This window comes from Corythoichthys intestinalis, chromosome 6 (assembly GCF_030265065.1).
Source record: "Corythoichthys intestinalis isolate RoL2023-P3 chromosome 6, ASM3026506v1, whole genome shotgun sequence".
Taxonomy (NCBI): Eukaryota; Metazoa; Chordata; class Actinopteri; order Syngnathiformes; family Syngnathidae; genus Corythoichthys; species Corythoichthys intestinalis.
The window spans coordinates 28,541,568-28,685,746 of record NC_080400.1 but is presented as its reverse complement, the minus strand read 5'-3'; the positions used below and the strand labels follow the sequence as shown (position 1 = coordinate 28,685,746).

Sequence of the window (144,179 nt, the reverse complement as noted above, 5' to 3'; positions counted from 1 at the left end):
CAGTCTTTTTTTAAATCTTTTTTTTTTACACACGAATTATCTTCCCAAGAGTCATTGATTAGACGTAAAACTTGGGTCAAGCTGTCAGTCATCTGTTTGCTCATTGATTAGGTTAGAGTTTGTCTGATTTGTTGATGGAAGATAGCTGAGGGAGAGACGGAAGCCCACCTCCGCTGCAACCCGTGCAGGTAGTTCAGTCTTCGTTCTTGCGAACAAGCCTCTCTTGGTCCCGAATCTCCGTAATGATTTTCGTCACCATTTGTGCTTCGGCAACACTTGATGCTGTTTGGTCCATCTTCACCTGTGACAGATCATCACAGGCCTTGTTGAGGCTGGCGCATCCCGCATAGATAGCGTCATCGATGTTGCGAGCAAGCTCCATTGCTTCTCAATGGTGTCACATCACTTTCACCGAGAAACAGTGCATCCAAAGGCCATCAATAACCAGCAGGAGAGCGAGAACCAGCAGTGTGACGAAAACATAAACATCTTCTCATCTTCGATCTCAAGAGTGGTTAAACATGGGCCTCCACTTCCCCCAGCCATCCTCGGTAAATCCAGACGTGAAAGTGTTGGCCGGACATGGGCGTTGGCTCGATGTAGGTCACATTGTTGAGAAAATCTTGTCCAAAGTACTTAGTGACCAGTTAAGCAGTTCCATTATACAAAAATTGTTACAGATTTAATCAAGACTCGACACGATTCGCGTATGTGAGCAGATGGAATGTTCTGTCTGTGCGACAGAGCTGATTGTTACGACATGTTATGACTACCTTATCATTAGTCTCTGAAATTCCTCCAGTTTTTGTTATAGGAACACTATGCAGTGTCTGTGTGTCTGGCAGAACGCCCTAATTTGTCTCTCGTGCGGTTGTTTTTTCCATGCTGGAGGTCACTCTCGGTACGAGAAACAGTACCATCTTTTTCATTCCCCCTCATGAGCCCCGACAGGGCTGATAAGGTGATTCACTTAATGTGTCAAAGGGCATGAGGTGGAGTCTTCCTAAACTATAGTTAGATGCTTTACTATTATGAATGTGTTAGACTAATGCAAACAGTTATATGGTGTGTGCAAGAACGGTACCTATTCCCTTCACGACTTAGAATAATATCCTTATATGTTCTTTTAAAGGCTGCTAGGGACCCCATGTTGGTCAGTGCAGGTCAAGAGCATTCCAGAGCTGGGCCCCTATGTTAGGAATCGGAAATTATTTTAAGGTGATTCCGACATGGCTGTAGTTAAACACATTGTTCTTTCTCAAATCATAACTCGATTCCCTCGCTTGGAAGCGAATTTGTAAGTTGTGCGGAAGACAATTTGAATGGGCCTTGTACATCATCTGGACAGTTTTGAAGTGTATCAAGTCATAAAATTTTTAAAACTCAGATTTGATGTAAAGCTAATTTGCGTGTGCTCTTTATGGTGCTTTGTGGATAAGCCTAATCGCTTTCTTTTGAAGGGTCACCAGAGGATGAAGTTGGGCTTTGTAAGTGTTTCCCCAAATTTCGGCACAATAGGTGAGATACGGCAAGATCAATGCACTGTAGAGTGTTTGGAGAGCCTACTCATCTAGCACATTTTGGGCTCTAAAGAGAATATGCTTCTAACTAGTTTGTTTTTCAGATGGCTTACATGTACCTTCGATGTTAATAAATCATCCATAAGACTTTGTGCTCTCTAACTGTCTGTATTGTCACATGGTTTATTTGTAAGTTTAAGTGCTCCTTGAGACCTTTTCTGCCAAATAGAAAATATTTTGTTTTTTCCAGATTTATAGATAATTTATTAGCGTTGAACCATTGCTGCAGCTTTTCTAGTTCGACATTTATTAGCTTAGTTAGACCTTTCAGGTCAGTAAACTAAAGTGTAATCACATTCGTAAATGAATGGCTTCTGGGTTTTGAAATGTAAAAAAACAATCTATTGTGATAAAACAACAAAATTGCAATAACTGCATTAACCATCAAAGTGAAGTCTAACTGTAGTCTTGAAACAAATCTGAATAAGGAAAAACATTGCAATAAAATAATGCAAACTGGTTAAATTTGAGAGTAGCTGAGATCTGTCATGACAGAACATCGCTTCAATGATATCTGGCGCCATCTAGCGTCGTGAATGGGGAGAGTAGCTGAGATCTGTCAGGACACAACATCGCTTCAATGATATCTGGCGCCATCTAGTGTCGTGAATAGGTATAATGTCTAGACCGCGAATTTTAGATGACCCCCTCTTTTTCAGTTTTATTTCAATCCAAAAAAACACCGTCTCATATTCGGGCCAATACTCTACTTGCAATTTTCCGTGATGTTATTGTAGAAGTCGTAGTCCGGATCAAGATTTTCATTTGGGTCATCATGGCACTATTCAATCTACTCAGCCACTTTTGGTTGAAATGAGCACAAAATGTCAGTTGTCATCAGTAATTTTCGAATGGGGTCAGCTCTTCAAGGCGCTTTATGACTTTGGTTTTCATGTCTTGTGTCTTGATGAGGATTCTGAAATCCGAGTTCGAGATGCCAGCAATTCTCCCAGTTTTCTTGAGTTGACGTGCTTTTCTTGCAATTTCAGCATTCCGGCGGGTCAGGTTGGCATTTAGGAAGATGTTGGATCCTTTCAAGCGTTGGCCCTGTTTAAGTAGAGCAATCTTGCTCTTGTGGTCAGCCAATTTCATGCCCACCATCGCCGATCGTCTCTCCCCAGATGGGAGCAGGAAGCAATGCAGGATGTGTTGCGGTTCCACGTTTATTCCATATTCTTGTAGCTTGGCAGCTAGCTGTAGAGCGACTGTAGCGTCACCTGGGTCCGACTCTTGTTCGGTGCGTTTAGTGGCATGGGCATATGATCTGGGCTTCAGTTGTAACCCAGAGATCATTAGCGCGTCTGCCCTGGTCGAGCTCGTTCACTAAAAACTCCAGTCTTTTGATGTGGACATGTCTCTCTTCCACCACATGCTTGAGTTTCTCGTTTTCAGCCCGCAGCAGCTGGAGCTCTATCAAGATTTCTTGATTTCTCCTTTGATTTTCTTGATTTTGCCTTTGCATCAATTCGGTCATGGTGACCTCCAATTTCTGAATGGATTATTTTATTTCATCCAAGTCGTCAGAATTTTTCGGAGCCATACTGGGTGCCAGAGATTTTAGGCTGGCCCTGAGCGCTAATCATCTTGATAAGTTGCTCGGGGGAGAGCACAGGAGGATGCGTCCTCACTCTGCAAAAGCTAGAACAAGAATGATATTTGAATATATTTGAGACCTGGTGTTCACACGTGTACCATCACATTCTGGGTCATGTAGACCCAATATCAACATTTGGTGGCGTGACCTACATATTTGGTCCCAGACCCTTTTTTTTGCACCATGTGGGCCATTTTTCCCACAGACCGGCAATGTGTGGCAGAAAATTACAGTAAATTTAAAATAACATGACGGGGCTAAAACCGAACATTAAGAGCAGGGAAAATGTAAGTTACCATACACTGAATCAAACTTTTTTAACAGAGGCCTCTCCTAAAACCTGACCTCAAATATGCTTGGTCGTAGGCATAATGAGTTATTCTCCAAAGTTTCTTGGCTTTAGCAATCAGGTTCGTCACGAGGAATGATGCTGTCAGTGCTTTCACTTTTGTTGCCTCGTTTGCTAGCTTTTAGCCATATATATGCAGAATGGACTTGGTTGCAGGCTTCTCTTCTGGGTCAGCAGGTGGCCTTTTCCTCATAGAAAAGCTGTCCAAAGAAGTTGCCGACCACAGCACATAGCCATCAACAGCTAAGGTTACGTTTTACATTGACTGACGCTGGGCTGCTGTAGGTGTGCAAACATCCCAGTAACGGTGGCCAACCACTAGAGGGCAAAATACACAAATCTCTACTCTGATAAATCAATAGAGTAGACATGCATATTGATGTGTTAAGAGGCACAGGCCAGATTGCAGTCGTTAACAAATTATTTATTATTTCTCTGCGGCCGGGTAGCAAATGGGGTGGGGAAAGTTTTGTTGTGTCAACTGTAGTCAAGAAAGAAGTCTTGAAAAAGGTTGGAATGCTTCTATCGTGTGGTAAAGACAATAATAGCACCTTTTAAAACTAAAGTTTAAATAGCTGGTTGTCAAATGTGTTGCTCTGAAACGAAAACAAGGAAACAATAGGCCCACTAAATTTTGATATAAAACCAGTTTTAAGTATTGAGATCCCATCATGTCAGATCGCCAAATACTGACGAGGAAGAATGGTTTGCTCGTTACAATATGTCACCTTTCCACTGTTATTCGTCTGTTAAGAAAATGGAGACGTATAGCTTTCTCTCCCCTGTCCCTGCGTGCGTTCAGTTTTTGGGCGCTTGAGTAACACAGGATGGACGAATGCACATCAATTTGTCAAACCAACCAAGTCATGTGGTCATATGAGATTAAAACTTTTGGTCTTAATTCCACTCATAGTGTTTGGAGGAAGAACAATGAAGAGTACCATCCCAATAACACCATCGCTACTGTGAAACATGGGGGTGTTCTTCTGCAAATGGGAGTAGACGACTGCACTGTTTTAAGGAGAGGATGACTACGGCCATGCATTGTGAGATTTTGGAGAATAACCTACTTCCCTCAGTTAGAGCATTGAAAATGGGCCGTGATTGGGTCTTCCAACATGACAATGGCCCGAATTAGACAGCCAGGATAACCAAGGAGTGGCTTCGTAAAAAGCATATCAAGGTTCTGAAGGGGCTTAACCAGTCTACAGACCAAAACCCAATAAAAATCTTTGGAGGAAGCTCAAACTCAGTTTCTCAGTGACAGCCCAGAAACCTGATTGATCTAGAGAAGATCTGTGGGGAGCAGTGCAAAATCCCTGCTGCACTCTGTGCAAACCTGGTGAATAGTTACAGGAAATGTTTGATCCCTGTAATTTTTTATCAAAGGCTACTGTAACAAATATTAACATTAATTTTCTCAGGTGTTCAAATACTTATTTGAAGCAGTGCAGTATAATACAAATAGATTGTTAAAAAAAAATCATACACTGTGATTTCTGGATTTTTTTCCTTAGATTGTCTTTCACAGTGGACAAGCAACTACCATGACAATTTCAAACCCGCCCATCATTGCTAAGTGGGACAACTTGCAAAATCGCAGGGTGTTCAAATAGTTATTTTTCTTATTGTATGTGATAAAGCCCTTTTCCTTTCAGTTTTTGACTCATTCACTGTGTGACTGGGAAGTCACGTAACGTTGTAGAACGAATCATTCCAACAATCTCAGTCAGGACCAAATAAGTGAATAGGAAGTGACATAACTCAATCTTGCCCTCTGCCTGCACACTGGCTGCTGGCCACACATGGAAGTGAGTGACAGACGCTCTTCTGTTTCCGCTCCCTCCCCTGCCTGGCGTCTGATTGGTCGTACGCAATGTCAAGACGCTGCAGCTTGCTCAACGCCCTCCCACACAAGTCCCAACTTCCTTAGGAACGAATCATTGCAGAAGGTACTCACTCTCCAAGCAATTCGCTCAAAAAAACAAACAAACCGTTCGCGACTCACTCAACACCAAAACGCAACCACAAGTCGTTAGCAGGATGCAGCTCCACAATTGCCCAAGGCATACAAACTTTCTAGCGCATTGGACACACTTTACGTGTAGACAATCTACAAGGGCAAGACACGTTAACTTGAAAACGTTATCCAAAATCGGCCCATTGACATCAGTCTTTAACCCTTTACAATGTGAGCATTTTCTATGAAATTAGGGGTTGACTGTTCTTTAAGTATTTAAAAACGAATAAAAACTGTACAAACATGCCTTGTTGCACATTTTATTATTCCTAAATCATTAAAAGATTATGTCATGAACTTTTTCCACAATTTTTTACATTTTTGAAAGTATCATAACCTGCTAAAGTTGAAGAATTTCAAATGCCAACTAAGGAAAATCGCACACATCCCTTGATTACTGATAAACTATAAATTTCACTAAGTTTTAGACATGGAGCAATTTACATTCCAAAAATGACACCTTTTTTTTTACTATAGTTTGAAAACAATAGGCATTATAGTCATGGAACCTGAATTTTCTATTCATTTCAGTGAAATGAAACTTCATCTTTTACGTCTGGGAGGGGTCTGTTCATGCCTCTGGCTCTCACTTAGAGCTCTGGAAGGGGGTCTATCTGAAGTGAAAAAAAATATTAAATATTCTGATGTTTACAAATAACCATATTCACACTGTATTCTCAAATTCACACATGAGTATCATATAAAAGTAAAATATATTAATGTAATCCCATAATCTATCAATGAATTTTGAGGTTTTTAATGAAGCTTAGCATCTTATAAAGTAGAAAAACACATGTTTTTGTCATTGTTTACACTACATGGGCAATAATAGAAGATTTTATTGATTCAGCAGCAGGGGTCACTGTATTCAAGTTAAGTCTGGAGAGCTCAAATCTTATCAAATTTAACTGGATTGTTGATATGTTCATGATAAATGGTTATATTTTTCCATTTTGTCACCTTCTTTGAGGGGCTCAATGTCATTCTTTATCAAGTCCTCTTCCTACCGCTTCAAATCCATCTCCCCGGTTTCTGGAGACTCCTCATCAGACTCGGGATAATTTACCACTTGTACTCGCCTCCTACGGACTGGATGGTCTTCTCCTGGTGTTCCACACCTTCTTCTACCCCTGCCTTGTCGTTGAGATGCCATATTTCCAATATATTGTAATCAAACCTGATTATTCCAGCAGAGAGAGGAGATGTAACAAAACCCTAAAAGCTCGTTTTAAATAAGTGACAGTGCTGCCATCTGTTGTTGAATGAATGAAAGAGCTACTATTCGTCAATATACAGTGGGGAGAACAAGTATTTGATACACTGCCAATGGGTCCCATTGGCAGTGTATCAAATACTTGTTCTCCCCACTGTACTAGCCAAAAATTACGCCTTTATGACGAGTACTACAGAAGTTATGGCCCACAGAAATTAAGGGGATGCCGGCGTCCCCGATTCTACAGCAAGGAGTGTATAGGGTTAAAGCCAACGCATTTGTTAGATATAAGTCAAGTTAAAGTACACAACAACTTCTAATAACTCATTGAAAGTAAACGATATTTATATATATATACACTACTGTTCAAAAGTTTGGGGTCGAAGCAACCCCAAACTTTTGAACCGTAGTGTACATAATGAAAAATCCCATATGATACGCTACGGTTCAAAATCTTTTGAACGGTGGTGTATATACTAGTATACTGTTTATATGAAGAGCTACATACTTGAATGTGAAATCATTGCATTGCATTGCTTTTTATTGCATACTTGGTATGGGTGACAAATAATAATTTAATAATAACTAACCACAGCATTCTCTCTCTGTCAGCCTCCCTTTCAGTGCAACAAGCAGCAACATAACGGCTCCATCTTTATAGCAAAGCACAAATGGAAGCAGCACACGAGTGAGTCTCTCTCTCTGACACACACAGCTTAGCCACTTAGCTTAGTTTACTTTGCTTACTTCTACAGCCCTTTTGAATAGGCTTGCCACCTATCGCAAGAATCGTTCCAAATTGGGAATTAAAAGTTGCGTTCCGTATTGAAATAATACGAAATGTAAATAAATAGATACATTTATATGCATTTTAGGAGTTTCGAGGATGTCCCTTTTTTTTCATCACCTATATGACTTTGGGCACGTGGGGTAGGGTTGTCACCTGTCCATTGAAATAAGGAACGATCCGAAATTGGGAATTGAATGTTGCGTTCCATCCTGAACAAATATGGAATATATTTGAATAGATACATTTCTATGCATTTTAGGAGTTTTGGGGATGTCCCTTTTTTTTTCTCTGCCTGTAGAGCTTTGGGCGCGAGGAGGGCGTCCCGTATTTCTTATTTCTGAAAGGTGGCAACCCTACTTTTGAGACGAAGTGACTTGACCAGGGTTTGTTGCTGTGGTCCAGCCCACTTTCTCTTGGTCGCAGTTGCTGTTGTTGCAGGCTCAAACTCTGTGTTCGTTCACATGTTTCGTCTTCAAATATTTTACCAGGTTCGAGGTATTAAAACTGGCCGATTTAGCTCCACCTCTTGAAACTTTCAGGCTGCAAATCTTGCATGCAGCGATTGTACTCGACGGAGTTTCTATGCTGAAATATTCACAGACCGCTGACATTTCCTGGTTTGCTTTTCCTCCAAATGAAAATGCCTCCCCAGGATTAGTTAAGAGCAGCTGTTGGACTGCTATCATTGGTCTGGAGCAGGCCTTAGCGATAGCTGCTTGGCATGCAAAGTGATCACGTGTCATCACGAAACACAGAGTGTACTGAGTGTCAGGAGAAAGAAGGCTACGTTCAAGTGATACCAGTAAATGGTATCGGCGCCTTATTTGTTGGTACTCGCCGTTACCGATACCACGATTTTATTGCCGCATCGCCCCCCCAAACCACCCCACCCGCCAATACTGGTATCTGTATTGGTGCAACATTACCGAAAATGCATAAATCGCATTTTTCTTGCCTCGAGGTTCAACTTCCATAATGTCTTGTAACGTGTGAAAAGTCACGAACCAGGGAAGGACAGATGAAATGCCACATGAATTGGGTCGTACTCACCTCTTTTTAAGAAGCTGTCTTTGTTATTTTTAGGCCTCTACAGTGCTGCTGGACCAGTCCGCTACCTAACCGGCAAAGTTCAAGAAGTTTCTTGCAAGGAATAAATTGTCTTCGTCAGTTTCCTTAATTGCTAAGCAAGCCCGCCACAGAAGGCTCGAGAATGAGAGGTGGGGCCACAGACGCCCTTGTCCACGGTCCAATCCAAAAAAAGAGTTTGCTGTTGCTAACGGGAAAAGGGAGGATTTTTTGGCATGGGACGTTTTTCTTTAGCTTAAAAATTACCCGCCCATAAAGGAAGAGATAGAATAATTATGACATCTGTCAGGAATGCGGTCAGGCAGGTGGTATGTGGACCCAAGTGCAGGGAATGGGAAGCGGGCCAAAAAGGTGGTGCAAAAGTAGTTTAATTAAAGCCGACAGAAAAGCAAAGTACAAACCAAAACTGAGGTGATCCCCGAAAAAAAACAGTAGCAAACAAAACTCGGGTTACTAACAAAAGGTTGGGTATCAAAAACTTACTGAGGGCAGGACGAGGGCTTGGAGAAAACTGACGAGAACACAGGACTGCGGGGAGTCGGCGCGGGCACAGGACTGCGGGGAGTCGGGGCGGGCACTGGAACAGAGGCTAGACGGAGAGGCACCGGGACGGGCACCTCGGGCAGCCTGGACGTAGGGACGGGCACCTCGGGAAGCCTGGACATCGGTGCGGAAGGCCCGGGAAGCCGCGGAGTCGGGACAGGCGCACGCCGTCGATGTTGACGACCGAGGCTTTTGGCAAGTGCCTTCAGGTGGCAGGGGCGGCAGAACGCCGCCAGCCTCAGCCTCATTAGGCCGCAATGAACCTGGGCGACCCCACAGTCCACCACGGGGGGATCCCCGATAGATGGCCCAACGGGATCCCGGGTATGAATCTTTGGCTAGGATCTCTGATCGTGACTGTAAGATATGCTTAATTGTATGACCATTATACTCTGCAGGTAAAACAAGATTGTTCTCCCACAGCTATTATACGCGCACTCCCAAGCTATTATGAAGAATACAGTTTTAGCCCATAATCATGTGCTTACATTTTTATTACCGGCAATTGCTCACATTCTGCTGATAAATAGATACACAAACATATGTTGATTCGTCACACAACGTCTCAGTACTTTTCCACCAAGCTACAGTACTTTGAGTGCAAATGTGTGTTCAAAACAAAGATATCTTGCCTGCTCAAGAGTGTGACTGTTCATTTAATCAAGAGTGTGACTGTTAACTCAATGACTAATATAAAAAACTTGCCCGATCGAAACTGCCACGTTGGACAACAGTGTTGTAACTATATTCTGCCCAGCAACAAGCCCTCAATAAAAGTTAGCAGCGAGGGGGAGCTCGGAGAGAGACTTCGATGAGACAGCATTGGTTGCAGAACTCTGTCTCCTGGCTCTCCCAACCTGCAGGTTGAAAAACGTCAACTCTCTGACTCTGCCTCACCTCGTGCCCTGCCTTTTGTCAGCTTGCTTTGGGTAAATAACTAAGTTAAAGAACGAGTTTTAGACCCAACAGTGACACAGAGAGCGGAGGGTGGAAAGGAAAATAACCAGGGGAAACAGCGGGCGTGAAATTAAAATCCGGGTCCGAGTAAGAATCTGAGTCCAAAAATATTTGCCGAAGGAACACAAAATCAGGAGAACGGGCGGACAGCCGTTGGCGAGCACGTCGATGCCGGATTTTTCCCGCTGGGTCCACTATTGGTTGCGTCATTCTGTCAGGAAATGTGGGCAGGCAGGTGGTGTGTGGACCCAAGTGCAGGGAAAGGGAAGCGAGGCAAAAAAGCGGTAAAAAAGTAATTTAATTAAAGCCGACAGAAAAGCAAAGTACAAACCAAAACTGAGGTGATCCCAAAAAAAAACACAGTAGCAAACAAAACTGAGGTTACTAACAAAAGGTTGGGTATCAAAAACTTACTGAGGGGAGCATGAGGGCTTGGAAAAAATTGACGAGAACAGATCCGGACGTGCACGTGGACATTGACAATGACGCAACAAGGAGTGAAAAGAAACTTGGGAGCTTTTATACACAGACAGACAAGGGGTAACGAGACAACGAGGAACAGGTGGGTGACACAGAAGGATGCAAGTTGGAAGATACCCTAGGAGCAGGCACAACAGGTGAAATCAATGGGCAATCACAGGAACATACTAGGAGGGAACCAACACAAAACCTAACAGACATCACGACAATATGCTACACAGTGATGGAAAAGTACTAATACAATATAAGTAGTGATAGATACTTAGGTAGGCATGCATGTTAGATAAATAAAACATATTTGAACTATTGGCACCACTCTGGCTGTTCAGAATTAAAAATATGAGAAATAATGTGTTGTTTTTTTGGTTTTTTTTTTTTTGTATTATTGGCGGGGGGATCCCTTTCCTTTCCATGTTTGGGAATGTTAAAAATGTACACTCATCAGACTGTATTAACAAGAAGAAAGGTTTTAGTGTTTTTTTGTTTTTTCACATGTCTAAAACTTTTTTAAAGTTTTGAACTTTAAGGGATCCGTTTGGTTTGGGTTTAGTGTTAACTACTGTTTTTTCAAGCATCAAAATAAAAATGAAACAACGCAATAGTCCAATTTAAGTTGAAAATTGAAAAATACTGCATTTTTGTGGTGAATAGTCTGTTCATATTTTTTGCCTTTAAAACGTGTGACAAAAACACTAGGAAAAATTACATAAACTGCACATCCAATTTTAGTTCACCCCTCCCATCAATTTCAATATGTATGGTATATATTTTTATAATAGTACAGTATGTATTACATTCTGAATATGTGGGAAAAAAAGCAAAAATACCACAAGCAGACATTTTTAAAATCCAATCGAACCCCCACTCCCAATTTATTTTCTTGAATGTTGTATAATAACTATGAGTGGCCATGCCATGAAAGTGCCACCATAAAATTTGTGCATTATGTTGAAGACTGTCAACACCCATTGGTTGTGTGGAACTAAGAAAATTGGTAATATATACGGAGTGATTATTTCTGCTGTAACCGGTAATTCGCCTCCAAGCGTTATTCAGCCGTGAACACGTCACGGCAAAATATCCAATTCCCACCAGGCCAATAATATACCGATTGACTAATCAGAGCAGTTCACGGCAAAAGAAAAATAACGCTTTGCGAGCTGCCGGTTACGGTAATAATAACCACTGTCTAGTCTATCGAATTCTAGCAGCTAATTGGGGCAACAAAACAAAACAAAAAAATCGATTAAAGTTTACTCACCAGTAATAAAATGTCGGCTGCAAACGTAAATGTGCTTGGTTCCCACAGGCGAGAATAGTCCACGGAACCGTCTTCTTTTACTTTTCCTCGATTAATTGCTTTCAGCCATTTGTTTCTCCTTTTCTTCTCACAAGGAAGAATGTAGAACTTCAAATGCGGCTCCGAACGCTTCCTTGTGTGACAACCCGCAACACAGCAACTTTTAGTCATTCCGACGGAAAAAAGACCGCAAATAAGACGAAAGTTCAATACGTTTGTATAGACCCCAATCACGTGACGTCACAACCCCGCCCCCCTGACTGGTGCCGCCATATTGTCCGTCAGCTCATCGTGTTTACATATTACCACTACGTACATTCCTCCTATTACTGCGTAATTTCTGCATGTCTAAGGAATCACCGCCTAGTAAACGAACCCAAAAACCTTCTTGACAATCGTTAACATTGATTAATCAAAATGGTGAAGGCATGTGTGGCGGTTGGTTGCAGTAACAGAGAAGATAAACGGACATTTTAGTAGTTGTTGTGTGCCCATTGTTAAAAGGGCAAATCTCTAAAGCAGCACGGTTTGTTTATCTCGGTCCATGATGCGTCGACAGCGGCGAAAACATCAGTATAATGCCAACATGATCGCAGACATCATCAGACGGAGACTACGAAGCTCGTCGCCACGGTCGCGCAGCAAGAAGGTGAGCGCAACAACAGGGGTTGTGCCGAAAAATAGCCGCCCTGCGTGAAATGTCCCCCCTGACGGGAGCGCCCACACGGAAACGACTTTCTTGTACAGTGAATATGTATTACCATAATTTTCATACTATAAGCCGCTACTTTTTCCCTTCATTTTGAGTCGTGCGGCTTATAGTCCAGTGTGTCTTTTATGTTGATTTTTTTTAGGTTAATAGTAAAGATGCACCGATACCGATACTAGTAGCCTATCGGCAGGGGGCGCCGATCCGGCCCAAAATGGTGGTATCGGTATCGGCGAGTACCGACAAAGACTGCGCCGATACCATTTACCGGTCAATTATTATAACATTTGACCGGAGCCTTTTTTTTTCTCCTAGCGCTCACTACACTTTGTCTCTGTGTTGTGTGATGACACGTGAACACCAAGCAGCTATCGCTATTGGCCTGCTCCAGACCAATGAGAACAGGCCAATAGCCACTCCTGAACAATGACAAGGCCGCTATGTCGGCGCCGCCAACATGGCGGCGGTCGGGGAATATTTCAAAATAGAAATCCCGTCAATTAAAATCAATGGCTGCATGCAAGATTTGCGGCCTGAAAGTTTCGAGATGTGGAGTTAAATCGGCCAGTTTCAATACCTCGAACCTGATAAAACATTTGAAGACGAAACATGAACGAACACAACGAGTTTGAGCCCGCAAGAGCAGGACTGCTCTCCAGAGGAAGGGCGCTGGACCGGAGCAACAATCTCTGGTCAATTTATTACGTCTACTTTACTTTTATTGTATTTTACTGAAAGAAATGCCGCAGTAATTTGGGACCTGTTTCCAAAGTAGGGTTGCCACCTTTTAGAAATAGAAATAAGGGACTCCCCCCCTCCCGAAAAAAGGAGGCTAATAGAGAGACGGGATGCTGTGGTCAATTATTATTACTTATAATTGTTAGCGTCCGCAAATGCGGAAACAAGGTTAGACCTCGAAGCGGACAACAAGCGGGGGATACATACAAGGGTTTAATTGCAAACAAAAAATTACACGCGATCGCGGGATAGTAGAAATAACAAAAGGAGTCCGTGACTGCAGGTCGACGGAGCTCAATACCTCAAACTCGAAGGTTAACTAAGACGATAGGCAGCGAGCCAAAAAGCCAAAATAAAAACACTCAAATACCTGCACAGGGTAGAAGTTACAAACGAGTGCAGCACACAAACAGAAAAAAACCCCAATGCAGGGGCGTAACAAGCAAATGTAGCGAGACTATAGTGCGAGATGTCAAATGGCGATCAGCAAAGCAAATATCTCGGCAGCCTTCTCTGAGCTCACCCGTGCTTAAATGCTGCGTTGATGAGCCTGCATTAGATTCAGGTGCGACGCCAGGAACGCCCCCACTAACAGCCCAGCAACAAAACACAATCTAACCAGCAGCAGAATGTGACAATAATTTCATGAAAGTTGCACTGTTTGGCCTTTGAGAGGTTTAAAAAAAAGTTTACTCAGCTCATTCAGAGTTCATTATTATGAACTTATTTTTACTTTCTTACTGTTGGGCTAGTATTATACTTTGTACTAGTCTTTTTCCTATTTTGCAAAGGTAAGCAACAGCCTGACAAAGACTTGATAGCAATGATTTCACATCCAATTGTGTAGCTCTTTGGGGGGGGGAATATATATATATATATAAACGGGGTGGTATCGGTATGATATCAGTATCGGCCGATACTGCACAGCCAGGTATCGGTATCGGGGCCAAAAAATGGTATCGGTGCAACACTAGTTAATAGGTAACACTTTATTTGACAGTGGCATCATAAGACTGCCATAAGACCGTCACAATTATGACATGACACTATCATGGGCATTAATGAATGCATATGACAAATGTCATTAAGTGTCCTCCGGCAAATTATGTCCAGCTTGGATCTTTAACATCCATTCAAAAGTGAGATAATTTGACAGATGACACAAAATCTGTCATAGGCATTTATTAATTCTCATGGCAGTGTCATGTCATAATTATGATGGTCTTATGACAGTCTTATGGTGCCACTTGTTACCAAATACCATAACTAGCAATTAATGAAAACACTGGAACAGTAACTGAAGAAATATTTAGCGCAGAACATGAATTTTGATTGTTATTTACATTTGTAGTACTGCAGTGCATGCTAGGAGGCATGTTGGACGACAACAGTGTTGACAGCAGGTGGCAGCAGAGGTTGACTGTCTCCCTCAAGGGAGCAAATGAAGCTTATTGAAGCAATAAAGCTTTTCATTCAATTGGTTCAAAGCTTCATGGTGGTTCATTTGGTCTTATAACAGTCTTATGATGCAGCTGTCAAATAAAGTGTGACTGGTTAAGATCTTTTGGTGTAAATATCCAATAACACAGTGAGGACAGCTGCGGCTCATAGTCCAGTGTGGCTTATCTTGAAATGTCGTTTTTATGTCAAATTTGGTGGGTGGCGGCTTATAATCAGGTGCGCCTTATAGTCCAGGCATTACGATATTTTACTCTGCTTGCGCTAATAAATGTCATACCTGTGTGATTTTCATTGGGATAAGGTCGTGAAAACCTGTAGACTAATACATTTCTGTTCAAAGATGGTTATGTGGCCCAGTCCACGATTTGTTACTAAAATACAGTACTAATATTCTGTGTAATTTAATTATTTAAAACTGATCTTACAGTCGTAAATCCATTACTGTAATGCGTCCATGAAAACATTTGATGTTTTCATGTCAATAAAGCGTTTTAAATAAGCGCTCCCGTCAGGGGGGACATTTCACGCGGGGCAGCTATTTTTCGGCACACACCGGCCCGTTGTCGATCAAGTTTCATTTTACAATCGTGACAATGGTGACGCTCAGCTGACCAAATGTCGGTTTATATTCGGGCCGGTGCCGATTTTGGGCACCCGACTCCTCATCGTGACATAAACTGGAGTTTGATTGGAAATTTTGTGGTCTCAGGACGAGCTCTGACTCATGGGACGGGACCGGACGGGAGGAAACATCGGTTTGGGCATCAAATATGGATCTGGCGACTGGATCGACCAAAGCATTTCCAAATAATGGCTTTTATGCAACTCATCCAATGAGTTTACAGCGTCTGAAAGCACTGGGGCTTCCATAATTTGCAAGTGAATCCACCTTTAGAAACTACGATCATTGACAATACGGACACACAATGACGGACAATATGGCGGCACAATACAGCGATCACGTGATTGTGTGACGTTGGTGATTGGGGTCTATTACAATGCACGACAGAGCAACTGCTTGTGACTCGTCTTTTGCCCCTATTTCAATATGGCGACGCTTTGTTGTGGCTGGTGACATCATTAATGCCCGAATGTCCGACTTCAAGAATTTTATAACAGGATTTCGATGTAGCACACTCACATGTTCTGTTCGTCCATTACCACAGCAGCCACCCCTTTTTATTTTTACAATGCTTTTCGGCAGAATAGAATTGTTCATATCAAAAGTTCAAAAGGCATGCACTGACATCTAGCGGTTAGCAGGAATAACTGCAGAGGAGTTGAAATGCATCCACTGAAACGTTTTCTAGCTTTGAACGATTTCAAACACAAATAACTCTCTCGATTAAAGATGCAACATTGCATTCACATTAGTCATTATTGAGAATTTAACAGCCCACTTGCAAAAATTTAAATATGGTGAAACGAAACAAAAAAATAAAACACAGGGCTAAATAAAATCTACATTTACTAACACACCATTTTCCTTTATTATTGCACATTTACCCACGTTTCTTAGTGCATGCATATTGATTATCAAAGACTTGACGAAGGGGGATCGTGTTGGATTGATTTAACTCCGCTTACTTCTTTGACGCCAAACGGTAGCCTGTATGTTAAAACTAATCAAAATGTGAATGCATGATTGCTTTGACTGAGATCTTTTTATTGGGAATTCTCCACTCACCTTCACATTATTGCCTGCATTGCTTTTCAGAAGTCATCATCCTGCCACAGAGATCTACACAGTGGAGTGGAGAAATGAGGTAGAACGACCTGGATGAATATGAGATGCTGAGGGGTGCTGTTATAAATGTGGGGAGGACAGTGTGGTCGGGGAGGTCCACATCTTTTCGCGGTGTCCTTTACACCCAACGACTATGAAAAGGTTAAAATAAAGTTTTTTAAAAATGTTACTTGAAGTGTTATTATGTACCAGGAAGAGAGTTCAAAACCTTTGAGAAACTGAGAAGTGAGAAAATTTCAGAAGTGTCCATTTTTAACTCACTTGAACTACTTTTCAGGAGTCAAAAAACTCCCTCCTGCTCAATTGTTCCCCCCAGAAAATAGATTTTAAGCTTTCCAATAATATCTCTCTCATGCATAAGACAAATTTTGAAATTTGGCCAAATTAGGTAGGGTGACCAAACGTCCTCTTTTGCCCGGACAAGTCCTACTTTCACGTAGTGTCCTCGTGGTCCGGGCGGGTTTTATAAATTCATAAAAATGTCCGGTTTTAATGATTTTTCACGGGACCAATTTTAAGAGAATCCCTCCGACCGTTGGGTGGCAGCAGTTGACATGGCTCCTACGAGAATGGAGGGAAGTAGTGGTTCTTGTTTTTGTTGGCAGTTTACCCCTATCATGAGGCATTACCGCCATCTACTGGGTTGACGATTTTGCCTCAATGCCTGAAGTTTTTTTTTTTTTAATGATAAATACGTATATAATGGCAACTGTTGACTTCTGTCGGAGCTATGACTGTAAAATCCCGTTTGGTGTCGCATCGGCGCGCTGCCGATGATTGTAAACTTTTATAGCAAAGTTTGATTTTTGCCTCAGCTAGCTATCAGTAAGCTAAACCGCGCTAGGCATTATGGGAAACGTAGTTTTGAACTGCTACGTTTGGAAACATGCTGATTGAATAGTTTGTCAGTTTATTTTGGTTTTTGTTTGTGTGCAATCTATAACATTGAATGAGAACATCAATTGAATGGGAATAACAATTTGTCAAGGACAATTGTCGTGATAGTAATTTATAAAAATGTTTAGTTGGCACATAGCCTACTGTGTGTATGTGTATTGACTGGATTACATTTCTATGGGTCTGCATTATATATATACATACATATACATATACACAGGGTGACCCAAAAAAAAGTTTACACTCAGTTGACTGCTTATTTAAAAGCCATTGAAACATATCTAAATAGGTTGTCATGCTTAAGTGATTCATTAAGGTCACTCAATGCAACTGGTAATCTCTCGTCTCTACAATTCCTGTGCTTCTGCTGAAAATGAAGAAAATTTTAGCTGTACCTGAGTTGCTGCGTGACGGTCTGACACCTACTGAGATTGCAGCAAATCTGGGAATATCCAGATGTGCAGTCTACAAAATTAAGAAGAAGCTGAAAGATACTGGAACAGCCTCACGAAAACCTGGGTCTGGAAGTGCCGATCTGTGCGGACCAAAAAGTTGATTGACAAGGTGATATGTGGCCACCCCAGAGTCCACATCTCAATCCCCTGGATTATAGCATATGGGCAACTGTGGAGGACAGTGCCTGTAAGAAGCCAAACTTCTGTGGCAGCCTTGGAGAGGTCCATTGTTAGATCTTGGGAAAAGATGACAGCATCCTACATAAAGAAGACCTGTCAAGCGTTCCACAGGCGCCTGGAGGCTGTTGTGACACTTAAGGGAGGACACATTGAAAGAGTGTACTGTACATGTTCTTTACAAGAATGTATAATTTGTGGTTAAATTCTAAGATGAATAAACATGGCATTTAAGTTGCATTATGGCTGTGTAAACCTTTTTTTGGGTCACCCTGTATATATATTTGTTTTCTAAAGTTTTTTTTTTTTTTTTCAAACTACATTTTTCCATCCAGAGTGAGGGGGCACACTTTAAATATATTAAAGTGATATAAGGCATCTTTGAGTGAACTTCGAGTAAAATTCAAGTATCTTGAGGCCGGGCTGAGTGTCCTCTTTTGTAGAAATCAAAATATGGTCACCCTAAATTAGGGGTCTCAGAGCGGAACTTCAAGCCTCCTGAGTGTTTTCCGCTTTATACCTATGCAATGGACTGAAAGCATATGTATAAATACCAATGATATCAAAAATAAAAATTGAATGGAAACTAGCATATAGGAAAAAAATGGATGCCATATATGGGGAAAAAAATAATGCAGCAGAAAAAAAAAAAAAAAAAAAAAAAAAAAAAAAAAAAAAAAATCGAAAAACATTAGCCAAAAATTAATCATTATTGAAAAAGCATTTAAGGTTCCTTCAGGTTTTACCAAGTGAAATGTAAGCCTTTCGAAGACATGAACACTGAGAACAGACTTGAATGCCTATATCAGGGAAAATTTAATGGCGGTTTCGTGTTTATATATATATTTAAAAAAAAAAAAAAAAAGGAAAGGCCTTATCCAATACTGTATCCACCCCCAAACCCCACTTGTGTCAAAATTGAGCTCGGTGGAAACATAGCAAAGCTTTGACATTCCTGAAAATATTTCACATAATGCAATGGAAAATTTAAATACTCGTGTTATCAAAAGAGTACGTTTAAACCTCCATGGGAAACCTGGCATTAAGGATATTTTTAAGCATGGATTAAGTTTTATATTCCATGGGTTTGATTTACAACAGTCAACTTGCAAATTGTCTTTGTTTTCAATAATAAAGTAATAACAATTTTTAAAAAGATGAGGAATGGAATTCAAAGTGCAACGCCAAAAGGAGTTTGTGTGCAAAGAGCCCAAAGCCAGTGAAAGCACCAAAAAGCCAAAGGAGAGCGCAAAGTCAAAACGAGCAGTGTTGACTTTTTAAGGCAAACATTTGTCCATCATTTGGATTTTTGATCTAATCCACTTCCTCAATGGTGGGTCCAGAACCTGCCCCAGCACCAGGGGCTCCACCCGCTCCAGGGAAAGCCCCTCCACCTGGCATGCCGCCTGGCATGCCCCCGGCTCCCTGGTACAACTTGGTCATGATGGGGTTACAAATCTTCTCCAGCTCCTTCTGTTGGTGGTCAAACTCATCTTTCTCAGCAGACTAAATGAGTGGGGGAAAAAAAATAAATCATTTTCTGCCATTTACAGCAATTGATGCCCAATCCATTTTGACTAAGAAGTCGACAGTGATTCCAGTCAAAATGAACTTTACGTCAAGACAAGGACAATGCATTGCATACCTGGTTCTTGTCAAGCCAGTTGATGACCTCGTTGCACTTGTCCATAATTTTTTTCTTGTCATCCTCGCTGATCTTGTCCTTCAGCTTGTCATCCTCCATGGTGGATTTCATGTTGAAGGCGTACGCCTCCAGAGCATTCTTGGCCGCCACCCTCTCCCTCTGCACGTCATCCTCCGCTTTGTACTGCTCTGCCTCGCGCACCATGCGGTCAATGTCATCCTTGCTCAGACGCCCTGTAGGGAAAAAGTCCAACGTGAAGAAAATTTGCATTATTAACTAGGGGTGTGACAAAATATGGAAATGTTGATATATCGCGATACTTTGTATCCCAAAAGGCTATCGATATGCTCCTGCCAAGAATTGAGATATCGTTTTGAAAAGGTGTCAATGTCTAAAAAAAAAAAATAAAATAAAAATGAACCAAAAAGTTGCCACCAAAATCTTCCACCATAATAGTGTCTAAGTTAACTCTAAGGGGCAGTTTACATGGTGACTCTCCGAGAAGACGAAAAATTTCATGTTTGTTTGTTGTTTATATGGTTCCGTCTCCATTCGAACAGTGCCGCAATTCCGCATGAAAACGATGTATTCATGCCAGGCCCAAGGGGGCAGTGCAGATTTACTAGGCGACAGCGAATGATGCACTTTGACCTCCTCAGCCCGGAAGACAACATGCTCACCCACTCCAAGCAATGGCATTTTCTTTTGTTCAAAAAGGCACAAATAAAAACAGTAAATTAAAGCCGACATTCGCCATATTTGCCGTTTTTAATGTTTAGTAGCACCGCTGCGCACGCCCAATGTGACGTGTACGACTGCTGACGTTATCGGCGCGGTCCCACGCCGCGGGAGCTTTTGATATGCACTCGGAGCAAGCTCCTCTCAAGCCCCCGCAATCGAATTCTTCCACTTTGGAGGCAGGATTCCAAGGTTTGCGTCTTTGCCTTCAGTCTTCACCGACACCATACGAATGAGAGGCCACTCCGTAACACAGTCATTGCATCTTCGTGTCGCAGAGTCGCCATGTAAACTGCCCCTAAGGCTGCATTGACGGGGTTCGACTCCCAATCCATTTAGACTGGGAACTAGAGATGTCCCAATCGCATCCGATCACGTCATTTTCAAAGTATCAGAATCGGCAAAAAAATATCGGCCATGCCTTTTTTTTTTAATATAAATATATTTTAATTAAATCGTTTTCTAATTATATTTAACGTCACAGACATAATATGTTACACTCATCCAGAGTCTTTAGCTTAGGCTTAAGGTAGGGTTGCCAAATTTATCCCGATAACGGCGGCAATTAATTTTTCACAAAATGTGCCACATTAAAATATTTTACGCAAATAATGCATGCGCTGCATGACCCTTTCACTCATTGTCGCGCTAAATCTGTAATGACGCCCATTTTACCTATATAGAGAGATAAAGGCAAGATAAATAAAAATAAAGATAAATCCTCTCCCTATGATTAAAAATATCATGGGAAGCAATGTGGGGAAGCAAGGTGGCAATTGATCATTGTCTTAACACCTTTGTTATTTCTCAACGCAAAGAAGATATAGCAATTGGTAGCACGTTGCACAGTCATGGTTCCACTTCCCATCATGCATTTGGGATGGCCACAGTATCATTTACTGAAAGCTCAACAAATACACTAGATGGCAATATTTAGTCACAAGTCTTTCTATCCGTGGATCCCTCTCACAGAAAGAATGTTAATAATGTAAATGCCATCTTGAGAATTTACTGTCATAATAAACAAATACAGTACTTATGTACTGTATGTTGAATGTATATATTCGTCCGAGTTTTATTCATTGCCAAAATGTATATGATCGGGAATGATTGGAATTGAATCCGGAGAAAAAAAAAAAAGCAATCGGATCAGGAAACATCGGGATCGGCAGATACTAAACTAAAACGATCGGGAGCAAAAAAACATGATCGGAACAACCCTACTGGGAACGTTTCTTCATTCGAAACCAGAGCATTCAGTCATTCTGTCCGATTTTCAGGGCATTAACAGGTCATTTTCTGTTGAGTTTGAGTCACTGCCTATTCATTTAGGTGATTCCCAGGTAATTCCTGTTCTGCAACTCAAAATAAACAGGAAGAGACTCATAAAATACCCCAAAATCAACAGGAAGTAACTGAAAATGAACAGGTAAATGACCTTAAAAGGCCCAAAATGACCTCATTGCCTGGCATTGGCTGACACTACCGGCCATAGACGTTCTATCCGTTAGAAGTGGGAGGGATGGCAGCGAATGAACCAGTTCAAATGGATTGGACGTCTACTAGTGATAAACGCATTCCAATTCACAGCAGAAGCTTTTTTTTTCTGTTTATTAGTTTGTAGAATATCCTAGAATGATTTCCTGACCAATGTATCGATAATGGTTGTATCGTCAGATCATTGTTATCGTGAGCTTTGTATCGCAAATTGTATTGTGAGGTACCAAGAGGTTCCCACTCCTATTAACGCTTCTTTATTAAAAAGGTAGCATTTGAAGAACCAAGCGTCTTAAAAGGACATTGATTTTCCTGCGGTAGGTCTTAAATTCCTTCAATTTTAACGCATTGCATGATATTTAGATTTAGAACATTTTTCAAAGATTTTTTTTATAAAGGTTGGTATTAAAATGTCCCTAAACTAGCGTTAATTCTTTTCCAAGTCATCTTCATAGATTCCCACAGTGTCGTTAATGTCTATTTAAAACAATTTCGTTTGATAGGTGAAATCCAGCACAATTCCTTGAATTAGTTCTGAGAAATTTTGCAACATGCCAGTACAAGTGTCATACTCAAGGACCCAGTCCAAACTTTTAAATTTCACGTAATGAAACTTGTAGGATTTGTCAATTCAAGACATTTTTCAGACACTGCGGGAAGCCTGGGCAACACTGAAAACTTTTGTGGCGTGTACCTTTGTCGTTAGTGATGGTGATCTTGTTCTCCTTGCCAGTGCTCTTGTCTGATGCGCTGACATTCAAGATACCGTTGGCGTCGATGTCGAAGGTCACTTCAATTTGGGGAACGCCTCGAGGGGCCGGGGGAATTCCCGTCAGCTCAAATTTCCCTAAAATGTTGTTGTCTTTGGTCATGGCTCTTTCACCCTCAAACACCTGCAGGGGTTCGGCAATTCATTAGTCTGTTGCAGTCATGAGAGGTGCGGGTGCACGTGGCTCGTACCTGAATGAGCACACCGGGCTGGTTGTCAGAGTAGGTGGTGAACACCTGCATTTGCTTGGTGGGGATGGTGGTGTTCCTCTTGATTAGCGCAGTCATGACACCGCCGGCAGTCTCGATGCCCAGAGACAAGGGGGTGACGTCCAGCAGCAGCAGGTCCTGAACATTCTCAGACTTGTCGCCGGAAAGGATGGCCGCTTGCACAGCTGAAGCGGGCACAATAGATATCACATTAGGAATAGCAGGGACAAAAGTAGATTCACGACAGATTCTATTTGCAATACCTGCACCATAAGCCACAGCCTCATCAGGGTTGATGCTCTTGTTGAGTTCTTTGCCGTTGAAAAAGTCCTGCAGAAGCTTCTGGATCCTGGGAATTCGAGTGGAACCTCCAACCAGGACAATTTCGTGAATCGCGGCCTTCTCTAGCTTGGCGTCCCGCAGAGCCTTTTCCACAGGCTCAAGGGTGCCACGGAACAAGTCTCCGTTGAGTTCCTCGAAGCGGGCCCTTGTGATGGACGTGTAGAAGTCAACGCCCTCGAAGAGAGAGTCAATCTCGATACTGGCCTGCGAGCTAGACGACAGCGTGCGCTTGGCCCTCTCGCAAGCCGTACGCAGACGCCGCACGGCACGCTTGTTTTCGCTGATGTCTTTCTTGTGCTTGCGCTTGAACTCGGCGATGAAGTGGTTGACCATACGGTTGTCGAAGTCCTCGCCGCCCAGGTGAGTGTCACCCGCCGTTGACTTCACCTCGAAGATGCCGTCCTCGATGGCCAAGACAGAAACATCGAAAGTGCCGCCACCCAAGTCGAAAATGAGGACGTTCCTTTCAGAGCCGACCTACCATTCGAAATGCATGTTTGGGAAAGAATCTTAATAAAGTGAAACTACCACTTCATTTTTCCAGTTTGTAAGAGTGGAGAAAACCATTTCACAAAAGTCAGCAAAACAGCTAGCTTCAGACATTTTTAAATACCAGTACAACTTTAGCCAAACAGATGCAAGGATCAGTTTGTCCCGCATTCACTATGCGCTGCTATTAGAGGAACAAGATTTAATGGACCCAGGAAGAAGTTAGTCCCAGACATGGAGAAGGACTGACAGACCTATAATGAGTATGTGCCCATTTCTTTAGCCAATTTTTTTTACGGTTGGGACTTGCCATGTATGTGCCAAAAAGCTACTTTTTCAATTATTTGAAAGGATTTTAGTATGCAATTGCATTTCAATGCAAAACAAGAACTAGGGTAAAAACCTAAATGTCAGTAAGTTAACCGCCACTTTAAAGAAATTGAAGTACCGTAATTTTCGGACTATAAGCCGCTACTTTTTTCCTTCATTTTGATACCTGTGGCTTATTGTCCAGTGCGGCTTATTTGTTGATTTTTTTTTTTTTTTTTTTTTTAGGTAACACATTATTTGACAGTGGTGTCATAAGACTGTCATAAAATCATCAAAATTATGACATGACACTATCATGGACATTACTGAATGCTTATGTCATTAAGTGTCATTTGGCAAATTATGTCACTAACTCAATTTTTGTCCATCTCGGATGTTGTCCATCTCGGATGTTTTGCATCCATTCAAAAGTGAGATCATTTGCCGGATAACACTGAATGACATGTGTTATAAGCATTCATGAATGCTCAGGACAGAGACCTGTCATAATTAGGATTGTGTAATGACAGTTTAATGGCAGCACTGTCAAATAAAGTGTTAGCAAATACCGTAACTAGCAATTGATGAAACAACTGGAACACTAACTGAAGAAATATTTAGCACAGAAAATGATTTTTGATTGTTATTTACATCTGTAGCACTGCAATGCATGCTAAGAGGCACGTTGGATGACAACAGTGTTGACAGCAGATGGCAGCAGAGGTTGACTTGTCTCCCCCAAGGGAGCAGTGATGGCCAAATGAAGCTTCTTGAAGCAATAAAGCTTTGCAGCCAATTGGTTCAAAGCTTCATGGTGCTTCATTTGGTCTTTTGACAGTCGTATGATGCCGCTGTCACATAAAGTTTTACCGGTTAATATCTTTTGGTGTAAATATCCCATGATACAGTGAGGACAGCTGCGGCCTATAGTCCAGTGCAGCTTCTACGAACAAATGCCGTTTTCGTGCCAAATTTGGTAGGCTGCGGCTTATATACCCTACCCACCGACGTCACAAAACCACGTGCTTGGTGTATGGTTCCGCCCACTTGTCCGTCATTTTGTCTCTGTATTAGCATTGGTTTCAATTGATCGAGGAATTTAAAATGCATTTCATGGAAGACCCGGTGCTTTCTGATGCCGTAAACTCACTGGATGTGTTGCATAAAAGGCGTTATGTGGAAAAGCTTCGTTCTATACAGTCGCCAGATCCATATTTGATGCCTAAATCGATGATTTTTGACCGGCTGCCTTCGCCGTCTCTGCCTGACCCTGATATTTACAACTATCTTGTCCACACAAAATCAGCCTATTCTCACGAAAGTTTGAAAAACTTTAAGAGCTTGGAGGCTTATAAATGCTACGTTGCTGGTTGGGTGAAACGGGTCCTCGTACACGAAAATTCGGCAGGAATCTTGTGCTCGGAAGGTGAGTTCCGAAATTTTCAATTCAAAATCTTTTGTTCTTGCTAACATCCACTGTCAAGTCTAATGTATTTCATGTCATTTGTCAATGGAGCTAGGGCTTTTAATGTTTATATGGATTAGCGATAGCACTCTCACTACATACATACGTGTATGTTTTCGGCGATTAGCCTAGCAATGATCTTAATTGTGGTTGTCAGCCCAAAACCCTCTAAATATATATTAAATGCATCTTACCAGATATAAAATGACTACTACATAATCTGTGGTAATTGTTTGGAGCCCAGTTTTCTCGTCGAATTGCAGCAGCCCATCTCGCTCTCTCCTCTCCGTGTCTCTCGGAATCCGGTAGAACTTCAAGTCTCTCCGTCTATCTTCTCTGTTATTGCAACCGACCGCCACACACGCCTTCACCATTTTGATTATTAATGTTAACGAGCAGAAAAACACGCCGTAAATAGGAGGAATGTACGTAGCTGTAACAGGTCAACACGATGTGTTGACGGACAAGTGGGCGGCACCAGTCAGGAGAGCGGAGTTGTGACGTCACGTGGGTAGGGTCTATAGTCAGGTGCGCCTTATAGTGCAAAAATTAGGGTAGTTAAAATAAAGGCCCATCTCTAAAAATGGTCATTTGAGGCCTTAAAAGCCCAAGTAACCCTGACAAAAACGATCTTGTATTTTGGATAGCTTCACCATTTCATATACATGTCCAAATCCACATTTTTAGATATGTAATGTTTTTCAGATTTTCCATTTTTGTAGCCATCAGCCAAGTGAATGTGGAAGTTCTAACTGCGTACCAAAAACTGCATTTTCCGTGTTTCAAAGTTCAGTGATGGGAACCTAACCAGTGATTAAAAGGAGTTAATCGTTTTGGAACTGTAGTCTTTTGCAATCAATTCATCCAAATGAATGCATTTTAAGTCCTCACCTTTTTGTCCAGTCCGTAAGCAATAGCTGCAGCTGTTGGTTCGTTGATGATACGCAAAACATTGAGTCCGGAGATGATTCCGGCATCTTTGGTGGCCTGACGCTGAGAGTCGTTGAAGTAGGCTGGGACGGTCACCACAGCGTTGGTTACGGGCTGAGAGGAGTAAAAAGCCACAATTCTACAAGCGTGCAATAGCTGAAGGCTACAATACTGAACCTGATGCAGACATTACCTTTCCGAGGTAGGCCTCTGCAATCTCCTTCATTTTAAGGAGCACCATGGAGGAGATCTCCTCAGGGAAGAAGGTCTTGGTCTCACCTTTGTACTCCACCTTGACTTTGGGCCGCGTGTTATCATCAATGACTGTGAAGGGCCAGTGCTTCATGTCAGATTGGACCACACCATCATTAAAGTGCCTGCCGATGAGTCGCTTTGCATCTGGAGGGATAAAATTTTGAACTGGATTCAGCAGGGACGCCACCTAAAAAGTGCAAGAGTACAGCGATTTCCTACCGAACACAGTGTTTGTCGGGTTAAGGGCAACTTGGTTCTTTGCGGCGTCTCCAATCAGCCTCTCTGTGTCTGTGAAGGCAACATAGCTGGGTGTGGTCCTGTTGCCCTGGTCGTTTGCGATGATCTCTACTTTGCCGTGCTGGAACACGCCTACGCATGAGTAGGTAGTGCCCAGATCAATACCGACTGCTGGTGCTTTGGCCATGGCTTCTGAGAAGATTGAGGAGAGAATAAGATCAGTCATTAAAATAAAAATATTAAAATTTTAACATTAATAAATTAAGCTTGTTCGTCTTCCCAAACCCCAAATATAAACAAGCCACTCATTTCAAATTAACAAAAAAAGCTTATAGACATAATGAAAAAAATATATTCGAGACCTGGTGTTCACACATGTACCATCACATTCTGAGTCATGTAGACCACAATATTTACATTTGGTGGTGTGGCCGATATGGGATGTCCTTTTTTTTTTTTTTTTTTTTTTTTAAATTACCCAAGAAATATTCACTTGCCCTAAAATGGGTTAAATCATTTATGTAGCAGCAAACAACTTAAACCAAGAGTGGAGAAATTGTCCATTAGAAGTTTTTTTGTGACAACTGTAGTCAAGAAAGAGCATCTTGAAAAAAAGGTTGGAATGCTTCCATCGTGTGGTAAAGACTATAATAGCACCTTCTAAACACACTGCCATGACGTTTGCAAATAGGCTAACAATGAAAAAGGACGTTGAAATGTATAATACAATTATGTCAATCTCTCTGAAGCCTTTTGTTACGAGTCTCTGTGTGGAGCGCTGCATGATTACGAAAACAAGAATAGTACTCGTTATATAAAGCAAACACAGAAGGCCATCAAGAACATATGCTAAATGGTGACTGGGTGGGCATGCGTAAGCACAAGTCGTTAGAAGGGTGCGGCTAGGCATACAAACTTTCTAGAGCATTCCTTACCCTTGCGACATACTTTACGTGTAGAGAATCTACAAGAATCTAAAATCGGCCCCCTTATGTAAGTCTTTAAAGCCAAAGCATTTTCTACATAAGTCAAGTCAAATTGAAGTACGCAACAACTTAATAAACATTAAATATAAAGGATAAAACGACTAACGTTAATCAGTAATTATTCATCGGGAAACCTAAATATTTAATGCTGAAAATACATTAAAAATCGCATTTTTCTTGCCTCGTGGTTCAACTTCCGTAATGTCGTCTCGTTACATGTAAAAAGTTAAAGCTCACCAAATCACGAAGAAGTGAAAGGCAGACGAAATGTCTTTTTATGAGGGTGTCGTTATTTTTAGACCTCTACAGTTTAGCTGGACCGGTCCGCTCCCTGACCGGCGACGTTCAAGAAATTTCTTGAAAGGAATGAATTGTCTTCGCCCTTTTTCCTTAAATGCTGAGCACTCAGCACGCACGCCACAGAAGGCTCGAGAAGGAGAGGCGGGGCCACGCACGCCCTCATCCACGGTCCAATCAAAAAACGAGTTTGCTGTCGCTAACGGGAAAAAGTAGGATTTTTTTGGGCATGGAACGCTTTTCTTTGGTTTAAAAGTTACCCGCCCATAAAGGAAAATATTGAATAATTGTGACGTCACTGCACAATATTATACAACGATGGAAAAGTTTGAATACAGTAAAAGTAGTGATAGATACTTAGGTAAGTAGGCAGGAAGGCAGGTAGGCAGATAAATAGAACATATTTGCACTAATGGCACCAGTGGCAGTTCGTGATAAAAAAATATGAGAAATAATGACTTTTTTGTGGGGATGAGGAGGCATTATTTGGGGAAATAATATCCCTTTCCTTTCCTTTCCTTTCCTTTCCATGTTTGGGAATGTTTAAAAATGTGCACAAATCAGACTAAAGCAAGAAGAAATGTATTAGTGTTATTTCATTTTGTATAGCCTACATATCTAAAACACTTTTTTTCGTTTTTAATTTAAGGAGTCCGTTTGGTTTTGTGTTAGCTACTGTTTCTTTAAGCATCAAAATAAAAATTAAACAACACAATTTATTGTTCCCTCGTTTTTCGTGGTGGGGACCAGAACCAGCCGCGCTAAGTGAAAAAGTTGCAATTTTTTTTTCAATGTTCATGTGTTCAATGTATTTATTCAGATTTAGAATTTTTTCACTTTTTAATCCTCAAAAAAAAAAAAAAAAAACTGTATACATATATATATATATATGTATATATATGGCGGAAAACACAGACAAGACTGAAAAAGCAGTTTCTGCTCTTGCACTCGTTTTTAAAAGAAACTGCTGTATTTTAAGCCAAAACAACTGTTGTGTTTGATAGAACAATATGTTTATATGCTGCCATAGCAGATTCATGGCGCATTAATCCCCCAAACTATTTTTAATGTGACGGTTTTATCCTGGAAACCCCCCTTTACAGACGTCGTGCAACCGTTTTTGTTTCAACCTAGCCATGAAAACAAGGTAAGTGATTATATCTATTAATCAAAATGTCTGTCATTTTTAGCTTAGAATCATTAATTGATGTCTAATATTTTGTTTAAAATAAAAAAACAACTTAAAAAAATTATTCACTCGCATATTTTAAACTTTTAAACATATTACGTCACAATGAAAAAAATGGCATCTGTAAAAAAGTAACGGATATCTACCTCATAACTATCGCTAAATTGTATTTTTTTGTTACTGTCGCATTTTCCCCGGTATGTTAGATGATAAATAATCGATCAAAACAAAGAAAAATTGAAAAAAATATATTTAAATGGGTAAATATATGAAAAAGAAAATCTCGACCACTCCTTGATGTCTGCGATTTCTGCATCGTGACCCTTGTTATATTCAGGGGTGAAAGTGGGCCAGAACGGTCAGGAACGCAGTTCCGGTATAAGATTCAGGGCCAGAACGCAGTTCCGGTATAAGATTCAGGGCCGTAATGCTGTTCCTGTATAAAATTCAGGGCCAGAATGCTGTTCCGTTACACGGTGCTTTGATTCCGAAAATATGCGGCAACTGTCAAAACGCTATGTAAAAAAATTAAAAAATGCTAAGCTGCCACACATGCATTTCATCTCCAAGAAGAAAACAATCAACCAACATCAGATTTACATACACAAGTATTAACAACAAGCATAATAAAGTGCTTGTGTAGCGTAATCCGTTTCCGCCAATAGTTATTATTTATTTTATTCCACGGACGGCATGGAGGTTTCCCCAGCTGCTGCAGTTATCTGAGTCTGACGATGATGAGTCACGTCAATGTGCGAATGCACGCAGCAAAGCAAAACGCCTGGACTCATTTATCCGTTCAATTGGCACTGACATGTGATCAGCAGAGATAGTTAGCTCTGATTGGTTCAAATGTGCATGTTTTCTGGAACAGCAAAAAAAAAAAAAAAAATTTTAGGCTACTTATTTCCTTATGATTTAAAAAAGTCAATGTTTGCGCGATCTTCAAAATATATTCCATTTCACCCCGCATAATATTAGTAATTTGTCCTTATTTTTCTGAATGTGTGTTACTTATATGTTTTTTTTTTTTTTTTTTTTTTTTAAGGTAAATGTTTACATTAACTTCAATTTTAATATACATCCTATGTTCTTAAGTAGTTAAAATTGAGATTTGGCATTTAGTATGTGAGGAAATGAGGGAAAATAAAACTTAGGAGATGGAGGTTTGGGTTATTGCTGTTTTTGTTAAGTTTTATTTTGCAAATAATTGAAAAAATATTATGAAAGAAAATCAGTCTTTGTATGTGTTATAGAAATAACTGCTAAAACAGTTTTTCTTTGCATTTCAGTAGTTTAAGAAGTTTGACCCCCCCACCCCCAATTGAAAGAAAAAATAAATAAAAATAAATAACATTTCTGGCTCCGTGGCAACCTTCACGTCGGGGAGAAAGTAAAGAGGCTCACTCTGTCAAGTCAGCCACGCGATGTGTTCAGGTACACCACGCAAACACATTCGCCACATTAGAACCCAGTTTGTTACATTATTACAGGTACTATTATTATTATTATTATTACTATTATTCTATTATTTTTCAGATTTTTCTTCATAATTTGTTTATTTTGCTCTTTGTAATTAATATTTGCAGTAGTAACATTATTACAGGTACTATTATTATTATTATTATTACTATTATTCTATTATTTTTCAGATTTTTCTTCATAATTTATTTATTTTGCTCTTTGTAATTAATATTTGCAGTAGTAACATCAGTATTTATTCAGAATTTAGTGTCGGTTTTTGGGCTGTGGAACGAATTCATGGAATTATAAGGTATTCTTATGGAAAAATCTTGCTCGATATACGATCATTTCGACTTACAAAGTCCTGGAACGAATTAACTTTGTATGTCGAGGTGCAACAGTACATATAAATTTGTCGTCTCGCCCACCCGGGTGGTATGGTCTCTCCTTTCAAGCTCGGGTCCTCTACCAGAGGCCTGGGAGCTTGAGGGTCCTGCACAGGATCTTAGCTGTCCCTAAGATTGCTCTCTTCTGAACAGAGACGTCGGACGTTATTCCTCGTATCTGTTGGAGCCATGCACCCAGCTTGGGGGTTACTGCCCCTAGTGTCCCGATCACTACTGGCACCACTGTTGCCTTCACTCCCCACATTTTCTCCAACTGTTCCTTCAACCCTTGATATTTCTCCAGCTTTTCATGTTCTTTTCTCCTGATGTTGCTATCGCTCGGGATTGCTACATCTATCACTACTGCTGTCTTCTAATGTTTATCCACCACCACCATGTCAGGTGGTGGTGGATAAACATCAAGAGACAGCAGTAGTAATATATATATTTATGAAAAAAATTTAAGCACATCAAAAGTAATAATTATGATAAGTTTTAAACATGATACTGTACCACCGATTTATTTTTAAACAAGAATAAACTAGTAGAAAAATGCTTGGTTTTGTTAAATGCTTCATCGAGTGAGTCTACTCGAATCCTCTCGAGTTGCTCACTTACACACAATAAGTTGCCTCAGCAACTGTTTAACAAGTTACACAATAATTGACGCATTCAGTGCTTTTGAAGTTTGTGACTCTGGCCAGATCAAACTCATTCATCTGTTAATCATTGTTAACTTTAATAAGCAACTCCAGTGCAAGTGCACTGCTTGACGAACAAAGAGCAGGGAGAGGGAGGGAGGGAGGGAGGGAGGGAGGGAGCGACAGTGGGACTACGCGATCGGCTCGAGACAGTTCAGCTGCATTTTTTTTTTTTTAAATTGGAAAAAAAAATCGCGTTGGACTGAGGGCACGAAGTTGGAAGCGCGAAGTAGCGAGGGATCACTGTAGTCCTATTTATGTTGAAATTTTAAAAATACTGCATTTCTGTGGTGAATATTTCATTAATATTTTGGCCTTTAATATGTGTGTTAAAAAAGTGGAAAAATTCTATTTTAGTTCATCCTCCCTCTTAATTTCAATATGTATTGTAAGTATTTTTATATAAGTACAGTATATATATCATACTTAATATGTAAAATAAAGAGCGTAAATACCACAAGCATTTTTCAAATCCAATCGAACCCCCAATCACAATTTATTCTCTTGAACGTTGTGTAATAGAAACTGTATGAGTGGCTGTGCGATTAAAGTGCCAGCAGTAAATCTGTGCATTATGTTGAAGACTGTCAACACCCATGCATGCCTTTGTACTCAACTTGTCACATGATATTCATGCAAGCCACACACTCTCACACACCTGACAGTAACTTGGGTGGATGCCAATGTTTGAACCATTTAGAACTTTTCATTATCATAACCCTTTTGTTTTTAGTTAGATTTTTTCCAGGCTTGTTTGGCTGTTTAGCGCCACACCCCGTACATAGTCTGACTGTCATCCTCGACAGCACGCTCTCCTTCCACTCCCATATTAACGACATTCCCTGATCAGCCTACTTCTACTTTCATAATATAGCTCATCTCCTTTCACGCCCCACACCGCCGCTACTCATGTTTGCAGTCTAGTCACCTCCAGGATTGATTATTGTAACTCACTGGTCTACGGTCTCCCAAACACATCCCTCCAGAAACTGCAGCTCCTTCAAAACTCAGCAGTATGCATCATCACTCGAACCCCCACCACATCACCCCAAACTTCCGTCAACTCCACTGGCTCCCAAATGAGCAAAGAATTACTGTATCTACAAGAGTCTCCTTTGAAGCACTTCATGGCTTGGCCCCATCCTATATATCTAATCTCGTCTGTATTAACACTCCCCCTGTTCACTTCATTCTTCTTCTATCCTCCTTTTCTCTGTCCCTCGTGCCCATCTCACCACTTATGGTTCCAGAACATTTAGTCACTCTGCCACCCACCTCTGGAACGCCTTACACTATCAGCTTCACAATATACAGTACTGTATCTATGTTCCCTCTTTTCAAATCCTGACTCAAAACGCACCTGTTCAATCTGTTCAAACACCTGTTCATACTCACCTTAATCCTTACCTCTGTTCTATCTCAATCATAGGCGGAGTTAGCAACATGGCTGAAATAAAACCGATTATTATTTATTATTATAGTTCTGAGATTGAGTGTTTAATTTATTCCTGCATGGGTTTTCTCTGAGTACTCCCACCTCCCAGAAACGTGCATGGTTGGTCGATTAAACACTCCAAATTATCAATAGGTGAGTATGTAGTTGGGATTGCTACTTTGTTTCTTTATACCCTGCAATTGGCTGGGAAACCGTTCAAGGATTACTTTGCCTCCTTTCCATGGTAAACTGGGATATGCTGCAGCACCCCCGTGATCATGATTCTCCTCAAATCAAATACGAGTACTACACAACAATCCACAAAACTTTAACTGCACATAGTGTAGTGTGTAATAATGTTTACTTGTGATGAAACGGCGAGCTGTTAAGTATGGACCAACACAGACGAGGAAGTTGGTGTAGAATTTGTAACAAAAAAAAACAAAAACAAGGGAGCACGCCAAAACACGCAAGAAAAATATAAACAAAAAGAGGCACGAACCGAGTCGGCGAGAGAACCAAGGGAAAGGCGTCGATGGCCAGAAAAGGCAAAAACAAAATAGCAAAGTCCAAACAAAAATGCTAGCACAAAAAGAAAGTGTACCATGAATACAAACGTAAATAGGCAGGAGACTCAAGATGACATAAGCAAGCAAGTAAGCAATAGTCCGACGCCCGCAGATGGTGACAGGAGTCCTTAAATATTGAGTGCTCCTAATGCGCCACAGGTGTGTTGCAACAGCCCCGCCCATCCAGCTGAATTAGGTGCTGGAATGAAAAAAGAACTGAGAAGGCACACAGACGTGACAGTAAAATACATGATGAATTACCATAGATACATTGTGTACAGATGGACAGCCCAATGGATACACAAACAACATAAACAAAACATACCATTGGTTAACTTTACAAAAAAAAAAAAAAAACAAACTACTTGTGTTATATCTAATTTAATTTAAAAATTATTTTTAAATCATTTTCCAGTTCATTTTTGTTAAAAAAAAAAAAAAAAAAAAAACTTCCCTCTATAAAATTTCCATTGTGCTCGTACTGAGAAGACAAACTGTTCAACCAAAACAACTTGTTCACTTAACTTTATTGACTTCACAAATACAATGATAAAAAATAAATTAGATAAATATGACAGAAATACAGTTTATTTTATCCGGATTATGCTAGACTGTAATTTTTTTAACACCAGAGATCACCAATCATTCTTGTACAAGAGAACACAAGTAGCTGAGGATTTAAGTATTCATTCATTCATTTTCTGAGCCGCTTATCCTCACGAGGGTCACGGGTGTGCTGGAGCCAATCTCAGCTAACTATGGGCAGCGTACACCCTGAAGTGTTTGCCAGCCAATCACAAGGAAGAAGGAGACGAACAACCATCCGCGCACACACACTGATACGTAGCGATAATTTAGAGCCGGGGTCCTCAATTAGCGGATCGCAGTCCACGACCGGACCACGGCACACCTCTCTGCAGACCCAGAGCAAATGGTACTTTTGACAACAACAAAATTTTTTTTTAACATATATCGCGCTACTATTCTATTGCTAAATTCTGTTTCATTTTAGTCAAATATCTTCCATGTTCCCACTTCTGTTGTCATCTCTATGACAATGATGTGCTGATTGGCTGAGAGAGCGTGCATGGATGCGCTGATTGGCTGAGAGAGTCTGCATGCTGCTGGCGAGAGTGGACGGACCGCAGCAGTGTGAAACACGAGTTGAACCCGGCATTTTGCAATCTGTATGTTTACATGCCACCAGTGGCAGACTGACTCTGACAAAATGTCATGCTCAAAGTTGACCAAGAAAGGAAAAGTGGACAATGAAAATCGCTGTTTCAATGAGAAATGGACTGACAAATATGCATCCATTTTACTAACTGCAAGTACCAAACCTATGTGCTTAACGTGCTTAAAGAAACTGCGCTGTTAAAAGTGAAAATGTGAAACGCCATTATGTTAAGGAGCAGAGCTCTTTCGAAGACAGGTTTCCTCCTAAATCAGAATTGAAAATACAAGAAATTAACAGCTTGAAGCAGTCATATCAAGAGTCAACCAAGTTTATTGTTAAATCTATGACACAACAACAAATTGCGAACAGAGTACTCACTCAGCGTGTCGTGGGTGTTGGCCAAACATAAGGAGCCGTTCTCTGATGGCGAAATAATAAAAAACTGCATGACTGAATTGATGGCAGCAATGTACGAAGGAAAAGAAAAAGAGGAAATGACAACAAAAATAGAACAAATTTCACTCCCAGACTTATTAACCACAAGACGCACTGAAGTACTGGCTGATGATGTGAGTAAACAGCTTTGTGACTCCTAAATGTAATTTCTCTCATTGAGCAGTGTTTTACAGTTAAAGTTACTGTCAATAACGACAGAGCTTGTCATTTATGTTCTGTACATGTGCACATGTACTGTACTACTTGCACGTTTTCTTTTTTTCCAGCAGTGTTTTACAGTTACAAAATGTACTGTCAATAGTTATTGTTTGCACATTAATGACAGATCTTGTCAATTATTTAGTGAACATGTGTAAACATTGTACTTGCATGTTTTTTTTTGTATTTGTATTTTTATTTTAAGTCAAGAAAATGACTTGTCAATGTGTTTTTATTTAATCAGAATGTGCACTGTATTTTTGTTCGCTCAAAAGAAAACCTTTACCACCTTCGACCTGCCTTGTACTTGACCGACATGAATAAATGGACCCATGCTTGTATCAAAAAAAAAAACCTATTGTGGAACTTCAAAATTTGTATTTGAGGACCCCTGACTTAGAGTGTTTGATCAGCCTACCATGCATGTTTTTGGAATGTGGAGAGGAAATCGGAGTACCCAGAGAAAACCCAAGCAGGCTCGGGGAGAACATGCAAACTCCACACAGAAAGGCACTTGAACCCTTGATCTCAGAACTGTGAGGCGGACGGGCAAACCACTCTGCCACCGTGCCCCCTGTAGGATTTAAGTTATTTCACTTAATTATTTCTCATCACTGTTCATAATAATAGTTTATTACTGATCAATAGAAAAGGTGGACTACTCGTTGCCACGTGGTTGAGGGACCACGTGGCAACAGAACATGGAGTCGTCCAATAGTTTTGTCAACACTTACAAGGAGCTCGGCGTTACTATTCTTGGCTTTCTTTGTGTACGCTTCCTTTCACAAAATGTCCTTTTGGGCATTTGGCTTCAAAGTACACACCTGAGTCATATTCCCCTAGAGATGCAAGATTTACTGCTCTGGGATATTTAGTCACGTAGTTACGCTTCAAGATAATATATTTTTTCATTTGGGATGACAAAAGTTATTAAAAATGGCATTTGAAAGCTTAGCCGTCTAATGTATTGTAATATGTGCTATCCTTCCCCACACAGCAGCGGTGTATTGTGGCAGCAGCCACAGGGGAGCAGTAAAGTTAGAAGTCCCTTGATGCTGAGACCAAGATCAGGATTTCTTCCACACGGGTGTGGTCTTTCATAACAGCAACAACATTCTCTTTTTTTTTTTCCAATTTAAAGTGTACAGGATAGCTCAGGGACCACAACAAAAGTCTCGGTTACGAAACCCTGACGGGTGCCAAGCTCTGTTTTTTATCAGGTCTAAAGATCTGTGGGGAAGAAATTCTCACATCACACTGTTTGTTGCTGTTGTGCACAATTCGGCACTTTTACTCCTCATTCTTTTGCCAAGGGATTAATAGATAGTCAACGGATATTATAAACAAAATTTATATAACATACATTTATTTAATGAACTTGGAACCATGGAACATATGAATAATTGGCTATTCTCTAGCCTTAAAATGGTGTTTTGGTAGAGTATTCGTGCAAGGGATTATTTTTGGTAATTAAAAAAAAAAAAAAAACAGCAGGTCTCAATTATAATTATATTATGTTTGTAACTATTGATCATGATTTTAATGTTTTTTTTTCATTAACAAATTATAAATAGAAATTTAAAAAAAAACAAAAACAACAAAAAAAAAAAGAAAATTAGAATAGATAAAACAGAAATACAACCCCATTTCAGATGAAGTTGGGACGTTGTGTTAAGATAAATAAAAACACAATAAGATGAATTGTAAATCATGTTCAACCTACATTTAACTGAAAGGACTAAAAAGATATTTAAAGTTCAAACCTAAACCCTTTCTTTAGCCATCCAAAAAATGTACTCAAGTCCACCCAAAAAGTATTTGGTGAAAGAATACTCAGGTAATGAGTAAGATTGTGAGTAACTGCTTAAGATGTTTGATTTTTTGAATTTATTTTTAAAACAGTGGTATTTTGTTTTCTCAGCACAAATTAATGAACTGTTATTGGTATACTGTACAATAACCTATTACATAACCACATTAGGCCAAAGAAATACACCCCCCAAAAACAAAAAAACAAAAATCGTTGAATTCCGACGAGAGAGAAAAATTACATAAATGAAACATCATTTGTCCAAAGAGTGTTCTCTAGTGGAGAAAACGCTTCCTATTTTGAAATTAAAAGAATCAAATTTCCAGTTTTCCATGGCCAATCGGTGCCAAATAAAAACTGGGAGAGTTTTCGCGCTTTCGAGTCTTGTTGACGGCAGCACTCTATGTCAAATACTTAGACGCCACGTGATTGAACAGGCCGACATGATCATAGAACGGCAAGCTTGAGTCTTATTGGTGTAATCGAGTCATGTGATTATTATTGTGATGTCTCATTGATAAAACTGGTAGAGCCATTGTGGGCATCATCTCTGGCAAAAAGGTAAAATCTAATATGTAAAAAAAAAAAGAAAAAAAAAAGAAAAAAAAAAGGAAAAGCATCACGACTAGTGTAGCCCAAAGTAGCGGAGTAAGAGTAGCGTTTCTTCACAAATCTACTCAAGAAAAAGTAAAAAGTGGTTTAGTAAAACTACTGTAAGATCATAAGATCATACACAGAGTTTAAGGGGGTGGCCGAAAAGTGTCAATGCATGTAATTGACTTTCACATATATATTTTAAAATTAAGAGTTTTCCAGTAAAACATTGTAAATAAAAGTTCTAAAGCAATAAAACAACAAAAATGAATCAAATGAGCAAAAAATATATTTATATAATTGGTCAAAACTATTTTTCGAACAGGTCATGTGACTAGCACATTGGATGGTCGTTTGCTTTGCTTAGCCAAAATCACCTGAGGACCAAAGAGGCAAGATGGATATACGTAATTTTTTCAAACCTAACCTTTCAAAAGCGACAACAACTATTGAGCAAGAACCAAGTACTGGAAAATGTGGACCATGAAACGCCAGAGAGCACTGCCAGAATGGTGAGCAGAGTTTCAATTTGCTCCACTAAAGACGCTAATTCTTCAACAGAGCCACCACAGGCAGGCGTACCATATTCAATGGATGACGATCTGGGCAAAAATTATAGCTGTCCTCAGCAACCTGATTTAAAAATTCCCCTAAAAAATGATAAGGAAAAAAAAAAGTTCATTTTCAACTTAATATTATAAATAATCTTGTCAGTTAATTTTATTGCTGACACTGTGTTTCGGGGTCATCAACATGTTGTGCCACCCCTTGCCCCAAAAGTCAAATTTCCGCCTATGTGTAAGATGTACATTTTTCTCAAAAAGTTACTCAGCTAAATGTAACGGAGTAAATGTAACGCATTTGTTACTACCCACCTCTGGCATACAGTATAATTATTTGACTTCCACTGAAAACAATAGACATCCAATACATTTAAACTGGACCAAAATATGTGCATTTATGCGGTGGAAGTCAAGGCTTGTGTTGCACACTATTGTTCTTTGGGTTTCCCTCACACGCCCTTTTAGACGGCACTATAAATTGAGTCATGTGGTGGAAGAGTGGAAGATGCAAAATGAAGATTCACAGGTGAGAACGCTTTGTTTGTTATAATTATTTAATAATAACATGCAGCACAATTTTTGTTAAGTTTGGCGACTGTTCTAAACTAACTTCTAGAGCAGAATCAAATTTTCAATCTATCAGAGCTGTGCTTTTTTTTTTTTTTTTCATTAAATACGTATACAAAAAATACTGTTATTCACATGTAAAGGTATTGACATACAATGAAAAGTGAAAGAATCGGCCAAGACAACACTGTTTTTCAAAGGATATGCCTACTACAAATTTAATTTTGTGCAAATAGCAACAATGCACAAGGTAAGTAAACTGTAGATAAAAAAAAACGATGTGCTAGAAAGAAAACAACTCACTCCAATTTTGGAATCGCACGTCAGTTTTAGTTTTATACAGCATACAAATCAAAATCAATTGGGAGAAAAATCTAATTGGCATCTAGTGTATTTGTAATAATTATTATTATTGTTATGAGTTACCCTAGTATGTATGCTATGAAAAAAAATAAAATTCAGTTATTGTGTTGTTTCCATGATTTAAAAAAAATCTGCAATTTGTGAATACTGCAAAAAAAAGGTTTTTTTCCCTACTTTTCTCTTTTTTAAATTGTATTTTATATTTTCATTTTAAGTGATTTATTGCAGCTTAATGTTAATGTCACAAAACGGAAAATATAGAAAGACATACAGAACTGCAGTTATATAATCCCTAAGAAGAAATGTTAAAGTAACTTTAAAAAAAAAAAAAAAAAAATTCTCATGACATCATAACTAAAGTAAATAATTTCCACCATTTTTTTTTATTGATTGTAATTTTGTTTTTGCGATTGAAATTACTGTTTTTTCTCATAAAATTGCAACGGCAGTCCAACTTTTTTATGGAAAAGACCTTCTCATCCAAATATTTCTTCCTACAGTATAAGCTTTTGAATTTATAGAGGTGTAAACTGAAATCAGTTGACCTTAATAAGGGTCTGCGCTCTACAGGATGTTATTTAATTTTGCCTTCGTGTTGTCTCATGTGTCCAGGATAATGAGACTAGTGCTGCTACTTGTGTGCCAGACCGGTGTCGTGTTACGGATTCAGGCTCAGACACCTTCTGAATGTGCTACGTCTAACACAAACAGACCACCTGGTACATTTACACATGAATCTCACTTTCTTTGTGTTATTGGGTCACACCTTTTTGTGTTTATTTTAGAAAACTCCGATATAACGGTGGATTGCGGCGCTGAGATCATGAAGCTGACCATCTATCTTTGCCCAATCTACCAAGAACTTTATAATGAGTCCCTCATGGTGTTGAATAACAATTTTAACAACGGTGATTGTTTCGGCGTGGCGGACTTTGACGCCAACCCACCAGTCTTAAATTTCAGTATTCCCATAAACCAAAGCTCCTTGTCTTCATGCGGGAATGACTTTAAGGTTGGTTATCACGTGGATTGTGGATTTACTTCAAGAGCTCGGTGATAAAACTAGAGCGTATTTCGACAGATTATCAATCAGGTTGGAACTGGAGTTTTCGCCGCCTTTTCCAATGTCCAGTTTGTCAACATCTCCGGCAGCGTCACCTCCGTTGACCCTTCAGCCGGCATGATCACTTACCGACCGACGCTCCTCTACAAGTTCTCCTGCTTTTACCCAATGCAATATCTCCTTAACAACACAGAGCTGGGAGTGTGAGTGGGTCACATATTGGTATAGTTTCACTTTGTGGTTCTTAAGTCACCAACCACTTCTCTATTTTTATGTATGTTTTTTACAGAGCTGGCTTGAATGTGGCCATCACAGACAACAATGGCAGCTTCATCAGCACATTAAGCTTGAAATTGTTTGCAGTAAGAAATCTGAATTTACAGTGTCTTACTCATCCTTTTATGCACCCACTGGTTAGCCTGACCCAAGAGCTGGAGAGAGAGGCAAGGCAAACGTAGGACTGGCCTGTTAAACATAGGATAGACATAGACTTCACTATCAGTTCATGGGAAACAGGGCATGGGGCTGCTCAGGAGGGGGTCTACAGTATTTTCAAAAACTCAAAATTCAGATATTTTCAAAAACAAAGCCACTAGTGACCGAAAACCAAAACAAGCACCTCCCTTAGGTATATATGAGTCTCCATGACCTCAAAGTCTCCATCAAGAAATTCAAATTCATTCCCTAATAAAATCCTGATTATTCATTTTTTATATACTGTAGGTATAACAAAACTAACAATGGCAATAAAATTCTCAGATTTTACTCTAGATGCACAAACAAATGCGGGGATAATCACCTATATTTTAAGGGTCAATAGCAATATTTAACATATAAGTTTCTGTCCGAAATAGCGACTTAATTTTTTTTTTAAATTTAGTGCTATTTTGACATAGGTTTTCAACAGCTAATAAATCACTCAATTTTCACATCAGAAACTTAACACTTGAGGAAAGCATGCAGAATCATCTTAACTTTACTCAACAAAAACAAATTTTGCGTTTTTCTATCTACAATCCAAGGGCTTAGGTTTGCATAGGGACGGTAGGGACATAACACTAACACACACTAACACTACTTTTCAGGATGCTGAAATTGTCCCCACCAACTTTTAAGCAACCCTATTTACATTATATGATGACTTCAGTTATATAGGTCATTTAGATTGCCTTCCCATTTATTGTAAGACGAATTGACCTGACCATTATTAAGTGAATTACAGTACTTTCATTATGTTCAGACTTACATTGACCCCTTTTCACTTGCTGAATGTGCCAGTCCATTTTTTCCCCCTCAAACGCATGTTTGATTGGCTGATGACTTGACACCCCCCCCCCACACACACACATTCACAGCCAAACAGAAATACAACATGCTGCCTCCTCTGCCCCTTTGAAGACGAGACGAGGGATATTAGAAGTTTTTTTTTTCCCCGCCAGCAGAAGCCAATGCAAGTAATGTAAAAAGATGTCAATGTTGTGGAGGTGGGGAATACACCACTAATTTTGATACTGAAAGTCCGCCCTGCATCAGAGTTAGCATAACATTAATCTGTGTGAATTTCTCAAACTCAAGGAGGAAGCTGCGTTGAGAGAAATATCCTCCTGTATGTTTTCTACTGTTAACGTTAATCAAACTGGAAGAAATATAGTAAACCAAGGATTATACCTTTATAGAGGGATTATAGAATTGATGATTAACGAGTTTGTAATTCTTATGTATGTTAATATAATTTGTGTTCAAATATTGCAATTTAAATTTGCTAAAAAAATCCAGACATTTATTCTGGAAGTTTTCAAAATGTTTCTTTAGTAGTTTTTGAAGACAAAGGTTTGAATCGAACGGTGTATTACCTCAACCAATTTACAGGAAGGTTATGTATAAATCAATACAGATTTATTTTGCCTTGATCATTTAGCCTATCAATTAATTAGGTTCGTATTGGTGAGAAATGTAGCCCTGGCCCTCGTTCACCCAGTCTGTTTGGTCTTATAAATGTCCCGTCCCCAGCAAAAAAAGTGTATATTCAGGTTATGCGTTTTAACATCACTACCAATGTTGAGACCAAACCTACGTCCTTGCTACAATCACAACTTATTTAGGTTGAATTCCGATGTCACGATGGCCTCAGCACATCTTGCCTGCTATTTGGCCCTTGACATTTTTTTAGATTGAAATGTTACATAAAGTAAAAAATGTAAAAGCCGATTTTTTTTTTGTATGGACGCAGAAATTTCTAAATTACTAGTTTTTTTGCCCCCAAAAAATGGGCAGTTGGCCAAAAATTACCTGATTATTTGAATGTAAAATTATGCTATTGTGTATGGTTACAAAATCCAACATGGCGACCATCACAAAACAAAGAGCATTTTAAGTTGAAAATTCTTGTAAAAATATGCGTAAATCCTTGAATTTCTACAGATATAAACATAAAAAAGTCTAGAGTATTGGTTAAAAGAAAAAAAAAACAGGGAGTTATCATTCATTTTATGTAAATATTTCAAGCTAAAGTTACTAATTTTTTCCATTACTTTTTTTCACAACGTTTCAAAGTGCATGCATGGTGCTATTTTATATAATAATTATCTTGTTTGCTCAACCAACCCTCTTGAGACACTCCTGCTTGCTTGTACGCACTAAAACGGTGGTCTCCAAACCCGTTCCTCAAAGGCCCGCTGTGGATCATGGTTTTTGTTCCTGCCGTTCCAGCACAGATAGTTGAACAAATAAGGTTTCTGCTAAAACAAGCAGCACCTGACTGCACTCAACCGATTGCACTTGTAAAACACTAGATTGATGAAAAAAATGTAGTCATCTTGTTTGGTTGGAATGAAATCCTGCACCCACAGCGGGCCTTTGAGGACCAGGTTGGAGAACACTGCACTAAAACCTTCATCCTGTTTCCACCTAAATCCGGCGTAAGAACGCAGCGTGTTTGGGTTTATCCCAGTGAAAGCTGCCACGACACTCTGCCTTGCCCGGCCCGCTACGGAAAGCCGTGGCGCAATGTCTGTAGGAGCTGTCTCGTCAACTGATAGTGAAGTCTATGGAATAGATTTGATAGAGTTCTCCTCCCTATTGGACATACATAAGACACCTCACCAGAGACATATTTGAAATAGAGCAGTCTTGGTAAGTTCCTTTCATATGTGGAGAAAAAATATGGAAGAACCCCGATGCCAAGTGAAGGAAACTCATTTCAGTTGATTGTTGCTTTGATCTTGTCCTTTTGGGGGACTACATAAAGTGGAGTTGTGGATCCTCTAGTAAATCTCTTAACGGGAATATTCGGACCAACCAGATTTTTGCAGAACCTGCACTCATCTATCGGCCAATCTTGCAAATCTGTCTTGCCCTCATTTGTAAACGGGAACCTGAACTAGACACATTACACACACATTTGAGTTGGAAATACCCAGAACAGCTCACCGGGGAGGAGTCCATGGGAAATGTGAACCTGTTGCAAGAGCCACATTGATTGTCTTCTGGATGACGGAGCTGTTCCGACACCCTCAGGGGAGGAACTCATCTCAGATGCTAGCATTCACGATTTTGTTGTTTAAGTCAAAAAATGTTACCGTATATCAGGCTAGGAGGGTAGTATGACAAATTCCGAAGGGGATACACTACAAGCTGCGAGACACTCTTTCCAGTATGATGTTGATCTACAGTACCTGAGGTCCCCTTCCAATTGGGCACACCTTGGAACATCTCCTTATGGAGAGGTCCACAATTGTTTTCTTAATATTTGGATAGTTATTTTCTGGGGGATTGAGTGCTTTAACTTCTCAAAAGGGTCTCTACAGTAGATTTTGAACAAAGAACCCTGACCACATTCTTGCAGTTATTGTTTTAATATAGGGTACTTTGACTAACTATAGCCTGTTCTGATTGGTCAGGATGATGGTTTCATCACTCCTCTTATCATCCCACCGACGGGAATCCAACTGAAGACTAAAATCTATGTTGCTGTGATAGCCACCAATCTAACAGACAGGTACCAGTCTCCTTCTAACAGAATTCCTGGCCTGATGGTGACAAGAAAAGACAAATAATGATTTTTCTAAAGGTTTAATGTGCTGCTGGATCGATGTTACGCCACCACAAGCCCCGACCCCAACTATGAATTCTATTATGACCTTTTTATTGGGTGAGCACACAACGGATTTCCACTCAAAACTGACGTTGTGTTCTCGTTGTTTAAACCATCTTTGTTCTTCCAAGCTGTGACATTGATGGACAGACCGAAGTGCTTAACAACGGTGATGCCCAAGTTGCTCGCTTCTCCATAGAGGCCTTCCGATTTGTAGAGCACAGCAACAGAACTGTGTCCACGTTCTACCTACACTGTGTCACCAGGCTGTGCGAGGTTTCCACCTGTGATTCGCTAAAACCGGTAAGTTTTACAATGCAAATGCTTCGCTAGCCTACGACATGTGGTATATGCCCCTTTCACTTTAGTTAGAGGCTCAGATTTTCTAGTTTCTCACTCGTAATTTTGACTTTGTTTTGGTGGCGTGAGACCTCATAGTCAAATGCTGCACGTTCATGTTTTTGTAACCATCATCTGAATCCAAGAACACTAACTTATATAACCTGAAGAAAAGCTCTAACGACGACTTTCCACAAAATAGACCATTTAATACGAGCCGAGAACATTAAAAACTAACGAGAACAACAATAAAAATAGTCAGGCAGACAGAGGGAAAAAACTGGGCCCAGGGTCCAATTCTGGCAGCACGCCTTTCAGTATCCTGAGAAGTGAACACCTCCTAAGGTAATATTCTGTCTTTTTGAAGATTCAGGAGGCGGGGAGGCAGATCGGAAGGGCTGTCTGGGTGGTGTCCAGGGGCGTCGCCAGTCTTGGATTGGGCAAAAGAGTTTGTGACAACTGATGTTGGGGCAACGCGGATTATTTTCTGTCGATGTCAGCCTTGAGTGGGCAGACTTGCCGCACGATGCCCGCTTAGAACTATCTGTCGTCTGTTATCATATGGCAAAGGTGTGACGTGGATTGTCAACTATGTTCTGTTTTTATCACTTACTCAAATTTTAAATGTACAGTGATCCATCATCTTTGCAGTTAATGGGGACCAGAACCCACCGCGATAAGTGAAAAACTGCGAAGTAGCCCCCCAATTTTTTTTTTCGTGTGTGTGTGTTTAATGTATTTATACATACATATAAGACATGTTTTTTCACCTTTTTTCCCGAAGTATAATTTAAAAAAAAAACAACAACTTGTATTTATAGATTTTAATAAATGATTTTTAAGCACTTCAAATGTAATTATGATAAGTTTTAAACATGTTACTGTCACAACTAATTATTTTCAAACAAGAATAAAGTAAAAAAAAAAATGCTTAGCTTTATTGAATGCTTCATTGAGCATTCAATGCACTCAAATCCGCTCAAGCTGCTCACTTACTCAGAATGAGTTGTCACAGCAACTGTTTTACAAGTTAAACAATGACTGACACATGCGGCGCTTTGAAGTGAGCGTCTCTGGCAAGATCAAACCTTAACCTTCTGTCAATCATCGTTAACTTTAATAAGCAACTCCAGTGCATTGCCTGTGCAACAAAGAGCAGGGAAACGGAGGGAGAGTGAGACTACACGATCGGCTCGTCTGTATTTATATATATATTTGTTTTTTGATGGGAAAAAAATCCACGATGGACTGAGGGTAGAGATGCCGATCGATCGGGTCCGATCACGTCATTTTCAAAGTATCGGAATCGGCAAAAAAATATCAGCCATGCCTTTTTCTAATATGTATATATATGTTTTAATTAAATCGTTTTCTAATTGTATTTAACGTCACAGACATAATATGTTACACTCATCCAGAGTCTTTAGACTTAAAGGTAGGGTTATCAAATTTATCCCGGTAACGGCGGCAATTAATTTTTTAAAAAATGTGTCACGTTATAATGTTTAATGCAATTAATGCATGCACTGCATGACCCTCTCACTCATTATCGCGCTCAATCTGTAATGACGCCGTTTTACCTATATAGAGAGATAAAAGGTAGCGCAAAATGAGTAGAGTGAACTTTGGCAGCCTTTGGAGCCTTTTATTAATTGGCTGAAGCCTTGCAATCCCTTTCCCTATGATTAGAAATATCATGGGAAGCAATGTGGGGAAACAAGGTGGCAATTGATCATTGTCTTAACACCTTATGTTATTTCCCAACGCAGAGAAGATATAGCAATTGGTAGCACGTTGCACAGTCATGGTTCCACTTCCCATCATGCATTTGGGATGGCCACAGTATCATTTACTGAAAGCTTAATAAATACACTATATGGCAATATTTAGTCACAATATACAAAGTCACAAGTCTTTCTATCCATGGATCAAATACTTGTTCTTCCCACTGTATATGATCGGGAAAAATGATTGGGAATGATTGGAATTGAATCGGGAGCAAAAACAAGCAATCGGTTTGGGAAATATCGGGATCGGCAGATACTCAAACTAAAACGATCGGGATCGGATCGGGAGCAAAAAAACATGATCGGAATAACCCTAAATAGAGCTTTTCATTTTGCCCCAGAATGCAAACCATAGTTGGGATTTACATTATTAAATGTGGTTCCAGATGTTATTATCAGTATATTTTTCAATACTGAGTAGCCCAACATTGCAACAAATTCGCGTGAGGAAAGAAGGAGTTGTAGAGAGAAGGGAGCTTGAAAGCAAGTGTTAAAAAAAAATAAAACAAGCACATGTGTGCTATTACAGGCTGAAGACTGTCCTCTACTGGCTAACTAATAACCAACATGCAACACAAGCCCAATAAATTCACATGCTGTGCGCGCATGCCCTCTACTGGCATATTCCTAACCTCCAGAAGGCTTGCCTGGCACAGCCAGACTGTTCTCCCTGTATTTTTCAAACAGTGTGAGAATAGTCTGGGACCCACCTCCTTAATGGCCTCTCGAGCCGAACGAAATCATCCGAACTATCAGAGTCGATTATTTGCGTGACGTGTTCTTAACGAGCAACGTCACTCTTCCGCGTCGGAAGTCGTCTCCACAACAACACAGAAGGCGAACGGGAGAGTCGAAAATATGTTCCAATCCACGGTAAAATCAGTTTTAAATGAACAAAAACACATCGACACAAGTCATTGACAACAGTCTGTTTTGCGCCGCGCTAGAGTTGTCGCTTTACCAACGTCACATCTGCCCGTCGCTGATTGGTCCATTCCGCTGTCTGTTCGCTGTGATTTGCTCCACCCTGGGGATTTGATCCGCGGGAAGGTCGCCAGACTCAATCGCTGGAACAGCGGTGAGTCTGGAGTTCCAGGCTACCAGAAGGCTGCTCTACTGGCTAAATCTTCACAATAATTCCGCAATTAATTAATCAATCACAATCGATAGATACTGGTCCATGCTACATAGCCACCAAGTTTCATGACAGTCTGTTCACCATTGATAGGCGAGTAGGACTTTTAAATTAGTGTCCACAAGAACAAGAACAACCTGAGCTAAGACTTGAGAGGCCTTCAGCCTGTAATTAAGAGAGCGCATAAAGAAAAAAACCAGGATTGTATCGAATAGCAGCTAAAACTTTGTTCCCGGCTGTAAACTGTGAATTGAAACTCTGAGAATCATTTCTTTTGTCTGTTTTGCCAAGAACTGCTCACCAAACACAGCAAGAAGAAGAAGAAGAGAGACTGAGAACACGCCGGCTAATGCGACGGTCACTTCACCAGCCATTTTGGTGGCCAAAAAGAGCACAGGTGTGTATATTATATAACAATCCATTAAATACAAATATATCAATAATGTACTAAATTTTGTTGTCTTTTCAGAAGATTTTCAAACAAATGCAGCTCCTTACAGTAAGTTATTTTTTATTATTATTTTGGGGAAAAACATGATTTCAAAATAATCTCTGTATTTTTGACTTTTAGGTTCAGCAGAGAGCCGCTACAGCGACCCCATGGTGGCGGTCATCGTCTGTATCGTCGTCCTGTCTGTTCTCTTCACCGGCTTGGCTGCTTACTTTGTGTATTTTATCAAATGCAGATGAAAAAAAAAATCATCTGGTGATAGTTTAGGATTCCTTATTAGATGCAGATATACTTCTATCACAATTTCAACAATGGATCTCTCAGTTCACTTTCAGAGGTCTTGAATATACTGTAGGGTTATTTCAACCAGCGAAGCTCTGCTGGTCACTACAGAAGTCAATGCAAAGGCACAGCACTAGACATGTTGATTGTAATTCCTCGCACATGACACAATTTAGCCAATCAAACGCCATATTTGGAAGGCGAACGGTGAGGAGACAACAAAAGTTGATGGATAAGGTTTCTTTGAGATTTGCAGTATTTAGTTGCTTTTATAGAATGTCTTGTTTAAAAGCACTTTATTTTTAAAGATTTTTTCAGATATATTTAATACGTGAAATTGAATACCATTTGTTAGTCTTTCCAGTTTAGTGTGAAGATCAACAATAAAATATTTGTTCCAGTATGGTATTAATGTCTTTAATTTTTTGCTAAATGTTTTATTACTTGGTTGAACAGGTGAACTTACTGTCCAATTTACTGTAACAATAATACAGTGGTACCTCTACATACAAAGTTAATTCGTTCCAGGACATTGTTTGTGAGTAGAAATGGTCGTATGTCGGGCAGGATTTTCCCATAAGAATACATTATATTACCATTAATTCGTTTCACAGCCCAAAAACCTACACTAAATCCTTAATAAATGCTGCTGGTACGATAGCAATTACACAGAGCAAAACAAATAAATGATGAATAAAATCAGAATAATAATATAGTAATAATACCTGTAATAATGTAATGAATCGTGTTCTAATGTGGTGGATGTTTTGCGTGATGTACCTGAACGCACCACGTGGTTGATTTAACAGAGAGAGAGAGGGACTTTCACTTTTTTCAGCTGCGGCGGACAGGAGGCATGTTGTGTTGCACAAGTTCTGAAATAAATGATTAAAAACCTGACAAAGCGGGCAATTTTTTGGCGATGTTACCACAATAAAAATTGTCACCTTAACTTCTAAAGACTGGCAAACTGAGGTCAGAGGAGGACCGTCGAGATCGTAGACATTCTATGGCCGTAGTGTCAAGCCAGTTCACGGACGCCTGCACCACGCTCATATTTTTCTATCATTTCCATCTTCATTTCAATGGTAAGCCTAATTTTTTTCCTTTTGTCACCACAAGCGCTAACATTCTTGGAACCCATGTTGATTTCTCTCACAAGAAAATCCACCGTGCGTTCGTCTTGCGGAAAACAAAGAAACTGCGGTGCTGTTATAAATCGTCGTATTTCGAGCATGTTGTCGGATATAGAAACAAATGGTGAGTCGAATTTTATGTCCGATGTCGAAAAGATCATATGTCAAAGCGATCACATTTCAAGGTACCACTGTTATAATAATGCATTTAATTTCAAGCACCTTTCAAAACACTCAAGGACAATGGACAAGATATTTCAAGAAACGAACACAGATTAAAGTTGGGATTTGAAAAGTGAGAGAGCTGATATGTTGCGAAGGTCATGGGGTAAGGAGTTCCAGAGCTTGGGGGCAGAGTGACTAAACGTTCTGGAACCGAAGGTGGTGAGACGGACACGAGGAAGAGCAACGTGAACGGGGTGGGGTGAGTGTTAATACAGAGGAAGTTGCATAAGTACGGTGGGGCCAGGCGATGAAGTTTTTTGAAGTTGATGAGGAGGATCTTGTAGTTATTTCTTGTCTTAACCAGAAGCCAGTGGAGCTGACAGAGGATGGGGGTGATGTGGTGTTTGGTGGGGATTCAAATGATGAGGCGTGCTGCTGATTTTTGGAGGAGCTGCAGTTTCTGGAGGGACTTATTTGGAAGACCGAAGAGCAATAAGTTACAATAATCACGCCGGGAAGTGATTAGACTGTAAACAAGTGTGGAAGCGGTGTGAGGGGTTAGAAAATGGAGGAGGGGCGAAATATAACAAAGGATGAAGTAGGCTGATCTGGCGATATCGTTATTATGGGAGCGGAAGGAGGGTGTGCTGCCAATGATGACACCCATTCTCTTAACCTGAGTGGAAAGAGAGATGGGTACATTGTTGATGGTAATAAAGAAGTTATTGTCATTAGTGAACATGCCGGAGGTACTTACAAGAAAAACTTCTAATTTTGAGCTATTGAGTAGTAGGAAGTTAGAGGAGATCCATGAGTTAATGTCTTCTAAGCAGAGGGTGAGAGAGAAGGGTGGAAGGGAGGTTGGTTTTGAGGAAATGTAGAGCTGGGTGTCATCCGGGTAGCAGTGGAAGTGAATGTTGTATTTACGGAGGATGGAACCGATGGGGAGAATGTAAATGATGAAGGGGAGTGGACCCATGCATGTACACTCTAACAAACTAGCCAAATACATAACATTATAGTGAGACTGCATCGTTTTCATGCCACACAGTTTTATTAAAGTGCCACAAGACAGGCATGCAGTCAACCGTCAAACAATCTCAAATTACTGCCACTATAAAAATGTTGTTGGGCAATGGGAAGATTGTAAACTATTTGAGTTCAAACAGTATTTTAAAAATTTACACACATATTTAAGTTTAAATGTTAATATATTAATGCAATAATATGCAGTAATGTTACCGTTAGCTTTGGTGGGTGAAGGTTCATAAACATGGCTGTTGGCAGTGCAATATATTAATGACCAGAGGGTTAAAGGTAAGGGTTATGAAAGTGATGATTAGCTCTGCTTCTATTCTGATTATTTTTTCATGTTTTACCCTGAGTATTAGCCAATTTTATTGGTTTAAATTCATATCTTTGAAGTGATGTACAATTGATATAATGTACTGTATAGGCTATAGCTTATATACTGGACTGTCTCAGGAAATTAGAATACACAATATTCTAATTTTCTGAGACAGTCCTGTATATTGTTCTATGTAAAGGACGTCAGCCAAGGTCGGCCCCCCACATTTTTACCACGCCAAATCTGGTCCCCTTTGCAAAAAGTTTGGACACCCCTGCTTTAAATGGTGGATTAATGTACAGGACTGTCTCAGAAAATTAGAATATTGTGTATTCTAATTTTCTGAGACAGTCCAGTATACATCCAACTTTTGCTTATACATTTTTTTTTTTTTTATATACGCATAAAGTGGGATCTCATTACTGACTACGGCCATCTTTTTAAGAACCAACTGTCCTTAATGTAAAGGGATGCTTAAATTGATGCCGGAATGAAATAAGCAGTAGAAGACAAAAGCTGCGTAACAGAAAGGCAACAGTGACATTCCTCAGCGACTTAACCCTTCATCAAATGCATCAATGGGCCTTTTAAACTTTTGTTTGGTAACACATTACTTTCACGCATCCGAAATGAACCTGTTGCGAAAGTTTTTTTCCATTCTTCTCTTTTGTTCATCTTCGGCCCGTTAAAAAAAGAAAAGAAAAAAAAAATACTTCCCAGCCTCTTATCAAAAAGTTGCTATTGCTAGCCAAATGTTATTTTTTTGCTGGCAGTTTGAAAGATGCCCTTATATTTATTTGGAAGCTGTTTTAGAGGAGCTCAGCATGCGCAGGGGCAGTACGCCCTCCACCCATTCGTTGGGCGTTGCCACCATTTGCTTCCACAGCGCCACCTCATCGGGCGTGGAATCCATCCAGTCCACTGGCGAACCGTAGCTCTTTCCTGTAGAGAGAAAGAAAGAACAAAAATATAATCTAAATTATATTAACCCTTCATTCACAGTTAGGATTTTTTTTCTTAAATGTTATTATTACATTCATAAAGGACAGTGGTGTCAAAGTTGCGGCCTGGGGACCAAATAAATCCAAAGGGACAATACAGTGCCTTGCAAAAGTATTCGGCCCCCTTGAATCTTGCAACCTTTCGCCACATTTAGGGCTTCAAACATAAAGATATGAAATTTAATTTTTTTGTCAAGAATCAACAACAAGTGGGACACAATCGTGAAGTGGAACAACATTTATTGGATAATTTAAACTTTTTTAACAAATAAAAAACTGAAAAGTGGGGCGTGCAATATTATTCGGCCCCTTTACTTTCAGTGCAGCAAACTCACTCCAGAAGTTCAGTGAGGATCTCTGAATGATCCAATGTTGTCCTAAATGACCGATGATGATAAATAGAATCCACCTATGTGTAATCAAGTCTCTGTATAAATGCACCTGCTCTGTGATAGTCTCAGGGTTCTGTTTAAAGTGCAGAGAGCATTATGAAAACCAAGGAACACACCAGGCAGGTCCGAGATACTGTTGTGGAGAAGTTTAAAGCCGGATTTGGATACAAAAAGATTTCCCAAGCTTTAAACATCTCAAGGAGCACTGTGCAAGCCATCATATTGAAATGGAAGGAGCATCAGACCACTGGAAATCTACCAAGACCCGGCCGTCCTTCCAAACTTTCTTCTCAAACAAGGAGAAAACTGATCAGAGATGCAGCCAAGAGGCCCATGATCACTCTGGATGAACTGCATAGATCTACAGCTGAGGTGGGAGAGTCTGTCCATAGGACAACAATCAGTCGTACACTGCACAAATCTGGCCTTTCTGGAAGAGTGGCAAGAAGAAAGCCATTTCTCAAAGATATCCATAAAAAGTCTCGTTTAAAGTTTGCCACAAGCCACCTGGGAGACACACCAAACATGTGGAAGAAGGTGCTCTGGTCAGATGAAACCAAAATTGAACTTTTTGGACACAATGCAAAACGATATGTTTGGCGTAAAAGCAACACAGCTCATCACCCTGAACACACCATCCCCACTGTCAAACATGGTGGGGGCAGCATCATGGTTTGGGCCTGCTTTTCTTCAGCAGGGACAGGGAAGATGGTTAAAACTGACGGGAAGATGGATGCAGCCAAATACAGGAACATTCTGGAAGAAAACCTGTTGGTATCTGCACAAGACCTGAGACTGGGACGGAGATTTATCTTCCAACAGGACAATGATCCAAAACATAAAGCCAAATCTACAATGGAATGGTTAAAAAATAAACGTATCCAGGTGTTAGAATGGCCAAGTCAAAGTCCAGACCTGAATCCAATCGAGAATCTGTGGAAAGAGCTGAAGACTGCTGTTCACAAACACTCTCCATCCAACCTCACTGAGCTCGAGCTGTTTTGCAAGGAAGAATGGGCAAGAATGTCAGTCTCTTGATGTGCAAAACTGATAGAAACATACCCCAAGCGACTTGCAGCTGTAATTGGAGCAAAAGGTGGCTACAAAGTATTAACGCAAGGGGGCCGAATAATATTGCACGCCCCACTTTTCAGTTTTTTATTTGTTAAAAAAGTTTAAATTATCCAATAAACTTTGTTCCACTTCACGATTGTGTCCCACTTGTTGTTGATTCTTGACAAAAAATTTAAATTTTATATCTTAATGTTTGAAACCTGAAATGTGGCGAAAGGTTGCAAGGTTCAAGGGGGCCGAATACTTTTGCAAGGCACTGTATTTTGCAGCCCCCATTTGCAATCCAATTGTAGGATTAGTGTTGCCTGGGTGTGTTTTGCGTTGGATAATTTAAAAAAAATACAAAGATGATTTTAAATAAAATGAATGAATTAATTAAATGATTTATTTTAGATAGTTAAAATAACAAACTAAACAATAAATAAATAAATAAATAAAAAAAATTTTAAAAAAATACATGAGTAATGAAAAAAACATAAGTGGGGTGGCATGACCAATACCCAGAGGTTCTGGGTTCGATTCTCCGCCCGGATGAACTCGTCTAAGTATTCTTTAGCAAGACACTGAACGCCACGTTGCTCCTGCTGCTCCGTCACCAGTAGTTACATGAGGATTTAGCGTGAAGCACTTTGAAGGCCTTAAAGGATCCATCCATCCATCCATCCATCCATCCATCCATCCATCCATCCATCCATCCATCCATCCGCAATTTAATCCGCGGTCGGGTCGCGGGGCCAGCAGCTTTAGCAGGGAAGCCAGACTTCCCTCTCCTCAGCCACTTCAACCAGCTCCTCCGGTGGGATCCCAAGCCATCCGAGAGATATAGTCTCTCCAGCGTGTCCTGAGTCGTCCTCGGGGCCAGGGAGGCAGCCAGGTGGCAACCAAACCATATGCCCAAGCCCCCTCAACTGACTCCTCTCAACGCGGAGGAATAGCGGCTCCACACAGAGTCCCTCCCGGATCACCGAGCTTCTCACCCTATCTCTAAGGGAGAGCCCGGACACCCTGCGGTGGAAACTAATTTCGGCCGCTTGTATCCGGGATCTTGTTCTATCGGTCACGACCCACAGCTCGTGACCATAGGTGAGGGTAGAAATGTAAATCGACTGGTTAATCGAGGGCTTCGCCTTTCGGCCCAGCTCCTTCCTCACCAATACTGACCGGTGCAGAATCCGCATCACTGCACCGATCTGCCTGTTGATCTCCCACTCCCTCCTACCCTCGCTTGTGAACAAGACCCTAGGATACTTGAACTCCTCCACTTGGGGCAGGATCTCATCCCCGACCCGGAGAGGGCACGCCACGCTTTCCCGGCTGAGTACCATGGTCTCAGATTTGGAGGTGCTCATCTTCATCCCAACCGCTTAACACTTGGCTGCGAACTCCTCCAGTGAAAGTTGGAGGTCACAGCTTGATGAAGCCAACAGCACCATATCCTCTGCAAAAAGCAGAGATGTAATACTGAGGCCACCAAACAGGACACCCTAAATGCTTCAGCTGCACCTAGAAATTCTGTCCATAAAAATTATGAACAGAATCGGTGACAAAGGGCAGCCTTGGCGGAGTCCAACTCTCACTGGGAACGAATTCGACTTACTGCCTGCAACGTGGACAAAACTCTGACATCGGTCGTACAGGGACCAAACAGCCCTTGGAAAGGATAACTTGATTCACCATAAATAATTCTACATAAAATAATTACAAAAAAAATAATATTAATCTAAATAAAACAATTGTAATAAGTTGAAAAAAGGGAGAAATAAATGTCCTGTATTTATTTATTTGTCTATTTTTGTTTTGTTTACTAAATTTCTTGCGACCTCAGATAGGTTAACTCCTTGGCAGCCATTGACGGCGATACACCTCCAACACATTTGGAGATCTATTGCCGTTTATAAATGTTTTCAATATCAGTTTCCCTCTATTACTAACTACCACAACACATACTGTGTGACTTGGCTAGCAGTGATTGAGTTAAGCTCATGATAACCTTTGAATAGATGTCCTTATTAGTTACGCTAATAGTAACCTTTGAATAGATGTCCCCTCTGACCACTGTGAAATGAACGCATTCACTACTAGCCCCAGAATTTAATTGAATTTCAGTACCCGTGCCACTTCCCAGCCTGAGTCCGCCCAACAAGCTGCTGGCCAGCTTGTCCCGGTCCCAGACGGTGAGCTCCACGCAGGCCTCGCCCAGGTCCATCTCCCTGATGCCATCATACACCATGGTATGGTTAAACACGGGATCCGTCGTCCTCCTCAGCACACGCGTCTTCTGACGACTTTTGTGACTGGTGTCAGGCAGCACGAAGCTGGAGGAGACGCAAGATAGGCGCCGATTCAATAAGTAAATCTGAGTTGAGATGACCACGTTTTCTGCACGTACCATTTGACGAAGGGGTCGATGGTGGCTCGGATTAAGGGCAGGCTCTTGCATTCTTTCACCCAAATGTGAATCTCTCCTGTGGTGGGAGCTTCCTTGGCTAAACCAATAAGGAAGACATGATTATTATTAGAGATGTCCCGATCGATCGGCATCGGGTCCGATCACGTCATTTTCAAAGTATCGGAATCGGCAAAAAAATATCGGCCATGCCTTTTTTTAAATATATATATATTTTAATTAAATCGTTTTCTAATTGTATTTAACGTTACAGACATAATATGTTACACTCACCCAGAGTCTTTAGTTTAGGCTTAAGGTAGGGTTATCAAATTTATCCCAATAACGGCAATAATTAATTTTTTAAAAAATGTATCACGTTAAAATATTTAACGCAATTAATGCATGCGCTGCACAACCCATTCACGCATTGTCGCGCTCAATCTGTAATGGCGCCGTTTTACCTATATAGAGAGATAAAAGGCAGCCTAAAATGAGTAGAGTGAAATTTGGCAGCCTTTGGAGCCTATTTTTAATTGACTAAAGCCTTACAATCCCTCTCCCTACGATTAGAAATATCATGGGAAGCAATGTGGGGATGCAAGGTAGCAATTGATCATTGCCTTAACACCTTATGTTATTTCCCAACGCAGAGAAGATATATCAATTGCACTACGCACAGTCATGGTTCCACTTCCCATCATGCATTTGGCCATGGCTACAGTATCATTTACTGAAAGCTCAACAAATACACTAGATGGCAATATTTAGTCACAATATACAAAGTCACAAGTCTTTCTGTCCGTGGGTCCCTCTCACAGAAAGAATGTTAATAATGTAAATGCCATCTTGAGGATTTATTGTCATAATAAACAAATACAGTACTTATGTACTGTATGTTGAATGTATATATTCGTCCGAGTTTTATTCATTTTTTTCTTAATGCATTGCCAAAATGTATATGATCAGGAAAAATTATCGGGAATGATTGGAATTGAATCGGGAGCAAAAAAAAAAAGCAATCGGATCGGGAAATATCGGGATCGGCAGATACTCAAACTAAAACGATCAGGATCGGATCGGGAGCAAAAAAACATGATCGGAACAACCCTAATTATTATTATTTTTTTTAGCATTTTGATAAAGAGTGGGACATTAATTCCAGATTTCCCGTATTGGCCCGAATATAAGACAGCCCTGATTATAAGACAACCCCCTCTTTTTCAAGACTCAAGTTTGAACACCAAATTAATTTTTATACAGAAAATAATTACAGTACATCCGAAACAAATGATTATAACATTATACTGTATTTGAGAGAAAAAGCATGTTATTTTTCCTCATTCAAATCTTAATATCTGAACATTTAAATATGTAAACTATAGTGCAATCACATTCGTAAATGAATGGCTTCTGGTTTTTGAAATGTAAATAAACCAATCTATTGTGATAAAACAACAAAATTGCAATAACTGCATTACCATCAAAGTGAAGTCTAACTGTAACTGTAATCTTGAAACAAATCTGAATAAGGAAAAACATTGCAATAAAATAATGCAAACTGGTTAAACTTTAAAGTAGCTGAGATCAGTCATGACAGAATATCGCTTCAATTATATCTAGTGCCATCTAGCGTCGTGAATGGGGAGAGTAGCTGAGATCTGTCATGACAGAACATCGCTTCAATGATATCTGGCGCCATCTAGCGTCATGAATGGGTATAATGTCTAGACCGCGAATATAAGACAACCCCCTCTTTTTCAGTCTTATTTCAATGCAAAAAACACAGTCTTATATTTAGGCCAATATGGTCATTAATTCCAGACCCGTCCGTTGTTTAAAAAAAAAATTTTTTTTTAAATCAACTTCAATTTTGGGCACCAAGCAGTACTTGACCATTTATTGGGCACTCATTTAACCACTGAAACGTAGAGTGTTGTTGGGGGCCAGAAACTATGTCTTTCTGTTTTTATTCATTTTAATTTGATTAATTTTGCTTTTGAAAGTTTAATGATTTAGAATTCTACTTATTTAATGAGTAAAGAATCATATTGAAATAATATTTTAAAAATACAATATTCATCCATTCCATGCCACTTATCCTCACGTGGGTACGCGAGGGTGCTGAAGCCTATCCCAGCAAACTACAGGGAGTAAGCGTCGTACACCCTGAATCGGTTGCCAGCCAATCGCAGAAATATACAATAATGATTAATAAAATAAAATTATAATTGTGACCTTGTTTGGACATCACATTTTGTCTGCTACACTCGTATCCCAAATGGCCCACATGTTCCAAAATGTGGTGTCTGTGAATGTAGTGAAGTAATGAAGAGGATGCCTGACATGGAATATTTTTGCCAATCAAATGTGATTATCACAGATTGTCTGTGCTTTCCCATTAGGTCGGTAATACTCGTTATCACAGCACCTGTGCTAAATTCAATTAGTGTGGCTGTGCATGGGTATAAATGACATCACAAAATGACTGCAATCGCAAGTGCAGTCATTTTTTGTCTTTTCTACATTATCAGAGGTCAGAAATTTTACTATTTGCATACTTGATTACTATGAGGTACAGTATTTCACTTCAAGCTCATTTATGCTAGGTGTTCCCGTTTCCTTTAAGATGGGGTCACAAGATTGGGTCCAAAATACCTTCATTGTGGACTGCCTTAGGCAGGAAGCAGACAGCCAGCCTCATCTCTCCTCGCCCACTAGAAGGCGCCGTTGTCTAAAATTGAGGACAAAAACAAAAAACAAGATTCCTTAAAAAAATGTTGAGCCAGATGACTATATCATAGTTTTTCTATTTTTTTCATGTAGTTTTTGGTCATGTACCGGGCCGGACCTGGGCCTAGGCGAGCTAGGCAGTTGCCTAGGGCGCCATCTAGCGGAGGGGGCACTAAATTGCTCTGCGGGGGAAAAAAAAACAAACAAAATTGTCTAACATTTTCTAAAAATAAAGTCCAGTTAAATCGGCTAGTGATTAAAAATAATTGCTGTTTCCGACTTAGATTGGAATAGCTACAGTGGGGAGAACAAGTATTTGATACACTGTCAATGAGGTTTCCGATTGGCAGTGTATCAAATACTTGTTCTCCCCACTGTACCTGCTAATTTGCAGCACTCACGTCACGAGGCATGGGGGAACATTTCGTGCTTAATGCATGTAAGCATATCCACTGTACAATGCCAAATAATGGCAGGTGATTAAATCAAAGGTCATTCAAACGAAATTTAAACTAAAATGATTACATAACAACAAACCAAGTAGCATAACTAGCAATTCATGAAACACGTGGAACAGTCACTGAAGAAATGAATTGCACAAAACATGAACTTTGAACGATATTTACAGCTGTGCAATGAATGCTGGGAGGCATGAGGCACGATTGGCAATATGTTGTGCGACAACTCCTAGCTACACTTCCGCCAGGGCACCTACCGTAATTTCCCAAATATAAGGCGCACCCCAACTTTACCTGTAAAATCTAGGGAAAATTCTTGTGCCCGTGTATATAGCGCACCCTAATTTTAGCACCAATAAATATGAGTCTCGTGTCTCGAACTTTTATAAAGTACGCGGTTGCAGCATTTTTTAAATCCTTTTGTCAATTTTTTTTTTTTTTTTTAAATAGAATATTAATTTTCTATGGTAAAATTGCTCGCAGTATACGATAAAAATTTTCACAAAGTAAGGAGTTGTAGCGAGTTTTAACACGTAGCGAGTTTTAACAGAATTCACTAGCGGAACTGATGTTGGAAAGCTGTGTAGTTCCCGGGGGGAAGAGTTTAGTTAAGGGAACAGCCGGAAGTAAACAAATGTCCCGCGATTTGCGTGCAAGACGTACATTGTTACTTTGTGAGTTCTGATGTAAATAAAACAACACGGCTTGGCTCAGTGGTTCGACACTATTCCTCAGACTCCTGTCCTAGCTCGCCACACGGTCAACATTTATACGAAACGGATCGCCGTATATGTTCTCTTCAAGACAACATCGCCGTGTGCCGGCATGTTGCAAAGCAAAGGTTAGAAAAATGTACCGGTAAATAATACACGAATAGTACAAAAAACCTTTTAATTTTATTAAATGTGAAAAATATCATGAAAACAATTATTTACCACATGAAACTTGATTATTATATCACGGTCGTTCGGATTAGGTAATATTGTGCTGGTCCATGCTTAAAATGGAACATGAATCATGATTAATTTTTTTCTGTCTCCGTCCCTGTACCCGTGAATAACGCGCACCCATGATTTTACGAGTAAATTTTGGGGGAAAAAGTGCGCGTTATATTCGGGAAATTACGGTAGTCACCCAGGCAAAGACCTAATAAGGGATGCTCTGACCTTTGAACTTTGAGGCAAATGGGCTAATCAATGAAATGTTGTGTTGCCAAATCTCCGATTCTGAGAAAAATTCAATAAAATTGATAAACAAATTTTGTGACTAAATTGAATTTAACATGACCACATTCTTCAACAACCAGTAAATACATCTGAACTGCTCCAGTCAGACTTTGATGCCCAGTTTTGTAATAACATTTTCATGGGAAATTGAAACAATACACTGCCTTCATCACCACCCCTTTCACACATTACATTTTGAAATGCTGTAACCAAATATCAGGGCCTCATTTACATTTTGACAAAATTAAATTAATGTGACTGCATTAAAAAAGGGTTTTATGAAGGCCACACTGGAAATTATGTGTATATGCACATCATACCCTGGCCCTCAAAGCTAAGTCGTTCATGTGGGTGTGGTCAAAGTTCCACTTGGAGAGGTCCATGTCCACCTCGCCCAAGAAGTTGTTCCGGCCAAACGTGTCATGATGCCACACTGAGAGGACCAATGTTTGCGTCCTTAGATAGTCAATGCCAACACGATACTGTAAAATACATGGGCACACGTGAGTAATGAATAGAATAATGACAGACTGCCAAAAGTATCATCATCAGGGGCATATTGGGTGTGGGAAAGGGTGTGACGTACTTGTTGCACTTACCCTGAGGATCTCATTGAAAGTCGGATTAAGTGTCTTCTTTTTCACAGATGTTTTCTTCTTTCCCAGGTGAATTTTGTCAGGAACAAGGTAGCTTTTGACATAGCTGGTAAGGATTCAAAATTAGTCAGGAAGGAAAATTACAAACAAAAATATATACACTACAATTGGCATATTTCTTTTTTCCCTTTATTAATATTTGTTATGTTCATTTATTCATTCATTCATTTTATGTACCGCTTATCCTCACAAGGGTCACGGGGGTACTGGAGCCTATCCCAGCCAACTATGGGCAGAAGGAGGGGTACACCTGAACAGGTTGCCGCCAATCACTGGGCATTCTTGTTATGGGATTTCATTTTTTTTTAATTTTTTTTTTTTATGGAACATTTTTAGTTTTGACTGAAACCTATTATGTTTATTACATTTATAATCTCACAAATGAATTCTTATAACAAAGCAGTATGTCATTACCATGGCTAAAGCTATGAATAAAGGAGTCATTCCATGCAAATATGCAACTAAATTCCGAGGAATAAACCCAACCAAATCAATTACTTCCACTCCACCAGTCTTCAAACTGTGACTGCATTTTTTTATCAGGTCACATACACAATATTTCCCTCAATAATATCAATCATCACAAGTACCTATGAAGTGAGAATAAATAAGAAATCTTCTAAATTTTTAAACAAAATGAAGTGTTTTCAGTAATTTCCCCCCAAATTTAAATGGTTGAAAAAAATAACATCCATGTATTAAATGGGAACAGAAAAGTAAATTCACCCATGTCAGCTCTAAGGAAGCATAATGTCTTCATGATGTATATATCATACTAAATTGAGAGGTCAAGTTCACTCAACTGTTACAAGAGTTAGCACATCTGTTGCCTTTACATTAATGGCTAGCTCTGATGTAATTTTAGTACTTGCCTGGCATTTCTACAGTGAACATTTCATATCTTAAGTTAATAACATTTTCGAATAAGGGCTCAAACTGTTCATAGAAGTTAAATCTCATTTTTGAGATATGTACATGATAGCCCAACATAAAATCACTTAGAGATGCACATCGGAAGGGCTTTTGAAACCAAAATTTTGAAGTGATAAAGTCAAATCTTGTGTGTTCATTTGTACATTTCTAGTGTTCCATTTTATTTTGTTGCTGATGTGACACATGACTCATAATATTGTTGGCCAATGAGTTTAAAGATGAATGATAGTGCCCCATGATATTGCACATGAATGATGAAAGTTTTTTTTTTTTTTTTTTAAATCAAGACTCTAGTTTAATTTACAACCTGACCACAGTGGAAAATTGAATTTGCTATCATTTGACTAGAAGAAAGGCCAAACCAAATGTGATTAAGACTGGAATGCTGGCGACTTCTGAGAGTTCATATCACATTTTGTCAATTGAGGAATTGCATAAAAACATGACTAAAAATAAAAATGGTTGAAGACCACTGAAAAAACAAAACAAATCGGGTTAATTTTATATACTGACAGTACAGATTGAATGTGTTTCTCAGTTCAGGCCTGAGAATTTCCCCTCTCGAGAGCTACAATATCTTAACTCATTAAATGCCATTGACAGCGATAGACATGAAATCAATTTTAACCTAAGATGGCTAGCATACAATGATGTCACAGTTCCAATGATGTTACAGCCAATCCATTTTAATTGGGAGGGTCTGGCAGCTATGGAACTCCCGATCGTCATCAAGGGCAGCCAATTAACTAATTAATAGTACAAAAACGTTTCCGTCATTTTTCAATATTACAAAAGCCAAGCGAGACCATGCCACAATGGTAAATGGTGTTACACTTGTATTCCACCTAAGATGCCGAAATGATTTCATTTTCATCCCTACCGAATGAGCTGGAACTGTGTGAGGATCTACTGTACATCTAGCTGCACAGTCACACCTGTCGTTTCACTTCCCAGTCAAAAGGGAGGACTTCTATCCCCGTCATTGGCAGGAAATTACTAATTTATTAAACAAAATCAAAGCTAGCAACTTAGTTTGAGTGTTTTAAGTGGTAATATGTAGGGTTGTTCCGATCATGTTTTTTTGCTCCCGATCCGATCCCGATCGTTTTAGTTTGAGTATCTGCCGATCCCGATATTTCGCGATCCGATTGCTTTTTTTTTGCTCCCGATTCAATTCCAATCATTCCCGATAATTTTTCCCGATCATATACATTTTGGCAATGCATTAAGAAAAAAATGAATAAAACTCGGACGAATACATATATTCAACATACAGTACATAAGTACTGTATTTGTTTATTATGACAATAAAACCTCAAGATGGCATTTACATTATTAACATTCTTTCTGTGAGAGGGATCCACAGATAGAAAGACTTGTGACTTTGTATATTGTGACTAAATATTGCCATCTAGTGTATTTGTTGAGCTTTCAGTAAATGATACTGTAGCCATGCCCCAATGCATGATGGGAAGTGGAACCATGACTGTGCGTAGTGCTACAAATTGATATATCTTCGCTGCGTTGGGAAATATAATAAGGTGTTAAGAAAAAGATCAATTGCTACCTTGCTTCCCCACATTGCTTCCCATGATATTTCTAATCATAGGGAGAGGGATTGTAGGGCTTTAGCCAATTAAAATAAGCCTCCAAAGGCTGCCAAAATTCACTCTACTCATATTACGCTGCCTTTTATCTCTCTGTATACACTGTAGGTAAAATGGCGCCATTACAGGTTGAGCGCGACAATGTGTGAGTGGGTCGTGCAATGTATGCATTAATTGCGTTAATAATTTTAACGTGATACATTTTTAAAACAACTTATTTACCCTACCTTAAGCCTAAACTAAAGACTCTGGATGAGTGTAACATATTATGTCTGTAACGTTAAATACAATTAGAAAACGATTTAATTAAAAAATATATATACTGTATATTAAAAAAGGCATGGCCGATATTTTTTTGCCGATTCCGATACTTTGAAAATGACGTGATCGGACCCAATCGATCGGGATGCCGATCCCCCAATCAGTTGACAAGACAGCTCCCACAGATATTGCGCCATGCCTTCCTGTAGGGGGCCGACCCAGGCAGAACGGTGAGTAGGCTTTCACTGTGATAAACACACGGTCTGTTCTGACGCCGGATTTAGTTGGAACTAGGGCGAAGGTTTTACTGCATACAGCGAGGCAGGAGTAAGAGTGATTTGGTCGAAGATTCAAAGTAAATATTATATTAAATAGCACAGTGCATGCACTTTGAAACATTGTGAAAAAAAAAAAAATCAATGGATGAAATTACAGTAACTTTGACTTGAAAATATTCACGTGAAATGAATGATAACTGCTCATTTTTTGCTTTTAATCAAGAATCTATACCACTTTACGATCATATCTATAGAAATTCTGCGATTTAAGCATTTATTTACAAGAATTTTCAACTTAAAAAGCCTTTTGTTTGGTGACGGCCGCTATGTTGGATTACACAATACCGTAACTTTTGCTTTAAATACTTACATAAAATGAATGATAACTGCCCATTTGTTGCTTTTAACCATGAATCTAGACTGTTTTACGTTCATACCTATAGACATTCCGCGATTTAAGCATTTATTTACAAGAATTTTCAACTTAAAAAGCTCTTTGTTTCGTGTCGGCCGCCATGTTGGATTACACAATGCTATAACTTTAGCTTGAAATATTTACGCAAAATGAACGATAACTGCCCGTTTTTTGCTTTTAACCAAGAATCTCGACTGGTTTACGCTCATATCTATAGAAATTCTGCGATTTTAGCATATTTTACAATAATTTTCTACTTAAAAAACTTTTTGTTTTGTGACGGCCGCCAAGTTGGATTTTGTAACTTTACACAATAGTGGAATTCAACCTAAATAAGTTGTGATTGTAGATAGAAAAATGCAAATTTTGCTTTTGGTGAGTAAAATCAAGATGATTCAGCATGCTTTTCTCAAGTAGTTTCTGATGTGAAAATTGAGTGATTTATTAGCTGTTGAAAACTAAAGTTAAAAAAAAAGTTGCTATTCTGGGTAAAAACCTATATGATATGTTAAATATTATCTATGTGATATGATCTGTTATATATTATTATTACCTCTGCATTTGGTTATTTTGTGCATCTAGTATAAAACCTGAGAATTTTATAGCCATTTCAGTTTTTTTATACTTGTATAAATAATAATAATAATCAGGATTTTATTAGGGAGCGACTTTGAATTTTTTTTATGTCGCTGCATATGCCATGTGCATGTGCCTGTTTTGGTTTTAGGTCGCTAGCTACTTTGGTTTTGAAAATATTTGAATTTTAAGTTTTGGAAAATAGGCCCCCTACGGATCGACCCCGAGCCCCGTGTCCCGTCAACTGATAGTGAAGTCTATGGTCAGAGTAAAAAACCTAATTTTTAGAACAACTGTGGTTACTCTATCGCCGTCAGTAGCAGACAATGAGTTGATATTGCTTCATTCACAGCACTCACGGATCTGAGCGGCCTCTCTTTGGGTCAACAGCTGCCAAGTCTCGACACTGGGCGATGAAGATGTGAAACTCGTTGAGCTTTTGTATGTAGTTGATGGAGAAATGGATGCTCCCTTGCACCTCCACGCTGCCGAAGTCACCGCTGTACATGGTCAACACGCTCCCGCTCAACTGCCAGCCGAACGCACAAGATTCAGCTCATAACAATCATGTGTTTCTGCAATTCTGTAGTACTAAAGTCTATGAACGGAGATCCTAACAGTTAGAATAGTGTTCGACTTGAAACGACTTTGTTCGAAATGTGGTATTAGAAGCGAGGTGTTAGTGAAAGCAGCAGTGAGTGAGTAGGCGAGTGAGTGAGACGTACAGATGACACAGAATCCGAGTTAGAGGAAGAGTCCATCATGTGTGTTCCATGGTTTAAAACATCCTCGTAAATGTGGCTGTCATCCTGGAACATACAGTATGTGGTGGTGCATCATATGGGACACCATTTGTAAAGCAGCACATGCTGAAAATTACGACATTTTCTCACATTCAGCGCCACACAGTGTTTAAAACGTGGTGTAAATTTTTTGAGTCACTTTTTTTTTTTTTTGCACATTTACAACATTATTTAGCAACTTAAAGGTTCATTTTTAAATATGGTTCGTACGGGAATGATTAAATCCAGAACTAAATATTTAATTTAAATCTTAAATTTATGTCCTATATTCTAAATGTTAAATCTGGAAACAGCTGGAACTAAATATTTAGCTTAATATGCAAATTCACATGACTGGAGACTGGAAGTAACAAAATAACAGCTGGAGCACACAAAATGCTCTTTAAATAGTTTCTCCTTAATATGTATTTTACCTATATATTGTTATTATCACAATGACTCATTTCTAAGAGCAGACTGCCACCGTTGAGTAGGTTTTATTCATTTTCAAGCAACGTAAACAGACAGTCTGAGCTGCTCCACCAGCTTTTATTTCGTTACTTCCGGTCTCCAGTCATGTGAATTTGCATATTAAGCTAAAATATTTAGTTCCGACCATTTCCTGATTTAACATTTAGGATATAGGTTTAAGATTTAAATTAAATATTTAATTCTGGATTTAAAGAATCAGGTCCAAAACTTCTTATCTAATAATTAATATTTAAGTTGCTAAATAATGTTGTAAATGTGCAAAAAAAAAACAAAAAAAAAAGTGACTCTAAAAATTGCACACCATTTGAAACACTGTGTGGCGCTAAATGTGAGAAAATGTTGTCGTAATTTTCATCATGTATGCTTTACAAACGGCGCCCCATAGCATCATGCATGGCAAGCCGTGCGTACAGGGATACACATAACACACTAGAAGCCAACGGTGCTCCCTTTACCTCCTTCTGCAAAAACGATGGGACAGACTTGCTCTTCTTCTTCAGGTGGTCCTGGTCTAAGAATGCAGGGGAGGATGGAGCCGTCAAAGGGCCTACCATAGGAAAAAAAATAATATTAGCACTACCTATTTACAATTAGGGGCAATCAAGTTGGTTACCATCGGTATTTCGCCTTATGTCAGTCTTCTGCTCTTGCCTTCTCTCTAGTCCTATCATAGAGAATGAAGTCATGCGATCATAGTCAAGAATGAACATCGAAACGTGAGTATGATGATGAAGCTTACTTGGTGACCCTGACAGATCCTCCATGCTTTTAGCCAAACCTCTAGGCCGAGCTTCAGCCCGCCGCAATGCTTTCCTCACAGGATTTTCCTCCTCATCATCAGTTTTCCCTGACAATGGAGAAAAGTTTGTTACTAGAAGGAGTCATTTCAAAGGTAACAAAAGACTTTTTGAGTAAATTATTCTTAATCCAACGTTAGCCTGTAATAGGGCTTTTCATTGCAGTTATGCTAGCATTGTTAAACACTAAGTACACACAGTTATCAGGATAATGCAAATAAATTACTCTAATTTGTTAAGAATCTTGACAAAAGAGCAGTAGATAAGTTATGTTTCATGATGATGACCCACCATTAACCAGGAAGTAAACTTTGATTAGAATGAACAAGACATAATTTCAGGCAATTAAAAACATGCTTTTGTAAAATAATAAGTGTTGAAAAAAAATAATAAATTAACTTGTTAGCATTACTGGTGTGCCTGAAGAACGTTCCCGGCCCACAAGCCAAACATGGGCCTAAAACTGTGAGTGTTGACAAAAGACTAACCTCAGCAAACAAAGATAACATATACACGGACACAAACTCACGGATACAGTAAGGTGTTCAATGTTTGTCATACAAATGTTTCACAAAATGTTTCGTTACTTCATTTCCATCTAAATAACAACCTTAAGCTAACTTTTGATAACATTTTTAAATACTGTCGTAGTACAGTGGAACCACTGTTTACAAATTTGAGATATTTTGAGTCCCACCAAGCCAAACATGAGCACAGATTTGTATTGAAGAGTTAGTAGAGCTGTCCCTTAATTTTAGTCATTCCTAGAGCAATAAAGCATTCTGACTTCATATTATACCTGAGGGCAAATATAACTAATTTAGAGGGGGGGAAAGACACATATCTCTGTAGTCTGTACGCCAAAGAAAATGGTGTTCATGGTACAGTGGGGCAAATAAGTATTTAGTCAACCACCAATTGTGCAAGTTCTCCTACTTGAAAATATTACAGAGGCCTGTAATTGTCAACATGGGTAAACCTCAACCATGAGGGATAGAATGTGGAAAAAAATACAGAAAATCACATTGTTTGATTTTTAAAGAATTTATTTCCAAATTACAGTGGAAAATAAGTATTTGGTCACCGACAAACAGCAAGATTTCTGACTGTCAAAGAGGTCTAACTTCTTCTAACGAGGTCTATCAAGGCTCCACTCAATACCTGTATTAATGGCACTTGTTTTAACTCATTATCGGTATAAAAGACACCCGTCCACAACCTCAGTCAGTCACACTCCAAACTCCACTATGGCCAACACCAAAGAGCTGTCAAAGGACACCAGAGACAAAATTGTAGACCTGCACCAGGCTGGGAAGACTGAATCTGCAATAGGTAAAATGCTTGGTGTAAAGAAATCAATTGTGGGAGCATTTATTAGAAAATGGAAGACATACAAAACCACTGATAATCTCCCTCGATCTGGGGCTCCATGCAAGATCTCACCCCGTGGCGTCAAAATGATAACAAGAACGGTGAGCAAAAATCCCAGAACCACACGGTGGGACCTAGTGAATGACCTACAGAGAGCTGGGACCACAGTAACAAAGGTTACTATCAGTAACACAATGCGCCGCCAGGGACTCAGATCCTGCACTGCCAGACGTGTCCCCCTGCTGAAGAAAGTACACATCCAGGCCCGTCTGCGGTTCGCTAGAGAGCATTTGGATGATCCAGAAGAGGAACTGGGAGATTGTGTTATGGTCAGATGAAACCAAAATAGAACTTTTTGGTAGAAACACAGGTTCTCGTGTTTGGAGGGGAAAGAATACGGAATTGCATCCGAAGAACACCATACCCACTGCGAAGCATGGGGGTGGAAACATCATGCTTTGGGGCTGTTTTTCTGCAAAGGGACCAGGACGACTGATCTGTGTAAAGGAAAGAATGAATGGGGCCATGTATCAAGAGATTTTGAGTGAAAATCTCCTTCCATCAGCAAGGGCATTGAAGATGAAACGTGGCTGGGTCTTTCAGCATGACAACCCTGATTCCAAACACACAGTCAGGGCAACAAAGGAGTGGTTTCGTGAGAAGCATTTCAAGGTCCTGGAGTGGCCTAGCCAGTCTCCAGATCTCAACCCAATAGAAAATCTGTGGAGGGAGTTGAAAGTCCGTGTTGCCCAACGACAGCCCCGAAACATCACTGCTCTAGAGCTCTGCATGGAATGGAGGAATGGGCCAAAATACCAGCAACAGTGTGTGAAAAGCTTGTGAAGAGTTACAGAAAATGTTTGGCCTCCGTTATTGCCAACAAAGGGTACATAACAAAGTACTGAGATTAACTTTTGGCATTGACCAAATACTTATTTTCCACCATTACCTGTATTTGCAAATAAATTCTTTAAAAATCAAACAATGTGATTTTCTGTTGTTTTTTTTTTTTCCACATTGTCTCTCATGGTTGAGGTTTACCCATGTTGACGATTACAGGCCTCTCTAATATTTTCAAGTTGGAGAACTTGCACAATTAGTGGTTGACTACATACTTATTTCCCCCACTGTATATGACAGGAATCAGAACTGAGAACTGGTCCATGGTTATGCTGTGACTGTTGCTGAACCAAAGCTTTGTTGACTTAATTGCAGTGCAGTATACAGTAATTGACTGATCTCAGAGATGTAATGGTCTCAGAGACTATTAAATTAAAAAAAAAAAAGTTACTTACTGTAACGACACACAATAGACACACAAAATAAACTTCAGGTTTACAGTTAAGATATTTTAAGAAAAAGTAAACATTACAGATAAGACCTATAAAGCTGACAAAATATTAAAAATCGGTTAATGTAACATTATACTTTACCTGTCATGGCATTGTGCAAATTTAGCAATTTTATTGCACTAGCAAAAAAGAAGTCTCTGATACTATGAATCCTGTACAAGGTAACTCTAAATCTTCAACCTGAAGAGGACCTTCAAGCAGTAATATCGAGGATGTTCTTTCCAGACCAGGAGGGCTTCTGCCTTTTTGAGGACCAGCTTTTCAAAGGGATAGTGCCACGTGTGGACAACAACAGAATTAGCTGTATAAAAATGAATAGCTCAAAGTGCACGAACTGAGGTAATATTTCTCTTGAGTTTTTCTTTCTATGTTGTTTGTACTTAAATCAAGGAACGACTGCAATTACAGAACTCACTGGCAGTGTGGTGGTTGTCTGACCTCTGTGATGGCAGCGTTGATTCTGTTCCCTTTTAGAGATGGTATATATGCTAACGGTTGTCTGTCTCTATGTATGTACTGCGATTTACTCGTGACCAATTTAGGCTTTCTGAAGTCTGCCTGTATAGGCTTCAGCTCCTATTTAGAGGACTGAAAACAATAAGCAGTATAGAAAATTTATAGATCAATAGTACTTACAATTCAAGAAATTCCTTGATTTGGACCAGGATTCAGATGTGCTGTGTACAGGTGACTCTGGCTCAGCATCTGCACTGTTATTTGTCCACACGTGGCGCGGACTCATCTTTATGGTTTTCTTGAAGCTTCGGTCCTCTGAGACAGTGGGGGTGCTGGTCCTCACAGGCGTTCTGAAGCCACCGCCGACCTCGTCTCCAGATGCTGGGGTACCTGGTTCGTCCGCTGTTCCTAAGTAATGGCTGTAGTCTCGGGGAACAAATGCCCTCGCAAGAGGGGTCTCAGTTCCCTCAGAGCCTTGTCTAATGTTCTGAGTGTGATCAATACTCAGTTTCCTGCTTTGCGAATGGACAGGGCTGACGAGGATCTTAAGCTTGGCCTCTTCTGGATCAACAAGAGCAAACATACTGGTAGCTCGACGCATAGACTTGAAACGACTGCTTGATGGGCTCGAGCTGTCCTTTTTTCTCCTGGGCGCACGAACACCCTTAGTGGATGTTGGTGGTGGTCTTGCTGCTTTGTCATCCCTATTTGAGTCTTTCAAGATCTTTATTAGTTCTTTCGGTGAACCCAACTCCGACAGGTTGTTTTGATTGTCGTTAGTTGCTTTTGACGGGGACAATATTCGTCTACTAGGGGATGTTTCAACGGGAGACAAGGAGCGAGCATCAAGCTTAGATGAACTTAACTCTTCAGGTGGTTGTGGACTATTGACTTGTCTTTTGGGGCTTTTGGGCTTGGCGTCCGTGGTAGTGTCATCCCAGAAACCCATCAGACTACTAAATTGTGCTCGGCTACTGCTATGTGTCGGCGAGACTTTATCAATTCTCTGATTCAGGGGAAGACCAGACAAATTTGTGTACGAGTCTTCTCCATCACTGCCAATGGTACGCAAGTCGAATTCTGATATAGTGAACCTCTTGTTAAGTTTTGATCCCCACATTGCCTTGGGTTTAACACAACTAAATGATGTCTTGCTTGTCTCCTGCTCCCAGAAAGATTTTAGCTGTTTGATCCTCTCAGCAGTGGTGTCTTGACGGGGATGGTTTTGTCTTTGGGAATGACAAATGTCTGTGTCTTTTCTTTTTGGTGTCTGTGCACTGTCTTTACTAGAACTCCCTGGTGGTTTGCAGATGATATCTGCCTGATTGCCACACGTCTTGGGATCTGCAACCTGGGAGCTTTGGGCCACACTGGTCTTCTCTGCCTTTGGACTTTGAGGTTGTATGGACTGAACATGGGTGTCTGGTTGGTCTAAAGAGGACACTTTAGACTCTGGATATGTCTGCAGAGGAGCGTTTGGTGTAGGTTGCTTAACAGATACTACCTCGTCATTTGAACCATTTCTTTCAACTTCTTGAGGATTAGTGGTGTTGTTTTCTAGGTAGAAATTGTCTGACTCTTGGTCATTTTTCATCTCAACATGCTGATTTCCGTCCACCCCATTTGTGACATCAGTTACTTTGCCACTGAATACTTCAGAGTGAACATTTGGCTTATTTTCGTTTCGGTCTTTTGCCTCCGGTTTCACTTCCGATGTAATAGTTTTGGGGTATTGGATGCTATTCTCCCAAAATGATTTCATTTGGGAGATGTTGTTGCTTTCTGGGTAATTATTTTTTGCATCCATCGTCACCTCTTTGGCATTTCCTTCTGACTCAACCTTTATAATATCAGTTTCTTCCTTCTTCTGAATACTTCCAATTTCTTTCTTTATGATATCCTCATCTCCCAGTGCATTCGTCTCAGAGAGTCTCTGTGTATCCCCAATATCTTTCTTTATGATCTCCTCACCTCCCAGTGCATTTGTCTCACAGAGTCTCTGTGTATCCCTTGATACCGCCGATCCATCTTTGCCATCAAGCCAGTCATTGTCATCAGTGCTACGGTTGAACCAGTCCAGCACTTTTGAGATGGAATTTTCGTCATTGCCAGTGGGACTGGAAGCCGGGGTGGTCAACTTGTATGAGTGCTTCTTTTGGGACCTCTTCTGTTTCTTCTGATCGGACGACTCGATAAACTTGATATCATAGGATTTTGGAGGTTCTGCACCTAAAAGTAAAGAGGATTGCCACCCAGGCGGGTTATGAGCTACAGAAGGATGATAGTGTTAGTCTTGCCAAAGCACATGTTAGTATTAAAAGATGAGTCGTTTCTGTCATTGGCTAATACCTGTGCTTATCAACTCTTACCAGTTCTTTGCCATTCTGGCTCCTTCAATGATGATACCACACTGTTGGAAATCACTGGATCATGATCCAGCATTCCTTCTTTCATTAGATCCTTTCCTATGGTGGGATTGTCTTCGGTCATCGACGCTATTTCTCTGTGAAGTAATGATCGTTGAACTAATTATTATAACATGTTTTCTAAAATGATGCTTCAAAGGTTTCCACGCACCTCTCCGCTCTGATAGAAGATGCCTTTCTTCCATCCAAACTGGAATGAGATAAAACATGAGAGCCATCACATGGTGGCTGCTGCGGGAAATCTGCAGAAGCATTTGGCTGAAACGACACTGTGGCTTCTGTCTTGGACCGGGTGGAGCTTCCACTTGAGCCTGGATGGAGGCTCGGTCTTGGAGCAGGGGCCACCCTATGGTCCAAGGCTATGCTGCTGCTGTCTGACTGGCTGGGGGTCCTCATGGAGAGGTGTGTTCTCTTTCTAGGGATGGGCTTTAAGGCCACAGGGGAGCCCTCAGATGTCACGGACGTCCCCGACCTCTGACTGCTTCCACCAGTTTTCTGACTGTTTGGAGGGGAGGTAGGATCTGAGGAGGGGAAAATTACAATTTTCCAAATTTGCAATTAGATAGATTGAGCTGAATAATTTTTGCTCACCTGTCTCAAAGCACTCTTCGGAAGGCTCGACAACAATTAGGGAAGCTCGATTAAATGGGTTTTGTCTTATCTAGAAGTAACAAAAACAGCAACAAAGCCATTCTTCAAATGTGGTTAAAGAAAAAAAGTATATAAAAATATTTTTCCAGAATAATGTGTTCCTACCATTCTTGGAGAATAGACCACTGATTTCAGATCTTGTTTCTGTACATTCCTACAGGGAAATATAAAAAATACATATGAAAAATATTAAAACAGGGAATACAATAGGGAAAATGACATACCCTAATAGTTGTAGTCATTCATAGTGTGACAATATTGTTAGACAACTTGGGTTCAATTCCCACATCTTTATATGTACTCTTTGATTGATTGGCAAACCGTTACAGTATAAGCGAAGCCTGCTTCTCACTGGGATAAGTGTCAGCTTTTTGCGAACTTGAACAAGATAATAAAAATATAAACAATAAATATTTATGTCATTGAGTGGCTTTTCCATCCAACAAGTGTTAAATTAAACACCCATGTAACATTTGAGAGTGCCTACTTCTGAAAAGTAGTTACAGCACAACATTTTCTCCGCATGTTATAGCCTTATTCCAAAATTGACCCCCACACCCCTCCCCGAACAATATTCTTGAACACATACAATAATAACTATGTTTAAATTTTGTGTCCTAAATACTAAAGATACATGCAATAAATGCAGCGTTGCTTTAAAAAAAAAAAAAAAAAAAACACAGTTGGATAAGGTTTGCACAAGGAAGTCAAAGTCAAATATTGACTGTGTTAAAAGAGATGAAGATGTCTCAAAAAAGTCTCTTCATCAACGCTTTTAACCTAGATAGTCACCTTCCCCTCTAACACATTCTACAATGAGTTAATAACTCATCCAATGCAGACACTCAACAGACCAAAATCAACATGATATTACTGCCTTCCACTTGCTAAAACTTGGCCAAGACACAAAAGACACTTCCCATTCAGACGCAATGACGCAAACAACTCTATTACATTAAGCACTTTGCTTAACACGTACATCAGACTCGACCACTGGAACACAAGTAGAGCACTGAATCAGGCTACTAGCCCTGTAAAAAGTCACGTATTCCTTGCTGGCACCACCTTTGTTTACACGTGGCAAGTCACAAGACACACACGTACACACCCCTACATACACACACACACACACACACACATCGGTACTGTGGGAGAAAAGCTTAAAGCAGAAAAAATGTTCTTGTGGGGGGGGGGTTGTTGGAGAATACATGAATGAGAATTAGAATACATGGTGACATGAAAGAAAAGTTGTCAGTGTTTTCAGGGGAAAGTAATACAATGTTAGTAGATAAATGTTATGTTTGAAAACAATATTATACACTTTTGGGGGGGAAAAATGTTCAAGACAAGAATAAAGATGTAATCTTAAGAAATCAACATTAAAATTACCACACAGTGGAAACAAATTCTGTTTTCCATTAAGAATTCTTTCTTCTAAAATTATGTCTTCTGGTTAATTGCAACCTTTTTAAAAAGAAAATGTATCTGTATAGATCTACACAGTATAATACATAGTCATTCAAATTTGTTAATAATTTTACATCAATTTCAGATGTTTTACTAATCAGAATTGCACTGATTCCCATTAAATATATGACGAGGAGGATTTTATTTTATTTTTTTACTTTTCTTTCAATGGCGTATCCAAAGATCGCACAGGTCTCTGACGGACCTCCATGTCAGAAGTTGGACTGCTGGGTGCCCTGGGTCTCTCACCTCGAAACGATCCTTCTGCAACAGTAAGCAGAAAGATTATAAGCAATAGACCTTTTCGACGTGTTGTTGTTTAAAAGTAGAATGAAATGAGCAATGATATATACTCATATCCATCTCTCTGTCTTTGGCATGCACACAAACATGCATTCTGTCTACCTGAAGTTCTCCTCTGCTTCATGGAGGCCAGGATGATTTCAGAGCCGTGGATCTTGTCCATATGTCTGCGAGACTTGGCTTCGTAGAACCATTGGCCTGTCAGGTATTTTAACTTGGAGTCTGATGATGAGCCTTGGCTCAAAATGCTCTCAAGCTTCCTGTTGGAGGAAAGAGAAAAACTTGCTTTATTTATTACAATGCCTTTAAAACAACACGAATCACATGAAATAACATAAACAACCAAACAAAAGCCAAGCACATACATTTGTATGAAAAAAGTATCTGAACCTTTTGGAATTTCTCAAATTTCTGCATAAAATAAACATCAAATGTGATCTGATCTTTGTCAAAATCACACAGACGTAAAAACTGTTTGCTTTAACTAAAACCACCCAAACATTTATAGTTTTTCATATTTTAATAAGAATAGCATGAAAACAATGACAGAAGGAGGAAAATAAGTAAGTGAACCCTCTGCCTAAGGAGACTTAAAGCGCAATTGAAACCAATTTTTACCAAACAATTTAAGTCAGGTGTGTGCCTAATCACTGATGGTAAATGGTGTTATGCAGATATAGCGCTTTTCCACCTTTCATGGCGCTCAATGAGTGGTTTAAAGCTGCCTTGGCACTATAAAACACACACCTGGTAAGAATTGTCTTGATGAGAAGCATTGTCTGATGTGCATTACGGCTCGGTCAAAAGAGCTGTCTGAAGACCTGCGATCAGGGATTGTTGATTTGTATAAAGCTGGGAAGGATACAAAACCATCTCTAAAAGTCTGGATGTTCATCAATCGACAGTCCGAGAAGTTGTCTACAAATGGAGAGAGTTTGGCACTGGTGCTTCTCTCCCAAGGAGTGGCCGTCCACCAAAGATGACGCCAAGAGCCAGCTCAGAATACTCAGAGAGGTAAAAAATGAACCCTAGAGTGTTTGCTAAAGAATTACAGAAATCAATGGCACAGTCCAATCTATGTGCTCACATCAACTATATGTATAGCTATGGCAAAGAATGGTGTTAACGGGAGGACTCTGCGGAGGAAGCCACTGCTGTCTATAAAAAACATTGTTGCTCATTTAATATTCGCAAAAAGACACTTGGACACTCCACAGAAGTTTTGGCAAAATATTTGTGGACTGATGAAACCAAAGTTGAATTGTTTGGGAGAAATACACAATGTCATGCGTGGGGGGAAAATGGAACCGCTCACCAACATCAACACCTCATTCCCACCGTGAAGCATGGTGGAGAGGGCATCATGGGCTGTTTTGCTACCTCAGGGCCTGGACAACTTGCAATCATTCATGGAAGAATGAATTCAAAAACTTATCAGGATGTTTTGCAGGAAAACCTGAGGCAGTCTGTCAGACAGTTGAGGCCAAAAAGAGGATGGATGCTGCAACAAGACAATGGTCTAAAACCCCAGAAGTAAATCAACTTCAGAATGGTTTCAGGACAACAAAATACAAGTTCTGGAGTGGCCAAGTCAAAGTCCAGACTTGAACCCCATTGATATGCTGTGGCATGACCTAAAGACAGCGATTCATACCAGACATCCCAGGAATCTGACTGAACTATAGCAGTTTTGTAGAGAAGAATGGAGATTAGTCCTGATCAATGTGTCAGACTGAGCTGCAGCTACAGGAACTGTCTGGTTGAAGTTATTGCTGCCAAAGGGGCGGCACAAAATATTAAATGTGGTTGTTCACTTACTTATTTTTCCCTCTTCTGTCATTGTTTGCATACTATCCTCATGAAAATATGAAAACCTATACTTGTTTGGGTGGTTTTAGTTAAAGCAGACAGTTTTTTCATCTGTGTGATTTAGACAAAGATCAGATCACATTTGATGGTGATTTTATGCAGAAATGCCAAAAGGTTCAGATACTTTTTCATACCACTGTATGACAGAATTAAATAACCCAAAAGCCAATGTGAAAAACTGTGAGGTATAACTTTTTGAATGTGGTTTGTTGCCACTGTATTCCTTTTTATTTGTTTCTAGTCATCCTTTTAGAGTAGTGTGCGTGGGAGCATTTCACAAATATATAATCAAAATATTTATTTAGACGTGCTCAAAATTTGCCGTACTCCTCTGTTCTTCAAAGAAAAACCCACTGCGGTCAAAGAAATAATTCAATATAAAAATGTAATCATGAAGACAAATATAATAGAAATCAACCAATAAAAGTAAGACATTCATTTTGAATTTTAGTTCAAAAGAAAGAAATAAACGGAAAAAAACTTAAGTAACTGGCCTTGGCGCCCCAATAGAATTTAAAAGCTAATAGAAAGCAACTTCAGAAAAGTCCAAATTTTGCTTTTTGACATTCTTTGGTGTTTTTAGTATATTTTCTGACTTGCCAATTCTAAGGTCAACTCTGACTTCAAATAATCAGCTATAAAAATAGACCAAAAATACAGATCTTTTTATCTTTTTTAACAGCATGTTGCACTGTTGAAATGACAACTCTGTAATCCCTGAATGGGTTAAGAGGTTCTATTATTCTGTTGGTGTCTGCCCTTTACAAAAAGTAAGTGGCAAGGATGTTCGTCACAAGACTTTAAGAGGCCCTTTAGCACAGATTAACCCTCTTTACGTTTAAGTCAAATGTACACAGTGTCGTTCGTCGCAGATACCTGACACCAACCTTTAACCGTGCTGAAATTAAAAAAAACTTTTTCTCCCCCAAGCAAGAAACCAAGACGACAGAAAAATGTGTTTACTTCATTCCGTATTTTTATTTTTTTAAATGTGATGATTTAATAAGAATCAGCACATGATGGGATTTGGAGAAGTGGCAAACATCTCCATCAAACTGGAAATCGAATCAACAAAAGACGGCGTCATGTGATGAAAAGGCAGGGCATTATTATGGGATGTCGTTGTAATCCTCTTACATGTGCGCGCGCGCACACACAGTAGAGCATACGCTGGCTGAGCGCCTCCACTTAAGCCCTGATGAAGAGCATATTGTCCGCCCGCATTCTTCATGCCGGGGCTTTTAAGTTTGGCAATTGATGAACTTTGAACCCTAGTTGGAATGAAGAACATTCCAACATAGCTGGAGTATTAACTATTTGGCTGCAATTGACGACAAAAGGCATAGGTGGAGTTTGACTTTTGGGGCGGGGGCGGGGGCGGGGGGGGGGTGGGGGGGCACAGCATGTTGATGACCCTGAAACGCACTGTCGGCAAAAGAATTAACTTACAAGAAAATTGATAATAATAAGTTGAAAGCATTTTTTGTTTCCTATCATTCTTATGGGGAATTCTAAATCAGGCTGCTTAGGACAACTATACTTTTTGCCATGATTGTCATCCATGGAATATGGTACGCCCGCTGGTGTCTTGACAATGTAGTTACCCCCGTCAAAAATTGTATCACCTGCACCCCCCCTTAAAGTCCGCGTTTGGCAATAGGCATCCAATCCATTTTGACTGGCAGAGGCTATCAGCGAATGATCGTCAGTCGCCGTCAATGACAGTCAGTGAGTTAAGCACACCTGAACAGATCCAATTTTGTAAAAAACCCGACTTTTAAAGTACAGCCTTTTAATTCATTTTTCATTTTTTTCTTTAGTTCCATTAATACATTAAAATGACATAATTTTGTTTTAGTGATGGGTAATAGTGGAGAAAATTGCAAATACCAGCCAATATTTCCAGGAATTGGCGGCCCTACACTGGGACAGACATTTGATCAATGTCTATTTTAGCCAATCAAATGAGAGTATCCTGCCATTCCTCATTATATCATTAATACCAACAGTGGGGCAAATAGGTATTTAGTCAACCACCAATTGTGCAAGTTCTCCCACTTGAAAAGATTAGAGAGGCCTGTAATTGTCAACATGGGTAAATCTCAACCATGAGAGACAGAATAAGGAGGGGAAAAAATCACATTGTTTGATTTTTAAAGAATTTATTTCCAAATTAGAGTGGAAAATAAATATTTGGTCACCTACAAACAAGCAAGATTTCTGGCTGTCAAATAGGTCTAACTTCTTCTAACGAGGTCTAACGAGGCTCCACTCATTACCTGTATTAATGGCACCTGTTTTAACTCATTATCGGTAAAAAAGACACCTGTCCACAACCTCAGTCAGTCACTCTCCAAACTCCACTATGGCCAACCAAAGAGCTGTCGATGGACACCACAGACAAAATTGTAGGTAAAACGCTTGGTGTAAAGAAATGAACTGTGGGAGCAATTATCAGAAAATGGAAGACATACAAGACCACTGATAATCTCCCTCGATCTGGGGCTCCATGCGAGATCTCACTCCGTGGCGTCAAAATGATAACAAGAACAGTGAGCAAAAAATCCCAGAACCACACGGAGGGACCTAGTCAGTAACACAATGCGCCGCCAGGGACTCAAATCCTGCACTGCCAGACGTGGCCCCCTGCTGAAGAAAGTACACGTCCAGGCCCGTCTGCGGTTTGTGAGAGAGCATTTGGATGATCCAGAAGAGGACTGGAAGAATGTGTCATGGTCACATGAAACCAAAATAGAACTTTTAGGTTGAAACACAGGTTCTCGTGTTTGGAGGGAGAAAGAATATTGAATTGCATCCAAAGAACACCATACCCAATGTGAAGCATGGGGTTGGAAACATCATGCTTTGGGGCTGTTTTTCTGCAAAGGGACCAGGACGACTGATCTGTGTAAAGGAAAGAATGAATGGGGCCATGTATCGAGAGATTTTGAGAGAAAATCTCCTTCCATCAGCAAGGGCATTGAAGATGAGACGTGGCTGAGTCTTCCAGCATGACAATGATCCCAAACACACAGCCAGGGCAACAAAGGAGTGGCTTCGTAAGAAGCATTTCAAGGTCCTGGAGTGGCCTAGACAGTCTCCAGATCTCAGCCCCATAGAAAATCTGTGGAGGGAGTTGAAAGTCCATGTTGCCCAATGACAGCCCCCCAAAAAAATCCCTGCTCTAGAGGAGATCTGCATGGAGGAATGGGCCAAAATACCAGCAACAGTGTGTGAAAAGCTTGTGAAGAGTTACAGAAAACGTCGGTCTCTGTTATTGCCATACATAACAAAGTATTGAGATGAACTTTTGGTATTGACCGAATACTTATTTTCCTCCATGATTTGCAAGTAAATTCATTAAAAATCAAACAATGTGATTTTCTTTTTTTTTTTTTTTTCCACACATTCTGTCTCTCATGGTTGAGGTTTACCCATGTTGATAATTACAGGCCTCTCTTAAATTTTCAAGTGGGAGAACTTGCACAATTAGTGGTTGACTAAATACTTATTTGCCCCACTGTATGTCAAAATTGCTGTAAATAAAAAAAAACTTAAGTCGCTATTTCGGGCAAAAACCTCTATATTAAATACTGCTATTGATCCTGAAAATATAGGTGATTTTCTCTGCATTTTGTGATTTTTGTGCATTGAGCGTAAAATCTGATTTTTTTTTTTTAGCCATTTCAAGTTCTGTTATACTTATATAAAAAATAATTAATAGGGATTTTATTAGGGAACGACTTTGAATTTTTTGATGCCGCTGCTCACGTAGACTCATATTTGCCTAAGGGAGGTGCATATTTTGGTTTTGGGTCGCTAGCGGCTTTGGTTTTGAAAATATTTGAATTTTAAGTTTTGGAAAATAGGCCCCCTACGTAGCGGCCCTGCGCTCCGTTTCCCGTAAACTTATAGTGAAGTCTATGCTTGATCTGAGTGGGCTTGATTGGGTTAGAATATTCCGAATAATGGGTGTGTACATGAAGCATTTTCATTCCAATCAGGCTTTTAATAGGAAGAATTTGTCCATGTAAGCATAGCCAGTGTGCATGTGCGTGGGTAAAACTACCACCAAAAAAATGGATGCTCCCATAAACGGATATTTCTGTTTCGACATTTTCCATATTATTACAAGTCTAAGAAATTTGAGCAACAGTCTTTCTCATTAAAGCCATTTATAGAAGGTGTTGTCTTCCCCTTTAAAAATACAACTCTAAATTTAAGACTGTCATGCACGTCACAAGACACATCAGTTCAGCGAGCATGAAAGGATTAACTTTTTTCTGTCCTTTTTCTTTTAAATCAAATTCTTCAGACTGGGTGACCATACAGTACATAAAAAATATATGGGTGAACTGTAGATAAAAGATATTCATGTGTCAATATGGTTTGTTACAAATTGCACTCTAAAGACAATTAAAACTTTTAATAAGTCATGCTTAAGATTTTAAGCAGACGCTACTCAAATTCTTAAGTTTTCTTAGGTAACTTATTTTCAGTATTCCTAACTCAATAAGATGCATTAACTTGAAGGATTAAGTTTGGAGGCAAACCTTGTAAAGTGAACTTGAAATGTTAAGTTGTGTGAACTTAGAGCCCCCCCCCCCCGCCCCCCCTTGAGTAACTTTTTGGGAAAAATGTACGTCCAAGAGTAGCTTTATTCAGCTATACTTTTTACTTGAGTAGATTTGTGAAGAAGAAATGCTACTCTAACGCCGCTACTTTGGGCTACACTAGTTGTTACATTTTCTTCATCATTCGACATATTAGATTTCAATTTTTTGTTGTTGCCAGCAATGCCAACATTAGCTCTACCATTTTCACCAATGAGATTTTGCAACAGCAATCACATGACTCCATTATGCATTATAATCAGACTCAAGCTTGCCATTCTATGATCACGCCAGCCTGTTCAATCATGTGGCGTCTTTAAAGCACCGTAAAAAATTAAGTATTCGACATACAGTGCTGCCCTCAACATGACTCGAAAGCGCCAATTTTAACCTCTCTCCCAGTTTTAATTTGGCAGTGCTTGACCTCGGAAAACTGGATATATGATCCTTTTAATTTCATAATAGGAACTATGAAAGAACTACAGGTATTCACGATTCAACTATTCAAACTAGGAACTATTATCCCCATTAGAGGGCAGTCGTGCTCTTTGGAAAAATGACACTTCACTTCTGAAATTTTTTTTCCTCTCGTCGGAATTCTTTTATTTATTTTTGGGGGGATTTCTTTGGCTTAATGTGGTTATGTAATGGATTATTGTACAGTGTAATAACAACAGTTCATATAGATAACTTAGTGCTGAGAAAAAAATACCATTGTTAAAAAAAAAAAAACAAACATCGTAAACTGTTACTCACAATGTTACTCATTACTTGAGTATTCTTTTCACCAAATACTTTTTTACTTGTACTAGAGTACATTGTTTTGGATGACTACTTTTACTTTTACATGTGTAATAATATTTTGAAGTAATGCTACTTAAGTAAAATTTTGGGCTACTCTACCCACCTCTGAGCCTATGTTGTGGGCAGTGTAACAGTGGGCTTACCCTCTCCCCCTTAGCACTGATTATCTAATATACTGTAGCTAATATTTTACATTCTTGTGTGTGTAAAACCATGCCCACGTGTCCAATAATGGAGTTTTTCAGGTCACATTCCCCGCCACCACCTTGTTATTGAGTTAACCTATTCCAGGGCTGTTAAACCAACGTCCCGCAGCAAATAAAAGCTCACAGGAAGTGAGTGAAGCTTGTAACATAATAATAAACCTGATTCTCTGCTCCTCGGCCTGCTTGAGTTGAGCGTCCCTCCTAAGTACGGTCATGATGATGCCCCGCTCTTCTTCCGTGAGATAGCTAAGGTCGATCATCCTTCCCCGTAGACCGCCTCTCCCTCCTAAAGATGGTGACAGATTGGGAAACACCTGAAAAAGAACAGTGTCAAGCATTTGGTTATGCATGTGACAGTTTATTACAAAAATACGCCTATATGAGAACAAATACGCAGGAGTGGGAATTTCTAGCTTTTACAAGAGGTGATTGAAATGAAATCACCAGCTCATTTAAGGTTTTGCTTTGTTTGCTCGCATTAGCTTTTGTTTTATGTTTGGTATGACCAGGGGTGAAAGTGGCTAGAATTTCTTGCCGAAACTCCCTTGGCTCCAGCGCCCCCCTGACCTTCGAGTTTAAGAGGCTCAGAAAATGAATGAATGAATTAATAGGTTTCATACATGCATTAGGCTGCTGCATTACACTGGAAGAAGGTATAAATGAGAAACTGATTTCTATTCAAAATACCGGTAGTATTTCTTTACTGATTTACAAAATTCCATCTAAAACGCCATCTAATTTTTATATTTCCTCAAATTTAAAAGCAAAATCTTAATTTTAACTATTCAAGAACATAGGATATACTTTAAAATTGAAGATAATATACTGTAAACACTGGCTTTTTTTTTTTAATAGTAAAGATAAGTAAAATACTTTTTTTTTTTTTAATTAATTAATTTTTTTAAGTGCAAATGACTTATATTATGCACAGTGAAATTGAATATATTTTGAAGACAAAACAAACAGACTTTTTAAAATCATATTTAATCAAATGAACGAAAATATGTGCACATTAACATGGAAGGTGTTCTGAACCACCCAAATAAAATAAAATAAAATAAAATAATACAAAACAAACTTAATCAACTCTTTCCTTTCTCTTAAATATTTTTCCGTTGCATTGCACCTTTACGGTAATTAGACAAGCCTTTTTTTTTTGTCTTTGTTTTTTTTGTAGAGGATAGATCTTAAGCCCGAACCCATCTCGATCCGACCCGTTGGGGTCTGGCCGGACTTCTCGCTCGCTAACTTTTTTTTTTTTTTTTTTTGAATAAATACATATTTGTATACAGTGGGGAGAACAAGTATTTGATACATTGCCAAATCCATTGGCATTGTATCAAATACTTGTTCTCCCCACTGTATGTATACCAAAATGATGTATGGATGTTAAACTAAGGAATATAAAAGAGGAGAGTGGGGCATGGAAAGGCTTCAAATTGATTGACTGTGTATCATATTGACTCTGCAAAGCCCTCTCAGGCAACCTCGTCGTGATATAGGGCTATACAAATAAAATTGAACTGAATTGAATTGATTGTTGAAGAAGATGCTATACAGAAACCTGTGTCGGCTTCGCTGAATGTAAACGACTGTGATACTTTGCTCTCATACGAGATGTGTATTTAGCAAACTTTCCCAGCGTTATTTCGTTGTGTAAATGCATTTATAATGATCATAAAGATATAGAGACTATTTAAACATTGAGAAAACTTGCGTTTTTTTCTGCCAACTGGAAGACATTAAAATAAATGTCAAATCCACTATCTGCATGATAGCATTGACATACAAATATAAAAGATATAAATGTTTATTGTTTAACTGGGAGAATTCGTTAGAAAAGACAGGCTTTAATTAGTTATCTTTATGGACAGGAATCGTCACAAATGTGATCACACAAAACGCAACCACGCATCGCATCCCCGCATTTCCTCCTTCTCCTGAGTCCTAACAAATAAAACATAAAATTTCGAGGGGTTTTTTTTCGGGTTCGGGCCTGCAAAAGTTAATTGATCGGGTTGGGCTTTAACACCGCGGACCGCAGGCCGGGCTGGATTTTTTAGGCCCCATCTAACACCTACTTGTCAGATACAGAGAGATGCTGGGAAGAACTAAGGAGAGTAAATAAATGAATAATAAAAATCGGTGGAAACGGATGATGCTACACAAGCTCTTTGTTAAGTTTGTTGTTAACGCTTGTGTATGTAAATCTGACGTTCGTAGATTGTTCTTATTGGAGATTAGTGTGTGGCAGGGTTTTTTTCAAACATGGGGTGACAGTTGCCGTCATATTTTCGGGATCAAAGCACCGAATGCCAGCACGGCGTTCTGCCTGAAAAGTTCATCCCGGTACACCGTTCCTCCTTGTTCCTTGCACCCCTGGATATGACAAACTTAAAGGTGCTATGAAATGATGACCTCGTCATTAAAAAAATGACTGCATGGGGCCCTTCGAGCGAGTGCAAGTAATGGGGACAGTTGGACTTGGAGCAATAGCATATTTAATAAAAGTATAATAACGCCTCGGTCTCATAGAGCGCTGTTTAGGACACTCAAAGTGCCCGGCTTCTACTACATTAGGACATAAACCTACAGTAATATAGTACACTCACCGCTGTCTTGCTTCCTTATCTACTCTTCTGCTTTTTTTTTTCTTTCTTTTGTCGCTTCCAGAAGGATAACGTCTCTTCATTTTGGATATACGGCAATAAAAAAAAAAAAGCCAAATCGCCGCTCACTCTCACTCTGAGTCACGTGAGGGGGAGGGGAGGGGGAGTGTAGAGCGAGTGAAGGGGCCCCTTCAGGGAACTCAGACACAAGGCTTTCACTGGCACTGCCGCACTTGTCGCTGCGACAGTGCAGTAAAGCTGCATGTGCTAAATCTGTTGGCCCTCTGGGGGCTCTGCTGGCTGGGGGCCCAAGGCAATTGCCTGGTTTGCCTAATGGGACGCGACGCCTCTGGTTATGATGATTAAAATTTCTTTTGATTTCTTCAATTCTTTTATTGCTTCCGCTAACAAGCAATCTGTGATATAATGCCATTAAATTGTGAGCATTTTCAACTATTTGAAGCAGCGCGAGATGAAAACAAAGAACACTTAACAGGCACAACACGCTTCCACTTTTTCTAAATGAATGTAATTGCAGAAAATGGAACATGTGGATAAATGACAAGTGATGCTTTGTGAGGAGTTGCCAATATCAGCTGTCTTTTTCATTATGATACTCAGACTGAACCCATGTAATTCTGGGTCACATAATACGTTGTTTACATACTTTCAACAGTGAATAAGTACGGAAAGAAAAAGCAGCAATTTGTATTTTTGTTTCATGTACTGTATTCATGTTTTGTTGCAGACAGAGTGCTGTTGAGAGCTTTTTCAAATATTTGCACTTATAGGAATATTTTAATGTGTCATTTATGTGAAGAGCCAGCGAAGACAGCGATGAGGTAGTTTAAGATATTCGGGAAAAAAGTATTTGCTTAAGAAAAAAAAAAAAAAAAAAAAAAAGAGTTTCCAAATAAATTCTCCCTCCCAAAAGCCCAAAACAAAACGCTCAAAGATATAATTAGTAGGGCTGTCAAACGGTTAAAATTTTTAATCGAGTTAATCACAGCTTAAAAATTAATTAATCGGAATTAATCGCAATTCAAACCATCTATAAAATATGCCATATTTTTCTGTAAATTATTGTTGGAATGGAAAGATAAGACACAAGACAGATATTGTATATACATTCAAAATTCTGTACATAAGTACTGTATTTGTTTATTATAACAATAAATCAACAAGATGGCATTAACATTCTGTTAAAGCGATCCATGGATAGAACGACTTGTAGTTCTTAAAAGATAAATGTTAGTAAATGTTATAGAAATTTTATATTAAAACCCCTCTTAAATGTTTTCGTTTTAATAAAATTTGTAAAATTTTCAATCAAAAAATAACTAGTATCTCGCCATTGTTGATGTCAATAATTACACAATGCTCAGGGGCTGAAATCCATAAAATCAGTCGCACCCAAGCGCCAGCAGAGGGCGACAAAACACCACAAGTAACAAGTAGGCATGACACTGTGCTGTCATTTTAATCTGTTTGAGCGGGGCATGTGCGTTAATTGCGTCAAATATTTTAACGTGATTAATTTAAAAAAATAATTACCGCCCGTTAACGCGATAATTTTGACAGCCCTAATAATTAGTTAACTAAAAATATTACATATACTTGATTTGTTCACTGGACACTCATTTAACCCATTCAGAAAAATCTTTTGAGAGTTATCATTAGCTTTATTAACTTAACTGATTCACTGCCAGCCCAGATCACAGAGAATGTTTTGTGGTAGTAAAGGAGAAAAACTGATATTGAGAACACCAACAGACATCCTGTCCGTTTCAACTGGGAGAACTGCTCTCTCCACCAGGAACTAGAAAAAACAACAAACTTATAATTAACCTTGAAACAAAAGTAACGTTTTCTACAGGTATCAGAAAACCTCACTTAATGCTTTTTAATGCCATTTTTAATGCCACTTTAAACTAATTTCATGGGCATGCCCAACTTAAGTTTCACACATACAAATTTTAAGTAGAATTGTCCGATAAAGACTTTATAACCGATATCCCGATATTGTCCAACACCTAAAATCCGATACCGATATATGCTGTCATGGACTTAACATTTTATGGCTAATTATCTTGTGATGCCCCATTGGATCCTTTAATAATGATAAATGCAATAATTTCAAGATTTTAAAATAAGTATTCTGTGAAAAATAATAGAACAACGTCAACTGAAGTTATGGGAAAAAGCGCCTATATTGCACTATCATATTTTTGTTTAAATCAAAATAGTGACAACATTAGTTTTTTTTTTTTTTTTTTTTTTAATCAAGTGAAGTGCAAAGTGCCCTAAGACACTGCCATATCACCTATAGCTCACATAGTGCTTCTGGCTCAAAATAACAACAAAGGCACACATCTTCAGTACAGTGAATGAGGTATGTAATGAGCTTATAATTAATTATTTTTCAGTCATTTAGTGTTCATTTAATTTTTGCACCATGAATGCAAATGGTCTGCTCACATAACAATTCCCAAGCACCTTCGTTTTGAGACATCTAATGGTCAATAAGCATAGCTGCTGTGCTAAACTGTGACCAGCCCTTGTACAAAGGCTATCCACCGCTTTTACATCTACTTTGAAAGCAACATGCACATTGGCCCAAAACCAATAATTAAAAACCAATGTCGTGAATATCCAATATCCTTTTCAAATTTTAAAATTAAAATGTTTATCGGCCTATATTATTGGGTAGCCCATAGGATCTGTTCGCTAATCCCATAATGATCTTACATTCTCTTATCTTGGCTACCCGATGATATCAGGCAACTCAAATAATGTGAATGAAAAGGTTTTTGTTTTTTTTACCGTCAAGTTACCAATTGTTAATGCCTCGAACATTTATTTTTAAATGCTTTTTAAGGCCTGAATTTTGACAAAATCCATTCCATGACTTCTAATTTTTTTAAATGTCCCATATAAAACCTGAGTAAGCATTATTGATCACTACGTTGATGACTAAATGTTAAATGTGAGAATTGCTCAAATGATTGCCTCCAGCCCCTCCCAGTTAAGATGGACGGAACGTCTTTTGTCGTTTAAGGCAGCCGAAGGGTTAAACTATGTGAAGTCACAAATTATTAAATAAATCAAATTCCCAGAGCAAAATACACATACACCACACTTATTTGAATGGATGTCGGTATTCTTTTTTAATTTGCAGTTTTTATTTATTTATATAACTTTTTTTTTTTTTTAAAGATTACCATTTAAATAATGTTTTGCCCAAAATGCAGCCTTGAATTAATTCATTTATTTTAAATACATATAATTATTTTATTTTTTGTATTTTTATTTACCTTGTATCTAGTATTTAAATAATTGATTTCTCCCCTGCCCAAAAATGTATCCTTCAAATAATTATTTCACATTATCTATAGTTTTTTTCCCCCCCATTGCCCATCGCAAAAAAACGGGTGGTCAACACTAATACTACAAATACTGCACAAAATATTGTCCTGTGGGCTGCAATTGGCCCCTGACCCACAAGTTTGAGACCCCGGTCTTATATAGTAATAAAACTTTTCACACACACACAAAAATAATAATAAAAATCATAACTCGTGCAAGAAAGTTTAAAGGAACACAGTAAGAGCTATTTTAATTAAATACATGTTTACAAAGAAAACCCAATCGGTCTGTGCCTCTTTTAACTATTATATAATTATTCAAATATATTTGCCAGTGTATACTTTTTTACTTCGACTGGTTTTACTTAGTCAAATAAAATGTTCTGAAAGAGACCTTATTTACTCACCAGACAATGAGACGCACAAGCATAAGAGTCGTGTTCTTAATGCATTTTGTGAGTAACGTAGTGAGCAATAATGCTTACTTTTGTTTCACGGATAAATGTTTTTTTTTTTTTTTTTTGTTCTGGTGTCTGGTAGAGAGAGGGCCGATATTTTTGCTATTCTGTTTTGAGTCAAAATAATAGAGATAGATGTTAGTGTATTGTAAATACTGAAGATGTATCCTACCTTGAAGCTGTAGTTGGCCTCTTTTATGTGCAAAAACGGTGTTAAACACCCTGATCTGCTGCTGCTTGGATGATCTCAAATCTTCAGTGTGCAGTTAAGAAGAGGGGCAGGAGATGGGTTGGACCATCCTGGAAATTTGCAGCCAGACAGCCTCACGCCTGGTTTACAGCTGGTGAAGTGAAGTCACTAAAAATGGCTCGGGAAAAGAGTTGGAGAGCAAATAGTGCGTGTTGTAATAGCCGCATGTGGCCTGAGGGTGTCGTCAGTGTTTGCCAAACCGACGACCGAGCCACCCACACCTGTTCTGCAACTTTCTGTTGCCTTGGCCTTTCTAATTCTGATTAAAACAAAGAGATGATTGAATAAATAAGAAAAATGAGTTTTATTAATTAAAAAAAATTAAGTCATAATGAAGAATACATATATCTTTAAAGTAATGGTATTTGAGACCTGGCATCCACATACTGTAGGCAGACATGACATCTTGGGTCAAGTTTATAAAAAGACTTTTTGAACACCAAATTCATTTTTATCCAGAAAATAATTACAGTACATCTGAAACAAATGATTATAACAATATATTTGAGAGAAAGAGCATGTTATTTTGCCTCATTCGAATCTGAATAGCTGAACATTTAAATATGTAAACTAAAGTGGAATCACACTCGTAAATGAATGGCTTCTGGTTTTTGAAATATGAATAGACCAATCTATTGTAATTAGGGCTGTCAAACGATTAAAATTTTTAATTAATCGAGTTCATTACAGCATCAAAATTAATCGTATTTAATCGCAATTCAAACCATCTATAAAATATGCCATATTTTTCTGTAAATTATTGTTGGAATGGAAAGATAAGACACAAGATGGATATACTGTATAGATTCAACATTCGGTACATAAGTACTGTATTGTTTTATTATAACAATAAATACACAAGATGGCATTAACATTATTAACATTCTGTTAAAGCGATCCATGGATAGAAAGATTTGTAGTTCTTAAAAGATAAATGTTAGTACAAGTTATAGAAATTTTATATCAAAACCCCTCTTAATGTTTTTGTTTTAATAAAATTAGTAAAAATTTCAATCAAAAAATAAACTAGTAGCCCGCCATTGTTGATGTCGATAATTTACACAATGCTCATGGGTGCTGAAACCCATAAAATCAGTCGCACCTAAGCGCCAGCAGAGGGTGACAAAACTCCAAAAAACACAAGTAATAAGTGGACATTGCACTGTGCTGTCATTTTAATCTGTTTGAGCGGGGCATGTGCGTTAATTACGTCAAATATTTTAACGTGATTAATTTAAAAAATTAATTACTGCCCGTTAACGCGATCATTTTGACAGCCCTAATTGTAATAAAACAACAAAATTGCAATAACTGCATTAACCATCAAAGTGAGATCTAACTGTAACTATAGTCTTGAAAAAAATCGGAATAAGGAAAAACATTGCAATAAAATGCAAACTGGTTCAATTTGAGAGTAGCTGAGATCTGTCATGACAGAACATCACTTCAAAATATCTGGCGCCATCTAGCGTCATGAATGTGTATAATGTCTAGACCGCGAATATAAGACAACCCCCACTTTTTCAGTCTTATTTCAATGCAAAAAACACAGCCTTATATTTGGGCCAATACGGTATTAACAATTCGTACAGAAATGTGACCTATATGAACCAAAATGTGATGTCACTGTATGTATGCCAGGTATTTGTCAGGTTTTTTCAAATTACAAAAAAAAAAAAAAAAAATGTCACATGTACGTAAAAGGATGGCTGTAAAAACACTAAAAAGTAAAGAAACAACAGTTATTTAAAAAAAAAAAAAAAAAGTTCCTTAGATTAGGGGTGCCTAAGTCCGTTCCTCGAGAGCCCCTTTCCAGCTTGTGTAGGGAGGAAAATACATTGAAAACAAGCTGGGTAGGGGTCCTGTGGCCTATACTACGAAGCCGGTTTTCTGGCTTAGCAGGGTAACTTCGAGAGTAACTTTATCACGTGCGACGTAAGTTCGCGGCTATGCGAGACTACGAAAGGTGGATATGTTGGAACCGAGAAGTGTTGCCATGGCAACACACGCCACACGCCAAACCTGGTCGTGTCAGAGTTAGATCTTGCTTAACATCAGGATTCCAATTAACCACGCTCTATTTAAACAGCACTCCTCCGCGGACGTGTCCTCCTGACATTGTCGGGCTCAGGCCTGCAAATCAAGTTTATTGATCGGACTCGGCTCGGGTCGAGCTGGATTTTTTAGGTCCAAACTAAAAAAAAGAACATACGTATTCGTGCAGTCAAGGAGACTAAACATACAATCATCCTGTTTCGTGTGGTGATGCGTGACAATTATTTCTTACTGTTAATGTCCCAAATCTTATTTTATTGTCCTGACAGCAGGCTTTATTTCTTTTCATGGACATAAGTAAACTGGCATATTGACGCATTCACAAATCACACGATCTGTAAATTCGCTGTCAACAGACCCGTTGCGCTCTACTCGCCGAAGCGGTGTTGGATTTCGCGGTGAGGGTGGATTTTAATTCCTCATAATTCCGCATGATCATCGCGCATTCCTCCTCCGTGAAGTAAGGTGCCCGTGCCATCGTCACAAGTAGTGTTTGACTCTGGTCACCGCCCCCTTTTATGTGAACGCGCAGTAACTCTGACTGGGTTGACACAGGTTCGAGTAATCAACCTCATAATCAGCGTCGTAGCACTGATTGACCACAAACTAGACAACTAGGTTTTGTCAACTCTGGTTACCCGATGGTAAACTGGATTACTTCTGGGGAGGTTGAACTCTGTTCGTAGTATAGGCCACTGGAGGGACTGGACTTGGGCAACCCTACCTTAGATGAACTAAGTAACAAAAAGGTACGCCTATCTCAAATTCCATTTTGAAGCCATTGCCCTACTATAATGTGCAAGATCAAATCGAAATATAGGACAACCTAAGTACTGTAAATATAAAATGTAGGCTGTCACAGTACTCTTGGGATTTTCGTTGGGTTTGTAGCCATGGTTTACCAGTTTCTCTATTTGTAATAATGGTTTGGACCATGGTTTGAAAACTGCCTTGAAACCCATCCATCCTTCTTCAACAGGGTATCCAAAGTCGGCTAACGGGCAGCAGTTTCAGCAGGACCCCCAATCTTCCCTTTCCCGAGCCACATTAACTAGCTCTGACTGGGGGATTCGGAGGCGCTCCCAAGCCAGTGTCAAGACAAAATAAACATTTTAGAAATTACAATATTAAAACAATTTGCCATAGTTTTTTAATTAAAACTTTTAAATGAACAAAATTATATAGTGTTTACCCCCCCCCCCCCCCCCCCCATTAATTCAGCCACTGACACCGATTACGGCTGAAAAGTTCATTAACTAAAATTAAGCCAGTTGAACAGTAGGAAGGTTGTTTATGTGTTTCTTAATTTGAGTGTTCTAAGTGCTAATGTGCCGACATTAATGTGCAGTCAATGAAAAAAACTTTTTTTTTTTTTTAACAGCAACTTTGGTTAGTTAATATCAGCCTCTGAGTTAAATACCATAATGTCCACCCCGGGCAACTAAATTACAGTGTCAAAAATGTCATGGGGTGTGTATTGCAGTCACCCCAGGAGGAAGCCTCTTCTGAAAACGGTACACAAGAAAGCCCGCAAACAGTTTGCTGATGACATGTCAACAAAGCACATAGATTACTGGAATCATGTCCTATGGTCAGATGAGAAGCGGCCTTTCTAGTGTACCGTCTTCAGAAGAGGCTTCTTCCTGGAGTGACAGCCATGCACACCAATTTGATGTAGAGTGCGGCGTATGGTCTGAGCACTAACAGGCTGACCCACTACCTCTTCAATCTCTGCAGCAATGCTGACAGCACTCCTGTAACGAGTCACATGACATTTTGGAGGGAAAAATGACAAAGCAGTACTCAATTTGGACATTTAGGGATGTACGAGTTTCAAAGGGGTGTATTCTTGTTGCCAGGGGTTTAGATATTAATGACTATAGTTTGAGTTATTCTGAGGGGAAAATATGATTATATAAGCTACACACAGACTACTTTTCATTGTGTCAAAGTGTCGTTCTGTCAGCTTTGTCCCATGAAAAGATATAAATATCTGCAGAAATGCGAGGGGTGTACTCTTTTGTGATACAGACTGTACCTTCTGTGCCAACATCCGACTGGCTCATAGTCATTACAATAATATAAAAGCCATGAGGAGTTCAAATGTAAAAAATCTGAGAAAAGTAAACACTTACAAAAGGTTTAGTATTTACCCACGTTTATACCAGTGACGTTTTAAAAAAGGATTCACAGTAAATAGGATATGCCAGAGTGCAGCTCCACTGTTGAATTCTGAGAAAGGTTTGTGGTCAGCAGAGGCAAACATTTGTTCATGCCAACAGCAGTTTTGTGGCACTGCAGTTAAAAAAAAAATGGGAACAGATACTTTTTGTGGAAGCTGCTCTTTATTTGGAAAAAGAAAAAACAAAATTTGAGTGGTCACCTGCTACAGGTTCTAATGACAAATCTGCAGTTTCATCCTGAATCAGACATAATAGGTAGAGTCAAATTGGATTTGAATCATGTTCATATTTCATACATCTTTCACTTTTGCAATCAAAGAACAGTCACTTTTTTTGTCTTATTCTATTTACACTGAGTGCCGATCAACAGCGCTCGTCCCTCCTCCACATCCGCCGCCGCTGCCCGTCCGCCATCGCCCCCCACTAACAAGCATTCATCTGGATCTTCTATACAATTCATTTACATCAAACATGTCGAACCAACACATTTTGACAAGTGGCACGGGATGACGTGCGGGTGGCTTCACGTGCGGCGTGGAAAGATGTGTGCAACATGAAGACAACTCTTCACATTCACAGATTAAAGGCAGCCTCGAGCGCACTCGCCGAGTCGATGGCGTGCCAAAAGCTATTAAAGCAAAATGGAGCCCGCCGCCGCCCTCATTGTCAGGATGGTTTGTGAAGTGTTCCTCAACTTGCAAATAAAACAAACAAAAAAAGACCCCTTATATAGGCACAGAACGCACTATGTACTGTTTAGCGCAGGGGTGGGCCACCCTTTTTCTAACGAGTCCCCATGGGCAATACTAAATTAACAACAAAAAGGTTGATCAAACTTATTTTTCCTTAATTATTATATATTATGATCATGTGTTTAGGATAGCATGGTGGGCCATATTAGTTTCCCCACCCCTGCTTTAGTGGAAACCTTTGCACTCTCAGCACAATGGCGCCTGTGATTTTTTTTTATTTTTATTTTTTTTAATTTTCATCTAGCATTTGTAGAAAAAAAAGAACAAAGTCAATATTTAGTGCTCTATCATTCGCTTAATAGGTGTCATTTATATAATAACTATTTGTCACTCTACCTCTTGATAAGTTTTAATGCTCAAGCACTCCCACGCGTGTTCAATGCTCATTACGATGCGCTGTTGATTTTACAACAAACCCCCGCTCGAGCTCCTTTGACCGATAATCATAAATAAATACAAACGACACACAGGGAATGTCTACTGTAAACACGGTAAAAAAGACAACAAACTAAACGGGTGTAAACGTCATTAGCATCACTACGCCATTGACGGTAAAAAGGGAAGGTCGCCTTCACCCTACAACCAATAACCTCTCTGCTTGATCAACACCCGATGGAAGTTTAGTTTTTTTTTTCTGATGCCTTTTTTTTTAACCAAATACATAACATCGAAGTTTCTTCAGCAGCCAGAACTTTACCTTTACAGATGAGACTGTAAAATGGAGAGGAAATCCTCTTTGTTACGGTTAGTGACGGCCGTCGTGGTTCTTCACATGATTTTTAGAGGGGTGCTCAGTGTGTGTGTCTTTGTGTGAATGTGTGTGTGTAAAGGGATGAGTGGGTGCGTGAATATCCCTCCGGAGACCTGGACGAGGACAAAGCTTTTTGCTGCTAAGTGCTTCATCTTTCCAAGAGAGACGAGCTCTTCAAAGTTACATGAACTGCGTCTGCAAAGGAAAAAGAAAGGCTTTAATGAAAATGGACACAATCAAGAACATTATTTCAACGCAACTGTTGGATAAGACCCTCTCCACAGTGAGGCAAACTAGACTCAGAAGCTCATTCATTAATTTCTTTTAGGTTTCTAGCCATAAGTTCCAATATTAAAAAAAAATAATCACGCATACTTTTAATTTTCTTTTTTCCTAACAAACGAAACAAACACTTGCCAAAATACGTTCTCTTTTGCTGAATGGGTAGCTTTTTACATAGACTTCACTATCAGTTGCGAGACAGCTCCTACAGACATTGTGTCACGGCTTCCCGTAGGGGGCTGGCCCAGGCAAAACGTCATTGCAGCTTTCACTGCGATAAACTCAAACACGCTGCGTTCTAATGCCGGATTTAGGTGGAAACAGGACAAACGTTTTAGTGCATACAAACAGGCGGGCAGGAGTGTGTCTAGATTGATTGATCAAGAACTCAAGGTTATCATCATATAAAATCGAACCATGCGTGCACTTTGAAACGTTGTGAAAAAAAATGAATGGAAAAAATTTGCGTAACTTTAGCTTGAAATATCTAAGTAAAATGAGTGATAACCGCCCGGTTTTTGCTTTTAACCAAGAATCTAGACAGTTTTACATTCATATCGGAAAAAAAATCCCAGGATTTACGCATTTATTTACAAGAATTTTCAACTTAAAAAGCTCTTCAATTTGTGATGGCCGCCACGTTGGATTTGTATCCATATACAATAGCTTAACTTTACGTTCAAATAATCAGTTAATATTTGGCTAACTGCCTGTTTTTTGGCAAAACTAGTCAATTTGACATTTCTGTGTCCATACAGAAAAAAATCCACCTTTTACGAGTTTTATTTTATGTAACATTTCAAAAAAACAACAAGGGTCAGATAGCCGGAAAAACATGCTGAGGCAATAGTGTCGTCAGAATTCAACCTAAATAAGTTGTAATTGTAAATAGAAAAATGCAAAATTTGCTTTTGTTGAGTAAAATTAAGATGATTCTGCAAGCTTTCCTCAAGTATTAAGTTGCTGATGTGAAAATTGATTTATTAGCGGTTGAAAACTTATGTCAAAATTTCACACAATAAAAAAAAGTCGCAATTTTGGGCAAAAACTTATATGCTATGTTAAATATTACTATTGATCCTGAAAATATAGGTAATTATCAGCATTTGGTGATTTATGAGCATCTAGCGTAAAATCCAAGATTTTTTGTTGTTGTTGCCATTTTAAGTTTTCTTATACTTATATAAAAAATTATTCATCAGAATTTTATTCGGGAACGACTGAATTTTTTGATGCCGCTGCTCAAGGAGACTCATATATGCCTAAAGGAGATGCCTGTTTTGGTTTTGGGTCGCTAGTGGCTTTGGTTTTGAAAATATTAGAATTTTAAGTTTTTGAAAATAGATCCCCAACAGAGCGGCCCAGATGCCTGCCTGTTTCTGGTGTTTAGACGCCCCTTGGTGGTGCTAGGTGCAATTGGTTTTGAATAGTTCCAGCCCTTTCTGCTGACGTCATATGTGGACGCGACCTCATTGTGAATAGTGACGGGATCTGTCGTTCACTTGAGTAAACGAATCCATTCCGGTTCGTTCAGTAAAACGATTCGTTCAAACGAATCGTTCAACGAATCGTTCGCCCCCCTCATCTCCCTCCCCACCCAAATGAATCGTTCGGTTAGTGAACGGGAAGTGACGTTGCCGAACGAATCACCAAAGACCGCTTCGCAGTATAACTGAACGGGAAGTGACATTGCTTGGTCCCTCCCTCTCTTGCACATTGACCACTCGTCGTAGTTTCAGAAATGAGTGACAGGCGATATCATTCTGCTCTCAGAGACAGCCTCGTCTCCCTCCCGCTGCTGCAAAAGCGAGGGAGGACTTCCGCGTCGTCTGTCCTAGTTCTATGGGCTCAAAGTCATGGCTCGTGCTTGCATTTCGAATTAGGACACGGTTAAACATTTTCCTTTTGAGGGGGAAGTCGGGGTTTGGGGTCGGGGGCGCACGGACTTTCTTTAGCATGATCTTGCTCACATATACAATGCTGCTGCTAACAGCCAACGCGGCATGCTTGCTGTCACGAAAATAAAAATAAATCGAAAGTTTAATTTCTAATTATGGAACGGCCAACACATCATATTAACCTCTCGCTCTGTTGTATTTTTGTTTTTTATTATTAAGATGATCGTTTTGAATTTTTGCACTGGTATTAATAAATAAAATAATCCGGTCAGCTCCCCTGTCGTCCCCGCATCTCAGATCGTCAAATGCTGACGAGAAATAATTGTTTGCTTTATGATTTCGCCTTTCTACTCTTATTAGTCTGTTAAGAAAAATGTAGACATATTGCGACATCTCCCGTGTCCGCGCGCTTTGTTTTTGGGGCGCTTGAGTAGCACATGATGGACGGATTGACATAATTTGTCAAACCAACCGACACCCTCTGACACGAAAAAAAAAAAAAAACCCTCGGAAAAAATTGACATGTATATACAGTTTCATTGCAAATCAGTATTATGGTGATCATACTAAATATTATTTTTTTTCTGTGCACATATGAGGTACATATCGCTGCCATGAAGCCTCCATATAGTGACAGTTCTCTGCCCGCTTCACTGCCGTCACGCGACCGCAGCTCAGGTTTTGTTTGCCTCGTAGCTACGTGTGTTTTAAATTACTGTAAATTTGATAGTATATCGTCATAGGCACAGTCCCGAGTCTGTTGAGAAAAGTAGAACACTAAACCATGCTCGCTAGATTTGTGTGGTGTTTTTGTCTTTTTGAGCAGCATTTGATAGGCTCCACGTTAACAAATATGTGACAAAGTCGTTTCCTTTCATTTTATGACTCGTTCACCGCATAGTCATTACTGGAAAGTCAAGTTAGCAGCAAGCTAGGTCAGGAACCGGAGGACCGAATCACTGAACGGGAAGTGACAAAACTCAGTCTTTCCCCCCTGCCTGCACGCTGGCTGCTTATTGGCCACACGTGGAAATGAGTGACATACGCCATGATTCTGTTTCCGCTCCCTCCCCTGCCCGCGATGAGGCTGGCGTCTGATTGGTCGTGTGCGATGTCAGAAGACGCTGCCGCTTGCTCAACGCCCTCCCACGCAGCGAACAAGCGCCACCAACTTCATAGAACGAATCAGTGCAGATGGTGATTAGTTCGGTCTCGTTCACCCAAACAATTCGTTCAAAAAGAACGAATCGTTCGCGACCGATACAACACTAATTGTGAACAGAGAGAACTAAATGAACGAGCTAACGTCTGCAGCCAGTGCACCACAAAGCAGTTCTTGCCATCTCACCACATTGTTTGTGCCTTATACAAGCATTGTTTTTAAGTCATATTCTTCTGTTGTTTTATATTCATGAACGTTGTGTAGTATATTGTATATTTCCTTTTGTGGTAAAATTGCCTGCAAGCCGTCCTGCCAGTTGCTATTCAAATTGACACGTGGTGTATACGTTGTTTCATTTACTTTATTTCATGTAATACTGACAGAATGCTTTGTTGTTTTTAGTTTTGCAAAAAGTATCAGTGCTCTTGTCAAAAGAAAGATGACCACACTAAAGCCAATTTAATTTTACTCCGGCGTCTGATGTCTGTTTCGATCCAGATTTGTTCGCTATCTGTCCATTTGTGTACTCACAAATGCATTGAGGACAGAATAAGTGCCTTATTGGCACTTTGCACTTGATTAAAAAAACTGCTGTTTGCACAATATGGCACAATTTGGATTTCAACAATATATATAGTGGTACAATATACGCACTTTTTCAATAACTGCAGTTGAAGTTGTTTTCTTTTCACAGAATGTTTATCTTATTTGAAAAACATCATTGTTACATTATTAAAGCATCCAGTGGGGCATCACAACAAAATTAAATGGTGTTACACTTGTATAGCGCTTTCCACCTTTCAATTAGCCATATTATGTTCAGTCTAAGACCACATATATCAGTTTGATATCAGCATCGGATTTTGGGAGTTTGACAATATCGGGATTTTAGTTATCGGGTAAAAACTCTTTAGACAACTAAATATTTGTCATTTTCATTTAATGACATTGACCACGTAGATGAATTTTCCCAAATAAGAGATTATAAAGGTTTAGATTGTAAAACATTAACACAATTATAAATTTGATAAATAAAATATTTTAAATGCAATAATTTGGAGTTTGGATCAATTTCGTTCAAAACTTAAATTTTGGGAGGATCAAGTGGTTGAAGACATGGTTATACACATTGCCACATGGGGGCGCCATGCTATATTCATTTACTTATGTATTGCAGCATTGGGGATGAAACCAAATCTGGAGGAAAATGACTGGGCATCTACTGTTACAGAGGGCTTACCTCTAAATCTATATGAAAAGGTGGCTGACAATGTCTGAATGTAATGAACTTGATATTTTCAGCCATCATGAAATTAGCCATAATATGTATGCTTAGATTTTAATCCAAATATATTTTTAAAATGTTCAAATGATGGCTACTAGCCAAAGCTTGCACAGTTTAAAAACAAAACATAAAAAACAACCTCAAATAAACTGTTATATCAACTCAGAGACACTATTGTTTAACCAGAGCTGGGTAGTAATGTGTTACATTTACTCCATTAAATTCACTTCAGTAATTTGAGAAAAATGTACTTGCAAGAGTGTTTTTTCTAAGCCATACTTTTTATTTTTACTTAAGTAGATTTACGAAGGAAAAAAAACGCAACTCTAACTCAGCAGGGGTCGTTACATTTTTCCTCTTCTATAGATTAGATTTTTTTTTCTCCCGCGTTGCCAAGAATAGCGCTACCAATTTCTCCAATGAGATGTCGCAACAATAATCATGATTACAATATACTCATCAGACGCAAGCTTACTGTTCTATGATCACGCCAGCCTGTTCAATCACGCGGAGTCTTAAAAGTAAAAAATGAGGTATTTCACAGAGAGCACTCAAAAGCACTGATTTTAACCTAATTACTTATGATATTTATTTTTGATGTAATGGCCAAGTCTTTATTTGGCTCTGACCAACCACGGGGAAACAGATATGATCCTTTTTATTTCATAATCGTAACCATGAAAAAACTACAGTACTCACGATTCTAGGAACTATTTTCTTCACTAGAGGGCACTCATGCTCTTCGGACAAATAATGCTTAATTGCTGTCATTTGTTTCTTTTTTTTGTATTTTTTGGCTTAATGTACGTTATGTAATGGGTATTGTAAATTATCATTGTAACAACAGTTCAAATACATAACTTTGTGCTGATAAAAAATACCATTGTTTAAAAAAAATAAATTAGCAGTTACTCACAATGTTACTCATTACTTGAGTATTCTTTTCACCAAATACTTTTTTACTTGTACTTGAGTACATTTCTTGGATGACTACTTTTCCTTGAGTAATATTTTGACGTAACGCTACTCTTACTTGAGTACAATTTTTGGCTATTCTACCCACTCTGTATTTAACTCAAGACAAAATGCTGATGGAGACTCCGCCTTAAACAGTGATTAGGTTCCAGAAGACTGCTCCACAATGTTGTTGGTTTCCATGTTTGTATTTCGGGATGTTATTAGTTCTGTCTCAGTTCAAGAGATGATGTCCCATCTTTTAAAAAAAAAAAAAATGTTTAACCTTGGAGAGACCTCTCATTTGGCTCACATTCAAATTGTTCCAGCATTAAATTGTATTAAGATGTGTGGGACAAAAAAAAAAAAAAAAAAAGAGAGACTCGAATTGAATTTAGTAGATCTGCTATCTTCTCCAGAAACTTTTTCAATTCCTTTATCCATTGTGAATTTATTTTTGTAAAGCAAAATAATGCTGCATTTTAATTTTTGGGAAAGTTAACCAGAATTTAATAGTTTGGAAACTTCACTTTTTTTAGCCAACTAACTAGTGAAAAAATGTCGTTTCCCTGGTAGTGTTCAATGTTTTGCAATAAAACACGATTGGAATGTTAAGGGTGCATGCTGTTTATGGCCAAAAAAACAAAATTTTGGTAGATTAGGCTTTTCAAAAATCAGTGGTTGGTCAAAACCAGTGATCGATGCCACCCTACTCTTAGTGACACTTCATCAAATGCTTTTTTTTGAGCGATACAATTCAGAGTTGGCTCACTTTAATTTAAAAAAAAAAAAAAAAAAATGTGGACGGGGCTTAGAAAACAGCGGCATCCAATTCAATTTAAACAAAGGACATGAAATCAGTTCATAGCGGTATGCCATGGGTGGCAGGATAAAGGGGCAACGTGAGCCTCATTACAGTCAAGACAGTGAATTGAGCAAAATAAGAAGCAGAGACAAAAGCATGAGATGTCTCGGTTAGATGAAGACGAAAGCATGAAGGTGGCACAAAAGAAGGCAAGCAGCCGCACACGGATGTTGAAAACAGGCCACGCGGGGGATGCATCCCTCAGCAGAAGGGGGCATGCTGTACCTAAAAGACGCTCTACAAGAAATCCTTGAGAGAGAGGTGTGCAAACGGGTCCTGTCCAGGGGCTCGGAGAGGACTCTGGCTGGAAGGACTAGAGGCTGCCGAGGGCTAGTAATAGGAAGACACACAAACAGGAAGTAGGAGGGCCAGAGGAGAGGTCAGAGAGTCAGCGCACAGAAGAAGGAAGAGGAGGATGAGATTAGTTCGGACAAGCGACAATGTTGAAATCGAATGGTTGGAATAAAAGAAGAAAAATTAAAAAAAAAAAAAAAAAACAAGATGATGCGCAGTTGGAGCCGAGAACCCGTGGCTCGTTTAAACCGCCATCATCTGTGTTTGAGGCAACTAAGGGACATGTCATAGCATGATGATTTCACACACACACGCACGCACGCACCCACACATACACGAGTGGGCCGCAGAGCACCCACCTGAGTGCTGGACACTGAGCCAAAAGGGTTGGGCGGCCTCATAACAGGCTGGCCGTACATCATGGCGGGCGGATTCATCATGCCCATGGAGCCCATTTGTGGAGGCTGGAGAAGGAGGATTCATTTTTTTTCAAACATTGCAATCAAATCAGTGGGACAAAAAAATTACAGCGGTACCTGGCCCCACCCAACATGAGCATTTAGAGCGCCATCTCTCAGAAGATTTTTTTGCTTTTACTTGCAAACGAAAATTTATCCTGAGACCCAGCGTACTCATTTGAGGACATTAAAAAAAAAAAAAAATCAGCAGGGGTGGCCAAGTCCAGTCATCGACAGCCTCAATTCAGCTTGTTTTCCATGTCTCCCTCCTCTAACACACCTGAATCGCATAGTCTCATCAACAAGCTCTGCAAAGGTCTGACAATGATCCTGATTATTTGATTCATTCCTGTTGGAGGAAGGAAACATGGAGAACAGGCTAGATTAAGGCTCTCGAGGACCGGACTTGGCCACCCCTGGAAAAAGGCATTGCAAAAAAAAAAAAAAAACAAAAAAAAAAACATTTTTTTAATCAAGCTAAATTCTCAAGCGTTAAGGTATGAGTACGAGGCGCTTGCAGCTAACTTCCCAATAAGCAGCAGTGTGGCAGATCATGAATGATTCTTTAAGAAAAAAAGGGAATTGCTATTAAAATATTTTTATTGGTGCTTAATTGGGAGAAAGAAGAGGTTTTTTATTTTGTATGGTCACTTAAAAGGTTATACTTATAAGTCAAGGCTCCACTGTAACAAAATTACTACACTTACTACTAGGGTTGTTCCGATCATGTTTTTTTGCTCCCGATCGTTTTAGTATCTACCGATCCCGATATTTCCCAATCCGATTGCTTTTTTCCCCTCCCGATTCAATTCCAATCATTCCCGATATTTTTTCCCGATCATATACATTTTGGCAATGCATTAAGAAAAAAATGAATAAAACTCAGACGAATATATACATTCAACATACAGTACATAAGTACCGTATTTGTTTATTATGACAATAAATTCTCAAGATGGCATTTACATTATCAACATTCTTTCGGTGAGAGGGATCCAAGGATAGAAAGACTTGTGACTTTGTATATTGTGACTAAATATTGCCATCTAGTGTATTTGGTGAGCTTTCAGTAAATGATACTGTAGACATGTATAAGTCAAGGCTCCACTGTAACAAAATTACTACACTTACTACTAGGGTTGTTCCGATCATGTTTTTTTGCTCCCGATCGTTTTAGTATCTACCGATCCCGATATTTCCCAATCCGATTGCTTTTTTCCCCTCCCGATTCAATTCCAATCATTCCCGATATTTTTTCCCGATCATATACATTTTGGCAATGCATTAAGAAAAAAATGAATAAAACTCAGACGAATATATACATTCAACATACAGTACATAAGTACCGTATTTGTTTATTATGACAATAAATTCTCAAGATGGCATTTACATTATCAACATTCTTTCGGTGAGAGGGATCCAAGGATAGAAAGACTTGTGACTTTGTATATTGTGACTAAATATTGCCATCTAGTGTATTTGGTGAGCTTTCAGTAAATGATACTGTAGACATGTCCAAATGCATGATGGGAAGTGGAACCATGACTGTGCGTAGTGCTACCAATTGATATATCTTCTCTGCGTTGGGAAATAACATAAGGTGTTAAGAAAAAGATCAATTGCTACCTTGCTTCCCCACATTGCTTCCCATGATATTTCTAATCGTAGGGAGAGGGACTGTAAGGCTTTAGCCAATTAAAAAAAAGGCTCCAAAGGCTGCCAAAATTCACTCTACTCATTTTATGCTGCCTTTTATCTCTCTATATAGGTAAAACGGCGCCATTACAGATTGAGCGTGACAATGCATGAGTGGGTCGTGCAGCGCATGCATTAACTGCGTTAAATATTTTAACAAATACCGCTGTTATTGGGATAAATTTGATAACCCTACCTTAAGCCTAAACTAAAGACTCTGGATGAGTGTAACATATTATGTCTGTAACGTTAAATACAATTAGAAAACGATTTAATTAAAAAATATATATATATATTAAAAAAAGGCATTGCCGATATTTTTTTTGCCGATTCCGATACTTTGAAAATGACGTGATCGGACCCGATCGATCGGGACATCTCTACTTACTACTTACCATGCCATAGCCCATCATGCCTGTGGGCGTAGTAGCTGGAAAGGCCATGATTGACTGTGGCTGTGGAGAAACAAAGTTGTTAAAGAACAGCAGGTTCATAGTGAAAGTCATAAATGGATTCAAACAGTTCTACTATCAAAAGCCAATTTCAGATTTTTTTAAGTCCTCTAGGGCCATAGGGCCCAGTATTATGGGTATGGTATTTGCGGCTTGAATGTTTCAAGGCAGTAAAAGTAGGATAGTGGTTAGCATGTTTCACTGTAGTGTCAGGTTTTGAATTGCAGTTCAGGATTTTTTGTAGGGTGTGTGTGTGTGTGTGTGTGTGTGTGTGTGAGTGTGTGTGTGTTCTCCCTGTGCTTGCAAGGTTACTCCAAATTCCTCTACCTGTACATTACCAAAACATGCATGTTAGATTTATACAAGACTCCAAATCCATTGTTTTTTAAATAAAATTGATTTTGATCTCTCAACATTCGAGTGGATATGAATAGATGTCAAAATGAAATGAATGAAGCCTGCAACTGACTGGCATCAAGTCTAATGTGTGGGCTCCTGCTCACTAACAAAATCAGTAAGGAAGTGCAATAGAAAATGAACAGACGTTTTATGGGCTTTTCAGCAATAACTGAGGGTTGTCACATTTTTAACTATGTATGAACAGTGAATATTTTGACAGGCCATCGTTTCCCCAACCCAAAATATTAAATCACCATAGAGACAGGGTTCCAGGTTGTCGTCGGGGCTGCTTTCGGCTGCCAGTTGGTACCACCTGTCATCCTCTTCTCACCAGGCTGACTCCAGTGGATGTCGCTGTAAATTAAGGCAGCTTGAGTTAAGTGGTTTTCATGCTGTGTAGAAACTAAGACAGGGTTGTCAAACAGATTCCACGAAGGGCTGAAGTGCATCCTGATCTTTGTTCCAACAGATCCAACAAAGACAGTTCAACCAATGAGGTTTCTGCTAAAACAAGCCGCACCTGACTGCATGCAACTGATTACACTTGTAAAACACCAGATTGGTGAAAAGGTATCATCTCCTTTGGTTGGAGTGAAATCCAACAGCCACTGCAGCACATTGAGGACAGGTTTGACACCCCTGCTGTAAGAGAAGGGGAAAAACTTACTTTTTCATGGTGCCATTTCCGATGCCAAGGTCTGGTGAGAACATAGAGCAGACATTAAACACACACATTGCGACAGCCTAACATTCCCACTCTGTGTACGTACTGCCGACAAGGTTGGCGAGGGAAGAGTCAAGGTCATCAGACACCAATTTCTCTGGTTGCTGATTGGAAGACAGGTTGGAACCAGCTAGAGTCGGTTTCAAGATCCCTCCTGTGATATCTAACAACACACAAAAGTTCAAAACGTATGAATAAAGCCAAGAATCCACCATTTGGCTTCAGTCTGATAGATCTCAATGTAGTATCATCATATGATCAAAATATGGCAGCAAATGAAAATGGGATTCCGTCATGTACATGAATCACACACCCCATACACCAGGGGTCCCCAAACTTTTTCCTGTGTGGGCCATATAACCCTTCCCTTCTCTGATGAGGGGCCGGGGTCAGTTTGCAACAGAAAAAGTGTGACGATTGCAGGAGTGCCTAAATGTAAAAATGTAGTTTTTCAGAAAGCCACAATCAAATAACCCTTTCTGGATTTTTCACGGAACAAAAAATAATATAATAAAATATATAATAATATAATAATAATAACAACACTATTAATGAAATAGATAATAACCAAATAACCCTCTCTGGGTTCTTCACAGAAAAAAAAACAAGAAATAAATAACACTATTGAAAAGAGAAAAAAAAAAATACAAATTTTTGTTTTTTTCCAGGGGGCCGGACCAAATGTGGCTCCGGGCCGTAGTTTGGGGACCCCTGCCGTACACGGAAATTGAGGGGAGGCAGGCGGGCCAGTGCCCCAACCCCCACCCCCCCCGTGGCCAAAAATTGTCATTGCATGTAACTGACTTTCCTATACAGAAATCCCTTGCCAATTCGCGCTTTCAAGTATTCGCAGGGTTTTAAAAAGCTTTAATAAAAAATGAAAATGAAAAATTATGTGTCATTTCATTTCGAGGTGCGAGAGAGACTTTCGCAGCAAAACATACTGTAAACGACTCAGGGGCTTTGTACAAACCTACCGGCACTCAACCGATGCGTGATTGGTTGCTGGTGCGAGATTAAGACGACAAGTCCAAGGAGCCCCATCAAAACCGGCCCTACAATGACTGACACGACGAGACCGCCAGTAAGAGTGGCTTTATTCCGTGAGCTCATTGGCTGCGCCATCGGGACCTCCCCTATATTATTTGACAAACTAGACCGCCAATAATAGTGGCTTTACCCAGTGAGCTGATTGGCTGCGCACATCGTAGCCTCGCCTAGCCTTTCATCTTATTTTATCTTGTCTTACATGAGGATTTCAACAATAAGACCTCAAAGCTCATTTTTAGCAAGACTTTTGAGCATTTTTACAAACTTTGAGAGCACCCAAAGCCCGCAACAAAACCTCCACAACATCAGGGGGAATCGTAACTTTTTTTTTTACCTGATAGTGGGGCAATCTATCTTGCCAAACACCTCTAGGACTATCTTTACCCACTTTTAGTGCACCTAAAGCCCGCTACAAACCTCCAACACCTCCTGGGTAAATTTCAATAACTTTTACCCGCAAATGGAGCACCGGCCAAACATCGCCACGACCTTCAAGCGGGTATTAAGCAGTACTTTTCTCCATTTTTACCTGCTTTGAAAGCACACAAAGCCAGCTACAAACCAACAGCTCTAGGGGAATTTTAACTTCTTTTTATCCACGTTTCTCCCACACATCAGAATGACTGCATAAGGACAGTACAGTAATTACTGTCAACAGATTTAAATACCGTACTTTACTATAAGTATACAATACGTAAATATATGTGAATAAACTGTTTACTTCGAAATTTGATGTGAAGCAAATCCTATTTCGCAGTTTTTCACTTTTCACGGGGGTTCTGGTCCCCGTTAACCGCGAAAAACGAGGGATTACTGTATATGAATTTAAAATAAAGAGCTAGCTGGTAGAATGTTTATAAAAGCTGTAAAGCAATAAAACAAAAATGAATGAAATGAACAAGAATCCTACAAATGGGTCATAATGGGTCAAAATTCTTTTTCGAACAGATCATGTGACTAGCACCTTTGAGACCCTTACCCTACTAACCAAGCATATATCTTCTAATTTTATTGCTGATGCTGCGTTTCGGGGTCATCAAAATGTTTTGCACCCTCTCCCACAGAAGTCAAACTCCGCCAGTGAAGACAAACAAAGTGAAGTTGGAACTTGTGTTCCTGACAAAACTAATCAGAAACTGTTAGCATAGCCAGAGATGCTACACATGCCACATGGATCCAATCGAGATACCTGAATAAGATTTCTGTTGATACCCATACAATTCAGATAACACGAGGTAATTTTTCTTTGTTGTTCAGGCCTCACCATTTAAAAAATTCAAGAGCAATTGACAACTCTTATGAATATCTAGGAGAACTAAGCCTGCAAGCAGGACTGAACGGCCCTCGCAGTTTGGCGCAACTCGGGTGTTGAAAGATCCTCCCCCTCTCATCATCTCATGAGAACGTAACATGCTTGAAACTCGCATCTTTTTGGGGATTACAAACACATTCACACAACTAGGAGAAAAATCCCTATTGAAGAGGGTCCTATAAAAAAAGGAGGCACTACTGGGCTGTGCAGCCACGCCCTTATTCTAAACCAAAATCAAACTTCTGATTCGGCCAATTCAACCAAGTGTGCCAAAGTTTGTGTCTCTATAAGCTACGTAAGTCCCTGAAGAAATCTACTTCCTTTTAATGGTGAACAAAGGGTCATCATAACAAAAAGGTCCTGTAACTGCACTGTCCAACCTGAAAAGAACTGGACATGTATGGGTAAAATGAGTGACTTTGTTGCCACTAGTTGGCGCTGGAGGATTGATGCAAATGACCCTACAGTACCCTTCAGGGTACGACTCTCACCAAGCACAGGAAGTGTGGCGCAGATATGTTGCATAACTGCCACGTTGTGACTGTTCAAAATTTGTGGCAAGACAAAATGGCGACTGTCATTTTCGCTTTCCTGTTTGGACCCTTCCACTTCAACGAAACCTCAATTTTTCAATTATTTTTCATCAGGCATCTGAACACATGTCTTTAGGCTCCCTGATGCAAGGTAGAGGTCAAATGATTTATTTTCCTTGGAGGAGGAGCCTGTCTCATAAAAAATGGGAATTTCCTGTTCCCAGCACGGGGCACCAGGCCTAACGGGTAATAGTTCAACGCAGTCGTGCTCAGGCTGTGATACCTCACATACACGCCAGATATGAAAAAGATTGAACTTTGGATCAGGGAGTTAATCTTCATATACTGAATTTGGCATTTTCCCCCAAATGCAAGACACACAACAGACAACAATGCTACATTATATACAATTTAAGCACCTACATTTTAAATACATGAAACAAATTGCCAATATGTTGCATCCTCACCGTCAGCATTGAGGCTGTTGCTGCCTGAAGCTTTGGCTCCAAACACAGACTCAAAGTCCACTTGTAGACCTCCTGCAGGTGGCTGGGAAGGGGGCTGAGGCGCTGAGTATCCTTTAAGATGAAAAAGAAAGCAGCTGCAATTAAAACAAGCGATGCCTCTCAAACGGGTCTCAATTCTACACGCATTGGGAGTTGTCAACTAGCAGTGGAGCTGGATTCACAGAGAGAGCCTTCAATACCTCTGAATAGACCTGCTACAGTAGAGGGCTCTGTGGGGAAGGGAGCCTGGTGTGGGAGGTGCTGGGCAATGGACACTGGGCCACAGAAGGAGTCTGACACGCCACAGGAAGCAGGAAGAAGAAATTTGAGAGGAAGAACCAGAGCAATAAAAAAAAAAAAAAAAGTAAAAAGGCATTTCAGGACCAAGGCAAACAAAGCGATAGAACAGATAGCCAGCAAAGATTTTTAAAGTTTTTAAAGTCACAAAAAAGTGGAATATTATAGAACGGCATTGTAAAAGGAAGGGAGCAACATAGTATTAAGTCAAAAGATGTTGGGGTATTGCATATGGTCCAATACTTGCAGGACGCAAGAACCATTTTAGTACCTGAGATGGAGTGTTCTAGCCGCACTGTGCATTTGTTATTGGTTGAAACTGACGAGTTTGAGTCAATAAAGGGATTGTAACGATCTAGGGAATCAAACATAGTATTGGTAAAAGGAAAAACAACTTAAAAGCTCTATAGCAACACACCACAGAACCAAGTGTCATCAAAAAGCGGGTTGGTGGGAGGGTCATTTTTAAGCAGGACGATATTCAGCCTTGAGTGACATCTTGATATAGAAAATCAAGTTTTCACTGGAAAAGGCAGGATTTTAGCTCCACAGGCAACATCCAAACTAGAGCAGCATGGAGAATGAACAAGCTACATCATGCTTCTACACGAACATGAGCGAGGACAATGAGGAAAAACAAAATGATTCATTACCACCAAACATTTCATGAGCAGATGTCCTAGTGGAAAAGCTAACACCGTCTGAAGACACAACAGGTAAGTGAGAGGCATCGACAACGAGTTTTGAGAGGAAAGGGTTAAGGTTTGGCATGGAGTCGTCTCCAGCTTCCGTGGAGGTGAAAGGATCTACAGGCAGGCAAAGAGAGAGAGAAAGAGTGAGACAGAAGAAAATGAAAGACAAAAAACGAGTGGAGAGGAACTGGTGGACGTCAGAAAAAAAGCATGCGGAGCAGATAAAAAAATAAAACACAGGTGGCGCTCGAGGGCCGCGTCGGCGGCGCTCTACCTGCCCACGCTGTCGCCACAGGGAGCCCCGACGAGGCGGACTGCATGGGTGGCTGGAACGTTGACTGGAGGTCAAAAAGATCGCTCTCCATTTTCACCGCACTGAAAACACAATTGAATAACAAATATGGAATGTTTTAGAAGTATTATGCTGCCCTCTACTGAGAATAGAGATGCAGATTCACATTCAACACCCCAAAATTACATAAGAATAAGTGTTTGAAAAAACTTTTTCCCCCAAGTGGTTTACTTGTGACTTGGCATCTACATCATACCAGGTGTTCTTTGTTTGTTTGCTTGTTTGGTTATCATTTACCAAAATGATAAAACGACCAAAAGGGTCGAAAATATTGTCTGCTTGCAGCTCCATCTATGATTTAATGTAAAGTACCCGTTGGAGCAGCTCGGTGTAGAGAAGAGATCGATAGCTGGAGCCGTGTTAATAGTTCCTCCTGTGGTAGAGACGGGCGACGTATCCGTGGTGGCGAAGGAGGGCCTCTTGGAGAGCTCCTTGAGTCTCTGTTCCTGCAAGTTGGGAGTAACTACATTAAGGCTAAGTTCATACTGCAGGTCTTAATGCACAAACCTTTTTTTTCGTGCTTTTCCGACTCGAGCGAGGCATTAACTTGACTGTCTGAACAGGATAAGTCGCATAGAAGTAGACAATTTCAAATCCGATCTGGGTCACTTTCAGATATAAGTTTAAAGCCGATTTGGGCTACATTATTCAAAAAGTGGCGGCAGTCTGAACTCTCAAGTCTTCCAAAACGGAATTCATGCAGCAATTGCATGAGCAAAGAGTGAGACAGGCAGGGAGGACAGCAGCGATGGAGCTGTGCATTACCATTAGCGCCTAGCCAGTGGTGGAATGTAACGATGTAAAAGTACTTTGTTACAGTACTTAAGTACATCTTCGTGTATCTGTACTTTACTTGATTGCAAATATGAAGTAGTGCTTTTCACCTTTACAACACATATATGTACTTTTTAAATTGTCTCCTGCGTTAAATGTTACTTTTTTGTCATTGTGAATTGATAGTTTCTCCGGTGCATCGATAAGCTCTACCCAAGTACTGTATACCATAATTAAACACTAGAGGCAGCAACACGAGTACAAGCAAGATTAAGGAAGGTGAACAAGATATTGAACAATAAAATCAACAGTGAGCGCAGCACACCTTCAGATGGGTGCTGCACACTCTTGTACGGTTGGTGGTGGAATGCTATGGAGGACCAGGAGTGCAAGAATCAAATAAATAATTAAATGTGTCATAAAAATACTTCTATTTAAATTTGTATTTTTTTCAACATTTATTCCTATATTTATTTCGGTATTTATTGCAATATGTATTGATTTATTTCAATATTTATCGATTTGACATTTACTTCAACATTTATTTCACGTTTTATTCATTTCATTCTTGCACACTGTTCCCCTTGGACTGCATTAAATAATTTTATCTCTCATTGGCTCATCAAGCTCGGTAGGCGAGCGTGAAGTAGGCGGAGTTTGAGTGCATCTAGTCAAGCTACATGGCTCATGAGTCCAGCTACTGCTTCTTCCTTCCTAACATGGCACATGTCAGCAAATGCTGAGGTTTTGCATGAGTTTTCTCGGGATTTAATTACGGACATGTTAGACTTAGCAAAACACATTGACGCAGGAAATTCGGACCCTGAGCACGTGGCTTACAAAACAACGGTTTATCGCGAGAGAGAGCTGATGCAGAATCTCAGGGTGAAAGAACATTTGTTCATTCAAAACCAGAGGATTCACAGTCACTCTGATTTTCGGGGCATGAACAGGTCATTTCCTGTTGAGTTTAAGTCACTGCCTATTCATCCCCAGATCACTTCCTGTTCGGCAACCCAAAATCAACTGGTAGTGACCCATAAAATGCCCCAAAATCAACAGGAAGTGACTAAAAATCAACAGGTAATGACCTGAAATAAATTTACCTCATTGCCTGGCATTGGCTGCCACCGATGGCCATAAAAGTAGGAGGGGTCAATTTAAAGTGGGAGGGGTTCATTTGCTGCCACCCTCCCAATTCAAATGGATTGGATGTCTACTTGAGATACACTTACAGCAGAAGGATGAAGATAGGTTGTTTTTCTGTTTGAGTTGTTTTGTAGAATATCCTAGAATGATTTCCTGACCAATGTATTGATAATCGTTCTATCGCCATATCCTGAGATCTATCCTGAGATCAATGTTATTGTGAGCTTTGTATCGCACATGGTATAATATTGTGAGGTACCAAGAGGTTCCCACCCCTAGTGCATGTATTCCATCAACGCATACAAACTTTATAAGATTAAACAGGGATTATTTATGTTTTATTTGTATGCTCTTTTTGGAAATCAAAATATGGTCACCCTAGAATAACGAGTCAGCATGTGAAGTAATTCGTTTTGATTGCTTCTGCGCATGTAGGTCAGTTTGCTCAGGGCGTGTTGGATGCGGGTTAGTGCGCATGCATAATACTCGAACGGGCTCAATGGAAAAAGGCAGTCTGAACGGGCACGCCAAAAAAGCATATGACGAAAAATTGTAATTGTCCATGAAGACCTGCAGTCTGAACCTGGCCTAAGACAAAGCAGAGAGGTGAAAGAGTATGATAATGTCTGCAACATGTATTCACCTTTAGCGCTTTGAGTCGGGCCTGCTCTTCTTCCAGCGCAGCTTGCTTCTCTCGCTCGTCCACTTTGGTGAAAGACATTCCTGTGCTCGCTAGTGACGACACTGCATTGGACAGAGTGCTGGCCCTGCGGGATGGACACTCATGCTTGGATGCGAGCAATTGCGGCCCTGAGGAAATGGGCTGTGACTGGCAAATTAACATACCTGCTGGCTGCCGTGGAGTCTTTCACCTTCTTGCCCTCTAGAGAAGCCAAGTGCTGCTCCAGAGCTTCCAGGAGGCTGCTGGGAGCCTGTCATGGTGAGAAGACAACCAATCAGGATGCCGCTCACACACCACAAACTAAATTTGTATGTATATGTGAACATTGACACATGAAATGCAGTGGTGGGCAACCATGCAAGATCATATAGAGTATAAATTTGACAAAAGAAAGAATTTTGGGTGAAACTTACAGTAATTTACTCAATTTTGGCGATAGCCATATTGCCCAGTACTACTTCAAAGTAAGTCTCACTATCGGTTATTTTTTAGAATCAATTACTGTATTCTATCGATACTTGTATCCATTAATGGATTTCTGTCAACCAAATCTTTCTTCGACTAACGAATGTCACTGGTCAATTGTTATTTATCTGGTAGTATTTCAATAAAGCAGTATAACATCAAAATGAGTTATATTGTTCTCACTGACCTTGAGGAAAAGGCTACCGTTTGGATATTTATATTCATTTGAAGGGTTATAAGTTCAATAAAAAACTTCTGAAGCTGCTTAATGTTCAATTACAGTACAGTGGTACCTCTACATACAATTTTAATTCATTCCAGGACCTGGTTTGTAAGTTGAAATGGTCGTATGTCGAGCGGGATATTGCCATAAGAATACATTATAATTCAATTAATTCGTTCCACGGCCCAAAACCCTCCGCTAAATCCTTAATAAATACTCCTGGTACAATTACTAATAGCTATACAAATAAATTAGAAATACAAATCAGAATAATATAAAGTAACAAGTGTGGTTCTAATGTGGCAGTTGTGTTTTGCACGCTGTTCCTGAAAGGACCGTGTGACTTACGAGAGAGAGAGAGGGAGGTGCAGAAGAGTGTGAAGTTTTAACTTTCTCATTTCATGTTGTTGTTGGCATCGGCTACGGCGGACAGTAGCCGTGTTGTGTTGCACCATGTTGTTGGCGTCGGCTACGGCGGACAGTAGCAGTGTTGTGTTGCACAAGTTTTGAAATAAATGATTAAAAACCTGGTGAAACTGTCGACTTCCTTGCCGATGCTACAATAATAATAAAGAATCGTAAATTTTAAAAAAGCGTTTTTACTCTCACCTTAACATATAGACTGGTGAACTGATGTCAGATGAGGCCGGCCATATTGTCGAGCCAGTTAACTCACATGCACACCACGCTCATATTTTTTCATTATTTCCTTCTTAATTTCAATGGTAATCGTCACCTTTTTCCATTTTTTTTTTCACCACCTACACCAACCTTCTTGGGAGTCATGTTGATCTCACAAGAAAATCCGCTGTGTGTCCGTCTTGTGGGTAAAGAATGAAATTGCGACGCTGTCATAAATTGCTGTATTTCGAGCATGTCGTCATGTGTCGAGACAAATGACAAGTAAAATTTTACGTCGCATGTCTAGGTACCGCTGTACGTATAATTTCAGTTTATTATTACTACGGCTGCAAATGATAAGTTTTCACAATAGATTAAATTTACAATTTCAATAAAAAGGCTATGATGACGTTATTGGGTAGTTTTTCTACGTTTCTACTTCTATATTATTTAAAACACTGCAGCAACTAAATCAGCTTTATTAGATGGTCCGTGGAAGATAAAACTATGACTACTACTTCCTCTTTTCTCCTGCCCATAGCCAACCTAACGCTGGACATCCATATGCTTCAGCTTTCTGCTATTTCAGCAAATTGAAGTTTGTAGGAAGAACTTGATTATTAATTTCACAATGTAGTGGTAGAAATTGGCCAAGATATTATGAATGAGGAAGTTGCAATTGCATGGAATAGTCATTTGAAGAAAAAAGAGCACTCAGTTGTACATATGATCTCAGAATATTTCATCAAGCCTGTTTTAGTCCCTCACCAAAAACATTTGGCTGACTGAGGTGAAAAAGAGTTCATGGCTATATCTCAGCAATGTATCACTCAATTGTTCTCGGTCTTGGCACATGTTTTCACTACTTATCTTAAAACTTATCTTTCTTGCCAAGAAACAATTCTGGGTTTTTAAACGTAATGTATCATTTTGTTTACAGTCATCTGTAGTGCCACCATATAGAAAGCTAATGATAGACAGTCGCCCACCACTGATGCACCAATGACTGCATTCCAACTATACAGGTACCCTGCATGAGAGCAACACGTGTATGGGATGACTCACTAAACCGCGGCATGTTCAACAATCGGCAGTGGGTTGTTGAAATGGGCCAACCACTAAGCACAACAGGGCAGCCATTTTGCAGGAAATGAGCTACACTGATTTTACACCTTACGCCAGGAAAACATCCCCACTTGTGTTTGTCTCTATCCCCTTGGTTGTTTCACACAACCTCATGTAAACGAAGCAGGGTCATGCAAAAAAGACAACACCAGCGAAGCAAGTCACAGACATAGAAGAAGAGTGGAAATGATAGTACTTACACAGACTGTGAACTAAAGTGGAAAGATAAGGGGAGAATACAGAATATAAAGGTGGTGACAGTCAGGGAAGGAATCCATTTGAGGCTATTTAATAAACCGCCGACAGCACAGCACCTACAGTATCTTTGTGTGCAACCTTAACTGTCAATGTGCAAAACTCACTATAGCAACATTTGTGTGGACCTGACACCTTTATTTACTGTAAAAGGAGGTGCTGAAGAAGAGGTTTGAAAGGAAATATTAAAGAGGAAGTAAAAAAGCACAGGAAGGAGTGCACCTCCTGTGGAGGCATGCGCTTAAGAGGGAAAGCATGCAGAGAGTACACAGCATGGCAAATAGTGGCCATATTAAATAGTTTCAGGTTGCAACAATTGTCGGTCATGTTGAAAGAGGCATCTCAATTGTATGCGATCAGCTGTCTCACATTCACTGAAACCTCACCAAGTATATCAGGACTAATGAACTCAATACAAGACCTGTAATGAATATCTTGCCTTCACCTCTGTCAGGAGTTTATCATTATAATCTAGTTTTCAGTGGTGAACAAGTGCTGTTTTTAATATCACAGCTATCTCATTTTGAGAGTGAAATATTGGAAACAGCTTTTAGTTGGATGCCGTGCAGAGCCACAAAACATGCCTATCTTGACTAGGGTTGGGTACAGAAACCCGGTATTTACCACGCGCACTTGTTCCGAAAACAAGCGTGATGTCAGTGGCCCTATTCTCGACCCAGAGAGTAGGGTAAGGCAACACCAACAATTAGAAATTTCATTATTCATTGTCCGAGCCGCTTATCCTCACAAGGGTCATGGGGGAGCTGGAGCCAAGCCTAGCTAACTACGGGCATTAGGCGGGGTACACCCTGAATTGTTTGCCAGCCAATTGCAGGGCACAGAAATTGCATTATGTAAAAGTTAATATTTTTACTTTGTTTTAAAAAAAATATACTCCAAGTTGCATCCATTTTGGCACTGGCAAATTAACTCACTGACAACGATAAACATGTAATCCATTTGAACTGGGAGGGCTGGCTACATTAGTTCATTTTATATCAGACCTCACAGTTTAAATGGATTGGACGTCAACTAGTGACAAATTAAAATTCACAGAAGGAGTAAAAAAAAGCCACATGATTGGACGTCTATTATCATCACTGGCACAGTGGGCAGCTTCAAGAACCATTTAAGCACCAGAACAGTTTTTAAAACAGTTTTAAAAAGTACCAAGTACCGTATTTTTCGGACTATAAGTCGCAGGTTGTTTTTTTTTTTTTTCCTCTCTCTCCATAGTTTGGCAGAGGGTGCGTTTTATACTCTGGAGCGATTTACAGTGCCTTGCAAAAGTATTCGGCCCCCTTGAACCTTGCAACCTTTCACCACATTTCAGGCTTCAAACATAAAGATATAAAATTTTATTTTTTTGTCAAGAATCAACAACAAGTGGGACACAGTCGTGAAGTGGAACAAAATTTATTGGATAATTTAAACTTTTTTAACAAATAAAAAACTGAAAAGTGGGGCGTGCAATATTATTCGGCCCCCTTGCGTTAATACTTTATAGCGCCACCTTTTGCTCCAATTACAGCTGCAAGTCGCTTGGGGTATGTTTCTATCAGTTTTGCACATCGAGAGACTGACATTCTTGCCCATTCTTTCTTGCAAAACAGCTCGAGCTCAGTGAGGTTGGATGGAGAGTGTTTGTGAACAGCAGTCTTCAGCTCTTTCCACAGATTCTCGATTGGATTCAGGTCTGGACTTTGACTTGGCCATTCTAACACCTGGATACGTTTATTTTTTTACCATTCCATTGTAGATTTGGCTTTATGTTTTGGATCATTGTCCTGTTGGAAGATAAATCTCCGTCCCAGTCTCAGGTCTTGTGCAGATACCAACAGGTTTTCTTCCAGAATGTTCCCGTATTTGGCTGCATCCATCTTCCCCTCAATTTCAACCATCTTCCCTGTCCCTGCTGAAGAAAAGCAGGCCCAAACCATGATGCTGCCACCACCATGTTTGACAGTGGGGATGGTGTGTTCAGGGTGATGAGCTGTGTTGCTTTTACACCAAACATATCGTTTTGCATTGTGGCCAAAAAGTTCAATTTTGGTTTCATCTGACCAGAGCACCTTCTTCCACATGTTTGGGGTGTCTCCCAGGTGGCTTGTGGCAAACTTTAAACGAGACTTTTTATGGATATCTTTGAGAAATGGCTTTCTTCTTGCCACTCTTCCATAAAGGCCAGATTTGTGCAGTGTACGACTGATTGTTGTCCTATGGACAGACACTCCCACCTCAGCTGTAGATCTCTGCAGTTCATCCAGAGTGATCATGGGCCTCTTGGCTGCATCTCTGATCAGTTTTCTCCTTTTTTGAGAAGAAAGTTTGGAAGGACGGCCGGGTCTTGGTAGATTTGCAGTGGTCTGATGCTCCTTCCATTTCAATATGATGGCTTGCACAGTGCTCCTTGAGATGTTTAAAGCTTGGGAAATCTTTTTGTATCCAAATCCGGCTTTAAACTTCTCCACAACAGTATCTCGGACCTGCCTGGTGTGTTCCTTGGTTTTCATAATGCTCTCTGCACTTTAAACAGAACCCTGAGACTATCACAGAGCAGGTGCATTTATACGGAGACTTGATTACACACATTTGGATTCTATTTATCATCATCGGTCATTTAGGACAACATTGGATCATTCAGAGATCCTCAATGAACTTCTGGAGTGAGTTTGCTGCACTGAAAGTAAAGGGGCCGAATAATATTGCACGCCCCACTTTTCAATTTTTATTTGTTAAAAAAGTTTAAATTATCCAATAAATGTTGTTCCACTTCACGATTGTGTCCCACTTGTTGTTGATTCTTGACAAAAAAATTAAATTTCATATCTTTATGTTTGAAGCCTGAAATGTGGCGAAAGGTTGCAAGATTCTAGGGGGCCGAATACTTTTGCAAGGCACTGTATGTGTGATTATTTACGGTCGGGTCGGGCCGGACTCCTCTCTCGCTAACTTTTTAAAAATAAATATATATTCATATCTTTATACTAAAACGATGTATGGATGTTAAATAAAATAAATAATTTGGATAAAACAGAGAAGGCGCTGTGCATGCCTGCGCACGTGACCGCCATAGCCCCGCTCCCTTTTCAATCTTCCCCTACCGCCCTGGCACCCTCCGTGAGTCCATCCACGTATTTTCTTTTCGATATGCAGCAGCTTGGAGTGAAAAACAAACTAAAGACAGGGGAATTGAAAAGCAAACAACTGCGGTAGGAGTGGGGTGTGGAAAGGATTCAAATTGTTGAAGATGCAATACAGAAACCTGTGTCTGCTTCGCTGAATGTAAACGAATGTGGCGCTTTGTTCTCATACGAGAAATATATTTAACAAACTTTTCCAGTGTTATTTTGTTGTGTAAATGCATTTATAATGATCATAAAATACATAGACTATCTAAACATTGAGAAACCATTCTGCCAACAAGAAGAGATTAAAAATAAATGTCAAATCCACTATCCGCCTGTTAGTACAGACACACAAATCTAAAAGATATGTTTATTGAATATCCATCTTAGTCTTGTTTAACTGGGAGAATTAGTTACAAAAGACAGGCTTTAATTTGTCATCATTATGCATATATACACAGGCATAGTCACAAATGTGATCACACAAAACGCAACCACGCATCGCATCCCCACATTTCCTCCTTCTCCTGATTCCTCACAAATAAAAGATAGAATTTCGTTTCTTTTTTTCAGGCTCGTGCCAACAGATAAAACATAAAATTTCAGGGTTTTTTCGGGCTCAGGCCTGCAAATCAAGTTAATTGATCGGCGGAGCAGGGTAGGCTTTAATACCTGAGAGCCGGTCGGGTCGGGCTGGATTTTTTAGGCCCGATCTAAAGTCTAGCGTCATGTAATGTTAGCATACTGTACACTTATTCAGTATGCTGTTCTCTATTGTATTTTTTATTTTAAATTGCCTTTCAAGATGACATGTCTGTTCTTGGTGCTGGATTCTATCAATTTCCCCCCCAAAATGCGACTTATGCTCAGGTGCGACTTATATGTTTTTTTCCTTTTCATTGAACATTTTTTGGCTGGTGCAACTTATACTTAGGTGCGACTTATAGTCCAAAAAATACGGTAATAACTGGTATCAAGTACCAAGTAATAACTGGTATCATTTAAACCCAATGATACCCAACCCTAATCTTGACAGTGCCAAAAAAACACTGAGCATTTTTGTAATAAAAGGTATTTTTTAAAAATTCTAATACAGCTCTTGTATACCTGATGTTTTGGCCAGTTAGTCTACACATCAGAGATAGGGCAAGCGAGAGAAACTAGCTTGTAAGCTTACCTGCGAAAGGTCTGGAATGTCTCCCCGGTCAATGCCCACCTGCTGTTAGAGCACATAGAGAGCCAAGTTATTTTTCCCCTCCCTACGTGGGAACCGACAAACAGACTGTAAAAGACCATCATACCTCAGCTACTTTGAGGAACTCTGATATCCGGGTCATTCGGGTGAGGAACTTTTTGTAGATGTCCAGCCCTTCTTTACACTGGGTTTTCTTCATATCAAAGTATTTCTCTGTGGAAAAACGGTAAGTAGTGCACGCTGGTGTGATGACCAGGAGGATAAGAGGCTTTTCTTACCAAGCAGGTTGATGATGCCTTCATTATAGGCAGCAAAAAGTCTGATGGAGTCTTTGAAGAGGAGCATGAAGGCTGCATTGATGACTCCATTAGTCAGCTCGTTGGCATTGACCTGCGGGAAAACAATGAGCCATGGTTTACACATACGCCTGACATTTATGTTTTTGTGGCGTGAGGGAAAGCATCAATGCAGCAGACTTGTGCACACTGCAAATTTATACTGTTTTAACAAGATTATTTTCCTGAAAATAGTCAATTATTTTTCTCTATCTTGTTTTGAGTGTTAAAGACTAGTTAACCTATTAATGTGTAATATTATTCCACTTATCTTAAGTAAATATTACTATTTGTTCTTATTAAGCCCATACATCTAGAAGTTGGTAAGTTTTGTTTCTATTAAATTGACTACTTTATTGCTTAGAACCAGTCTGTTGCGCGCATTCTCAGCTAGTTGTTTTTCTTATTTCAAGAAATCTATTAGTAAAATTCACTTGAAACACTGGCAGATAGTTTGACTTATTTCTAGTAAGTGTAATTGGGCCACATGATTGTCAAGTGTCTATAGATAAGATTCCATTTCAAAGTGTACACTGGGGGTGTGGGGAGCTTCACCTCCAACTCACATTGAAATCTAGGAGGGCGTCCATCTGGTTTTGAATAATAGGGATGGTCTTCAGCAGCTTCTCTGTATTCATGGTCCTCATGACACCGTCCACTCTGTGAGGAAATGGGTGGGAAAAGTCAGCAGACACAGTAAGATAATCACACAAATCGTTCTTAAAGTGCCTGTGACACGAAAAAGCATGTTTATTTCATAATACACGCGGTATTTTATGCCCCTGAATGACATGGACCGCTTGGATGTGTGTGGAAGCGATCGCTATATTTATTTAGTTTTTTGAATCCCGCGCCATTAAAATGAGTGACTTCCGGCTTCGGTCTTGCATTGAGGAGGAGGGCGCTGTGACGTGTACGGTAGAAGACGTTCTCTTCACTATACAGTGTACTGTTGTGTATGAAGACGAAGGATTCAGCTGATTTTGCGGATTAATACTTTTATTTTTTGCATCACGCCAGCCAAACGGCTGCAGAAAAATCATTCTGTGTGCGGGAGAGGCGTATGCGCCTTTTTGGAGTTTCAAAAGGTTCCCATTCACCATGGATATTTACTGTGGGACCATTGGACTTACAAGGAAGTGAGTAAACATCTTGTTTTGTATTATGTCAAATACGAATACAGTGATTACAAAGTAAACACTATAAAATTCATTTAAATAAAGGACTACTTACGTTTGATCATTGAGAGGCATGTAAAAAGCTATCCTCATGGTCATTAGCAGTTAGCTGTTAGCACGTTAGCTGCACAACAACTCCAGCCACCCTCCTCCAGGGAACGAACTGTAAATTGCTTTCCGCCGGGCGGTTTGCCGATCCGCAAAGAAACTCGACAACCGGGTGGTCATGTCAAATAATCCAGGCTAGTTATGTGTGATTTTCCACTTCGAAGACTTTGAAACATCCCTCGGTTCGGGTTAGCATGTCGGCTAGCTGTCACTCCTGGTCTGTTTACATTCTCCGAAGCCGGGGAAGGGAAATTACATATGTCCGATTTAGGTGTCATAAAATATCGTTTGGGAGGTGTGACAGTAAAGGTGAAGTCGACTGTTTTGACCATTATGGAGTAATTTTGCCATGTCGTCTTGAATAAATGGATTTTTATTATTTTATATTCCATTTAGCACAAGATTGTTATTTGTCATGACCATGCCATTTATTTAGCAATTGGGGAAAGTACTTGGGTAAAAAGAATATCCTGTAAAAATATTGAAGAGACAGAAACAATGACATTTTGCCGCTCTCTTCGTCGCGTTTTCCTCATTGTGAATAGTTCCCCCTCAACGGGCTGACTGGTCCTTCTCAAGCCATTTATATAGCTATTGGGGAAAAATACTTGAATAAAAAGAATATCCTGTAAAAATATTGGGAGTAGAGAGACTGAAACAATGACATTTTGCGGCTCTCTTCGTCTCGTTTTCCTCGTTCTGAACAATTCCCCCTCAATGGGCTGAATAGTAAAACCGATGAGCCCAGTCTACCGCTGACGTCATCCACCTGTTGGGGACGCTAAAGCCCTATAATGGTAGGCGTGGCTAACCGGCAGATTAAAAGACTAATTTCTCGTCATCTGCGCTTTGCTAAATTGTTGTATATAGTCGAATCGTCTCAAAATATGATTCTAATTCACATAATAATGCCATTTAAGACTTTTTTTCTGGTGTCATATGCTCTTTAAACTTCGGCACTAATTTGTTGCAGGGTTGTGTTGTCTGCCTTAACAAACAGGAAAGACTTCAAAGAGACTACTTCTTAATGATGGCTTTCCTGCCGCTACTTTGACACTGCCTGTAAAATGTGGCATTCATTAATGTTGCTGTGGTTTGAATGTCATCAAAAGCATTTTGTTAAGAAATTTTTTTTGAACATCACAGCACATGCTGAGGTTGCAATTTTGAAGGCACGGGTGGATAGATGCAGCATTTTGAGTGGAATAACACCTAATAATAATTACTAAAAATAATAGATTAAAAAAATCGCATTCCTATGTTACCAAAATACCATAAAATATGCCATTGACGTGCTAACCAAAATGAGTGTCAAGGTATTTAACTCTAAAAACAATAAGTATTCACAAATAAAGGCCTTGGGAACATTTATAAACAAGAATTATAACAATCGGAAGCTATTTTGGATGCTGCACAAAACAACTTTTATCAACAAAGATTTATCAGTTTCTCTACTACTCTACGGTACAGTTAGTATGTACTTATTTGCAAAGTGCCACAGTGCCTCCCAGAAGCCAAGGTGTACATACAGTATAATCAGGGCAAGGGCAGATTATTTAAAATGATAAATTTAAAAAAATGTTGTTTAAAAGAAAAAAAAAAAGAAGAAAAAAAAAGGATATAAAAAAATTAAAATCTTGATTATTTTTATTAGTGGGGAACATTTTGACACAAATTAATAGTCACGCATTTTAAAAATACTAATTACTATCCCATTCTTAAAATGCCATGAACATGCCATTCAGCTGAATATATTAAATACTGTCGCCACAATGTGAAGCATAGGTTGTTAATCATGTGATTACATGCAATTAATATAACAAAAAAACGAAAGTTCTCTTTTAGATTCCATAGTTGAACACTGTTTTCTTTATTTTTCAATTTACTACTCTATAGGTGCTGGGCTGGGCTGGGCTGTGCTGCCGCCTCTTGAGAGACCTTTTGTATTTTTTCCAGAAAAGGAGCACTTTCAAAAGCCCCTTTCAGACATACGTTGAACTCCGGTTAATCCCCGGGATTTAACGGGTAGCCCTTATGTCTGAAAGCTATTTCCTGGGTTGACTGACACGGAGATGAGACGGACAATAACCGGGTCATATCATAGTATAATGTCTGGGACTTAACCAGGATGCGACATGTTTGAAAGCAGCTGATTAATTGCCGGGTCACAGCGCGAAGGCTGATACTAGAAAGATAGCAAAATTACACTGAAAACATAACGAAATTAATTTGCTTTTTGATCTTGGAGTAAAGGAAGAGACAGGCCATCGTCCATCTTTGGAAATGTGTGGTTTATTTTTTTGTCGATGCCGACCATAAAATCCCATCCCCCGCCCTCCCTGCAAAGAGTGCCAAGTCGCCAACACGACACAAGTCTAAAAGTGTCGAACCCGGGTAATTCCTGGTACTTCTCCCGTAAACCAGTGATTCTCAATCACCAGGCCGCGGACCTGTACCGGTCCGTGGCGAATTTCCTACAGGGCTGCCGAGAAATAATAAATCATTTGTTAACGACCGCAATCTGGCATGTGCCTCCTGACACAACAATATGCCTGTCTACTCTACTGACAAATCCGAGTAGAGATTTGTGCACGTCGCCATCCAGTGGTTGGCTGCCATTACTGGGGTGTTTACACACCTATAGCAGCCTGGCATCAGTCAATGTAAACAGTAACATTAGCTGCTGTTGGCTGTGTGCTGCGGGCAGCGGCGTCTTTGGACGGCTTTTTTACGGGGAAAACTCCGAAGCCAGATGAGCAGCCTACAACCAAGTCCATTCCCCATAATATGTGGCTAAAAGCTAGCAAACGAGGCAACAAAAGCACTGACAGCATCATACCTCATGGCGAACCGTATTGCTGAAGTCAAGAAACCTTTCACAATTGGAGAAGAACTCATTATGCGACCAAGGATATTTGCTGTCAAGTTTTAGGAGAGGCCACTGTTAAAAAAAGGTTAATTTTACCTGCACTTAATGTTAGTCTTTAGCCCCATCGTGTTGTTTTATATTTACTGTAATTTTCTGCCACACATTGCCAGTCCGTGAAAAAAAAAAAGAGGCCCTAATTACATTGGTCCGTGGTGCAAAAAAGGTTGGCGATCACTGCCCTAAACAGTCAAACAACAACAACACTTTCTTTGTCTTACCCTCGCTTAACTTTGGTGAAATCAAAGGCAACCTGTCTGTAGGAAACAGCTTTCTCATTCAGGTACCGACTGTACCTCCGGATAAACGTGGACATGTCATAGCCTGGAATAAACAAATTCACGTCACATATTACAAAATGAGTAAAATTCATGAATTGCACAAGTCAAGTCTTGATGTTACCTTGCAAACCACTTTTATCCAAGAAATTGCTGAGGTTGAATAATGTGTTTCTTGAAGCCAGATACTGCACAAAACGCTGCAAATAGGAGTAGAAGGGGTATTACTAAAAGGCACTAATCTAATAATACATGCAATCATAATCTGTTTGACATCAGTTGCCTGCGTGGTAGTGGGATTATCTGACATAGCGTGAAAGAGTCTGCGTGTCCTACCTCATTACCATACACCATGAGGTGATGCGTGGTGATCAATGACTTGAACACGACCACCCAACTGGTGTTTGTGGTCCTCTCAAACAGCGAGTCGGCCAGTTGGGGAATGTTCACGTTCATTTCGTTGGTGCAGTGGATCAAGTCTGATACAAAACCACAAAAGTATATGAGATTGTGTCTCCCTCCTTTATATCATTACGAAATACACTGTAAAAGTTCTGATACAATGACTTGTGACTTGTTCACGTGCTTCCTAAAAATAACCAGAGGTGGGATTTCCAAGCCATAAAAGTGATGTCTTTTTGGTGCCTTCAAAGCTGATGGGGCTTCTAATATTTTTGTCTTCATCTACAATAAACCCATGATGAGATGTCACGTATTTCCAAAAACACATTGAGCCCATGAGCAGACCAACACCTGCTGCTGCTGTAGACTATGAATAAACAGAAGTGACCGCAGTGGTGAGGGAAGAGATGAGTTTTGCATACCTCAACAGGTTAAATTCGTAGACTGTATATAGTAAGTCATGTGCATGCAATGTGCATGTTACTTGCTAGAACAACATTCAAACGCCAATAGAGTAAAGTGTTTATAATCATCCTATGAAATCTATTCTATAATAGTCCCTAGCATATACTCAAAATCTTAATGTTTAACAAACTGTCGCGCATGGCGTGATCCAAGACCTCTCTCAATGCCAATAAGTTTTCAGAATTGCAGCATGAGGAAGCATTGTATTGAGCAACTTTTGCCTTGTCAATTTCATTCATTGATTCTTGTCATGTCATTTTTTTCTGAGGGAAAGCTCATTTTCTCACCTTCTCAGCTATCTCACTACTGGGCTACAACAAATGACTTAAGAGTGTTTCATCAAACTAACTTGTGGTGTACTTCTAGCTAACTTAACACACTCCTATGTAAGGCACATGATTGGTTCAACGCAGAGCAACTCACATATTATTTATTGTTTTAAGATACTTATTGCCAGATCATCACATTGTTTTAAAATGGAAAATATAGTTGAGTATATTTTATAGTGATACTGACCACCAAATTTGTGATATATATTTATATTAAAACATCACACAGCACTAGCTACAATATTAATATTACAGTGTTTTTCTTTCCCCTTTGGTCCAAAGTTGAACCTTACAATATCCTGATTTGGGAATGAACCAACCCAATCCAACCAATCCTTTTAACAGCAATGCGCAAATAGTGTGTTCAATTCATGTTTTCTCTTCACTGATAACACCCGCTGCCAGCCATCAGTAAATCATACATGTGCTGTCCCACTTTCTTGTGGTTCATGTCATTTTTAACATTCTCGTGCTGGCCCAGGGTTGCAAGTCAAAGCTGCTCGACCTGCTTCTTTAAAATTGATTTAATATCGATGGCTTTCAGAAACAAGGATCAGAACGATGTTGTAATTGGGGCTGTCTTCTTTTTTTCGGTCCTATATTTGACTCCCTCAAAGTAGGACAGGATAACCTTCTCGGGAAGTGTCTGCTAGTTAACATGGGTGACTGACTGCGCGGCCTCGTGAAGAAGCGCAAAAAGCATGAATATGAAGGAAGAAGTGCCATGTCACTGTGATTACTTTATTTTTGGGGGGTTTTGGGAGGCGGGGAGGTTTATGGATACAAATGTACTCTTGTGACAGCCATGATGATTCATGCTGAGGGGAATGACTTGCCTTGCGTCAGTTGGACACACAAAGATAACCCGTAGTGAAATAAATCATGTTACGTGAGGGCTCAAAGAGCAAAGTGTAAATCAGGGTCACTCTAAATGTAATGGTGATAAGCTAAAACCAATAAAAACGAGACTAAAGTTTCAAAAATTTCAAAATATATAAGATAAAAACTACGAATTACAAGGTAATCTCACAACATATACTGTTGTATCAAGGAGGAATTGGGATTAAAACCAAGATTTTTTTTTTTTTTTTTAACAGTACAGTGTAACCAGGATTTGGGTTTCAAATTGATTTTGTTGTTGTGCTGACCTACTGGAGATGGTAAAAGTGGCGTTACATCCTTCCTTTCCCTTCCTTCCCTCCCTTCCTTAACTCGTTGGCTGCCATTGACCCCGGTGGACGTCCAATCCACGTTGATTGGGAGAGCCAGCTATGAGCTCCCAGTCGAAACGGACTGGACGTCCTCGCCATCAATGGCTGCTTTGAATTGGTCGTCAATCGCTGTCAATGAGATACAATTGACTTTTTTTCCAAAGTGTAAACCGAGTTTTGGCCCCCTTGTGAATCTTATGGACATACATAATTTGTTTTTTGACTTTAAATATACCTCTGGCTCTAGATTGCTCAGTACTGCTCTAACTCATGACAGCTCAAGGTAGTCACCTGAGCAGAACAACAGGTGTGCTACCAGCCAACGTCACAAAATGGGACCGATAGGTTTAAAAAAAAAAAAAAAAAAATTTAAATCAATATTGAATATCACCATTTGATTTTCCCCCAAATGAACAGAAAGAGAAGGTGATAATCAGTCAAAGCTCAAGCCGTATTTTTTAATGAAATGTCATAACAAGGTCCTCGCTCATATTGTCATTTTTATGTGGTTAGCATCTACTACTACTCCAACTGTCGGCTTCAATTACAAACTGACAGGTAAAGCGTGCCTACAACATGAACAAATGACATTTTTCGCTCATAAACAGCAACAAACAGTAATTGAGGACTAAGTGGAAAACATACGCGTGAGGATCTGTAGCCTGTTTAGCTGTATTCTACGCTAAACGTAGATCTTAATGTCGTTCCCTAGCGTTGGCATGTTAGCGGCGCCTCGGGCTTTGAGGCCTAGTCATTCGAGCACAGCCGCCATAACGCTACCACTGGGGGGCTTTTAACGTCATTTCCCACATAAAATCGAAAAGAAAGGAGACCTTTAAGCATACTTACAGTCCAAATGCTTCTTCTTCGGGCCCATTATTTCGTGTGTGGTGGCCTTGCATACTGTTTTGGATACAGCGGATCCCGTTACGCTGTGCTGGGCTGCTGTTATCCGGTCCGTAATGCTCTGCCCCGACATCTTCGCTCACTCGGTACAACACAAAAAAATATATATTCCCTGTGACGAAAAAAAAAACCCACACTTGTCGGCGTTTATCTTCGTCAATGAGCCCCTAGCGGAGGGAGATTAAACGTCCGCCTCCTTCCGAAACCTGGCCGGACTCCTACTTCTGCCACCGCGGTGGTTCGTATGAAATCAGAGCTAAGCTAATCGGCTATTATATTAAGGAGGGCGGAATGTGGCGACAACAACAACAAACGTTTACAATGTGTCGTTGTGCCGTTAGCTGCCCGTCACACATTCAAGGGTTGCGGTGTTTGCACACATCTGCCCCGGCTATCGCTCTCGCTCTCATCCCGCTGTGGCACTCCGGATCCCTGCCTGCCTTCCTGCATCAGCCTGCCTACGGCCGCTCCGCCTCCTGGTGCCGCCGTCGCCGATGCAGCGCAGTGGAGCGACGGAAGAAGTACGCAGACGGGCCCGAGGTGGGGGAAATGGCGGAACTTGTCAGGAGAACACGACGTCCCGCTGACCCTGGATCAGATGGGAGACCGTCCGGTGTGACGTAGGTGCACTTTAAGAACTGATTTCAGTCGAGTTGAAGTATGGATGTAATTTAGCTTTACCTTAAGCGTCACTAAAACGTTATAATTAACTCTGTAGCTGCAACTGACAGCGCAAGAATTCAAAAACAAACATGGCAAAGATTAACCAAGTAAAAATAGAATGCCGTTTTCATTCACTCATTCACTGCCATTGACGGCGATGGACGCCCAATCCCTTTGAACTGTGAGGGTTCAAAATGGATTGGACATCAATCGCCGTCAATGACAGCTAATGGGTTAACGAGTGATTTGTATTCTCATACTAATAAAAACACTCCTATAGCGATACACACTAACAAAAGCGTTCATTCACCCCCCTCCTCATCACACACACACACACACACACACACACACACACACACACACACACACACACACACACACACACACACACACACACACGCACACCACTGAAATGACTTCACATAGTGAGCATATTTTTCCGTATAAACCAGCAAAACACCCTCAAACACACTGTTGCAGAGGTGTCAAACTAGCGGTAAGGACGCCATAACTGGCCTGCCACTTTATTTTTTTGGCCCGCTAAAGTAAATTATTCGGGTTGACTTCATGATTCTCGCTGATTACAGAAATCAGAACATTTACTGCTTATTTTTTGCTGTTGTTTGTTTGGGTTTTTGTTTTTTTGTTTTTTTTTCTAGAAAACATGTTTACGTAAACATTTAACAAAATAAGGATAATATTTATTTTTTTAAAATGAAAAACAAATATTTTTTTAAAAGAGTGATAATTTCCTTTTTTGTGTTTTTTTTTACTTAAAAAATGAATTAAATGAATTAAATAATTATTCAAAATAAACAAATAAAAAAAATAGATATATTAATAATAAAAAAGATTAAAATAATATGTCGCGCCCCCCCCCCACACACTTTTTTAATTGAAAATCTAAAAGGGAAAAAAAAAATGATGAAAAATATACTGTTGTACTACCTGTCACATTAAGCTGCTGGTCAGATGGAGTTTTGTTACATAGTCAAGCGAGCGCGAGTTCCCGACGTCGAGCTTGCATCCCATTCCCCATTCCCAGCAGTATATTTAAATGCAAGTGAGACGGACAGATGTACAGACAGACAGATCTTATCCAAGTGTGGACCATGGTAGTAGCATTAGCTCCACCCGTAATGTAACACTCCCCCTCTTTTAGTTAAAAATAAATAAATAAATAAAAAGAATAGATAGTTGATTGATATCATGGCTGCCCTAGTTGGTAGAAATAATGTCCACCGAAAGTAACCTAACCGAAGGTAAACTACGATGTGGCCCACAACACAGATGAGTTTGACACCTCTTCATTAATGAAATACTCGCATGCTTGAGATTTTTTTCCACCCGTATTTATGTGAAAGGCTTCTAAACATGACTAAAAAGCTCTCAAAACAACCCCCAAAAATGCTCATATACAGTTGATTTACAAGTGAAATATTCTCAAACAATAATGAAACACACACACCTGGTTATACAGTGCCTTGCAAAAGTATTCGGCCCCCTTGAACCTTGCAACCTTTTGCCACATTTCAGGCTTCAAACATAAAGATATAAAATTTTAATTTTTTGTCAAGAATCAACAACAACTGGGACACAATCGTGAAGTGGAACAAAATTTATTGGATAATTTAAACTTTTTTAACAAATAAAAAACTGCTGCAAGTCGCTTGGGGTATGTTTCTATCAGTTTTGCACATCGAGAGACTGACATTCTTGCCCATTCTTCCTTGCAAAACAGCTCGAGCTCAGTGAGGTTGGATGGAGAGTGTTTGTGAACAGCAGTCTTCAGCTCTTTCCACAGATTCTCGATTGGATTCAGGTCTGGACTTTGACTTGGCCATTCTAACACCTGGATACGTTTATTTTTGAACCATTCCATTGTAGATTTGGCTTTATGTTTTGGATCATTGTCCTGTTGGAAGATAAATCTCCGTCCCAGTCTCAGGTCTTGTGCAGATACCAACAGGTTTTCTTCCAGAATGTTCCTGTATTTGGCTGCATCCATCTTCCCGTCAATTTTAACCATCTTCCCTGTCCCTGCTGAAGAAAAGCAGGCCCAAACCATTATGCTGCCACCACCATGTTTGACAGTGGGGATGGTGTGTTCAGGGTGATGAGCTGTGTTGCTTTTACGCCAAACATATCGTTTTACATTGTGGCCAAAAAGTTCAATTTTGGTTTCATCTGACCAGAGCACCTTCTTCCACATGTTTGGTGTGTCTCCCAGGTGGCTTGTGGCAAACTTTAAACGAGACTTTTTATGGATATCTTTGAGAAATGGCTTTCTTCTTCCCACTCTTCCATAAAGGCCAGATTTGTGCAGTGTACGACTGATTGTTGTCCTATGGACAGACTCTCCCACCTCAGCTGTAGATCTCTGCAGTTCATCCAGAGTGATCATGGGCCTCTTGGCTGCATCTCTGATCAGTTTTCTCCTTGTTTGAGAAGAAAGTTTGGAAGGACGGCCAGGTCTTGGTAGATTTGCAGTGGTCTGATGCTCCTTCCATTTCAATATGATGGCTTGCACAGTGCTCCTTGAGATGTTTAAAGCTTGGGAAATCTTTTTGTATCCAAATCCGGCTTTAAACTTCTCCACAACAGTATCTCGGACCTGCCTGGTGTGTTCCTTGGTTTTCATAATGCTCTCTGCACTTTAAACAGAACCCTGAGACTATCACAGAGCAGGTGCATTTATGCGGAGACTTGATTACACACAGGTGGATTCTATTTATCATCATCGGTCATTTAGGACAACATTGGATCATTCAGAGATCCTCACTGAACTTCTGGAGTGAGTTGGCTGCACTGAAAGTAAAGGGGCCGAATAATATTGCACGCCCCACTTTTCAGTTTTTATTTGTTAAAAAAGTTTAAATTATCCAATAAATGTTGTTCCACTTCACGATTGTGTCCCACTTGTTGTTGATTCTTGACAAAAAAATTAAATTTCATATCTTTATGTTTGAAGCCTGAAATGTGGCGAAAGGTTGCAAGATTCAAGGGGGCCGAATACTTTTGCAAGGCACTGTATTTAAGTCACTTTTAACAAGTGACAAGGTCTTACACATATAACTGAAATGTCTTTCACTCTCAGACTCAGGACTAAAAGCTCTTATCTCTTAACACTACTGAAACTCTCTCAACACACAACAGGATTTTATTTCACTATCATACACTCAGACTTACAACTGCGATCATTTCACACACCATCGTGAAATGCACTCTTATATGAAAATTTGGTAGTATGTATGACAGAATTTCACTGCTGTGAAATACTGTAGTTTTTCTTGTTGGATAGAAGAGATCCATGTAAAATTTAAAATTTCTGACTTTAAACCTTTAAGTGCATATGATGCCACAAAGCATGTTTATTTCATATTACATGTGGTATTTTATGCTCCTGAATGAAATGGACCGCTTGGATGTGTGTAGAAGCGATCAATATACTGTATTTATTCAACTTTTTGAATGCTGCCCTATGAAAATGAGTGACTTCCAGTCTAGGGTTAAGGAAGAAGGCGGATGTGACCTTAGTGAATGAGCTCATCTTCACTACACAGCATAGGTGTCAAACTCTGGCCCGCGGGCCAAATTTGGCCCGCAGTGTAATTATATTTGGTCCGCGAGGCAATTTCAAATTAATATTAGAGCTGGCCCACCAGTATTACATGGCGGCAGCGCTGTAATGCTACATTCACTGTTCATACAAAAAAATCCCAGGATGCTCTGCTATTGTTTTGGTGCATCAAAACAACGCGACAGAGGCAGACACGCCCCCTCCTTTGTGTCTGTAGCGTCTATGGTAGCGGTCATGGATGTATTAAGAAGCTAGTGATCCGTCGTCGTGCAAACTCCTTCGGCTAAAACCTCAGTGGACTCCGTATCCCTGTTCCTCTCCCCCGAACCACACTTCGACCTCAAACTACAACTGTCACTGTATTACCCTACCAAGAAATGGCGAAAAGAAAGGCAGAAAATATAACTTTTTTGGACAGGTGGGAGACGGAATATTTGTTTACATATGGAAAAGACAGACTTTTTTGTCTTGTTTGTGGAGCCAATGTGTCAGTAACCAAGGAGTACAATATTAGACGACACTATGAAACAAAACAGCAGGACAAATATAGACCCTCCTCACCAACGTCACAAAATGACGTGTCGCTGTATCCGGCCGCCATATTGTCCGTCAGTGTTTATCCGTATTCTCAATGGTTTCAATTTGTCGTGCAATTTATAGTGCAATTCATGGAAGCCCCGGTGCTTTCAGACACTGTAAACTCATTGGATGTGTTGCATAAAAGGCGTTATGTGGAAAAGCTTCAGTCTATCCAGTCGCCAGATCCATATTTGATGCCTAAATTGATATTTTTCGACCCACTGTCTACGCCCTCTCTGCCTGACATCTGCTACCCTGATATCTACAACTATCTTGTCCACACAAAATCAGCCTATTCTCACGAAAGTTTGAAAAACTTTAAGAGCAGCACTAAGCAACATTACCTCGTGTGACCCTTTACTTCCAACTTTCTAAAATAGCGACAATCAATAAAAAAAAAAAGTTGACTGCGATGGCTGACGCTTCAAGGATAGGTGGATATTGGACTATTTCTTCAATAAAACACGCAACAACTATGTCTGCCTCATTTGCAAAGAGACAGTCGCTGTTTTTAAAGAGTTCGATGTGACGCAATATTACCAAACAAGACACGCTGACATGTACGACAATATTACAGGGAAGATACGCAGCGAGAAATTATAGCAACTTGAAGCTAGTTTAATTTCACAGCAGCAGTATTTCGCAAGAGCCCGAGTGTCGAAAGAGAATGCCACAAAGACGAGATTGTTGAAATTATGAATTAAAAAAATTATAAAGCAAATGTGACACACAGAAAGGCTTGCTAAAATTTGTTTAAATATATTTTTCTATGTAAATCAGCCAAGGTAGCCCCCCGCATTTTTACCACACCAAATCTGGCCCCCTTTGCAAAAGGTTTGGACACACCTGTTTAACTTCTTTCACTTGGTACCAGCTAAATATTATTCAAAAAATAATGATGGTAGAAGAAATAAGCATCTTTAATTTGAAACTGTATGTTTGTCGGCGATTAGCCTCGCAATGATCTTAATTGTGGTTGTCAGCCCAAAACCCTCTAAATATATATTAAATGCATCTTACCAGATATAAAATGACTACTACATAATCTGTAGTGATCGTTTGGTGCCCAGTTTTCTCGTCAAATTGCAGCAGTCCATCTCGCTCTCCTCTCCGGGTCTCTCGGAATACGGTAGAACTTCAAGTCTCTCCATCTATCTTCTCTGGTATTGCAACCAACCGCCACACACGCCTGCACCATTTTGATTATTAATGTTAACGAGCAGAAAAACACGCCATAATAGGAGGAATTTACGTAGCGGTAATGCTTAAACTCGACGAGCTGACGGACAATATGGCGCGGAGGCGCGGTTGTGACGTCATGTGAGTAGGGTCTATAACAGGGGTAGGCAAACTGGTCCTCGAGGGCCGCAGTGGGTCCTGGTCTTTGTTCCAACTGACCCAGCACAGATAGTTTAACCAATGCGGTTTCAGCAGAAATGAGAAGCACCTGACTGCAATCGACTGATTGCACTTGTAAAACAGCAGATTGGTGAAAAGGTGTCCTCTTAATGGGTTGCAACAAAAACCCGCACCCACTGCGGCCCTTTGTGGAATAGTTTGCCCACCCCTGGTCTATAAGGACATGGATACGACTGAAAGGAGCCAGAAGGTAAAGGAAATGAAAATAGAAACTTTTCTACTCAATGAAGATGACGAAAACGTTTCACAGGAGACGTCTGACTGGTGAACACCTTTGTTCGATAATGAAGGATTCCTCAGCTCAAACCCTGAGTCCCGACATTGATGAACTGGCAACCAAGAAAAGACGCCAGATGTCTGGCTTGGGCACATCAGAGTAGATTAGTGTGTCGCAAATTTAGCAGTAAATACATTTTCTATGCACTTTTTCTTGCTACTCCAAAGTCCTGAATGGTTGATTTAGTCATAGTTATGTTTTGTTTTTTGTTTTTTTCCTTCCAAATTTATTAGCCTGTGTCAGAAGCTAATTTTGACATTTATCTCAGAAGGCTGCAAACAGAAAGGAGGCGTTCAATTTTTTATTTAAATTTTATTTGATATGCCATTAATATTTTTTTATTATTATTACTACTATTGTTATTGTTAGTAGCATTATTAGCAACTCGATTTTGCCCACCTGTACTTCGAAGTTACTAGTATATAAGCCTTGCTTGTTCAGTATTCATTGTTAAATCAAAACTTGTTTGGTTCCATATTATAAGGTTCATTTGTTCAATCTTGGCCCGCGGCTTTGTTCAATATAAAATTTTGGCCCACTGTGAATTTGAGTTTGACACCCCTGCTATACAGCTATACTATATTGTATGCAGAAGGACTGTGGATTCAGCTGATTTTGCAGATTAATTGGTTTATTTTCGAGTCTCACCAACCCAATGTGCTGCAGGCGTTTGTTGTTACACCAGGGAGAGAGCTGTGAGCCTTTTTTGGGTTTCCAAAAGATGCTGCTCACCGGGAAGAATGGGCAAAACAAGTCAGAATATCGAGGAACCATTGGACGGACGAGGAAGTGAGTAAGCTATGTGTTATATATTATGCCAAATACTGGGATCATGGCACACGTTTTAATAAGGAGGTGGCTTGTATTTTATGGGTGACAATGATTGCAGTCGACCGTGGCGTGTGACAAGCCGCCCGATGTCGGCCGGGGTGTCCGCCGATTTTCGACATTCACTCCCCTGTTGCGTCCTCGGTGACGAGCACTCTCGCGGCACTGCTTGCCATGGCCTCAGCAAGGGAATGACGAGCTGTAACAGTCCGCTGAAAGTTGCTCGCCGCTGGAGGCTGCCCGATCGCTGAAGGCAATCACTCCCGCCGCCGTGTGTGACATGAGTCAGGGTAGTTTTGTGTGATTTTTCTTGTTCGAACGTGCTATATAAAAAAATGAATTATTATCATTATTCCTCCATTTCCAAGTCCCAGGCAGGGAAATGACAAGAGCCCGACTAACTCCGGTGGCATAAAATACTGTTCGGGAGGTTTAAAAAGTTGTCAGTTTTGACCATTATGCAGTAATTTAGCTCTGTCGTACTGAATAGATACATTTTTAATATTTCATATTCCATTTAGCACAAGACTGTTATTTGTCATGACAATGCAATAAACAGTATATAGCAATTGGGGAAAAAAACACTTAGATACAAAGAATATCGTGTAAAACAATATTGGAGTCGAGAGATAAAAACAGTGATGGCATTTTGTGTTCCCCATTCAGTCTGCTCTAGTCATCAGCCTCGGGTTTGTTGTCTCAATCGCCTTTTTCTCGTTCAGAATCTTCCTCATCCTCCAAAAACGACTGAAACATATATGGCTGTATGTCACATACTTCCTCTGGATTGACAGTATTGTTAGAAAAATCCACACTTGAACCAGAATCGCTGAAAAACGCTTCCTCCTTCATTGGGCTCAATGCTAAATCCGGTGAAATCGCTCAATTTCTGACGTCATCACTAAGATGGAGGCGCCAGAACGCTATAATGACATAACCAGCCAAACGGCAGATTTAACGAAGCATTTCTCGTCATCTGCGCTTTGCCAAATTGTTGTATATACCGTATTTTTCGGACTATAAGTCGCAGTTTTTTTCATAGTTAGGCTGGGGGTGCGACTTATACTCTTGAGTGACTTATACGTGAAATTATTTACACACATTATTATAACATTTCACATGTTATTTTGGGGTTTTGGCGAGACACTGATGGTTTGGTAAACTTGTTAGCATGTTCTTTATGCTATAGTTATCTGAATAACTCTTAATAGCTATGTTACCTTAACATACCGGCCATGTTCGCATTTCGTTGTTCATGCATCATGTAACATTATCATACTGTACACTTATTCAGCATGTTGTTCTCTATTGTATTTTTATTTTAAATTGCCTTTCAGTATGACATATCTGTTCTATGTGTTGGATTTTATCCAGTAAATCTTCCCCAAAAATGCGACTTACACTCCTGTGCAACTTATGGTTTTTTTTCTCCCTCTTCATTGCGCATTTTTGGGCTGGTGGGACTTACTCAGGTGCGACGTATAGTCTGAAAAATACAGGTAGTTAAATCATCTCAAAATATGATTTTAATTCCAATAGTAATGCTATTTAAGATTTTTTTTTTTTTGGTCATGTCATTTTCACTTTAATGACAGTTAAAACAGGAACTGAATGAAAAGCTATTGGCTTTCAAGATAAAATGTATTAGTTTTGCATGAAACAATGCATACATCCTTGCAGCTAGTTAAAGTATTAGAATCAAATATTTCAATGTATGCAGTACACATCTACACTAATTCGAAAAGTTTTGTCAGATTACTATGATTTTTCTTCTTTTTCTGATGATTCATTTAAACCATAAAGTTGAATGATTCAAATTATGGTTTATAAATCAAATACAATTTAATTTTAAATTAACAAAACACAATTTGTATTCTTTTGCATTTTGTAAAGTTCAAAATGTAGCGACAGCAGAATGAGAGGCGGTAGAAAGTTTATACAGGACAAATTATTATATAGAAATAAATGGAGAAAATGTAATAACAGGTGAATTGAATTGAAATTAAACAAGACTTAACATTGACTCAACAGAACAGGACAATTATAGAATATTAAAAAAAGATGACTTGATCAATAAAGAAGTGGATAAATAAAAAGATGAAAAAACTTAAAATGAAAACATTACATATGAAACAAAATTAAATGAAGTGGACAATGGGAAAATTATTAGGAATTGGATACATGGATAAATAAGAATGTGTTTCATTTTATATACAAATAATTATTTTCCACAGTCACTGAACTGATATATATATTTTTTAAATGTTTGGATTGCAAATGTACCTACATAAATTCTAATGCTGATTAATGAGTGTAGTTTGAATATACTGTTACACACAAGAAACCAGAGTGTAGCATCCATGGAAAATCCGCATTGTTGTTTATTTATGTCGGGAAGCATAGAACGACCCTAAGCCTCAAAAATTCTCCTCAGGTGTGGCCTTTGAACGCGGAATTGCTCCTTGGAGTCTACTGCTGTGGTGCAGTGAGAGAAGCTCAGCACAGAGGGGCAGCATAGAACCATGTGTACAGCTTTCAACACTTGCTTGAATTCAATCATCCTGATTTAACTCATTGGTTGCTATTAAAAATAGACAGTCAATCCATTTGACTGGGCTGACTGCCCTCGCAGTCAAAATTAATTGGATGTTCATCACCGCCAGACATCCAATTCATTTTAACCTGGCTGCTGTCAATAGCAGCCAATGAGCTGCTTATTTTAAATACAGACTTTAATGAAAGTATTTAAAAATATACATTTTGACGTGGAATGTTTTTTTTTTGTTTTTTTTTTTGGGGTACATACAATGTATACAAACGTGTTTTTTGAGAAATATTGATAAGTAACCCATTCTCGAGACACTTCCTTATCATATCGGAGGGGTTTGTGTGTCCAAATATCCAAGGAGCGAAGTTGTCTGGAGCTTTATACCTCTCCTAAGATCAACCATAGGAAAAAGGCCCTGGATGCATAGGCGCAGTTTGACTTTTGGGGTAGGGAGGGCACAACATGTTGATGACCCTGAAACGCAGTGTCAGCAATAAAATTAACTTACAAGAATATTTATTATAATAAGTTGACAATGAGCGTTTTCTGTTTCCCATCATTCTTGAGGGGAATTCTAAATCAGGCTGGTTAGGCAATACTTTTCGCCAAGATCGCCATCCATTGAATATGGCACACCTGTCGGTGTCGTGCCAATGAAGTTATCCCAGTCAAAAAGTGTATCCCCTGGAGGGAGCCATATGGAAGTAGATTTGTGTCTTTATTATTCAATCAAAAAAAAAGTTGCTTCAATAAAAACAAAAAGTTACTTCAATAAAAAAAAAGTTGCTTCAATCAAAATATATATTTTCAATCACAAAAAAAGTCGCTTCAATCAAAAAAAAATGTGTTTGAATGCAAAAATAAATTTGAAACTCAACAAAATGCATGTGAAAGCTATTTTTGTTTGAATGTTTTTTTTTTTTGGAGTCAATCAAAAAAAAAAAAGTGTTTGGGTGCAAAAATAAATTTGAAACTCAAAAAAATTCCCCAAAAATGCATGTGAAAGCTATTTTTCTTTGATCTATTTTTTTTTTTTTTTTTTTTTTTTAACTGAAGTCGTTTTGTTTTTGTTATTTTGATTGAAGCAACTTTTTTGACTGAAGTAATGTTGATTTGTGTTTGGGCCACATTTTGGCTAGGACGTTTTTGTCTTTATGATTAAATTAAAAAATAAGTTGCTTCAAAAATATATTTTCAAAAAGAAAAATCAATCAAAAAAAGAAAAATGTCAATCATAGAAAACATTTTTGAAGGCAAACAAATATTTGAGATTGAAAAATTTGTGTTTGAACACTTAATTTTTGATTGAAAAATATTCTTTGATTGAAGCAATTTGTGACATTTGTGTCTAAATCATTCAATCCCCAAAAATGTTGCTTCAATAAAAAAAATATATATATATTTTCAATCAAAGAAAAAAAATCATTTGAAAAATAAAATTGCCCTCCCTTATTATTATTTTTTTTTTAACTATATGCAAAGCAAATGACCGTCTAAGGTGCTAGTCACATGATCTGTTCAAAAAATAATTTTGACCCATTATGAAAATATATTTTTTTTGTTCATGTCATTCATTTTTGTTGCAGTTTTATTGCTTTACAACTTTTACATATCTAGGAAAGTCAGTTTCATGCAATGACACTTTTTGGCCACCAGGGTGGGCCTGGCCCCCCTTAAAATCCGCTTATGCTTTGATAACAGTGGCAGTATGTCCTGATTTATGCAGGCTAGTCCTTTATTTAAATGCCTCGTCCTGCAGCTCTCAAGCAAGAGACTTATTTGGAGTTGCACCTGAACGCAACATACTACAGTGTGTTCGCGACGGCTCACAGTAAATGTTAAAAGTGCTATTTTACCTCAACATCTGATATACTGTCAACTTGTAGGTGCCACTGCACTCCACTGTTTAATGATTTGTTTTTTGTTTGTCAGGGGTTGGCCACTGCACACGTTGGACTATGCAGTCGGCGTAGTTGTTGGTGCTGAGCTCTTTGTAAATATGGTAAATACAGCAAGTAATGTGATCAAAATTTTTTGTCCTGGTGAGAAGCCTTCCTGCAGGATCTTTCTGTACTATTTGCAAGCATTTAAAGTGGAAGTTCAGAATTTTGACATTAAGCTTAATCTTCGAGGTAGCGGGGATTTAATTAGTCAGTGGAGTTGATTTCAACATATTCCGTGCAATTAGTTAAGCTATTTGTTTCAGGGCTTCGGAGTAGCTAAGCTAGCGCGAGTCAATGAGCCCGTCCTAGCATGACAATAAAAAAATACATATGCACGCATGAAAATCACCGATGACCGATGCAATCAATAAATTTGGCTACGTTTTCAGGATGAAGTGATTAAAAAATTACCATTGCATATCAATAACTGTAGTATGAACAGCAACATGTTGTAATCCAGTAGCTCTGTAGGTAAACGGCTGCAGAGCAGAGTGATATTTTTTTCCAACGGTGTGCTCATGTCGTAGCCAGCAACAAGTATCCACAGTTTGTATTGTTTCTCGTTCTTCATAGGAAATTTGTGGAAACTTTCATTTGCCCATTTCTTCTGTTTCCACAGCCTCTAAATGCACATTTCACCATGTTGCTATTCTTCAGTCAAGCGTCTGTAGACTGATGCTGCATTCGAAGAAGGTGGGAAGTCAGTTTTCGAACTTCCGACAATGGAAAATATCATTGGAATGCCACTCGAACTGGGAGGCCTTAGTTGCGAAGTCGGGAAAAAAAGGACCCCGATTTCACGAGTTGCTTCAAACTGACATCACTCGACAAAATACGCTGCCCATTGAAAAGCAGACCGTCAATAGTAAAACTAAAAAAGGCAGTTTACAGTGCGTCTGTTTAACTTAGCCGTCGTTTTTCCTCCACTATTTGATCGCTTATGAGAGGGCAGGTTCACTGGATGTGAACATGTCTTTTAATGGCCAAAATAAAAAACGCTTGGAACGCTTTGAAGACACAACTGGTACAGTCCGACTGGAATAAGTCCGACTTCCCACCTTCCTTGAATGCAGCATGAGCACGGGTGGCCAAGGCACTCCCTTCTATTGTGGTCGCCATACGCATCTAAAAATATAGTCCTGCAGATTTACGGCAGTTTGGTGTGACATTGTTTATGCCGCCTGGGTATTTTGAACAATGATCTGCATTTTGAATAATTTGACTATGTTAGATCGGTTAGTATCGTTTTGTATTGGCATGCTAGGAAGGAACCATTGACTTGAGCTAGCTTGCAACTCTGGAGCCCTGAAATTATTAAATAACTAACAAACTGCACGGAATTTGTTGAAAACAACTCCACCAACTAAATAAATCCCACTAACTAAAAGATTAAGCCTAATGTTGAAAATTCTGAACCTCCGCTTTAATACTACAATAGATATGAGATGATCAGAGAGCAATACATCACAATAGTCAAGGCAGGACATGACAAATGCATGAATTATTGTCTGTGTCACTAGTGGATAAAATCATTTTCATGGTGTTTTTTGTGTTTGTGTGTGTGTGTGTGGGGGGGGGGTTTGCAAGTGTGTGTGTGTTTGGTGGAAATAGCCACCCTAGATGAGGTACCAGACAAAGTAAAACTCATATTATGTCATTGGATGTCAATCTGGTCCCCCTGAATGACTTGATGATGACGACAAGATATGGTCATTCAGTACACCTAAATTTTAGGGCGGACTGCCTTCTGTGGGTCAGGGATGAATGTATTAATGCGCCCAGTTCCATGTCGGTGTCAACTCTGATAGGATCCAGTTCACATACCAAACTATGGAGGGCTAGCAGAATCAAGGCCGTTCCTGACCAATTTGGTGCCCTAGGCAACTCATTTGTTGCCCCCCCCCCACCCCCCATTTTCACCACATATATTTAAACACTCACACTGAAAAAGCACATTATCGCTTTGTAATTTATTATATAAAACAAGACAATGAACAAGTGCATACATTAAAAGAAAAATGCTGTAATAACTATTCAAAAGTACCAATAAAAAACACTTTAAAAACAAATGCATTAAATAAATTACAATTGTTATTACAATATGATTAACACCTACCCACAAAAACCTATATGAAGACACACAGAACATTTTAAAATGAAACTTTTTTTTTTTTTTTCACCTTGACCTATAACCTTACTCGCCTTGTCTTCACTGATGCAAAAGCATCTATTGCACTTTCATATGACAGTTGTTTTGGAAGGTGCACTTCTTTCCTGGACTTGGTGGGCTTGGACTTGGTGCTGATGTGGATAAGTTCGCTGTGAAAGATGGCCCAGGATGTACAGAGGTAAAAGGAAAATATTTCAGAAGAGAAGAGAGTTGAATGTTACATTATATTAGTCAAATAGCTGTTGATTGTGAAACCAGCATGACATAACCATAATAGCGCCTAAATTCTTGCAGCCTACTGTACCTGTCTATTGGATCTGGCGACTATCTTTGATGGGCGTAGTTAAAATAAAATAAATTCTTGAAGCACGGCAACTACACAGGACTATCCAATAATAATGAATTAAATAATATATGATGGCAAAAAATACATAAATAAATAAATTGAATATGTTTTTACGTGAACGTGATTGCCATTTTAATGAATTAATGACACATTTAATAACAAATGTTTGCATTTAAATCCGTGGCACTTTTAGTCCCCCATACCACCGAACTTTGAAATTATTAATTCCAAATTTAATGATGTATTTATTTAATTAACCTTGGCACTTTTAGGCAAGGACAGTTTATTTGAAAAGCATAATTTAACACAAGGTAAAAGTGGTTCACATCTCATGAAAATAAGCAAGACAATTTTAGTCTCCCATACACTTTGTTCAAATTTCTCTAAAATGGGAGGGGGAGTAAATTTAACTGAAACTAATCCACAGCTGGCTGAATACTGAAAATATTTCTAAAACAACAGCCTGGCTAATGATACAGTATAATTTTGCTTTAGCACTGTGTCATATAAGCTCTATGTAAATAACCGCTAGCTCGCAGTTGCGCTAAGTCTACGTGCTTATGCATTTGAAAAAAATCATCACAACAAACCTCTGTTTTTCTTCACATCTTTGCTCTCTTCTTTCTTTTTCTTCTGACCCGGAGGGCTTTTGTCTTTTCATGAAGTTGACTTGTCACCGTAACGTCGCTCAATTGCGGGGCTAAAAATAGCACCTTCAGGTAGCTCGCTGGTCTGCTGGTGGTGGGTCTGTGGTGAAATTATCGCATCACAGGAAAAAGTGAAACGGGCAGAAGGCACACTAGAAAGATGATTTCATTATTATTTAAAGACATTATGAACGGTTTTGTTGTTCTTTTGTTTTATTGCTTTGTATAATTTTTTGAATACTGCTATCATCAAATATTATTTGAATATTTTTCTTGACGCCATTTTGGACGCTGGTGCTCCCTTAGGCGGTTGCCTAGATCGCCTTATGGGCGGCACGGTTCTGAGCAGAATAGAACATGGATGGATGTTATATCTTCAAGTAGTCAATTTTTCATGCCTGTGTGTCAAACTTGAGCTCCACATGAACATAGAGAGCACCTATAAACTATTTATATTGCGACCAAAATACTTCTGAACACTTACCCTTTTGTTGAGATGGAACAAAAAAAAAGGTTTCTGGCTTTTGGAATAACATCTGACTTGAGGGACGAAACCCAGCAGGATTTGCCTTTGATGAGGGCTTCACTTTCCCGCTTGTGTTGAAACTGGCGCGTCAGATTACCGCCTCACTCTCACGGGTTTTGTGATGCCGGCTTCGCAATGTGGTTTA

General features: G+C 39.5%; 4 protein-coding genes and 1 pseudogene across 9 annotated transcripts in view; 1 reads left to right on the top strand and 4 right to left on the bottom strand.

The window, feature by feature from the left end:
• Positions 1 to 8,924, bottom strand: part of LOC130917177 (heat shock cognate 71 kDa protein-like) — an 18,026-nt gene extending 9,102 nt beyond the window's left edge. The window contains exon 1 of the mRNA XM_057838295.1: positions 8,597 to 8,924. The gene's annotated coding sequence lies outside the window, so the exon portion shown is untranslated. The remainder of the gene's footprint in view (positions 1 to 8,596) is intronic.
• A 9,968-nt stretch (positions 8,925 to 18,892) lies between these two features.
• LOC130917143 (heat shock cognate 71 kDa protein-like) lies at positions 18,893 to 28,384 on the bottom strand (annotated as a pseudogene).
• Positions 28,385 to 40,307: 11,923 nt separating this feature from the next.
• Positions 40,308 to 48,843, top strand: si:dkey-4p15.5 (zona pellucida-like domain-containing protein 1). The gene is made up of 10 exons (XM_057839422.1): positions 40,308 to 40,455; positions 40,522 to 40,748; positions 40,818 to 41,002; positions 41,089 to 41,161; positions 44,699 to 44,796; positions 44,869 to 44,949; positions 45,024 to 45,195; positions 48,445 to 48,550; positions 48,623 to 48,652; positions 48,725 to 48,843. Exons 1-10 carry the CDS (start codon positions 40,308 to 40,310, stop codon positions 48,841 to 48,843), a joined length of 1,239 nt encoding a protein of 412 aa, XP_057695405.1.
• Positions 48,844 to 51,222: 2,379 nt separating this feature from the next.
• Positions 51,223 to 93,085, bottom strand: LOC130917201 (synaptotagmin-like protein 2). Of its 3 annotated transcripts, XM_057838340.1 has the most exons (20): positions 89,725 to 93,082; positions 83,280 to 83,434; positions 75,731 to 75,888; positions 75,484 to 75,589; positions 73,964 to 74,012; positions 73,799 to 73,868; positions 73,359 to 73,728; positions 73,151 to 73,284; positions 70,962 to 73,010; positions 67,545 to 67,652; positions 67,419 to 67,469; positions 67,261 to 67,352; positions 66,257 to 66,340; positions 65,891 to 66,060; positions 61,405 to 61,507; positions 61,126 to 61,287; positions 59,047 to 59,122; positions 56,392 to 56,488; positions 56,112 to 56,317; positions 51,223 to 52,477 (listed from the first exon to the last, which is right to left on the bottom strand). In XM_057838340.1, exons 2-20 carry the CDS (start codon positions 83,378 to 83,380, stop codon positions 52,329 to 52,331), a joined length of 4,335 nt encoding a protein of 1,444 aa, XP_057694323.1. In that variant the 5' UTR covers positions 83,381 to 83,434; positions 89,725 to 93,082; the 3' UTR covers positions 51,223 to 52,328. The 3 variants fall into 3 exon arrangements, with proteins under 3 accessions (XP_057694323.1, XP_057694325.1, XP_057694326.1); XM_057838342.1 differs by lacking the exon at positions 66,257 to 66,340 and having other exon boundaries at positions 89,725 to 93,081; XM_057838343.1 differs by lacking the exons at positions 51,223 to 52,477; positions 56,112 to 56,317; positions 56,392 to 56,488; positions 59,047 to 59,122 and having other exon boundaries at positions 61,132 to 61,287; positions 61,392 to 61,507; positions 89,725 to 93,085.
• Positions 93,086 to 94,183: 1,098 nt separating this feature from the next.
• On the bottom strand, positions 94,184 to 129,130 carry picalmb (phosphatidylinositol binding clathrin assembly protein b). Of its 4 annotated transcripts, XM_057838344.1 has the most exons (23): positions 128,452 to 129,130; positions 125,532 to 125,674; positions 125,320 to 125,395; positions 125,139 to 125,241; positions 121,272 to 121,365; positions 120,649 to 120,760; positions 120,477 to 120,583; positions 120,353 to 120,394; positions 113,523 to 113,608; positions 113,320 to 113,443; positions 111,066 to 111,199; positions 110,676 to 110,776; positions 110,363 to 110,515; positions 109,981 to 110,064; positions 109,613 to 109,705; positions 109,374 to 109,484; positions 106,058 to 106,174; positions 105,955 to 105,985; positions 105,542 to 105,641; positions 104,832 to 104,891; positions 102,643 to 102,747; positions 102,215 to 102,319; positions 94,184 to 95,738 (listed from the first exon to the last, which is right to left on the bottom strand). In XM_057838344.1, the coding sequence occupies exons 1-22, from the start codon at positions 128,579 to 128,581 to the stop codon at positions 102,227 to 102,229; spliced, it is 2,199 nt and encodes a 732-aa protein (XP_057694327.1). In that variant the 5' UTR covers positions 128,582 to 129,130; the 3' UTR covers positions 94,184 to 95,738; positions 102,215 to 102,226. The 4 variants fall into 4 exon arrangements, with proteins under 4 accessions (XP_057694327.1, XP_057694329.1, XP_057694328.1 ...); XM_057838346.1 differs by lacking the exons at positions 109,981 to 110,064; positions 110,363 to 110,515 and having other exon boundaries at positions 128,452 to 129,125; XM_057838345.1 differs by lacking the exons at positions 109,613 to 109,705; positions 109,981 to 110,064; positions 110,363 to 110,515 and having other exon boundaries at positions 128,452 to 129,121.
• Positions 129,131 to 144,179: the final 15,049 nt, after the last annotated feature.

Coding starts and splice junctions, on each gene's coding strand:
- si:dkey-4p15.5 (XM_057839422.1), top strand. CDS start 40,308: ATGTTATTTAATTTTGCCTTCGTGTTGTCTCATGTGTCCAGGATAATG. Junction 40,749..40,817: donor CATGCGGGAATGACTTTAAG/GTTGGTTATCAC, acceptor GTATTTCGACAG/ATTATCAATCAGGTTGGAAC. Junction 41,162..44,698: donor TAAGCTTGAAATTGTTTGCA/GTAAGAAATCTG, acceptor CTGATTGGTCAG/GATGATGGTTTCATCACTCC.
- LOC130917201 (XM_057838340.1), bottom strand. CDS start 83,380: ATGATCGACCTTAGCTATCTCACGGAAGAAGAGCGGGGCATCATCATG. Junction 73,285..73,358: donor TCTTCTATCAGAGCGGAGAG/GTGCGTGGAAAC, acceptor ATTACTTCACAG/AGAAATAGCGTCGATGACCG. Junction 61,508..65,890: donor AAGAGAGGCCGCTCAGATCC/GTGAGTGCTGTG, acceptor AATCCTTACCAG/CTATGTCAAAAGCTACCTTG.
- picalmb (XM_057838344.1), bottom strand. CDS start 128,581: ATGTCGGGGCAGAGCATTACGGACCGGATAACAGCAGCCCAGCACAGC. Junction 110,065..110,362: donor TGCTCATGAAATGTTTGGTG/GTAATGAATCAT, acceptor TTGATTCCCTAG/ATCGTTACAATCCCTTTATT. Junction 109,485..109,612: donor TGTAGCAGGTCTATTCAGAG/GTATTGAAGGCT, acceptor TTCATCTTAAAG/GATACTCAGCGCCTCAGCCC.